This window comes from Neodiprion pinetum, chromosome 1 (genome assembly GCF_021155775.2).
Source record: "Neodiprion pinetum isolate iyNeoPine1 chromosome 1, iyNeoPine1.2, whole genome shotgun sequence".
In the NCBI taxonomy this organism is placed as follows: Eukaryota; Metazoa; Arthropoda; class Insecta; order Hymenoptera; family Diprionidae; genus Neodiprion; species Neodiprion pinetum.
The window spans coordinates 21969002-22113180 of record NC_060232.1 but is presented as its reverse complement, the minus strand read 5'-3'; the positions used below and the strand labels follow the sequence as shown (position 1 = coordinate 22113180).

The 144179-nt window shown below is 38.7% G+C and overlaps 7 protein-coding genes and 2 long non-coding RNA genes across 26 annotated transcripts; 5 read left to right on the top strand and 4 right to left on the bottom strand.

Moving 5' to 3' along the window:
- Nucleotides 1–55024: 55024 nt before the first annotated feature.
- Nucleotides 55025–57675, bottom strand: Tfb4 (transcription factor B4). 3 transcript variants are annotated; one of them, XM_046630150.2, is made up of 6 exons: nt 57611–57675; nt 56639–57135; nt 56376–56498; nt 55827–55962; nt 55367–55403; nt 55025–55179 (listed from the first exon to the last, which is right to left on the bottom strand). In XM_046630150.2, exons 1-6 carry the CDS (start codon nt 57618–57620, stop codon nt 55104–55106), a joined length of 879 nt encoding a protein of 292 aa, XP_046486106.1. In that variant the 5' UTR covers nt 57621–57675; the 3' UTR covers nt 55025–55103. The 3 variants fall into 3 exon arrangements, with proteins under 3 accessions (XP_046486106.1, XP_046486115.1, XP_046486125.1); XM_046630159.2 differs by having other exon boundaries at nt 57594–57652; XM_046630169.2 differs by lacking the exon at nt 57611–57675 and adding an exon at nt 57246–57561.
- Nucleotides 57676–60005: 2330 nt separating this feature from the next.
- LOC124222331 (THAP domain-containing protein 5-like) lies at nt 60006–61629 on the bottom strand. 3 transcript variants are annotated; one of them, XR_011176626.1, is made up of 5 exons: nt 61372–61621; nt 61022–61264; nt 60779–60954; nt 60465–60575; nt 60006–60232 (listed from the first exon to the last, which is right to left on the bottom strand). XR_011176626.1 is itself a non-coding variant. In XM_069134357.1 (5 exons), the coding sequence occupies exons 1-4, from the start codon at nt 61540–61542 to the stop codon at nt 60708–60710; spliced, it is 474 nt and encodes a 157-aa protein (XP_068990458.1). In that variant the 5' UTR covers nt 61543–61629; the 3' UTR covers nt 60006–60232; nt 60465–60707. The 3 variants fall into 3 exon arrangements, 2 of the variants coding, with proteins under 2 accessions (XP_068990458.1, XP_046489328.1); XM_069134357.1 differs by having other exon boundaries at nt 60465–60748; nt 60827–60954; nt 61481–61629; XM_046633372.2 differs by having other exon boundaries at nt 61481–61628.
- Nucleotides 61630–62373: 744 nt separating this feature from the next.
- Nucleotides 62374–70311, top strand: LOC124224992 (uncharacterized). Of its 6 annotated transcripts, XM_069136623.1 has the most exons (8): nt 62376–62736; nt 62848–62959; nt 65639–65842; nt 65939–66410; nt 66541–66699; nt 67203–67382; nt 68613–68788; nt 69626–70310. In XM_069136623.1, the coding sequence occupies exons 4-8, from the start codon at nt 66395–66397 to the stop codon at nt 69899–69901; spliced, it is 807 nt and encodes a 268-aa protein (XP_068992724.1). In that variant the 5' UTR covers nt 62376–62736; nt 62848–62959; nt 65639–65842; nt 65939–66394; the 3' UTR covers nt 69902–70310. The 6 variants fall into 6 exon arrangements, with proteins under 6 accessions (XP_046493299.1, XP_068992721.1, XP_068992720.1 ...); XM_069136620.1 differs by having other exon boundaries at nt 62375–62736; nt 65672–65842; nt 65939–66699; XM_069136619.1 differs by having other exon boundaries at nt 62375–62736; nt 65661–65842; nt 65939–66699.
- Nucleotides 70312–71980: 1669 nt separating this feature from the next.
- Nucleotides 71981–73546, top strand: LOC138190624 (THAP domain-containing protein 5-like). 4 transcript variants are annotated; one of them, XM_069134383.1, is made up of 5 exons: nt 71981–72104; nt 72321–72563; nt 72631–72758; nt 72837–73120; nt 73353–73546. In XM_069134383.1, exons 1-4 carry the CDS (start codon nt 72043–72045, stop codon nt 72875–72877), a joined length of 474 nt encoding a protein of 157 aa, XP_068990484.1. In that variant the 5' UTR covers nt 71981–72042; the 3' UTR covers nt 72878–73120; nt 73353–73546. The 4 variants fall into 4 exon arrangements, 3 of the variants coding, with proteins under 3 accessions (XP_068990484.1, XP_068990476.1, XP_068990479.1); XM_069134375.1 differs by having other exon boundaries at nt 72631–72806; nt 73010–73120; XR_011176628.1 differs by having other exon boundaries at nt 71987–72213; nt 72631–72806; nt 73010–73120.
- Nucleotides 73547–73956: 410 nt separating this feature from the next.
- On the bottom strand, nt 73957–102502 carry RpIII128 (RNA polymerase III subunit RpIII128). 2 transcript variants are annotated; one of them, XM_046637337.2, is made up of 17 exons: nt 102330–102502; nt 101687–101841; nt 94738–94914; nt 91758–92049; nt 91353–91510; nt 90216–90321; nt 87034–87219; nt 86809–86922; nt 86518–86718; nt 85560–85837; nt 85122–85261; nt 82982–83574; nt 82645–82891; nt 82379–82543; nt 82167–82297; nt 77622–78558; nt 73957–75238 (listed from the first exon to the last, which is right to left on the bottom strand). In XM_046637337.2, exons 1-16 carry the CDS (start codon nt 102405–102407, stop codon nt 78175–78177), a joined length of 3405 nt encoding a protein of 1134 aa, XP_046493293.1. In that variant the 5' UTR covers nt 102408–102502; the 3' UTR covers nt 73957–75238; nt 77622–78174. The 2 variants fall into 2 exon arrangements, with proteins under 2 accessions (XP_046493293.1, XP_068990221.1); XM_069134120.1 differs by lacking the exons at nt 101687–101841; nt 102330–102502 and adding an exon at nt 95431–95647.
- On the top strand, nt 78138–85671 carry LOC124224996 (uncharacterized). The gene is made up of 3 exons (XR_006884967.2): nt 78138–78257; nt 83416–83601; nt 85165–85671. It is a non-coding gene; the product is annotated as an uncharacterized lncRNA (long non-coding RNA).
- A 4292-nt stretch (nt 102503–106794) lies between the features above and the next one.
- LOC124224990 (uncharacterized) lies at nt 106795–119873 on the top strand. Of its 3 annotated transcripts, none has more exons than XM_069136704.1 (4): nt 106795–107158; nt 118637–118822; nt 118923–119182; nt 119493–119873. In XM_069136704.1, exons 1-4 carry the CDS (start codon nt 106954–106956, stop codon nt 119523–119525), a joined length of 684 nt encoding a protein of 227 aa, XP_068992805.1. In that variant the 5' UTR covers nt 106795–106953; the 3' UTR covers nt 119526–119873. The 3 variants fall into 3 exon arrangements, 1 of the variants encoding a protein (XP_068992805.1); XR_011177340.1 differs by lacking the exon at nt 106795–107158 and adding an exon at nt 118300–118541; XR_011177341.1 differs by lacking the exon at nt 106795–107158 and adding an exon at nt 118316–118455.
- LOC138190302 (uncharacterized) lies at nt 109959–118067 on the top strand. Of its 2 annotated transcripts, XM_069136701.1 has the most exons (3): nt 109959–110172; nt 111506–111743; nt 114491–118067. In XM_069136701.1, the coding sequence occupies exons 2-3, from the start codon at nt 111587–111589 to the stop codon at nt 116965–116967; spliced, it is 2634 nt and encodes an 877-aa protein (XP_068992802.1). In that variant the 5' UTR covers nt 109959–110172; nt 111506–111586; the 3' UTR covers nt 116968–118067. The 2 variants fall into 2 exon arrangements, with proteins under 2 accessions (XP_068992802.1, XP_068992803.1); XM_069136702.1 differs by lacking the exon at nt 109959–110172 and having other exon boundaries at nt 110503–111743.
- LOC124224995 (uncharacterized) lies at nt 119790–121705 on the bottom strand. 2 transcript variants are annotated; one of them, XR_006884965.2, is made up of 4 exons: nt 121365–121705; nt 121143–121283; nt 120785–121052; nt 119790–120701 (listed from the first exon to the last, which is right to left on the bottom strand). It is a non-coding gene; the product is annotated as an uncharacterized lncRNA (long non-coding RNA). The 2 variants fall into 2 exon arrangements; XR_006884966.2 differs by having other exon boundaries at nt 121143–121236.
- Nucleotides 121706–144179: the final 22474 nt, after the last annotated feature.

Sequence of the window (144179 nt, the reverse complement as noted above, 5' to 3'; positions counted from 1 at the left end):
AAAAACTATGATTATATCATAATCGAGGAACAATCACATGGGTATAACCGTATCCCAGAACATCTAGACGTACGAACTGCAGTCACCTGTAAATTTACAATATATAGAATCGCAATTATTGATTGAGTGTGAGTAAAAAATGGCGAAGTCGTTCGATACGTGTGTACATATTTGTCGATACTGGCATTTTATTCGCGTGTTTATTTAATGACAGACATTTTGAATACTCACATACCTATAATACCTACTGCATGGCAAATCCAGACGAGATACAATCGATGTCAAAAGCAGGTCTTAACAACATTTTCGCCCGTTATATTTGGAAGCTCCGGAGTTGAGAAAGGTGAAAAAAAAAATTAAAAATGATGCTTTTTCTCGACAAGAGCTTGATTGATCGAACTGCACCAACGTACATTATGTTATAGACATCTCATACTTTATATACCCCTGTGAAAAACATTCATGCCATCAATTTACCCCACGTCGCGAAGAGCAAAAAATTATCGAATTTCTCAAATATATAAGTTTCACGTGTTATGTTTTCCCAGTCAAAATAAGAATTACCTAAATATATCACACATTTTTTCTCTGTGTAACTCGATCAAGGGGGTATTTTATTAGTAAGAAATAAAAACCAGAAATTTAACCTCCCTCATCGATTTTCTCGACGATTTCTTTGAGACATTCTTTCAAACGCCCGCACTTACAAAAAATACTGATTTTCTTGTTGTTCTCACGAAGCAACCATCACAAAAAATAAAAAACTTGAAAAAGAATTCCTATATCGTTCATACATGAGCAGTAATTTCGTCGATAGAAAAAATAGCTCAGCAATTTTTGGTGGAATATGACCTGCTATAATTTATTATCGCGAAACGTAGAGTACGTTTTCCGATCTTAACATAAAATAGGAAAAAAGACGCAATGTCTTCTCTATCGGAGCGCACGGATACCTTATATGTACAGACGGTGGTTGCAGTCTGGAGTGCAGTTAACGAAAAGCTCAGGAACGACAATGACGAGCCATTCAAGACCTCTCGTTGCGGCAAGTACCCTGCTGGCGCATTGAACGCTAAGAAACCTTAGAAAGACGCGAGTTCGGCAATGCGCGACAAAAGGCGTCTCGTTTACTTCCAGACCTTCAATGCTGCACCTCGGCGATGACGCGACGTATGGCCGTGTGCACCGGACTCGAGAATCCCTGGGGATCGTTTCGAGGGATCAAGATCACGGGCAGCGGGACGTCGCGACTTCTCCCTTCCATTTTCTTATTCGAGGACTTATGACATTCCATTGGCACAGAAACAAATAAACAAACGTTGACAAGGAAACTGACTGGTAAGAGTGGTAGCATTGATTATAATAATAACTGACAGTGGAAATTTGTTTGCTTTTCTATCTCGGGAGAAAACTCGAAAGTTCTACCAACCTTTGGTTACTTCATCACCCGGCTCGATTCACGTGGTAATTTTTTGCAATAGGTTGTCTCGAACAAGGGTTCTGTACCAAAGCATCGAGCGCCGTCACCCAGCTTATCACGGTATTAGAGAAATGTTGACCTTCTCTCTACATCTATCTTTGTCTTCTCTTACTCAAAACTCTCAAGAGAGACACGGACTTCCGGATGATCCTAAGGCGAGAGTGCCGCGGTTATACGCGACGAAGGAAGTATCCCACGGCTCCGGGCTACTCACTTGTAACGTTTATACCCTCTGACCGTTGTTATTATTTTATTCACAAGAAAACGGTCAACGATTTTACCCTCGGCGTGTACAAAAACTTTCTTTTCTTTCTTCTTCTTTTCGGTTCGTATAGGGCGTTCCAGACCATCTCGACCTGGTCAGAAGCCTCAGAATTTTTAATTTAACATTCCTCTTTTAACGTGTTGTTAAGCGTAACAAAACACACGATTTGCTAAGTTTGCTAAGCGATTACAAATATTACATGGATGACCAAAAGAAGATTACAAGGATCACAAAGAGATGTCGAGAGATCGCGAAGATCGCAAGAGATTACAGGTATTACACGAAATGATAAGATTTGCATACATAAAATTACAACAGTGATTAAGCCCTTGGACAATCATTCTTTTAGCAAAATCAGTGTTGGCCGATCATCGGTTTCCATGCGATTCACGTAGTCTATTCTTTGTGAAACGAAAACAAATGTTTTGAACCTAGAGCAAAGATGGGCGTGCACATATTTCGGAAGATATAAGCAAATCCATTTGAAACAACAAATGACAACAAAACGAAGTTTGTAAGAAAGAAAGAGAGAAAATCACGGCTATGAACAGTGGTTTCGATAGCCAAGTGATTACGAAAAAAGGATTTCTTTCAAATCCAAAATTTTTTATGTTGTTTTTTTAATCGTCCTACAACATACCGAACGGGGTGAATAAAATAAAAAATTACGAGTATCGTAGCCGGATCAAGGTCTGGTCTGGAATGCCCCATACATACACACATTCAACGTCGTTTTACTTTGTATTATTTTTTTTCCCCTTCTTCTTTTCATTCTCCGTATTTCTATGCAAACCACCCACTTACTACCCATCAACTTAAAGGCACTCGAGTGTCGCCAAAAACCAACCGCAGGCGTTTTTCGTCTTTCTTCTTCGGATACTTTCCCCAAATATACCGCATCGCTACTGGACAAAGCGTTTCCGTTTCAACTTTTAAACACGCCCTATGTCTACCCTTCTTAGATTTTCATAGGGTCCTTATGGTCCCCCAGGGTGCGCTGCATATCCCTAACCCGAGGACCCAGATAACTATCGGTCGATTTGCTGGTGGTGGGTTATATGTTATGTTATATGTTAAATTGGTCTCTCTATTTCATTCCTCATAAAGCAAGAGCGTTTTGTTTGATTTTATTACAATTTTCTTCTGCTTTGTCGTTTCATTTTGGCTATGTTATTCTTGTTTTATTTCATTTTTTTTTTTCTACCTATTTTTGTTTCGAGCCGCGGTGAACAATTTCCTCCCCAATTCTTTGCGCCGCGGCTCGAAAATATTTTCTCTCCAAATATTGTCCGGGAAAGAGCTTATTGGAATTATTTCTCAATCCACCGGGTTGACGAATCGGCTAGACCAATTCCCCTACAAAAACACAACGTCTCAACGAGTATGACAATTTTTTACAAAATTTCATTAGGTATATGTTATGAGCTGAGAGAGGAGAACATTGTTTTGCTATACTGTAAGGGGAAATAACTCTGAGAATAGTTTGGTTAAACCTCAACTTGTTGTACTTGAAGAGTTCTGATCCTTGATAGTTTATTTATTCATTTATTTTTGTTAGACTATAATTTATATTTTTTGGCAGTTTTTCGCAAAGGGATCTAATGCCTACTGTGTAAAGGTTATAGTTTTCACAGATATCCCAAAAGCGAAAATTTTGTGAAAAAAAAAAGTTAATTTCAGTACTGCTTTGATCTAATTTCAATTCCTGTACAAATTCGTTCCAATAGCAATAGTTTTTCTTTTTCACTGACGCTACAAACACATTTATGAAACCATCGTTCATGTTACTTTTCGTAAGAACGAGATTATTGGTTTCGGTCAAATCGATACTTTTGCTGATCTTTACGTTTTATAACCTCTGAAAATCAACGACTTTACTGTCCAAGATGGAAATCTTCCATTTACAGTCTAATTCAACGTCCTCTTATTCGTCTTACACTTCGTCATTATTAGTTAGGAAGTAATAAAAAGTCTCAAGCAAGGGTATTTGTCACCTTTTGCAAGTGAAAAAAAAAAAAAAAAACAACCAGATACAAACAGAATTACTAACTTTTATCCCGTAGACGTACTCCAGCGTGGTAACCACGGTGGAAAAAGAGGTGGCTTCAACTTGAACCGGACCATACTCGCTTATATCTAAAATAAAATAACGTAGAGTAAACTTGTTCGAAAGCAAAACCTTGGAAGCGTTCTTACAGTCTTATAGCCTTAGCCAAGGTCCGAGACTCCGAAGTCTGGACGATTTATCTCGAGGCATTGACATGTGGTTAACGGCGAACGTTACAAGTTCGGAAACACCTCGAGAGTCTAGCACACGCTATATCCAACACGCGTGCACGTGCTGGATTCCAATACACATATATACGAGTATACGTACATATACGCGTACAAGGTGATTTACGTCGTGCGAGGGATACGATTGAAATCACGCCTCTACACAATCCTGGATCCGAATTGTGGATCGCCTTTCGCCGCTATTTTCTACCTTTCATTATTTGCATAAAAAGTAGTAGCAGTAAAGTCCATTGCAAGATTGCGGCTTCGAAAGACTTTTTACCCCTTGTCTATATTGATCGCCTCCTACAGGGATACGTATCCTCGACGTTTTTACAGCTTACGAAATCGCCTTATATGGTCTCATGTGCACCTCGAAACTCACTCATTCTTTTTTTTCTGAACTTTATTACAGAGAACAGCAAAACTTTGATTACTTTTCCGCACGAACAATTTTTTTCGACACGTAATTCTTACTGTATTTCATCAAAACTATTATGCCAATAACACTCGGGTTATATATGCCCGTTCTATTCAGTAAATGAGTTCATTAAAAACTGTAGAAGAATTGCAAGATACGCAAAATAAAAGTATTGCTGAAAGAGGGTTACGTTTATGCCTGAAACCCAGATTCATAAATTGATGTAGTTATAATTTTATTTCCGTTTAAGTTTGAGAATCTTTTAAATAAGAATAAGCTATTCACACATCAGGCAAAAATCATATTTTCCTTTCAAGAATACCGAGACTCAACGGTCGAATCGTATGATGGTTATTGTTCCCGGAATAAATTACAAGAAATCATTTGATAGAATAATTTATGCATAAGAATTTTTATTCACCTTCACAGGAATATAATAATAAATTTATTGCGTTTAAGATTACAATTCTCGTAGCAATTGGCTGCGAGTACAATGTGATACAAATATAAGAATATAAAATACAGTGTTAGTTAAAATTTAGCAGGATGGAATTTGAGTTCAAGACATTCCCGGCAATAACCATGGATTTTCTTCAAGGTGACGAGGTTCGAGGATTCGAGGAGCGTTAATTGGGTATCTTGCGGGTACTCTTGTGTGAGCCACTCTTTTAAGTATTTGAGCCTTACGTCAGACAGAGCAGGGCACTTAGAGATGAAATGGTCGGCAGATTCGGCGTCCAAAAGGTGACAGAATGAGCACGTTTTGGTCGGAGAAAGCCTGGGAGTGTGTCCATCGATTGTTATATGACAGGCGTATTTGCTGGCTAATCTGAGTTGGAGCAAGGTTCTCACAAGGTGTAACGGTTGTGCTGCTAGACGCTCGGGTGCTATATGGGCAGTGAAGTTGAACTGGCAAGCCGTTGACGAATGGTATCGTGTCATGTCCAAGCTGCACATGTAGGCCTGAAATTTGGCTAAAATGACATCTTTCCTGGACTTCCAGTAATCGGCTTCAAGTCTGTCGAGCATGTTGTCCTCTTGAATAGGACTTAATAAGTCCCTTAGCTGTTGGGCCCAGTTCAGCTTGGAAATAAGGTGTGGTGTTCAAGGCTACGAGTTTGCGCAGGCAGATTAAAGGAAGCCTGTGTTCGGGAATACTGAGCACTTTGATAATCCAGTTGATAGCGGCCTTCAGGATGCAGACGGCTGTGTGGTCGCGATTGAGTTCAAGTCTGATGGCATATCCGGGGGTACACATGGGCAGTGATAGTAGGCGCTTATAAAAGTATAGTTGTGATGTTTCCGGCTGTTCCATGCAGTCAAGACTCAGGCAACTGAGGTGTGCGAGGTAGGTGACAGTTGCACGTGCAATGCTGTTGTGAAGCTTCACTGCGCCTAGCCAGGAGTCTTCTTTGAGGTTTTTAGTGATGTTTAGCACAGTTCCGATTGCCGGCTTTCCTTTTTTTGTGGCATATGTGGCTGCGAGGTTGCCCTTGAGAGACGTGCAGATTTTTGTACCTAGGTATTCGTAATTCGAAACTACTGATAATTCTTTGCCGTTGAACATGAATTTACTGCGGATTCTTGGGGTTCTCCCGGTAGCTTTACACGCTAGTATTTGCGTCTTATCGGTATTTACCGTTAAACTTTTTATCCGACAGTATTCCTCGAGTATTGCCAGGCTTTTGCGAAGTCTGACTTCAGTGGAGACCACTAGAACAATATCGTCGGCATATAGAAGTAATAGCACCTCTGTTAAGCCAGCAAACAAGCCCTCGGCACCTTTTTTCTTGAAGAACCGTACTATATCACTAATGTAAAGACAAAACAGCAGAGGACTAAATACCTCGCCCTGTAATACGCCCTCAGTAATGTTGATGAAGTCTGAAAGGTTACCGTTGTTTCTTACCCGCATTTTCAATTGCTCGTATAATTTCATCAACAAGTTCACACACTTAGGGCTGAGACCAAGGTCAATAAGATTTTCCCAGAGTTTTAGGCGTGGTACTGAGTCAAATGCACGTTTGAAGTCTATGCAGAGTGCGTAGGTAGTAGTGTCTTTGAAGTGAAGTTGCATTTGTAACAGTGCTAGAAGTGAGAAAACATTGTCCTCACAACCACGGCCAGATTGGAAGCCGGCTTGTTCCTCACAAATGATGTTGCAAGAGTTGGCCCAAGTGCGGATTCTTTCGTGGATGATCTGCGTGAAGATTTTTTCGAGGCTGTTTACCAAAGCAATGCGCCGATAGTTATTGGGATTCAACGGGTCGCCCTTCTTATCGAGCATACACATTATGATGTGAGACCATTCTATGGGGGTTGAGCCAGTGCGCAGAATTTTATTAAACAGAACCACCAGTTATAGCTTCCAGTTATTTGGTAGTGGTTTGTAAAATTCATTAGGTATACCGTCGGCACCAGGAGCTTTACCCAACCTGGATTTAGTCAAACTGTAGATTAATTCTTCCAGTGTGATGTCTTCGTCTAGCAGAGGGTCTGATGGACCCAAATATAAGTAGTCAGGTGCTGGAAATTGGTGGTATATGTCACGGTAAAAAGATTCCCATTGTTCGAGTGTTATTTGAGAAGGCTGTAAGACAGTTTTACGAGCTGAGTTAACCACAGACCAGAACTCCACTGCGTTGCGTACATTTCTGAACTTTTTGCGAATCTGTAGCTCAAACTCAGAGCGACGGTTTCTTAGTAACGTGTAGTATTTAGCTTTTATGTCGTGGTATATTGACCAACGTTGTTATGATGCCTTACACTGGGCTAGAGAGGCTTTGACAGCATCCTTGGTGGCAGCACACTCAGTGTTGTACCAGGGCTTGCGGAAGACTCTCTTAGAAGTGTTAAATATCGGTTGAATTGGGAGACCTTCATTGGCAGCATCTAAGATGGCGGAATATAGGTTGTTGCAAAGTACGTCAGTGTGCGAATGAGTAAAATCACCAGTGACCCGTGGAGACCAAGCCATTAAGTGCTTGTAAGTATTCTTCTTGTCCTTCTTCCAGCATAGTTTGTATTGAATAGGTCTGGCAGCTCTTTGGTCGAACTCTGACTCCGCTGTGATTGCGTTATAATTGGGATAGATTTCAATGGTAATAGGGAAGTGATCAGACTTGGAAACTAGTTCGTCAACCCACATGTCTTTAACTAAGTGAAGACTATCGTTGCTAACCCAAGTTAGGTCGACGACACTTTGACCATTTTTATTGGAGAACGTGAAGTGCCCTGGAGTGTCACTAGGCGTGCGGCCGTTAAGAAGGGTAAAACCGTTTGATGCGAAGAATTCTAGCACAGTTTTGCCACTTTGGTTGTGTGTGATATCAAGTGAGAGCCGTTCTCCATTGAGGGAGGGGCCCTGTATTATACTGTCCTCCGTGTGTCCAAGTGTACCAAGTCTCCAGTTGAAATCTCCTTCACAGGAATATATGTAGTTATTCTAAAATACAGGTGACATTGGTAAGAAAAAAAAAGAAAACAATAGTACTAGTACATAATAATGACGTACGTGCAGAATGAGTGTAAAAAATAATGTTTAAAATATATGAGACCTTTACCAGATGTGGAAAATTCCAGATTTAGGTCTAAGATCCAACCTAGTATGATCTATCTTCCAGCATTCCTTAATCAAGCACAATGCTAAGCACACTAATGCAGCTATAGATATCTTTGCGTTGATCGAATAATTTATCCAGACCTTTGTTACATATTTTCATAACACAATTCCAAACGTAGCTCTGAAAATTTGCCAATGAGAAGATACCTCTGAACGTACTATGAAAATAATCGAATTCGCAAGTGAGATAATAGCTGGTTGCGTATTAATTGTAATAACATCGTTAGGCATGAACAGTACTATCCATTATACAATTATTATAGTGGGAGCAAGATTAATTGATCAATTCATCACTCAACTCAGTCATAGTCACACCGCACTATTGGCACTACGGAAAACGGCGGAGCGTGTTGAACTTTATGGAAGAGGACTTCAGAGACCGATTCAATGTCTGAAGCGTAAGGGTATGAAAACGAAATTCTCTGTTCTTCGGATGACGTTGGAAAAGTTTTGGATCACAGTTGGAACGTTACTATACTCGATCAACGTTGCAGTTTTCAAGAAGTTGTATACAGATTCCCTTGAGTGATAGCTATAGCTTTACATACAACTATACAGGTATACAATATGCGAGTCCGGCCACACTCTTTGAAACGACATCTTAAAGAAGTCCAATGCGTTTGTCAGAAGACCGCGAAATTTTCACGAGACGTGCTTGTATGAGCCGCGACGAATACAGTTGCACGTGAACATATTATACATAAAGTAATTTAAGAGCTTTTAAAAAACCATACGACATGTATTTGTTTGAATTCTCGACTAATCAATCTACATATACAAAGGCCATGCTCTTTATTATTTTTTTAAGGAAGTGCAGCTCTCAACCTCAAGACGACTTTTTTAATTTTTATTACATTTCAATCAGTTTGTTCGATAATTTTCCTCCAAGAATCGCTATTGTAGCGGTTTTAATCCCAACTTAAGATAGAAAATGTAATACTTAAACTAGCACATCTAATATGACGTTGAAAAAATCAAACTGAATTGCCTCTATCAACTATGCACTCACGTACACTTAATTTTTGAAGGTTTTGACAAAGGTCATTCTGAATGTCCATCCGGTACTCGGTATGGTGTCCGAAATAAGCAAGGTCACTTGCCACTTTCTCAAATATTAGTTCACGGAAATTTTATTAGAAGTACGATGTTGAGCTCAACCCTCTAAAATAAAATTTATAGTATTATCACAAACAGCAAGCATTTCGCTAATTGTACAAATTTTTATTAATCCAAACAAAGAGAATTCGGTTACAGCTGGCCTTCAAATTTTAATGACAAGTGTGAATTACTGTAAGTGGCCACCACCGACACGCCTTTGGAGTCAAGAATTATAAATAGTAGACGGTATACTGTTGACTAGAAATTACTTTGTGCATACACTTCTCTGGCTCGGATCCAGCTTTTCGATGATCTCCTGGCTGCACTTCATTTCGGAAGCAGAAATGGAAGAATAATGCACATTATTCGCGTATAAGAATGACACGAAGCGTGAACCCAGTCAAATTCTGTCCCACTGAAATTGAACTGAAGTTACACTAAGATTTTACTTCGATTAGACTCAGATTTTACGGTATAGTTGAGAATTTATTACACGATATTTTTACTGTAATTGCATTGAAAGCATACCACAGTTCCACCGAAAAATCCCTGAAATAAAAATGTTCGATGATTAATCCTTAATTTAGTAAATATAAAAATCAATCAACATCAATCATGAAATTTCATTTCTATATTTTAAAGGAAAAGAAATTATTTTTACGAAATATCTAAAATGTACGTAATTTGTTAAACAACTGTATTTTATAAAAGTAGAAGCATCTTATTTAATGTATAATTAGAAAGTGATGAACTTCAAAAATTGAAAAAAAAAAAAACAAGCTTCGATTCAAATATTTTTTTAACTCGTAAAAATTAAAGAAACAAATAATTTCGACGATAACGTATGAATTCTATTTTAAAGATTTGCATCTGAAAATTTGATACAATTTTTAAATAAAATTTTATTTCGTGAAAAATCATTTGATGGGACTTGGTTTAATTTGTAAGTATTGCGGACTTACAATTTGGAGATCGCCACTGGATTAAAATCGTAATGTTTTGATGATACCAGAGTGGATTTGCCGAGCGTAATTTTGGTAAAACCGCAGTGGAAAAATTTCACAATTACACCGAAGATTTGAGTGAAATGTGAGTGATTACCTGGCATATCACTCTAATATCACTGATTTTAGAATCAACTGAAAAACACTCTAATAACAGAGTGGAATCGAATCCGCCAGGGAATATCGTATAGGATCCTGGTATAAATTAAGTTTTCATCGTTTTTCCAGAAGCTGAATATACGCATGTATAGGCGTGCTATTAATTCCGGTTAATCTTTTTCTCGTGAACGAATTGTTTCCTCCTTTTTCTTATACGCAGGTATAATAGCATTGTCGCATAACCGAGGAAGACGCTGGTGGAAAATTTGCAAGATTACCCACGGGGATGACACTTGTGGAGGTTTACTTGTTAGTCTTGCGGCAACGTCGGCGTTCGTCCCTCAAGGCTATAACTTTGTGAACATTGCAGCATCCCCGAGGAACGTTACGTTAACCAGTGAACCCGACCCATCCGCCACACCTTAACCAGGATCAACCGCCGCCGGAGTATTTCCTTTCAGCTTTGTCCTTAGGAACGAATAAAAGAATGCTGGAAGAATTTGAATAACACGTGGATCAAAAAAAAAATAATTCACCGACACTTTGTTTGAAATATCATCTAATACAATCATCAAATTCATACAATTTAAATTATTAGCTATTCTATAATTATGCTACTATAATTTTATAGTATTTGGAGTAAACACATTGTACAGAGTGATTATATGACGGCCAAATGGTCCGTCATCTGCTATCATGACGCGCATTTGCTAAAATCCGAAGAGCAGTTGTTTAGGTGGGGCACAAAAATTCGAAAAACTAAAAAGTCGACGGAACGAAATCCCGAAAGTCACACTACCGGCAATTAAAAATCTAGAAAAACCACAAATACGAAAAGATGATCTATAGAAAAATAAGAATTGAGAATGCAAAAATGTAGAAATAAATTTATACCGACTTTTTTTTTGATAATGGCTAAGATCACGAATGGTAAAACTTTGAGTTGCGAAAATACCGGATAATCAAAAGGTCAACTTTTCAAATTTCAGACTCGTGCCTTTGTCGAAAATTTACGAATCCGTATTCATCAATAACGACTGGCCCAAAGACTCGAAGGCCGAAATCCCGAAACCCGCTAAAGACAGAATGGCCAAAATACCGAAAGGTTGAATGACATCAAGAACGCATATATTCTCTGCAACGTCACACGTATCCGATGAGCGGTGTCTAGTGCCATCTACCGTAAGTCTACACAACTATGACAAGCATATTGCGGCTCTGCGGCTTTCTGGCCCTTCTGTACTTTGCTGATCGTAATTTTGCTCCTTCTGAACTTTGATTGCCGACAGCTAATTTTTTCGGATTTGCGGCTGTTTGAACTATTAGCGGCTATCAATTTTTATTTTCGGAACTTTCATTACTGTGTACCTCCACATTCTGTGCTTTGGTTTTGACCCCCACCCAGTTGTTTGCCAGGCCGACCAACCGTCGTGAACGTAACCTCAAACACTTTGACAGTTGTTGCTGGCAGTTGTGCTCAACACAGACAGCTGTCAAAATTTTTCAGTTTACATACATCGCGGCGAATTGTAATCTAAATTTATGACGGTTGGTGCACCCTGACAAACAACTACTTTCGAATTCAGCGCATGCGCATTGTATTGTAGCAGACGACGGACTATTCGACCATAGTAAACAATTTCTATATCAAATTACGAAAAATTGTCGGTTGAAGAAAATCGTAGAGAATGGTAGCAAATCGTAAAAAATGCAAAATATTGTAGATAATCGTGAAAAATCGTAGTATTTATCGTAGAAAAGTGCAAATTTCTACAAAAAAATTATGAAAACCCGCGACTTCCTGTGAAAAATTATAAAAATTGCATATTGGAGGTATGTTTAATGTTTTTTTTTCATAGAATTTCGTAGAAAACTACGTGGATCAACGAAAAATTATGAATATTCACGACTTTTTATGAAATGAAATTTCAATTTTGGATCTAACCTGTACAAATTTTTTCTGCTCAGAACCACGTTGAACTTTGTAGAAAAGTGCAAATTCCATTGGCAAATTACGATTTTCTATGAAAAATAGTTACAATTCCGGACCTAAACTATCCGTTAGATGTCGCATCTCTCCCACAAGGAAAACTTATTGCAAACAAGTTAAGTACCGAGCATAATTCGGCTCTATATCCGAAGACTGATCTTCTCGCCTTCTGAGTACGACTTACAATTACACAGATTTAGAGAATCTCTTTTATAATTTTTAACTCATCTTATCTCGATTAAGTGAGTCTTGTAAAAAAAAACTTGGCTAAAAATACGATGATCTATTAAAAATTACGATTTTTTACGAATATCAAGTGCTAAAAGTAAAAGAAAATTACACGAATCTACGGACAGCTATAGTTTTATACGAATGCCAAGTCCATAAAATTAAGGAAATTACAGCGATCTACAATAATCTACAAAAAAGTAGAATTATTCACGAGAATGTATAATAATCGACGAAAAATATGTATTTCTACGAAGAATGAACGCCAACGGGTTAGAGCAGGTTACAAAAATCCACGAAAATCTATGAAAATGTACAATAATGTACGAAAAATTTCTGTGCCAAAACCACACACATGTCCGAATCGCTCTACTTAATCGTAGAAATTATTTCCACCAGGGGATGACTACAGTAGTATTTGTGGTTTCTCGTGCAAGAAAAATCTTATAATATTTGATGTTGTAACTTGCTTGATAACTTACTCACACACACGACCAGCCAGCTTTGCATGACACACAACGCTGCAGCAAATTAAAAGCTTCTGTTTGACGCGGTGGCGTTGGGTATCCAGATATGCGTATAATACCTACGGAAATTCAGGGAGTGATTGGTAATCCGGATTTTGAACTTGATCCGGCAATCAGACTCGCCTCGAGCGAACAACGCTCCACGATATTAGCGTTTGCCGAGATAACGATGTCTCGCTACACTCTCGGCACGCACCCCTCGTCGGTCAATAGATCCGCATTCCCTCACTCCCGACATCGTACAGCCTTCCGAAATTACTATTACAGCTATATGTCAAGGGACGAGAGATCCATACATATAGGAAGCATTTCGACACCGATTCACCATCGGCAATTCTTAAATATCGAGTAAAACGAAGCGGGTTAGAATTCCGCGAGGCTTTCCTTTTTATCGATGATCTTTGGCGTAGGTGAGAACGCCTAAGGCGATTTATAATTATTATCGTAGAACTGTCGTTCATGTCCCAGAGTGATTTGCCGGTAGACTAAACCGCCTACAAAAATAGTGCGGGTCTGGATTCGATTGAACTTACATTTGTAAGAAAAAAGCTTACTTTTTTTTGTAATGCGTGGATTAGTAGAAATAGGCGAAAACAACTTCTGTTCAAAGGTTGACATGAGGCTGTTAAAGACGGTCAACCATGCTAACCCAGGGACGCTGATTGTTTAACACAATTCTGAAATTTTAATCAAGAGCAACCGTCTTCGAATTCTATGCCTGGCAAACCAGCAGTCAGATAAAATTGAAGGGAACTTATATATATACTCTGATAAATTTGGGAATAATAATGATTAATGAGCCAACTTTATTACGATCAGTAATCAATCAGAAGTTTGGATTGGTATACGGTACAATAATTGTATTAATATTCAATAATTTTCCACTTCCATTCGGCTGAAAAATTAGGTTTCTTAACAAATAGTTACAGCGAAATCGAAGCTAGATATTATTTTATAGAATTCGGATAGTAGTGCTCTAGAAGCATACATCTGGCTTTACAGCAACATTTCTCCGGTAGATTATATTATTTCAAAAGTTCTCATCGTAGAACGCTCGATATTGCTGATATTTTGTTAAACCTTCACTTCAAAAAAAACTTCAGAAACATGCATTGAAAAGAATTTTCAATCAAGAGATTAAATGGCTGATCGGCGTCGACGGAAATTACAGTGTGGCTTAAATCCGATCGGAAGGAGTCGAAAAATAACAAATTTCAAGAAAAAAAAAATGATAAAAGTACGGAATTTAAAATATCCAACCCTGATGCCAACTCACAAAACATGAAAACATTTTTCGTCCAATATTCAGAAAAAATTTCGACAGCTGTGCAGGTGAGCGAAAATTTTGGCCTCTGATTCAGAATAAAGTGTGAATATTCATTTTATTCGCAGTATCGGTCAGTTTAAAACGTTCTCCGTGAAAGAAGTATCACAAAGTTATGTGTACATTTGATTGAAGTTTCCAAAAATTTACGTATTTTATACATACTCGTATTAAATAATGCAATTGATTGAATAGGGAAAGGATTAGTGGTTGACGAGGTTGTTGATTATACATAGGTGAATGTAAAAAAAAATCACGTGGAAGGAAAACATTTTCTTCGCAGAACGTCAAGCGATTTGTAAAAGTTGGATGTTGGGTCGAATTGATTACAGCAGATTTCGAATCACTTTATATCTACACACTCGAATGCTGGCAATTGTTACACATACACATACACTCGCATACACAAATTCTGAAATGAATTACTTTCGCGCACCTGGATCTCTGCTGCTTTCATGCCACCAAACAGGAAATACTGACGTTAACATTTTTTATCGTTAGTGATATAAGAAAGCTAATCCGCAATAACGCAGGGAGATCGACCGTTTTGGTTGTGTCAAGTTAGCGCGATGTTTACCACGGGGCAATTAATTTATAATTAACACATCACCCCCTCCCTAATCTTCGCACTGCACAAAGACTGTCTCGTGTTCCCCAGTGGAGAACTTAAGCGTCCATTTACTCCAACGGTTGATCAAGATTATGTACAGAAGCTTACCGATTAACTTGCACTTGTAGTCGGGGCGTAGCTGGAGTTCGATCCAAAGCGTATGTGGGCAGGTGTCAAAATTGAGATTTAAAAAGATGCCGTTTTAGATGAGTTTGAATAATCATAGAAAATTCGCGATTAGAGATAAAGATCTAAAAGGAATGCTTTTTTGAAACGAGGGAATCGTATAACAAACTGCGAAAATAATTAAAAATGGCGAGGGAAAATTATTGCTCGAGTTATCATGGAATGCCCCACTTATAAATGTCACTCTTGGTATTCGTATGAATTCAATTCAGATAATCCCAAATTTCCTTAATACGATTCAAAGGTAGATGGATTTTTTGTAATTCGAAAATACTGAAAATCAAACTCAAATTACACGAGCAAAACTTAAAAATTTAGTGAACCAGTTCATTTCCGCGCCTAGTTCAAATTTGGTTAAATTATTTCTCCTAAGACTGCTCGTAGAAAAAACTTTTATTCTTATAATCGGAACATAGGCTAGATCAGTTTGTTCAGCGTGCCGAGTACGAACGAAGCTTAACAATCCGGTCAAAGATGTAAAATGAAATCTTTTAATTCCTCGCCAAAGCTTCGAACCTGATTACTTAACCCAATTTAAACTCTACGCAGTGGAAACTAAGTCATCGAAGTTAAGGTTATCAATACAGAGACAGCTACCCAAGCTCGGGGAACGAAGCCTCTGATTGCCAGTAGTCGCGTCAGTTGCAGACTACTAGGAAAAACTGCAACAATGCGAGTTCCATCAAATCTGCGTTTGCAATGTGTGCCAGTGGCCAACGGCTTTACAAGAACAAAGCATACTGCCAAGGAGAGTGTTCACAGATTCTGCTGCAATTTCTATGGATGTTTCTTTGGCCCAAAATACGGAGCTTCCAATTTGTAGTTCCATCCAGCGGGGTGACACAAATTTCCCCTTCCACTTTCTTATTCGAGAACTTATGACATTCCATTACCTCATCAATAAATAAATAAACGTTGACAAGGAAATTGACTGGTAAGTACAATAATAACTGACAATGGAAATTTGTCTGCTTTTCTATCTCGGGAAAAAACTCGAAAGTTCTACCAACCTTTGGTTACTTCATCACCCGGCTCGATTTACGTGGTAATGTTTTGCAATAGCTTGTCTCGAACAAGGGTTCTATACTAAAGCATTGAGTGTCACCTCGCTAGTTCCATCCATATTTTAAGGAAACGGAAGACCCCTCGGAGTTTTAGCAGAATCCGTGATCCGGAGATCTGACACTCTAGTTGCGAGAGCATACAAAGGACCGGAGGAAGAGCGAGTCACTCGGAAAGCGAAACAGGAGGAGGAAGAGCAAACTGTCGAACCGAAAGAGCCGATTGGTTTGAGCGGAGGCGAAATGGCGATCACGTAGCGTTTTATTACTTTATAAAATAATTACGGTATAAGAAAATTAATTTTCGTTGCCGAGAAGTTGGCTCCTTCCTTCTGCGGATTGTGAAAACGTGGCTTGGTTCCGAAGTACCGCTTCGTTCCCAAGGCTCTGTTGACACATTTTGCATCAAAAACCAACATTGAATTACTCTTCCATAGAGGAAGCTTAAACCATAGTCACTACGAGCTTGACTAATGGATGCAGCCAAAAACACACTCGAATTTCAAACGTCGAGCAATTTTCGTCCTATTCATTTGCCGAATATATCTGCATATATTTACCTCAAAAACACGTCACGCGTTTCGCTCTTCATCCTGCACAGCTATAAAACTTTTTGAATAGGACCCACTTTCAGATCCAATGGAAGAAGAATTACTGCAAAAGAAAGTACTGACAATAAGTGAAAAATAATATTACGACAATTTCGACCGCATAAATACCGTTCATCTAAATGTGTTATTAGTATCAGGATTAAACATACCGATTGGATATACTACAGGCTATACTGAGCAAAGGGTCGGAACAGCGAATGGTACAACAGCTAGTACAATGAGGTGTGGTATTCCATTTTAACTCATTGTCAGTAAATGATTAAGCTATAAATTTCAATTTTTTTTTTTTTTTTCTCCCAATGATGGCATAACCCCTGAAAATACGATGAAAGAAGTAGAATATGATGCTTTCACTTCGAAATTCAGGCAAGCGTTTTACAATTGAAAACCGAATAGATTTATTGGTTTTTTGGTTGTAAAAATTAATTTGCTAGTTACTGAGATAGGTTATACGACATAGAAAAAAAATTTGTCATAAAAAAGAGCCTTTGGATATAATAAACAATGGTAAGGTCAAACATTTACTCAATTAGGTCGTTGAATGAAAAATTCCGAAAAATTCCATCAGGTCCGTCAGTTAGAATGACGAAAAATAATTGACCTGTATTTTTTTCTTCTTTCAATTCAATGTTTATTAATAAAGGTATAAGAGTTTGAATTTGACGCGTGACGTCACAATATGCATAGATATAGTTAAGCGTCAATTTCAAAGTGCTGTACCTTTGTTAATAAACATTGAATTGAAAAAAGAAAAAAATTTTTGTGTCAATTATTTTTCGGTATTCCAACTGACGGACCTAACGGAATTTTTGATCCAACGACCTAATTGACATTGAATGCCCCATAAACACGTGGCTAGCTTGTAATTTATTCAAGATCGAACAATTTAATTACATATTGAATTTTCGATGGGAATAACGTGAAAAACACCATACGAGCTGATAGTCCGACGCATATGGCGAGATCCAGTAGCGATAATATTACGGTTGGCATATTAATTCGGTCTGGGGTCAGAGGAAATGAGTGTGTGAGGATAGATTCTAGACGGTTAATATACAAAGTAACTATACGTGTGACTGTAGCGCAAACAAGCCAACCAAGATCCGAGTAATTAATTTAAATTAGGCCGCTGGGGTTCGCTCTGAACCCCAGCATTCGATCGGCGCGACGTCGACTAACCGGCTCTGCCACCTAGGAGCTATTAGCCACTAGCTACTGGCTGCCAGCCACTATCCAACCTTAATACTGGCTAGAATTGCTTCCGGGACGGTGCTAGAAAATGGAAGATGAATACGCTCGACGCCGAAAACACGCCCCCACCATGAATGCCGGGGTGTAGGGTGCACACCGTGCCAGAGAAATTAGCTGGATTCATCTGTTGAAGCATTCTAGTATGAGCCGATAAGATCGAAAGTGGAAAAAGGTGGCTTACTCGTTGTAAAGGATTTATGATTCGTCGGTAGAAATGAAATGGTAGGTGCTGATCCTAGATCACGGATTCGTACCTGTGCATTAAAAGATCCCCAATTCTCAATACATTGATCCTTGGGCTGCAACACCTCCTGTATAACAGTGGTGTCACACCAGAGTCGCTGGAGACCCCACATCAAAAATCATTTGGGCAAAATCAAAATAAATCATGGCAAATTAGCTATTTTTAGAAAAATGAAGTTTTGAGTATGAAAAGCAAGTTGGTAAAGCAACAAAATACCGGCAAGTGGATCATTCTACTGAAAAAATCGTAATTCACTGAATTTTCAATATGTTAAACTAAAAATTGGCTGAGTAACTCTCAAGACACAGATATTTATGAAAAAAAATATAGAGATACTTCATGAGGAAAAAAGATATTTATTATTTCAGTGAGTGGAGTTGAATTTTCGGGAATGATTTTTACAATATTTCATGATCTAACTTGGTTGAAATCAGATTACTTTGCACGTTTTTCATAGAGAATTTACAGTGAACATGCTGTGAGGTCATTTTTAGCCCGGTGTGCAGCTTCAGGTTCAAAGCCACGAACGAACTTCTGCATATCGCAGAAGCAATTTTCTAAAGAGTCAAAGAAACAAAATTCAAAAGTGGTTACAAACGACTCATAGAAGATACTTGATTGATTGGGAAGCTAATTGTAGTCTTACAAAGAACATCGGTTTGGTACCCTACTCAGATTTCGTAGGGAAATTCCTGTGTGTCGTAGAATATTGAAAATCAAAAAAAAAAAACAATTTTTTCCTTAGTGGAAACGAAAAAAGAAAAACGGTTTAAAGGACTGAAAACCGCTCCCAACCAAAGGGGTGGTTTCTTAATTTCGGATAGAAACGTTTGATGCATTTGAATGAACTATTGATTTACGAATGATACATCTAGATGGTTTCTCAATTTCTGATAGAAGCACTTGATGTATTTGAATGAAAACAAAGCTGAAATTTTTCATTTGTCGATAGAAATTATTGATCTATGAATAATACATATGAACTATGAATCTATTGATGAATGAAACATTTCAGATTTGGTTTCATTCAAATACATCAAGCGCTTCTATCCGAAACTGAAAAACCCCTCATTGGGTGTCCCCTTTCGGATTGGTTTTCACCCCTTTGAACCATTTTTCCGTCCATAAAACAAATACGTGTCTTAGTTTTCAGTATTCTACAACATACATGATTTGCAACGCATTCGCAGAGGAAAACCAAACCGGTGTTCCTTGTTAGATTCGTTTGTAGATTCAAAAGAGACGTAATGAAGTGATTTAATTATGTTTTAAAAAGTGCTGACTGTGTTTGTTATCAAATAAACTTAGAAAATTACCGAACAATCAATGCAATCTGACGGAAACATGTGTTCGGGGAGGGAAGGGGGTCACCGATGTATGATCAATGTATGTACTGAAGTAAAAATGAAATCAAGATGTCCTAATTTCTTCAAATTTTTAACATTAAATTTGTCAGTGTCAATTATTCCATTCACAGTTCGTGACTGTACTAATCAATGCATGTACACTTGGGGACAATGAATCTGAGATGGCTAATTTTTTACACTAGACAGTTATGTTGGCAACGCAGAGAAACCTATAGCGCCATACTCGGCCGAACGCGAAACAAACTCACAATCAATCTCAATAAACCTAACATAACCCGTGACCATCGAATCTAACCTTAGAATACCGCGAGGATGATGACTTGTTGGATTGACACTTATTCTAAGGTTAGATTCGACGGTCGTGGGTTACGTTATGTTTATTGAGATTAAGTTTGTTTCGGGCTCGGCCGACTGTGGCGCTGTAGGTTTCTCTGTGTTGCCAACATAACTGTCTAGTGTGAAAAATTGGCTGTCTCAGATTCATTGTCCCCAAGTGTACATTGTGAAAGTACATGATGTAAAATGTACACTGTGTTATTTTTATATAGACGGTAGCATTTTTATAGACATATTTTCATCGTCGGTTATCGTGTTAGTAACTAAGTCAATTCTAATACACTATTTTTAGAGGTGTGTGTCTACAAATTTGAATTCTACATTTTTTCACTACGTCGTTTTACCATCTGAACAGAATGTCATTGTATTTCACAACAACAAATACTCACCTTGAATGAACGGCTCACTTTGACCAAAAGTTCCTTAACGAAAATAAAGTATTCTTCGATAATGATCCTTACGGATTTTATCTAGGTATATTTTAGGAATATTTTTTATTGTAGATAACCGCATTGGAAGACATATAGTGATAAACTTGTTTAAACAATAACTTCTGTTGATCTTTTACACAGAAAACCAGTGCAAATTAACAGCCTTCAATAACACTAATGCAAGTTTTCCTATCAACAAATTGTACCGTTCGATGTGGTATCTCAACATCTGAAACGTCTTGAACATTGAACATACGGGGTCCAAGTGTTTTGACTTTAACGGGCAAAACTTTCGCCAGGTTTTAAACAGTCCTAGCTCAAGATATGCGGTAGAGTTACAAGGTCATTCAGAGCAAAGTTTGACGGTAAGAAAATTGGTTCAACCATTGCGGAGCAAGTTTTGTGATAACGGTGTCAGTGCAGCTGCCGTATAGACATTTGATATATATATATGTATATGTACATATATGTATATATATATCTATATATATATATATATATACATTATACTAAAGTCTAACGAGGCTGCCGAATTAAATCTTTTACTTCATTTCCCCAGATGTATAAGCATTCCCGCAGGATTTGATCCCTCCTTTTCAGCTCAGCCGATCTTCTGCGAGCTTGCATACAGATGGCGGCCGACTTTTAAAAATTGCCAAAATTCCGCTTCCGCTAACTGTTTTCGGGCGCAGAGATCAAAGCGTTATACGCCTTCGGGGGAGCGCTTGTCCTCTTAAAGCTTCGGCTTGTGAGAGTGGTCGTCAATTATTCGACGCGAAGTCGTTCCTGCTCAATTATTTAGTGAATGTACCCCCTCGTTCCAAATCAGATCCATAACCTGCAGGCGAACTGACGAACGGCTATATATTCCACCCTCGAAATGTGCGAGGACCTCCGGAACACCTGTGTGTATATGGTACGATGTGTAATGTGTTTTGATCGGGGGCAAAGTAGTAAAGTTGATGCAGTGAGCTGCTTGACGCGATCTGAAGAGGAAAATTCTACGCTTGGCAAAGAGGATGAAGAATCATTTTCCCATGTGAATGAAATTCTAACCGGCTGTATATATATATATGTGTGTGTGTATGTACATGCGGCATTCCATGACATCTTGATCAAGATTCTACGTCGATGTCTCAGATTGGATTACAATTTTTTGTGTGAAAGTATATGACGAAAAACGCAATCGCAATTTTTTTAGAATTCTTCGACTCAGTGTAACTGAAATATGATTTAAACACTTGAAACAAATAACCCCACTTTCTAAAATCTGAAAAAATTCAGAAAAATTTTATCAAATCTAACAAAATTTTTTTAAACTATTACAAGATGGAAATGTCACAACTTAAAAAGATAAATAAGAAGAATGAAAAAAAAGTTCTTATTATTACAATTATATTATTATTATTGAGAGTGAACATTTTTGTGTTCATTCTTATATCAAAAATGCAATCGGATAATAATAATATAATTTTAGCAATAAATTTTTTTTTTCTTTATTCCTTATTTCAATTAAAGTTATCAAATCTCCATCTTCTAATAGATATCAAAAATTTTGTTACATGTCATAAGATGTTACTGATCTTTTTTAGATGTTAGAAAGTGGAGGTTTTTTGATTCGAGTTTTTAAATCATACTTCAGATATGCTGGTTCGAAAAATTCTAATAAAATTGCGATTGCGTTTTTCGTCATGTACTTTAATACAAAAAATTATAAAGCCAATCTGAAGTGATCGGAACCTGACTGATGTGAGTATGTGAGCAAATCCACTAAGTTTCAACTAGCTTTTCAATGTAAAAATGTCGGTCTGCCGCAATTTTGATGTGTTGCAGCATGCACTGACATGAGATATGAAAGTCTTCCAATATTTAGGTTTTTAAACCTTACCGCTTACGGGAAATACATCGATAAATTTTACCGCATTTTCAAATCGAAACATTGCCTTTGAATGTGTAGGAGTTCTGTCGTCGAAAAAAGATATGACGTATAATTTTTGCATATAACAGTCTGACCTTTCCGTACATGAAATCTATTTTGAGGTAGATTCTCAGAATCAGACAAAAAACAAGATACATTTTTCACATTGAGACGATCAATTTGTGTTTCAGGAATCCCGAGTTTTGTGAATGATGTATCAAAAGGATATTCTGAATATATTCAGAAAATTTGACACTTCTGGAATACCGATTGATCACTCATTGTGATCCCACTCTCATTCGCTCGAAAAACTTCAGGATATACTTAGAAGTGTCTTCTTTTTCACAAACGAAAAGAACGATCGAAGACAAAGATTCAGTTCGCAAGCGTGATGAAATTGATGAAATTGAAAATTTGAAGAATTTACACATCTCAGTGTTCACCGCGTATATGATCGAAGTTATAGTCAAGTGTTGAAATTTTAACTCTTAAAAGCTGGTGGAAAGTTCGTGGATCGATCCACATACGTTGTATAGATATAATATAATTACTCGGCTCAGTTCGTTTTTCAAACAAGGTTGGGCCTGGAACTCCCATCGATGTAAATATCCCGTAAAGCCAAGGCTCGAGCACTTTGGCTGAATATAAGGATTAAAAGTCAGTGGCCATTCATTTCTGTTGACGTATATTACCGGCTCACGGACGCCTCAGTGGTCTCAAAAAGCACCGTACGGCATGGTCCCCTAGGATATTATACCTACTACGTATCTTGCAGAAGACATATCCCGCCGGCCGGCGCACTTCTCGTTATACAATGGGACGTGGATAAAGTATGGTGTGCCCGGCATGTATATCATAGGGTATTTATAACGGACGGTTCCCAGTGGAGCAATAAATCATTCCCTAAAAATGTATTATTGAAAAGTTTCCGGAGCGACACTTGCTACCGAACGACGAAATTACGAAGGACCGGAGTAATATTTTAGGGCAACAAAAATTCTTGCTCAGAAATTTCATGCCTTTTAGGTACCTTCAATTTGAAGAAAAAAAAATATCTCCATCCACCCGAGATGACGGTATCAAAATTCTTCACCCCTCGGCTACGAGACGAAGCATAAATATGTTACTTCGCCGAAACATTGTGCCCACAAAACACCTCTTCGACGATAAAAGCTTCCAAGATCCCGGGGATCGATCCGAGCCTCCTTCAAACTGTACAGCTATACGCGTAGGAATTGAACCTGCGGCAAATTGTCCTTTGAAAATACAGTGTTTTAATATTTTATGCTACGGTTGAACCGAACTTACTGATAACTCTGTGCAAATTCTTTCCTAAGATTTCGATGCCGACTATACCGTCAGAAATTTACGTTTATAAACACAACCTCGAACCCTCGAACCGTTGGCGGAAACTTTTCGCCGTTTGACTCGTTCACCAACTTCCGTTTTCTGATCTTAGTGAGTAGCTTGAAACGCGAATTGTACCTTGCAACGGTTAATTAGTCAGTCAGCGTGACGATAGTAATTTTCGTTTCAACTACCTTCAGGATGCATCTTTTCTCTGGCCTTTTATTACCGCGAAAGGACTGCTTTCATTTTCGCTTCAACTATCCAACGATCTCGAGTCAGCTTCAGTCACCGTAATTACACCCAAGATGGTGACAATTCACATAGCACTTCAACTTAAGCAGTTCAAGAGGCAAAGTTTGCCTGACCTCGAGTAAGGCTTTCGGAGACTTCTTCGCCGAGGGATGGTGGAATAGACAAAAAGCTGGTCCAGACTACCTCATATTCAAACTCTTTCCAATTCTTTAGGACTAGTCTATATCTTTTTACTAAGGCTCGAGGATAAGGTCCCGGAATTTGTCTCGACTTCAGGCACTACGAATTCATATACACAGTCTTGTCAAAACTCTAATTTCTGGAACGAAATGTATCTTTCGAGATGCTTCAGCACCATGCTTTTGATTGTGTGTACGTATGAGATTTTTCATGAAACAAAACGTAACATAGTCGCACATAATTCATCGAAAGTGACTATTATTTATAGAAACTTAATCTTGTTGTTAGCCTGACATGACCAAATTGACTTATGTTAGCGATAACAAATCTACCGCTGTGTTCAAAACCCCAAAGTTTTTCACTAGTTCAATGACACCCAAATTCTCTCTTCGTAGGCGTGCGTGGCATGTATTTTTAAAATTAAATTACTCATTTAGAATGATGTTTGCATGACTGAGAGATAGTTTCAATATTGCTGTAGAAAGATAATCCGATTAACGCGTCGCACGTCGTATAGATTGACGCCCATTCCGCAGCAAAACTATCAGGGATATGCAACAAGGGCTGCGAGTTTTGTGGTTAGTAATGGTATTTGTATACTTCATTGCCGGATTGGAAACTGTGATAGTATTTTAAGAGAAGTAAAGAAAGTTACAGAATATTTGAAGTACCAAATTCTGAATTTAAGTTACTTGCAAAAGACCTTTTCAAGCACATTCGCTGAAGTGGGCTGCTACGGAACAGTTTTTACGGTCAAATCGGAAAGTTCACATCAGATACTTTGATACTCATGTCAAATAGTGTTAATAATTGACATTAAACCGTGTTTAATCGTCACCAAATTATTATTCATAGAAATCTACACCGAAATTTTGCACACAGTGAAACACCACTACGAACTTAAGTAGGTACTATCCAAGAGCTACGAGACACCCAGCATAAAGCTCATTGTTACTCAACTTGTTCCTGAACGTATGCCGTAAGAATTTTCTCTTCAAAACTCAATTACGTTGAAGAACATCTCATACCTCGTACAGCGGTACACTGCACTGAAGTCCAGCAACCATAACCAGAACATGAACTTCTTCTATTGTCTGCAACTTCGTTAGAAGGATGTAGTAAAAACGAAGACACGTTTTCATAGCAGGTATACCCATAAATACAAGTTTGCGAGAGAATTCCTCAGGATTTCTTTTACTGAGAAAGGAACCTTTCGTGCTGATCGATTTCTCAATCCCGAGTGTCTAACATGCTTTTTGGTCGTCTACTTTCAGGGTTAATCAAGAAACTGTTTCAAACTGATCGCGGACCTTATGCTACCCGAGTTCAACGTCCCTCGTCTGTTATTGCCTGTTCACCACAGCATGCATACCGACGAGACACCTCATAGCTGAATTTGAAATAGCTCAAAATTTCCCTGCCTTCACGTCATGTGCACTTGTGTAAGTGAAAGACACGTTTCGAGCTTCCGAGGACGTGTTTATGCCGCCAAGCCGCGGTAGCGACGCGACGCTAGGATGTCTCGAAGTTTCATCGAGGATTCCCTTGCGCCACTGCGTGTATGGCGGTTGATCTAATAGACGAAAGCAAGCTAGAGCCGACTGCTGCTCGCCGATGCAAATTGCTCGACTCTGGGCAACGTTAGGCTAAAGAACTTTGAATTTGTGAAATTCAATTATTCAAATACGTGTGGGTACGTTTATACCGGGTGTTTCCAAGTAAATGCTGCAGTACGTTGGGTTGCCTACCACTGAGGGAAACAAATATCGGTAAAACAGACGTACCGAGTCATTATCACTTTAGTCGGGTCAAGTCACGTAATCACTTTAACGTAACTCTGGGACCCGTGTCTGGAACGCAATCACTGAACTCTTCGGCATAAGTTATTGTTAGAATATGGAGTGTACATGTTATATTGTTTGAGAGTGAGAGAGGTGTACACACGAGTGTATGCTTTTTTTTGGTAATCCCCATGTAGGTGTCTGCCGCGTACCTGACTTCGATTTTCACTTCCTCTAAGACGTACAAGGTACGGAGCGTTAAGGATCAAGAATTACTGAATTGTCTATCTAAACTCCCTTTTTCTTCATTAAATATTTTTCAACAGTTATAAACAACAAAGCAACTGCGTGGCCATATCCACAGAATTTGGCAACACTGGCAGTTCCAACTCACTCGCTAGGACTTAAACCCTTTCAGTCACAAAAGCCACTACAATGGCATCTTTTTTTGTAATTTTTTTTATAATCCATGCAAAATGCTGAATTTTTTTGCATTTTCAAGTAAAAAATACTCAAAGTTTGGAATGATTATGATTTTTTATGAATCCGTAATTGATTATAATGTTTACAAGTACACGTATGGGAAAAAAACGTGTTTTGGGAATGTGATTCGTTGACGGTAAAATTTGATCTTATACGTATGCTACAAACTCTTGGAATTCATTGATTGACGAACAGAGATCTCAAAATTACCCTTCTTAGGAGTCCATATATATAGTATTGGGGATTGCACATATTCTTGGCGTGAAATCGTACTATCTCAAAATAAATATTCATATAAATTTCGTTGAAGCACACTGTCTAAAACAGTGTTAATAATTCACCCCTTTTACACCCCATTTTAGGGTTGTTTTTAGTTTTATTAAATTTTCGATATTAAATTCACATTCATCGTCGAAAAATAAGTTGGAATTTTTTTTAAATAGACTATTAGCCATGCAAACAATAGTTTTAGGGCTATGTATGATTTAAATTTGGTATTTGTTATGGAAAAAGTGTAAATGCACATATTTCGCTTACTATATCAGGCATTCAGAATACCTGCTACCGAAAGTCGTAAAATTCTCTCATCCTTTAATGTGTTTATACCAAAAATAAAATGTCATTCGAACTTTTTCCAAGTTCGTCGTATTTGCCCCATCGTATTTGTCTGTGTCGAAATGTAAACAGTATTTTGATCTCCCTGCTTCAGCTTTTTAAAATCTCAATATATATATCAAAATATCAAACATACCTTCAAAGTTCCCACTATTCGAAACATGTGTACAACTGTTTGATTTGAATCTGCGGACACAGTGAATAAAAATGCTCTTTTGAGAACTCGCTGATCTAGTGCTTACACTTTTCAATAATATCATGAATTGAAAATTTCAAGTTACAATCAGTTCACTATCCAATGATAGAGCATGCTGGTAATGGTATGACAATAAGATCTTGTCATAAACTCGCAGTGAGTCTATGAATCTTGTAAGTTAGCGTATTGCTACCGTTGCTACGGAGTAAATTGATTTGTTTTTCACTAAATTTCTCACGTAGAATTAGTATTTCTGCTATTTCTTCTATTTGATTTTGTCATACGAGATAAGAACATATTAATTGTACGCCAATAAAATCGTGTATCCACAATAGCTTCGGCACAATAACAGAGTCGAAGACTGTCGAACTGATTACGAGTAGATGAAACTATGGTGGGGACGTTTCGTGGCCCCGAGTTCTAGTCCCGCGGTCGTCCGTTAATTTTTCTTACCGAAAAATACGTTCTCTTCAATTTCACGTTGTTAATAACTCGTCAAATCTAATCGTTGTTAAAAATTCGTTGAATAGACCGCTGACTGCAGTGTGCAAACCATGCTTCGTCTTGGCCATCCATACCTTCCAAGCAGCATGCGTGCATGCGACTTCGCCTAACGAGTACGAGTGCGATGTATGTCAATGAAATCATGTGTTATTATGGTTCAGTGGTCCGGTCACTCTCTAGAGGGTCACCAACTCTGCCCACCATTCTGGTAACATTTTTACGAAGTTGGCTGCGCGTATAAACTAGACGGCTACGAGAGTCGAACAGGTCCTTTCAATAAAACCTCTCTCGTTACAAGTTGCAGTGTATACACACGACTGATAACCTTATTACGTACGTACATTGAGCATATAAACCATCCAGCCACGCGCCAGGAGGAATATATCACGTATTAGCAAACATTTTCCGAATCCTCCCTGGTATAAGCCTTGAATTATAAATTTCAATTCCAGATTTCGAAGGCTTAAAAGATCATGCCGAGATTATACCTCTCCTACCTTATATATATATATATATATTGCGAATCTCCGCAAGAGCGCGTGCACGTTCGCAGATTCGAGTTTGCAGAGTAACGCTACCGGCCTTTCCCGGGTGTGTGAGTTTCCGAATCCGCGATTCAATCTCTTCTTCTTTTATTCAAAGCAAAACTTTCTGTCGAAGAGAGAATGAGGATTGGATTATTCGCTTGTAACGTATATATGTATATTCTATTTATATGCGTAACGTGTATATGCTACAAACTATAGAATACTTAGATTCAAATCTTGAAACTTATCGCGACGTGAGCACAGGGACAGGATACGTCTAAAACTCTTGGAAACAAAACACATTTAACTTGTCTCACTGCTGCTGTGCCCCGAGTGTCGTCCGCAAGAGCGTCGCGTCGGTCAGTATTACAACATTTCACGTCGAGGATGCAAAAATTTATTGATCAAAAAAAAATAACGTGGGTGAAACAAAACCGGAATAAATTGCACATAAATTATGTTTTCCTGGTAAATCCTTGCAGCGGCGTTGAAACACATGTTATGGAAACGTCGTTTCGGATCCGCTTATTAAAACGTGTAGACAAGTACGTAAAAACGTCAAATCTACCGGAAAACAATGCAAACACGATTACTCGCTGTGTGAAATGAGTATTGTACGTAGGATGCACCGGTGCGCGCGTTAAAACACGACGAGTTTATTCCAACACGTATATAACCGCTTTTCCACACGCATGCATAGTAATCTCCGTTAATTTTTCCCACAAGTACAGTTATCGCACGGTTTAACGGATTCGTTGAAAAGTTGTCTGCTCAACGCTTCCTGGTATTAAAGCACTGAGTGAATTTCATTTCTCTATTGTTTTGTTAAATTCCATGATAAAATATAATTGAGGTACTTTTGAATGCGACACAGTTCAGAAGCCAAATTTGTACGATTGGAAATAAATTTTAAACGCTAAATTTCAAGTCTAGGGACTGTAACGTGTCCAGGTCACGTGAGCCTCCGGCTTGTCTGGTCCGTCGTTATTGTGTATGAGTGTTTTGTACCATATGTTGATGATAGAAGCTCAGAATAATGAATAACTCCTCTTGTTACGGAAAAGAAATAGAAATTGGTTAATCTTTTTACCTACGTTATCTAGCTGTTAGTTTTACCGAGTCGGACATGACTGACTTGCCAAAGTTGCACTTTCTCAGACTGACTCGTTTTTCAGACGCCAAAGCTACTCTATCTCTTGACTACTGATTTGGACAGCGATCTCTTAAAACCGCGCATTGGTACTAAACTGTATAAAACGCGCGCATAATTAATATATTCCAGAGGTGATAGAAACTTGTTCAAAAAACCAAATTAAAGCCTGAACACCAAACTGTAATTTGAGCCTTCGATTTGGTTTCCAAGATTATCATTAGTAAAATATTATTCATAATTATTATTAGTTCCAAGATAATTATTAGTTACAAACATATTCGTGTTTGAAGATCAGGCATAAATCGGACGTTTCCTTGCAGTTTACATAACAACCATACTTAATACTCCTTTTCAAATTTATAGGTTAAATTGATGTATCAATCATTACAATGCACGAATAATAGTTCAAATTAAAAAGCGGAATGAAAAAGTTTTCATGACCACAATTCAAAGTGATTGTTCCATCCTCTCCAGACTCATTATCAGACTCTTCGTTTGGATCGTTTTCTCGTTTTGTTAACATTAATGCCACTTCTTCTGGTAACCCACGTATTGTAGTTCTTTTTTTAAACGATACCCGACTATTTATGAATCATTGTTATTATAGGTCCGAAAGCGATCAGGAATCCAACGAAAATTCGTGATTTCATAGTGATTTACGGAGATTTCGAATTCAATGCGCAAGAAGAAATTCTCGAATTTTAAACTCGACAGGTATTCACACTCAACAGGTTTCCTATCTTCTTTGAGGCTTTGATCACAAATCTTTGAGCTTTATCGGAAGAAAAAACCAATACGTAAATTACCGGAACAAGTGGAATCATCATTATTAAAAAGAAGCCATCAAACGATCGAAACGACGAGTCTCATAGAACGATTTCAAGATATGAATGATTTTGATTTTCAACTATTTGACTGATAACGTAATGGTTGTTACGTCATAGAAATAAATGTCTTTTTTATTTGAAATCACTAGAAAAATGTGCGATTTTTAGCATCTTGAAATGGAAATATCTTCGTAGCAAATAATATTGAGGAGGTGCCCTAGTCAATGGTTCCAAGCAAGTTTTCAAGCAGTTGACAATCGCCAACTATTACAATTTCGTATCTGCAATACCACTTCTTCATTTCTACGTCAATCAAAGCTGTTTTGGGCTGGATGTGTTTAGAATTGAATTTCGAATTCCGCTATGCGTCTCTTTTTCCCCGTCAAGCCTGAGAAAAAGACCGATATATGTTTCACGCCGACTTTTACGGTAATAATTTGGAAAAGTTCTCGATTTCAATAACTTTCGTGAACCAACCAGTATCTCATTGCTCCAAAATAATCGACTGCCGAAAGGACAATCCGTTCCGTTGCACCATTTCAATAATGTTTGAAAACATAATACGGCCGGTAATCATCGACTGGGGCACCCCAGAGAACATGATCAAACTATAAGATTACAGTTCGAACTTTCAGCTGTAATTTGGGTTATTTAACAAATTCCTACAATTCCTGCTCGCGAAGTAATTGTACAATATTCAATATGCCGGACGCAACACCTACGCGCTCTTGTCAGATCAATAAAAATACAGAAATCGGGTGTTTCAATGTATTGAAAAATGGTTTGAGCCAAGAGATATTATAGAACTATGGTCGTTCAAATTGCAAAAACTTTCAATGCAAATTCTGATAAAACTACAAAGTTGCGGATAGTGAAAGTTCGATTATTCAAATCCTATTGGAACAAAAAATGCCTTCTTGCGCCAATTGATGACTATTAATAAATTAAACCGTATTATATTAGGGAAGAGGAGGGTGGCGGCTATTTATGGGAAATCGGGCAGCATGGAACAACGGTATTATGACACGGTTAATTCCTCAGCAACTATTCAGCAGGTACAGAGAACCCGAGAATCGCTGCCGGGACGTCGCGTACTGAATAACTGTCATAAGTTAGATTCTGGGTAACTGTGTTGTATTTGTTGCTAAATTGCATTATCATCTGTAAATTACAGTGATTGTACGTATCAGATTTTTTACCAGCCGTACATGGATTGCCAACAATCCATGGTTTGTTTGGTTGTAAGAATATTTATATAATAATACGATCGTGCTAATTTGGTCAATAACATGATATTTACGGTTGAAATTTAGCGCGTAAACATTTTTTCCTAGATCACAGGGTCATTGTTGTACTATGTTTAACTTGATGAGGTTTGGTTACATTTTTTTTTAGGTTTATTTAGAATTTCGCGCAGTCTCGTTCATGTAACTCGCCAATTTCGGCAGAGCATTGCGACAAAGATGGTAAGCTGCTTTGCAAATCGCACATCGTAATATCCTAAAACAAGGTGAATTATCATTCCAACCGCAGAACTACTTTGCGTTCCGGGATACAACCGGGAGAAAATATGAACGCTCGACGCCAGCAGATATTAGTTATTTATACGGACAACCGGACAGCCGAAATGCGAGCCACGTCCGTGTTATGGCCGGACAGAAGTGCTGGACCACAGGATCTTCCCCGCAAAAGCTTACGCTTAGCCCGCAAAAGAAAGACGCAGGTACCTACCGAGATCCGTTCGTCCACTACGCGCCACTCGGCTAATCTATCCCAGAGCTTTCTGTGTTTTTCTAATTTATGCTGAGCCCCGGTTGCTCGAGCAAATGGAATATTAAATTCTTGGCCGGTTAGGCGTGATGAATTATTTATAAAGTAGACCGTCGCATTTTAGGTCCTGCACCTATCGGGGAATCGCGAATGCAATTTTCCTACCCGCCTACATCCGCATGTACGCGGTGCAAACGTGCAGCTGCAGAATCTAATTGGTCCTCTGTAGACACGTCCGTGTTCTTTGCTAAATTCACCTTAATTCCTACACGCCATGGAGAGATTCGCTCCCGCATGATGGGCTTGATTCTACAGCGCACTCTTCGTCGGAGTTTAGCCAACCGGAAGAGGAACCTATAGAACGAGCGCGAGCGAACGGTCCGGAAGTAGTTTCGCTTCAGGATAAACCGGAAAATTCCAAGTTCTAATTAACGATTGCATTTGCTCGGGTAAAAGAAGAATAACGAAGGTTTATCTTTGCTGGCGGAGAAACTTGTGAAATTAGCTTAATATTTGGTGCACTCGCTCCAAGTCCGCTGAACTGATTTTATTGCGGTAAATGCTGTTCGCTCGTGCAGCGCGCTTTTCAGTTTAGGAACTTGCGAAGAATTGTTACAAGTTTTTACTCTCGCTTGACTCGTTCCTGAATTAGGGCGTTGAATGAGTAACTTTGAAATATTCCATTTAGTCCGTCAAATAAAACGATGAAAAGTAATTGACAGTATTTTTTCTTTTTTCAAATCAATGTTTATAAAAAAAGATGTAGCCAGTCGAATTTGCGTGACGGCCGTATAATGTTCGATTGTAGTATAACTATGTTTATGCACATTGTGACGTCACGCGTCAATTTCAAACTGTTGTATCTTTGTTAATAAACATCGAATCGAAAAAAAGAAAAAATATGTGTTAATTATTTTTCGACGTTTTATCTGACGGACCTAATGGAATTTTTTATTCAACGACCGACATCCAGGAGAACACAAAATAAAATTCAAGTTTACATGAGTTGAATATTCAATTTAGTTAATTCATCTACGGTTAGAATTTTTGTACTCCATCTGGCAATCCGAAAATCCAACGTATACCTTTTAATTATTCTCCGTAATTATGTATTACTATAAATTGTTTTAATTTTGTAACTTGTTCTGAAATATTTGCAATTCTTGTCTATCTCGGAAAACGGAAAAAAAACATAGCGACGTTTTTCGACGTAATAAGTTTCTCAAAAAATTATTTGCTTTTGAAAGAATTCTCATAAATTATACGAAGAATTTCTTCTTCAAGATTGTACAAGGTGAGAATTGATTTATTGTTCAACTTTTCTATATGAATCCTAAGAGTCTGTACGGTTTGTCTTGAAAATTTTCGAGAACCGCATCTGCACAAAATATGTTTAGCTACTCTACTACCTAAAATACGCGTAGATAGGAGGAAATATATATACCTACAGTTGAAAGTGGATGCTTATCTTTGGACACCCCGGGTGCGTTGAGGGAACTTTTTGATAACGCAGTTTTATTGTAGCAGTTGAATGGTCGCTTGGACTGAAATCGTATAATAATATAAATGCCGCAGGTTGTATATACACTCAGTGTAAAACTAATTACCGTACAAGATCGGATTACGCCTTCACGTTTGTTTTATACAATTCCATAGTGAAAATCGTGTACTATACCGATATTATGACCAATAGAAACAGAATACAGTTAAATGGACTTTTCTACCGCAAAAGAAATTCTTTCTTTCTCTCAAGTTCTCTAATCAAGATTATAGTTTTCAATGTATTCAAAGATTGTTCTATAAAATAATTCTCTTGCCAATGTTTTTGTGCTTTCAAGTTTTTGTAAGTTATGTATATCAAAGCCACTTGAAACCCCGTAGGACCTAATAACTCAAATATACGTTTACACTCTCGTTAATTAATACGATTCAAAATAGTAGCTCAAACAATTTCTCGTTATCATTTACGAGTAAGGTATGAGGATATTTCTATGTCGTAAAGATAGAATTGCAATGGCAGTAATACGTTGCGTAGGTCTAGTGCGTACTGCACGTTATATCATGTATACGAAAACTTATTGCCCGAGTGAAACAGAACGGTTAGATATATTTAACAACAAGTAGAAGCACCATCATCTCTACGTTGAAAGATCCTGCTTGAGACGATACTGCAAGACTAGCTGAATAAGACAATCAGACTCTGAGCTACTGGAAAGCTCTTGATGTACGAAACAAATTAGTTTCACTCTATAAGCGAGCTTCCAGCGGTACTCGTGCGGACAACGGCATTATGAAGCATACCATCATTTTCGCTGACTTCATCAATGGTTTGACGTTGCACATGTTTGCATGATTAGCGGATATGCTTACCCGACGTAGAGGATGTTGGAATATGTGCACTCAGGCGATTTATGTAATTAAATTAATCGCGTTGAAAATTTAAAAAACAACTGCTAAAAACCAAGAGAGCTCTAATATAAATCCGAACAGTCGGTCGGTATGCGATAGCAAAACTGACCGCGTAGCACGATTCAGCGGTTAATTAATAATAATGAGACCGATTGCATCCCAAAACAAACATATTCCCCGGTTTTGAGTGGATTTAATTAATTCCATGCAATTTCAGGCACGTTGGAAGAGGTGGGAGTTGGAAGTAAAAGGGATGGAGAGGGGGAAAGGTGGGAAAGGGGGAGAAAGGGTGGAGTGGCGGGAGGAGGGGGGGGGGGGGGGGGGGGGCTAACTCGTAACTCGCTCAAGGTGTTAAAGGGAGAGTGACAGGAACTTAAATGAGTTGAATTGAAGCTGTAATACTCGTCAGTTTGTCTTTTTCTCCTAGACTGCAGTTTTCTGAAGACAGTAGAACTAGACTGTGAATGAATGTAATATCGGATGAAACCGCCAAAAGATTCGTCACAAAACAATTCCGACGCGGGTTGTTAAAATTCAACTGGACTTCAATATAGGCCCGTGCAATGATATCTGGATAAAAATCAAAGCGGGAAGAATTGCTCGGAAATTGGTAAAAAAAATTCACTCGAAGCAATGAAAATATATGTAAGTACAGTGAAAGATGAAATTCGGGAATTTCATTGGAGAGGAAAAAAATTGCCGGTAAAACGAATTTACATTTGAAATTCGTCGCGAAGAGACACATTTTTGACTTGTGTGTGAAGCTTGTTGGTATGTGCACACATATGCTGTATGTGGCTATTAATGTGAAATTAAATTCACTTAGCCATTTATTTTTGAACGGCGGGCCGTTCATTTTGGCGATATGAACTACGCATATCATATTTATAGCGAGAAAAATTTGCTAGAGGAGAGTACAATTTCGAAATTTTTATATTCAAATATTCATATTCAATGGCACACGAAAACAAAAACAATTTCGAAATACAGGTGATGAGAGAAATTAATGACAGTGTAGTCAGGGCGGCTAGGTGGTCTAGTGGAGTAAGTCTCCGGCAAAGCATCTCTAGATACCAGGTTCGATTCCTGGCTCCGTCGTTAATTTTTCAACTCACCTAAAAATTTCGAAATTGTACTCTCCTCCGGTAAAACGAATGATAAACGAACAAAAATAATTTATTCGAAGTAAATGAATTATAATTGATGAGCCCAACATATTCTGCTTAAGGAATAAGTATGAAATGTATTAATAAATGCATGTATATTATTGTATATATATATATATATATATTAAAGATTACATATTTTTGATTCACGTTTCACACGCGCGAATCCGCATATGTACACTTGCCGAAAATATATAGTTACTGTTATAATTAAAATACATATTCGACGGAAAGAAATGACCCGAAGTTCGATGCAAAATCTAAACTTTTTATTGAAAAAATTGTCTAGTACTGGTCTATATTTTAGCGATATTGGACTTATGGGCTCCGAACGCAAAGTTAGATAGCGCAAAGGCTCAATCCAGGTCTTCTAGCGGGGGCCTCGAGAAAAATTCACATAGCTATTTCGTGCCTAATATACTAATAAACAAATTTTTCACCTTACTATAATTTCCAATTACGGTTACCATATGATACAGTCCTTAGCCATTTTTATTCTTTACTATAATAAACGAAATATATAGTTTTGGGTCCAAAATGAAAATGACCTTAGTAGTACTGTAAGTTCTTTAACCGAAAAAACTAGTATCTGTTCCTCTTATTTTTAATGCTGGTCATTTCTACTGTAAGTTCTTGTAACGGCTGGGATGATTTGATATTTATGGAAGAATAAACCAATGTTGAGTCTTTATTTAAACGAAAAAAATGTTTTAATCTAAACAACGAAATTTATTTATGCAATAACAGCAAAATTTTACATTGGCAGATTACATCAAACTAAATCGTCACTTTTACCATATTTTCTTATAAAGCCAGCAATAATGAAGCCGTTATTTCAACCATAGCCATTTTGTCTCCTTTTGCGTGACCAGATCTGTTATAAAAATTTCTCCGTTGATTTTGGTTATATCTACTTTATTATTTCAGAGCAAGTTTGAGATTTCAGCCAGGTGCCCGGTTGACCATTTTCAAGCTATACGAAAAAACAAATTTATTCTACTTTCTAGGCTGAGAACCTCATTTATTATGTAACATTGATTCTTATGATAATTAGAAATTAAATTAAATTAGTGCGATGCCTGGTCGAAACGTCAAACTTGTCTTAAAATAATACAACGACCATGACCAAAACCAATGGAAAATTTTCGACACCCATTTTACTAGAATTTTTGAATAACACCAACAAATGAAAGTTGTCTCAGTGCATGGAGCTATCGCTGCTCCGGTTCACAATCCAGTTCATAAGGAATTCACAACCGTTTTCTAACCTGAGACACGTTCTCTGCAGGCACACATTTCCCTAATATTATAAAATATTGAAATTCTTTAGGGTCGTCTTACGCGGAGCACCACATGCTCCCCATAGTGATGGCAAAAGCAGGTCGAAAGCTCCTCGGACACCTCTTATATCCCTACTCACGGCGTCCTCACTCTTCACTACCCTTTTCGGTTTCTATTCCTTTAAAGTCCACGCTTACAAGCGACCCTCGCTAGATGCAGTGACAATGCATAATTTGAACCGGTAAAAACTTTCGATGTCACTGAATTGAACTTTTGAGTACTACAATGGCATTTCAGAACACATTCCCGGGTGCAATTTCTCGATTTATTTTTACATAATTCGCGAGCCGAGGATAAGAATGACGTAACCCACAGAAGACGGGGGATACTGCGTTAAGGGTGTATCTCCAACTTTAATAAATGTTTCAAAACAGAAAAATGGAGCAATCTTCCGTCAAAGAACCGGAAGCGATACTTATTTTCACCACAATTACACTGACAGACGGGGATACCCGAAAAAACAAAAAGAAGGGTTACGTTCTTCTCCCGGATTATTATCGCCTCCTTACAGCCAGAAAGCGTAAACCTCTGTTTTTTAAATTCATGTATAAATTCATACACCTTTCTGGTAGAAATTATATACAATATTTCCAGTTTTCTATCGCCGTCTTACAACCAGAAGAGCCGAATACGCGCTTTTTAATTTCTTGTGGTATAAGTCCCATTTTCTTAATTTGTGCAAATACGTCCTTGTGGAAGTAAGATCATCGAAGACCAAAGAATAGTACGTTCAGAAAATGTTTCTTCTAGATTCCTTTGAAACGAAAGAATTTCATGTGAATACGATTCTAGTAAATAATTTGTTTGGCGTGAGCGATAAAATTTTATTCCACTGGATCAAGTATTTCTTTCAACTAAATACATTTTTTTTTGCGAGCAAGCAAGCAACAAAGTAATAGTTTCGTATTGAAATAGATCTTTTTCGAGATGTGGGTTACCCTCTTTTAATTCAAAGCCCTCAAAGTATTTTACATTTGCATTATGACCAGGCTAGTTAATGTCGCAATAAACATAACTACACACTTATAATCCAATTGCTAGATTTGCCGTCACTATGTAAACTGGGATATACGCTGGTCCACATAGAACCGATTGAACCCGCGCTCTTTTCCTGCCAGCGTGTATCCACATTTATTCGGATTCCATCGACTCGAGTTGCATTGGAAAACATTTTATGTTTGGATTCCAGAGGAGTGTTACATGTAGGTTGCATACCTATACAGAGCGTTTCCGAGTAAACGCCTCAGTATATTGGGTTGCCTACCACGGAGGGGAACAAATATCGGTAAAACAGACCGAGCAAGTCATAATCACTTTAGTCAAGTCAAGTTATATAATCATTTTAACGTGACTCCAGTAGCCTCGGCATATGTTATAAACGACCAAACAACTTCTTGGCGAAACCCGCACAACTTGGCAACGCGGGAAGTTTCAACTCACTCGCAAGGACTTTAAACGCGCTACCTACCGATAACTTGTACCGATATTTGTTCCCCTCAGTGGTAGGCAACTGAACGTACTGTGGCGTTTACTCGGAAATACCCTGTATACCCATACCTTATACCGTGGAACATACGTATATCGACACAGGGAAATACCGCACGTAGGAGCCAGTGACGCGATATATCTCCGTATCTTCAGAGTGTTGGACTGATTCAGGCGTACCGTTAACACCATGGGTGTCGCGCATGTCTGCGTATCTCCCCCTGATCGTTTCTTTATTTGATTCCAACTCGAAGTATAGCTGTGATCGTATAGCCGGGCTTGAGGTGCCTGCCGTCGGCTAACGGCTATACCAACCTTATAGGTTAGATACAGAGAGTAGTAGAAAAGAGAAAAAAAAAAAAACGAATTGGGGATGAAATGCAAGCAACGCGATTTTCTCTTCGTCCCGAAAATTGAGTCCAATATCGACACTAGATATATTGGATTTATATCTCCTCGGAGAATCATCCATCTTTCCTATAATGTCGAACAGTTGTTATCTATGGGTGCATCGCAATATTGCCTCCTGTTATATATACTTTGGTACAGGTCGTTTCAAATCGATATATCCTGATCTACTATAGTTATGATTTAATAGTCATGGCCCAGATTATTCACATGAAAATCGATACGTAATATAAGGTGAAAAGTAATACTGGTTTTTTAGTTCTTCAAGGACTGACAAAGTACCAAACCTGTAGTTTTATTTTCCATCGTACTAGTCGTTCTATTGTTACTTCGATATTATCAATTTTCGGCAAGGGTTTACTCTCTGCGGGTACTCGCTAGCCGAAAGTATGGATGAAAATAGGTCCTGGAACAGGAATACAGCTGTGATCATTGATCGCGTAAATGGTATCAGTTGGCAGATAATAATTACATAGCCACTTCATCTCACAGATACTCCGGATTTCAAATGGGCGAAATGAATTTCAACTCCTGGAAAACAATTATTATCAATGTATTTACATTATGCTACCAGGAATGAAAGTGCTATGGTAACGGCAAATCTTTATCACTCGCCCGCAATCCCATGCATCAGCGGATATTTTACGTTAATTGTAAACATGCCTCCTTCTTATACCTATGTGTAATACGTGGAGGTAGATGTACACTATACATACGTACAGACTGTTATTTATTTATTTAATAGGCCTGGATTAAGGGGCCACGATACCTAAGGCTGCTCTACAAAAAAGGCCGAATGTCGGTCCTGCAAGATGGTTCAAATAGGTTAAATTTTAAAAATCGGGACAGAAGATTAAATTGACTAAGGTTAAGAAAAACATTTTTATTATAATATTTCTCTTGAGTAATTAAGTTTGTATTACGATATTGAATAATTATATTTCATATTTTTTTTAGCATCTTAACGCTGGCAAAATTATCTTCTACTTTTATAAAAACCAAATCCCGAGCGATTTCAGTCTCTATACTCAACAGAGACAAAACATTTAGATTTTTTGTTATACTAGGGAAATACTAGGCACGTACATGTGTACAAAATTTTCGAACTTTGGGCAGAAAATTCTTCGAAAACGGGAGTAGTATAGATATAACAGTTCTAACCCAAAAAATGGCGGCGTACTGAGTCCTTCCTTTCTTACCGACAGTTGGTATGTTACCACCACGATAGTAAGCCTTACTCGTGATATTGTTACCGGCTGTTAACATACATGGCGCCACCTATATTTTCACTCTTACCCATGATATTGTTACCGGCTGTTAACATGCATTGCGCCACCAGTTCTTTCGCTCGATTTTGCCGTCGAGAAGCAGGCATTCTGATTTTTTTATCGTCAGACAGTTTGATAATGAGTTTTTTTGCTTGGTTGGATTAGCAGCCATTTTGATTGTTTCACCGTCTGATGAGCAGGCATTTCAAATTTTTTTTATTGTTAGATGGTGAACATTTTACCGACGAAATTGTTTTCCCTGATCTTACCGGCAGTTTGGGGTTACCGGGTGTGCTGCCGCAGGTTTGTCGTATGTGGCGCCCCCTCCACCGCATCATCGATCGATCAATGTTCCATCGAGCGACTCTGCGCGATGTTTCCAATGCTCGCCGCCAGATGGCAGTTGGCTGACGAGATGACGGAGCATGTAGTTGGTGTGTTACCGACCTAACCTAACCTAACCTAGCCCAGCTCAGCCTAACGCATGTAAACAACAACATGGCGGACAGGATTGCAAAGCAGGATGACGATGCAGGATCTAATAATATTTGAATTTTAACAATGAGGGGAAATCTATATTAACAATCTTTTATCAAACTATGATTAGTAGAGTGACCATTTTAATTTATTTATAAATATGACTACACATGGGCTGTCCTTAATTTTAAAATTCATTCATTCATCATTCATTCCCGGTGTATTTAGTTAAAATCAGTGTATCTTGTTAAAATCAGTGTATATGGTTGAAATTATGATGTATTGTCAATAACGGTTTTTCGTCGAGGCACTATATTGTTTATTGCACTTTTAATGTTCTCGTTCTATCGTCTCTCTTTTTAAATTTGCTTGGCTTTTCGAGTGTTTGAATTGTTAATTTAACAGGTATGTCCCAGTAGTTTAAATTTCCGTTATTATTTTTAAATGGTCGATTTTCGATCAGTTACTATTTCAGTTCAGAGAGGAACACCTCCGTACCTCCTTCCTCCTGGAGAGACGTAGACCAAACCCCCCTACTTTCAAATTTGTGACCAGGTTCCCCACTCCCTGGGTCTAACCTAATACACTCGTGCCGTGTTCATCGCGCATTTATATTTGAATCATTACATTTGCCTCCCTTTTGTGATGGTTAGGTTTATCATAATTATCACAAACACCAGTTATTGTCATTGTTCATTATCCATACTCAAATTTATTATATAATGATCGAAAACTGCTTCATGTCCACCGTTCTCTGCACATACTTGAAATTTCATCACCTTTTTGCATTATTAGCACTGGAAAGTTTGTCACACGCATTCTTCCACACACATTCATCCACTTGTATAAACTAATTAACAATCTTCTGGTTTTCCGTTATTCCGATTATTACAATCTCGTCCACTTAATAAAATTAAATCTAACTCACAAAATTTGCTTGTCCTTATTCTATGTCGAGTCCAAAGTAGAGGATGAAATCAATTTCATTGAGATTCATACGAGTTAAATACATTATTATAGATATATTTTTTTTTTTTTTTTTTTTGAATATCAATAAACTTAAATGTATATAAATTGCTTTCAAAATTGAATCAGGAAACTAGGAAGTTTGATACTTGCGTAAATTTAATCTATTATATGTACCTTTGACATCATTTAAATTTTCTGGATTACATAACACGAACGCATTCTTTCCAATCACTTTTGTAATCTTATATGGTCCCTGATATATGTGAAAAAACTTATGAGTTACTCTATCAGCTGCATTAGAGGGTAGTGGTACTTTCAATAAAACTAAATCATTCACATCAAGAATAATCTTTGTTTTCACTTTTTGTTGCTTGCGTCGATAACGAAAGTTCTTTAACAATCTTTCCATAGCTATCATAATTTTAGTTTCTTTGTCTACTAACACTCGCAAAGCTAAAGGAATTGGATAAATTTTTCGTACAATTGGATTTGGCTTAGTTACTTTGATTTCATGTTGATATACTTGAGTACATCCGGGTTTATTGGAAAACAAGACTTGATACTTTTTAAAAAGTACACAGACAGTTTCAATCTGTACATTACTGAGTGTCGTTAGACTATGCACGAAGTTTGAAGACTCTTTAAAAAAATTATGATCCTCTCCATGTATTAAAAATCTTTCATCTTTCTTTAAATTTTGAGATCTTTCTTCCTCATTTGTTTCTTCTAGTTGTTTATGACTACTATTTATTTCAATGGCTTTAACTAACTTAACAAAATCATTTTCACGAGGTAAATTATTTTTATACATTTCACAATTGAGATGCTGTGTATCAACATCATTATCATTAACGATATTATTTTCATCAACTATCAATTCAATTTCATTTTCTAAATGGCAGTGTGGTTGTTCATTATGAATCAACGCATCAACTCCACAATTTTCTTCACCAATAACAAGTTTATCATTTTCATCACTTAAATCTAAATTAACATTTTGCATATTTATTATTTGAATTAAAGTTACTTCGTTATTTGTAGAGGATACCAATTTATCTAAAGGTTCCAAATCAAACAACACCGTTGGTATACCGATATGAACACCGTTGACTTCCAACATACGATCTTTGTAATTTATTATCACTTCGTTTTTCAATAACCAATCATTACCAAGTATTATACGATTAGATAAATGTGGAATAACAAGACATGAATATTCTATAACTTGATTTGCCAGATGCAATTGTAAGAAAACTTGTTTTTTAACAGTTATAGTTTTTCGTCCAATAGCTGGGATTACCATTACTCTACTAACCGGGAGAATATTTAAATTTATTATTGTCATTAATCGATTGAAAAATTCTTCGGATATACATGTCACTTGACTACCAGTATCAAGAAGTGCCTGTATTTTAATCCCCAAAACAGTAACTAAGATATGTGGACATCTTGGTACAGTTAATCTTGAATTCTTTTGGACATTTTTTTCAGTACCAGTTACATCATAAGATAGGTCCGTAATATAATCAAAAGGGTCACGACACGTTATTGGACCTTGATTCAACGCGCCGATGGTCAGTTTAAATTTTGTTGTTGGTCATTACTGTTGTTATTATTATAATTCCCTGTTGGTAAATGATATCCATTCGACCTTTGATTTTGTCCAAAGTAAGTAGGTGGCGGATAACTTGTGTTGGGTAAACAAACGCTTACAGCTGTTGGTATAGTATTTTGAAAATTTGGCTTCGTAGATACCCCGTTATGTTGACTTATCTGTTGATATTTCTGTTGCGCGTGACTGTGACCTGGTTTATTGATTTCGCTGGTATTATAAGAATTGTTGTTGTAAGATTGCGAATTTCGAGGTTTTTCACGTTCTCTTTCTTCATAAGTCAAATCTAGCTGAGCTAACGCGGCTTCAACTCTATTATTATCGGAAAAATCAATTGCCACTAACGCTTCCCTCACTTTAATCGGCATTTGTTGAATAATACTATAATTTATTTCATAATCCGACAACTTGGGTTCAAAATACTGAGCTTCCTTAGTTTGTTTTAAAAAATACGTTTGCAAATTATTTTCATTCCCTTTGAATTTGCGCATCGACCAACGATTTTTTTCCCTGATTCTTATAGCTATGGAATAAAATTCTTTCAAAAATGCAGTTTTAAAACATTCGTAATCGTTAAACCTACTTTTTTTTCCATCAAACCAAATCTTAGCTCTACCATCTAATGCACCATGAATAACTAATATTTTTTGTTCAGTCGGTACGTGTTTCACATCGAAATATCTTTCTAAATCACTTAAAAATTCTCTAGGATTCGTGTTATCCTCCCCAGAAAATTTAGGTACTTTTATGTCTATTTGAAATGATTTCATTTGGTTTATCAAACCTCCTACTAACCTTCCTTCAATATTTTGACTTTGTTGAATTGGTTCTACTGCCGACAATCTTTCTACCAATTGACGTTGTCTCTCATTTTCCTCCATCAAACGTCGAATTTCCGCCATCATCGTGTCCTGCTGCTGCTTATCACGCAAAGACTTGTCCAATTCTTTTTGTTGGTTAGCCAATTGTTGTCGTTCTAGTCTCAATTTATTCAAATCATCACCTCCTTCAACTCCAGTCGCATTGTCTTCACGGTCAGAATTTGAATTCGTCGAACCAGGTGCCATGTCTTTATATTGAATATTTCGGCCACTACGTGTAGTTTTCGGTCTAGAAACTGGAGTTCGTTTTACTCTACCCATGCAATTAATTGAAAATTATAAATTCTATCTTAACCTCTTAATCATTCACACTTCTTCCTAGCTTTCGAGCCTTCGCGTTGGGCGCCAATTCTAGTAATATTTGATTTTTAACAATGAGGGGAAATCTATATTAACAATCTTTTATCAAACTATGATTAGTAGAGTGACCATTTTAATTTATTTATAAATATGACTACACATGGGCTGTCCTTAATTTTAAAATTCATTCATTCATCATTCATTCCCGGTGTATTTAGTTAAAATCAGTGTATCTTGTTAAAATCAGTGTATATGGTTGAAATTATGATGTATTGTCAATAACGGTTTTTCGTCGAGGCACTATATTGTTTATTGCACTTTTAATGTTCTCGTTCTATCGTCTCTCTTTTTAAATTTGCTTGGCTTTTCGAGTGTTTGAATTGTTAATTTAACAGGTATGTCCCAGTAGTTTAAATTTCCGTTATTATTTTTAAATGGTCGATTTTCGATCAGTTACTATTTCAGTTCAGAGAGGAACACCTCCGTACCTCCTTCCTCCTGGAGAGACGTAGACCAAACCCCCCTACTTTCAAATTTGTGACCAGGTTCCCCACTCCCTGGGTCTAACCTAATACACTCGTGCCGTGTTCATCGCGCATTTATATTTGAATCATTACAAGGATGACGAGGCGGTATTGCGAAATGGTCGACCGAATATACCGTTGCGAAAATAATATTTTCGACATTCTTTGGATACATTCTTTTGTGCTAATTGACTGGATGGCGGCACCACAATTAGATAGGCTGAGAATGTTGATGATGATCCGTAAACTTTCACGCTAATAGTTTACCTCCAGGACGGAAATAATATTTTCGGCATACTTCGAATACATTCTTTTGCGTTAATCGACCGGATGGCGACACCGCAATTAGATAGGCTGGGAATGTTGACGATGATCCGTTAACTTTCACGCTAATAGTTTACCTCCAGACTTATTTCCCATTCGATGGGGTGAGTGGTATATAAGACGTGAGCCTGTTCCGATTATCACACTGTTCTCATCGTCTCTTCGCGTCGTGGACTGCTCTTACTCGTGAAAAAACAAGAAACCGATTGAAACGCGATGGATCTAACAAAAGTTAACCACGTCGGCCGTCTGGAGAATCCACCAACCAAGAAGATGTCGGAACTTGAAATTGGAGAGGTGTACAACGTCACCGGGTTACGGCTGGTCAAAACGAAATTTGGGGTACGTGTTCTGGCGACGATCGATGGAGAATACAACGTCTTCTTACCACCGAAAATCGCAGGGTTTCTACAAGAAGATTCCAATCAGCTGACGGAAATGTGCAACATGGCTGGGCAAAATCGTCTGCAAATGAAATACCTTGGTGGGGAATTCAACAAGTTTGAATTTTCATGCAGTTGTGCGCCATAAATAAACTATGCGATCCCCACCGCCGCCTCTACAAAAATTCATCCGCGAGGGGATAAAAGCAGGTGTGCTGGAGATCGAATAGCCAGTAAAATCGAGCGCAACATTCACACTCCTCAACATGGCGATGATCCTCGACGTGCAATGTTTTATAGGCCATAACATGAAGTTTGTACCCAAAGAAGTCGCAGTCATCAACGTGAACGGACATAGTCTGGATTACATCATTTTCAAACCACCCTATGATTTGGCGAGCTTACCTGAATCTACTTGAATGTAGAGCTACTAATGTCTGGTTGACACACAATCACCATGCTTGGGTACAAACTTCATGTTATGGCCTATAAAACATTGCACGTCGAGGATCATCGCCATGTTGAGGAGTGTGAATGTTGCGCTCGATTTTACTGGCTATTCGATCTCCAGCACACCTGCTTTTATCCCCTCGCGGATGAATTTTTGTAGAGGCGGCGGTGGGGATCGCATAGTTTATTTATGGCGCACAACTGCATGAAAATTCAAACTTGTTGAATTCCCCACCAAGGTATTTCATTTGCAGACGATTTTGCCCAGCCATGTTGCACATTTCCGTCAGCTGATTGGAATCTTCTTGTAGAAACCCTGCGATTTTCGGTGGTAAGAAGACGTTGTATTCTCCATCGATCGTCGCCAGAACACGTACCCCAAATTTCGTTTTGACCAGCCGTAACCCGGTGACGTTGTACACCTCTCCAATTTCAAGTTCCGACATCTTCTTGGTTGGTGGATTCTCCAGACGGCCGACGTGGTTAACTTTTGTTAGATCCATCGCGTTTCAATCGGTTTCTTGTTTTTTCACGAGTAAGAGCAGTCCACGACGCGAAGAGACGATGAGAACAGTGTGATAATCGGAACAGGCTCACGTCTTATATACCACTCACCCCATCGAATGGGAAATAAGTCTGGAGGTAAACTATTAGCGTGAAAGTTAACGGATCATCGTCAACATTCCCAGCCTATCTAATTGCGGTGTCGCCATCCGGTCGATTAACGCAAAAGAATGTATTCGAAGTATGCCGAAAATATTATTTCCGTCCTGGAGGTAAACTATTAGCGTGAAAGTTTACGGATCATCATCAACATTCTCAGCCTATCTAATTGTGGTGCCGCCATCCAGTCAATTAGCACAAAAGAATGTATCCAAAGAATGTCGAAAATATTATTTTCGCAACGGTATATTCGGTCGACCATTTCGCAATACCGCCTCGTCATCCTGCATCGTCATCCTGCTTTGCAATCCTGTCCGCCATGTTGTTGTTTACATGCGTTAGGCTGAGCTGGGCTAGGTTAGGTTAGGTTAGGTCGGTAACACACCAACTACATGCTCCGTCATCTCGTCAGCCAACTGCCATCTGGCGATGAGCATTGGAAACATCGCGCAGAGTCGCTCGATGGAATATCGATCGATCGATGATGTGGTGGAGGGGGCGCCACATACGACAAACCTGCGGCAGCACACCCGGTAACCCCAAGCTGCCGGTAAGATCAGGGACAACAATTTCGTCGGTAAAATGTTCACCATCTAACAATAAAAAAAATTTGAAATGCCTGCTCATCAGACGGTGAAACAATCAAAATGGCTGCTAATCCGACCCAGCAAAAAAACTCATTATCAAACTGTCTGACGATAAAAAAATCAAAATGACTGCTCCTTTGACGGCAAAATCGAGCGAAGGTACTGGTGGCGCCATGCAATTAACAGCCGGTAACAATATCATGGATAAGGGTGAAAATACTGGTGGCGCCATGTATGTTAACAGCCGGTAACAATATCACGAGTAAGGCTTACTATCGTGGTGGTAACATAACGACTGTCGGTAAGGAAGGAAGGGGCCGGTACGTCATGGTTAAGGCTTGCCCTGCGGTGGTAACATACCGACTGTCGGTAAGGAAGGAAAGAGTCGGTACGCCACCATTTTTGGGGTAGAACTGTCATATCTATACTACTAACGGGTTGCAGCGAGACATTGATATTCATGCGATCCTATATTAGTAAGAATTAAGAGTTCACATACCCGAAGATTCTCACATCTAGGTACTATTTTGAATAATTACATTTCGAAAATTCAAGGGCTGAAAATTTCGAGAGCCTAAGGCTATAGTCTTTTCAACCTTACGATTAATCCGGGCCCCACATATCTACATATATACATACATGTATACGTACATTATGCATACACCCGTGTTCAATTGTTCAGGCAAACGAAATTAAAAGTTCATCTTAGGGATTCTAGGATAAAAGTACTAGAAGCTTATAAGCATCAACCGGTGAATTAACATTTAAAAACATCATTTATTACATCGTTCATATAATATGATCATACGTACACACTGCTTTAGCCATTCATCAAATGGTTAGTTTATTCTGATCCATTGGATTATTATAACTTTTAGGTACATCAATTGTGAGAAATCAATAAATCCATTATCATAATTATAATGCATGCAAATATCATTTTCAGTAAGGATAATTTAACTCATTCGGAGTTGGCTTGAAAGCAATGTACATATTGACCAGATACCGAGATAGCGCAGAACTGTGAACATGAAGATGGTAAAATATCAAACAAGTTTGCGTAAAATAAAGTTGCTTAAAATTTATCAAGGTACAAAAGTATCAAATAATTAGGAGTTTCAGCCAGTATTCCACAGAGATCTTGCAAGATTCAATTGGCAAGTACCACTTAACGAAATAAGCATGTACTATAGCAGATTATGGTGAATTCGAGATCAAATAATTTAAAAGACGCAAATCACTTGAAACTTTAACGAATAACAGAAACACAAAGACTCTATCCATTAGAGATGAAAAGACTTCATCATGCTGCAGTAACTGCTGATTGGGGATTTTCGCGCTTTCTGGGCTTGATAAAAAAGTAGATATACCTTTTTCTGTGCACTCATTTCACACATAACCCTTGTTCTCACATGTTTCGTTATACACAAAGGTAACGGCAAGCATATGCTCGGGATTTATACGATCTTTCAGCAGGATAAGAACCAGAAGACATTTTCATCCCCTACTCCAAGAGATTAATTAATGACACCTCCCATTTTTTCTTTTACTAACCTCCACACATTTGTCACAGGAATACAGACCCCTGTACGTCATCTCCTGTTCTCAGCCAAGGACTTCCGTGTGCAAGTTGTAAGTTGCGGCGTGAAAGTGACGAGCTAAGTTTCTCCGATCGAACGATTAAATCCACCGTGATAGTTTAAAAAATAATGCTACGAAAATAAAGTGCTTCAAACAGAAAGTTCATCAATTTGAAAGATGAGATTCTCCAACAAAGTTTGTTTATCGAAAATGTATTTTCTATTATATATTTCATAATTTTGAGAAAAAGAAGTATTTCTCCCCACACGCGCGCTTCTGGTAAATTCTTGGATTTAGGGGTCGATTATGTAATTTCACTTTTCATATTTCCTACCCTCCAAACATTCTGATTGGTTGATTAAACCTTGCTAACTAATCAGAATGCTTGGATGGTAGGAGATGTGAAAAGTGAAATTACATAATCGACCCCCTGTGCCTGCTTACGTCAACGATCGAAGGGTGCTACACCCTCATGCCCCGCTCATGATCTGACCATGATGGAACTGCGGCTTCGCGAAATCGTTGATATCTAGTTACGTGTGGGCTGAAATGAGTGCAACGAGAAAGAAAAATTTGAAAATCATTCGAGAATTCGGAAACAGATGGATCTTTGAAAAGATTTGAATACTCGTAATGTCAAAGTTTCCACATAAAATTTGAAACATAAATTGGAGGTCTTTCAGATGCTATAGATACTGTTGCAAAACCGTGTTGCAACGCAAGGAAAATAGCATTCCAAAACAAAAATAAAGTGAAAAAGAAGAAAGTAACCAAACTGGCGAAAATTAAAAAAAAAATTTATTTATTCGCAATACGTGTTTCTTGCTGGAAATCAAACATAAGATTTCCTTTACAATAATCTGGGTCTACGCAGCAACCTAATTTATTTGATAAACATTTGATGACTATGTTGTGTGTAGTTTATCTATGATAACTGCTAGATCAGAAAGGAGAGCATGAGAGATAATCTCATTCTTTATAATAGTAAGTTATAACCTGTTTATTTATAGCCGTAGTGCGATATTTATTTTCGCCATCTCTAGGTGCAAAAGGTTTTCTAATATGACCATAAAAGCTTCGCGGAAGTGATTGTCTTGATGTGAAAACAAATTGGGTGAACGGTCAAGGATAAAAACATGTACTATTCGCATTAGATTATGCTTTTATTCGACATTTCGGCAGGACCCCGCCTACCATCATCACGTTTCTGTAATGTAAAATAAATAACAGATTTTACATGAGAACTATATAGAGTTTACAATTTAACTAATGTACAAAAATTCCACTACTTAATCTTATTATTGAACTACTGTGTAGAATTAAAATATTCCAAACTTACATATATCGACATTCCTTAGCATTTATGATGTTTGTTACATGGTGTTCAAGAAGGAAGTGACTACCCAGACACCTATACTGACAAGCCTAACAACTATCTTTGAAAGTCATACGTCAATTTATGTGTTTGTTGCTGTGTTGGCAAATTTTTTACATAACAGTCAATATATTTCCTCTTGACAATTTACATAATGTCTGAATAGAGATGACTTTAATTTTCAATTTGTTTTGTTTTTCGAGATATGTATCATTTTTTTATGATCCTCTTATGCCAGTTAGTTTCCTTATCTATAATCTTTACATTTTCAAAATTAAAACTATGCCCTTCCACCAATGAGTGATAAGCCAACGCCGATCTGTCTAAATCCCGTATTTTTACATCATATTTATGATTGGCAATCCGTATTTGTAAATGTTGCGATGATTGGCTGATATAACATTTATCACAATCTTTACAATCTTCTGGTAGGGGATGTAGCAGAGAAAGTTTTTGTTCTTTTGTCAATGAGGACGAGGCGATCACCGGTCCTCAATTTCCACCGAGGATCCGCAGCTTTCTTCAGTTTCCAAATCGTCTTGCACTTCAGAGTTCGATTTTCCTGTTGAATTTTCAACCAGTTTTTCCAGCAAGGTTTCGATTCTTGTTTGACGATGTTCTAGATTGTCTAGCCTTGATTTCTTGTCTCCATGTGTAGTTGGAACGCCCGTAAGATTTCTTTTGTCTTTCTGTTTCTATCTTTACAAGTCTTCTTATTTTTATGTACCACAGCTTCAGTTCATCAAGCAAGAAGGGGTTTCAAGGCGAACATTGTTTGGACTTTAATAATTCTTTGTGTTGTCTCGAGGTATTTCCTACGTTAAGAGTGGTAACAGAGACCACCTCTGCAAAGCTCGTCATCTGAAAAGGTAATGCGATTACACGAGTAGGAGTGGTTGGGGTGGCTTGAGCGATCGAAGCCTTTGAGGCGTTCGATCTGTTTTTTCACCCTCAAATCCAAATTGGGTCCCCAAAGGGGACAGAGCAGGTCGAACACTTTTAAGACCACTAATCTTACGACTCAAAATCGAGCCGGTATCGGCTCATTATTGAATCGATGGCTTGTCGATCCGGGCGTCCGATCAAATTTTTAGCTGCTCGCCATGAACGATTGATGAAGATATTCAATTTGGTCTAAATACTTACCTAATCTTTAAATGAGCTATTAAAATACACAGTAAAACAGGCGTGATCCGATACTTACTCACAATCAGTCCAAGAATGAACGTGTTAAACTTACATATCACGTTTTATTTATTCACTTTCGACTTTATACAGACTGTATCTTTATGAAAAAAAAAAAAAAAAATTATTATAGGTCCACATATCGTAAATTTCGTGACAATTGTTCTTTGAAAGATAATTATTCAATCTCACAATGCACATGGCAGCCTACGTTGAAAACAAAAAGAATACCGATAAACAATTTGAATCTCACTAGCTGTCTGCCGCACGGCACGCGGGCAGTGTGCGCACCATTTATGACGCAAAAGCGCTGACAGTGACAGGTAATCTCATATGGGTCAAGCGAAAGCACAGACCCAAAATAGTATCCCGTAAAAAAAGTTTCTGATAAGCCCTGATATGACCAGATATGAATCGTCCATATCAGGCTTGATACGAAAAATGGCCAGATCTGGTCTTATATGGATCGTTTAGACTATATATGGCTGTATCCAAATAACTCCCATACTTATGGAACACAGACGTACACCTTCCACCAACAATGTCACGCTGTACAATGCACTTGAAACTTCAACTCAGTACAATACATTATACAGATCTGCTGTACACTTATAACTCAAACGTAGAAATACGTAATAGAATCATTTGGAAACTTCTGTATATATTAAACTAGAAATATTACACCTCCTACGAAAAAGGATATCATGGTTAAGACTCTGAATAACTCATTAAAAGACAATTTTTCTGTAAAACTGCATTTGTAAAACGGACTGGATTTTTGAAAGCTGAAATTATAGAGAATAAAACATTTTGTTTGGGTTGAATTTTTTTTATATATATTTATGATATTGTCACACATTTATATATTTGACAATATTTCACCGGAATATACAAAATCATATGCGGACATATCCAGCTGTATGTATGGAAACTTGATCTTTTATTGATATTTTCTGATATGGACCTATATTGACATATCAGGTCATATGTGATTATATCACAAGATCTATTGACGAAGTAAAAGAGCTGTTATTGCCATATGTGGCCGGATATACATTTCATTACCTGATATGGCCTTACGTATGTAACCTGATATGACCATACATGGTCTAATATACCGATATCAAAATGCAATTCCGGTAAACCATTTTCTAACATAGAAATATATAAGAATAATAGGGTAAAAATTAGGGTGTTGCAGAAAACAAAAATTTTTTTTTTCTTCCAAACAGGCTCAAAAGTTTCGTTTGGAAGTAAAAAAATTACTGTGAAAAAATGAGCCCTTAATATTAATATTAAAATAGTCCTCATCGCATTTTTTTAATTCCCATAAGAATACCATGGGAAATATTATTTTCGCTTCTTCTGATTTTTATACCTTTTAAACGACCAATCGACTAAAAAAGCGCTATTCTAATCTTTGTAGAGAATCGAACGCTCTACAAAAAAGGACTGAAAGTATTTTTTGATTAGTCCACTCGTTCAAAAGTGATTCAGATCAAAATAAAATTTTTAAAAAATTTCAAAGTTACCAACGACGCTGCTGAACGCGAAGTCGCATTAATTGAAGAATATAATTGCTACCTAACTAAAGATGAACAACAGTTGCAGTATTTATTACAGGTTGTTTGCGACCATCGACAACGTTTTCCCGATTGTTACAAAAAATCCCTTTATTAATAAATATTTGATGTAAATAAATGAGCAATTTTTTCGGCAAAACTTATTAATCAAAGTGATCAGATTAATAAAATAGAATTTTTTATTTTTTGTTTTATATTTTGCCCAGAACAAGAAAAAGTTTAAGAATAAAATTAAGAACAGCTGTGTCTTTAAATTAGAATCCATATGATTTTTTAATGGTAATATAAATTTTTTAAGCCATATTCTGCGAAGAAATTCTTTAACAGCATTATACGTATTTGATTTAACAAAAAGAAAAATCATTGGTCAACATTCATCAGAAGTCCAATTCATGTTTGACAAAAAATTTGATCCTCATTTTGATAACGAAACCAACAGTTTTGGTGTAATATACAAAATTCAATCAAATTATTGAAAAATTGAACTCTGATCTTGAATCACTTTTGAACGAGTGGACTAATCAAAAAATGTTTTCAGACCTTTTTTGTAGAACGTTCAATTCTCTACAAAGATCAGAATAGCGCTTTTTTAGTCGATTGATCGTTTAAAAGGTATAAAAATCAGAAGAAGCGAAAATAATTTTTCCCATGTTATTCTCATGGGAATTAAAAAAATGCGATGAGGACTATCTTAATATTAATATTAAGAGCCCATTTTTTCACAGTAATTTTTTTACACTCAAACGAAACTTTTGAGCCTGTTTGGAAGAAAAAAAAATTTTTTTTTTCAATCACCCTAGTATATATGTCTATAAGAGGTCATATAAAACCAAATCAGGTCATATAAGACCATATCAAAAGATCTCTTACCTGTATATTGCTATATCTGGCCAGATATAATTATATTTTGTTACCTGACATCGTTTTATAAAACCTTATATGAATATATAGATCAATACGTCAATAAAAAAAATCAAGTTTTAATACGTGCCGCCAAATACGATCAGATATGTCTGCATATGATTATGTATATTCTGGCAAACTATTTTCCGATATATGGCCAGATATGGCCATATATATTTGTACATCATTTTCTGGTATGACCATATATGGACCTATCAGACTATATACAGGCTTATCAGAAAAATTTTTCGGGGCATATCATAGCCTAACAAAGTTTCAGTGAAATTAAAAATGGCAAGGGTCAAAATTGGTTCATTGGGCATAAAGTGTTGCATAATATGGCGGTGACACGGATTTTATAACTGATTTGATGGTTATATAACTTCATGAGAAATCAACCTAATCCGATAACCACGTATAGAAGAGAAGCGGATAAAATGGACCCTCTGTACAATCAAATGGGATATCAAAAAATGTCGATAATGCTTGAGATACATTTTTAGGCCAACGACAAAAAAATTGCGTTAGCGGAATTGATTTGACGTTATATTTCTCTCTTAAGGGGCCCATTTTGCCCACTTCTCCCCTACCCGGCGCGAAATTTAATGCTAATTTTTATTTTATTTCACTTCATCGAAAACAGATTAGGATTTGTAATCTACGTGTCTATTTAAAAGATGGAATTGTACTTGATTTGTAATAATTGGAATAGAAGGTGGTTTCACGAGAAATGAATTTTAAATTGGATTAATAAATATTGGGATGGAAGTATTCTTTATGAAGGATGAAAGTGAATTCTACTTCCATAATTACTGTGAATTAGAGATTTGTGATATCCCTGAACGAATAGCCCCATGCATGTATCCTTGAGTATTCAACAGTGTACAGTGTACTGGCCAAGCGGCGGCTTAGAGGTTAATACTTCGAAGTATCACTTTCCATGGTAAAATACCCTCGTAAAGTTTGCATTCTTGTTGGGTTAGAGAACATTTAGGTATAACTATACGTACTCAAACAATTGCTTCAATATCACGTACATTTTCCGTTAGAATGACATGGTCTACAACCCATTTTTCTTCAGATTGCACAGAAATATCAAAAATGTCAGGGAAAGAAAATAGTGTCACCCTAACGGTATAATTAGTAGAAAATTCAGCAAAGCACATATTTTACAAATTTTTATTGGAAAGAGATAAGAATATCGGACACAGGTAATTATACAATATAGTTGATAGTACAAACAGTCAGTGTACTATGTCTGGATTTTTCTTTTTCTTCTTTATCTTCGTGGGCATAGGACCAGGCATCTTGAATACAGTGCTGAGGAAGCAAGCAAAATCAGCGATTAGCCACCAGTTTCGCGGTAATTAATTTCTCACATTTTTATAAAAATCAAAGAGAAAGAAGGAAACAAAAACCACCGTATGAATTATTTAAATTATCTACCTCTATTTCCTGGCAAATTAAGTTCATGACACATCCACCCCTGATAAACAAACATACTTACTGACATGTCGTGCAGATGGGGCTGAACTTGCAGAATACTGTGAAAATAAATACTCCGTTTATACCAAATTCGCTTCTGAAGTTAAAGTTAACATCGAAAGCGGTACATAGGTAATATTTTTACTATAAAGAATAGGTGTTTAGTATTTTGTACCATCGACTCATCTTAAAAGAACGTAATTAATTTTTAACACAAATTTGGACAAGAAATCTTCGCCAATCTTCGTGTCATCATGTTATGATGACTCACTCCATCATTATTTCAAGAATTGCTCGCATAGTCTTTTGCACTAGAACTCAAATTCTCACTGTAACCCTCAATCCGTTACACAAATACAAAAATGTAGCTGACAGTTTGATACTGAGGTCGAAAATGATTTTATACTACTATAAATCGAAAAACTTTGGTTCAAAAGTAAAAGATGTAAATTCATCATTAGAAACCATTGAATAATACTTACTCGACAAACACACAGAACAAACGTATCCAATATCGACAAGTTCTCGATGGCAGAAACAAGCCGCCCTGTAATCCACCTTGACTGGGGGAGGTAAGACTAGCTTACTGCGAACCTTAGGATCAGGAAGGAACACCCACTGGAAAATTGAAGTAATTTAATACATAAGAGAGTAAGCCCATCCACCTAAGACTAGTATGCAAATAAGTTTTCGCTCTAATAATCAGCGTAAACAAATAGACATGAGGTGTATACATTTTTAAGTGTGGGTCACCATACTTTGTGGTAGAATTCGTTTATTCAGTTTTTCGGCTGCAAGGTAATGTTACAAAAAGTATCATCATATCTGCAGAAGTATGGATGCAAAGTTGAAAGCTTTAATGGACAAAATAATAGCTTAATATCAAAAGTAGAAATACCAATGTTTCCAGTTTGATATTATGAAATCCCCATCATTCTAACTGCATTTCAAAAGTTGCCTTGCTGGCTTTGACTAAACTGAATAAAGAAAATATGTAGACATATATCGTAAGAATATTATCGTATTATTACCAGCAAATACTGCAGGAGACCAGCCAGTTGTGGTATTTTTAAATAATTTCCACCTGTTATGTCACAGCCTTGTTGAAGTAATCCCAGTTCTTGATCCAAACTGCAAACATCGACTACAACACCCTAAAACCATGAGAAATTGGTTGTGAAAAATACCTTATTCTGTTTTATTTCTGGCGAAGTAATTTGCTTGGCTCATTTTCAAATTACTTTCAATTAGAAGACTCGTGACAAATAAAAAATATATTTCTACGAAAGTTTACCAATTTCTGGGCAGTGAAGAAGACGTTCATATAGTTCATATATTGAGATGCAGAATCATTGCTCCCAGTTACAACCAAAATTCTTGAATGTATTTTTTCACCAGCAGCTTTTTCCCGCTCCAGTCTGACGATATAGCACAGTGCCATGGCTAAAGCTCCGCCGATCAGGCTCTCAGTATTCAAAGGTTTATTTGTAACAATTTCATGAATTAATTTCTGCAGATTTTGTCTGACTGTTCTTTCAACCATCATAAAACCTTCGTATTGTCCGTCTATCTGCCGGACTTCCATTGGCTTTTCGTCAGGGTACAAGAAGGTCGATGAATGAGAATGGCACGCCATGACAGCCAGCTGGTTGTTTGACTTTTGCATGAGGTGGGCATTGGCAAATACAATAACAGAGTCCAGGCATTGCGTCAATATCCTTGTATCTTGACGCACGAATTTCTGAACTGGATTTGTGTCTAACACTATAACCAGCAAGCTTTTCTCCACCCCTGAAGAAAAGTAAAGGAGATAAATGTAAGTCCCTCAGAGGGGGGTCAAATAATTCAGCAACAGGTTTTTTACTTAAATAAGATTAAAATATTATACTGAATTGCAATACCAGTAGGATATACTCTTCACGAATGTGCATATACTTCAAATCGTCAGATTAGCTTAAACATATAATTTGCATGTAAATAATTTGAATAGTCAGTAAGTCAGTAGTCTTCAGTATGTACTTATCTGAATCATCGCAAAAAATAAGACTACTGCTAAATGTACGATTGACGTTCAATATTACGATACAGGCAAACAAAACAATATTTGTAGGTTAGGGAATTGATAGGTGAGTTGTAATCGTGAAAACGCGTATATGGATTTGTAAAAATATATTCAATGAAATGATGTCGTTTAATATGTTCTAAACGTCTTGGGATCGCAGTTTCACTAATTATTTATTGATACGAACCTTTCGTGAGTACTCACCATTGGCCATGTTTACTTCTTGACATATCCGTGGATGGCGTGAATTCTACTTATCAGTGTCGCCAGGCCCCGAATAAAGGTGAGATTTCATGGACAGCAGAAAACAACAGCAGTTCAGTAACTTACTAGATGTTACTAACAGCTCAAAGCATACAGACACCGTTGACTGAGGATTTATATTGTGGTGAAAATTGAAAGAAGAAGGCAAACTACAATGTGCAGCTCAGGCTCAGCAAATAAATAAAAGAATTTGAAAATTTGAAACAAAACACAAAATTAAGGATGAATTGAAATTATTAAAAAAAAATAAAAAAATTAATACTGTAATTACTGCAAAGAGTGTTGTTAGCGTAAGTATTAATATTTCCTCAAAGTACTGGTTTTCCATTTTTTCATGTGATTTGCATATTTTTTATTATTAATACACGTATTATTAAGACTTTTTTGTATTTTTAACCGTATAAATACCTAAGATTGTGTTACATTTCACAACTACCTGTGGATTGAAGGCGTTCGTTCTGATTCTCCTGATATAAAAAGTGTTGTAAGCAAATATACCTAGAAAAGCAAAGTGCTGTGTTTTGAATTGTTTTGATGTAAGATGTGTGCGGCATAGGTTTCCAAAAATGAAAAAAATGCATTTCTTATATGGAAACATCGAGCTCCACGACCGAGATTTAGCGAAATTGGCGACGAACATATTATCTATGAGACATCGAATATATGTATACCGGTCTAATTAAATCATCTATTTAATTAGCCTTCTTTTAGTAATAATTTTATAATACGTGGAAAAGTATTCCCTACTCTACATTCGAATTTTCCGCTACCAATTCCTCATTACTCTTTAGTACTGATTGTAGCCACGGCAAGATAAGTGGCGCTGACTTTTCCCCACCTCGTAGCATGGAGCCATAGACTTATAAGATAGACTGAGCGCTCTTATGAGCCGCTTGAACCAAACATTTAAAGGACAGAAATATGCCGGGAGTACTCCTTTCTCTCTCTGACGATATATGTGGCGGGGATCGAGGCGGTAGAGGAGAATGAGGCGAATCTATAGCTGTTCCACTTCCACTGCGCCCTTGTCTCCCGCTATGAAACCGATTGAAAAGAGCAGTACTTCCGTCATATCTCTGTCGTTTATATGTAAGCTTCAGTGCCTCTTATAGGAGCGCTCAGTCTATCTTTGTAAGCCTATGATTGGAGCTTAGAGCATGTATGTATATGTACTACACTTGGGGACAACGAATCTGAGACGGCTAATTTTTTCCACTAGACAGTTATTTTGGCAACACAGAAAAACCTACAGCGCCATAGTCGGCCGAGCGAGAAACAAACTCAATCTCAATAAACCATGGACTTATGGACGGAGCGCAAGCTAGGCTTGTCGGCGAGGGGCATGAATCTTGGGGAGAGTATATGTGGTAGCATGGCGGCCATATAGATGAACTAAGTTTCGGGCGCCATGTTTAAACGATTCACTTTAGGTAATATTAGTTTCTCGGACAGATCGTGGCCATAAACTATTTCCTCGAACTGTATAGGTATGCAGCTGACATAGAATCAAAATAATACTCAGTATGAATGTATACAAAGAAAGAACCAAACAGGAATGAATATAGATACAAATACATTACCTGGTATCACAGCATTGACATTATTCACAATTCCAGAAGCGTTACGTATACTTACAGGTGAAATGTAGTCTTATTCTCTACTTCGATCTCACATTGATTTTTGGGTTTTGAAAAAGATCTGTTTTTGCAGTTAGGAGATACACAATAAGGCATGTTGTATATTATTCTCACTCATTATTCAATTAAAAATATCGCTGTGGAAAATTATTGGCTACCTTCTGACCTAACCCATACAATAACAACAATGATCCGTCAAAGTGCAAGCCATGGTGCAAGCCGTAAACGCTTATACCTATATATATCCGTGGTATTCATATGTATATATATATTTAGCTGATATGTATAATTGTCTATCTATATCTATTTAGCTCATCAATATGGCTGACGGCGCTGATTCCCCTTCCGTCTTTCGCTGTAGCCGCGCTAGGCGAGGCTCCGTTCATAAGTCCATGCAATAAACATAACATAACCCATGACCACGGTCTTATAGACAGGTCTGGGTCACTGATATATATATACACTGGATTGGATATTACCGTATACTCTACGTGTAAGCTCGTGCGTCCAATTGAACAATTGAATTTCCGCCATCTTGTACAGAAAGTTGTCACAAAATGCGCGCTAGATTTGAACTGCGTAATATATGCTATTTAGATCTAACGATATATTCGTCACACAAAAAAGTTTTTGACGAGTAAAATAATGTTTGACACATTAAATGAAGAACAAATCATTTTTTCGAAAGTATATTATTATTTACAATTATATGGTGTAAAAGATCATTAAATAATATGACGAAAAACTTGTATTTAAGCGTGATTTTTCTTTATGTTCAAAAGAAGTCCTCAATTCTAAGAAGTTTCCGTCCATTATCCTTCATCCTATGGTGGGCTGAATTCCATACGGATTATTCAAAAATTTGTATAACACTAATTCAACCGTTAGGGAATCCATTTACCATCCATTGATCATCAAAGTGGAGCTTAAGACATGTAAAAAAAAGTTTTGAATTAAATTATATCGAATTGGGTGAGTAAAAACTTTATTCAAAAATATGGAGAATAAAACATTCCTTGCAAACGTTAAGGCATTTTTATAGAGTTGCGTACGATAAACCACAACCGTAATATAATTAGTAGTATCAATCCACATTCCATTCACATGAAGAAAAAGTTACAAGCACAATCAAAAGAAAATAAAAAAGATGTACATACCTGAGCATGCAAATCAGGTACAAATGTGTAGGTGATCATGTAATTTGGTTAAATTCACTGTGGTGGGCCGATCGGATTCATCCTGAAATTCGGTCTGCTGCAAGTTTTCACCTACAGATAAGTTACTAATAAATAACGACAATGGAAATACACAGAAATGTGTCACACACGATTTTTCTGTAACAGAGCACTTTATAATCTGTAGGTAATTAACCGCTTCGACGGCATTGACGCAATAGTGCATCACATCAACGTGTCTTCATGCACACTGAGTTTTCTCTGACCTAAAAGGGATTAATAGTTTCAGATCTTACCAAATAACGTTGGGATACTGCCTTTTCGTAAAGTTATATAATTTTTACTTTTCTTCTGAAAGCAAGAGGGTTCAAAGTGGTCGGAACACAGAAAGCTATCACTTGATGGAGACCACGGTCCAATGTTTATATTTGCGATCCACTGCTTCATAATATCAGGTTCATCCAATGGGAACCTACATGACAAGCAGAATTTAAATTTATTAATTCACACGTTATGTTGCATTGAGTAACGGTACTTACTTGAAGAATGAATAGCCATGTCCATATTCCCTTAATCGGTGACAAGATGAACACTCTGATTTTGGGTTATCAAATATAGTTGGTACACTGTTCTTTTTCAATGTAATTAGGAATCCTGTCCTATCAAAGCAGTCATTTGCAAAATGAGCTGAACACAATGTGCTATTTCGGTTTGGCTTCCAGTCCTTCCTCTTCATTTCTTTCAACCACTGCTGAAGGCGCAACACATCTTTCACGGGAAATCTACATATCGAATTATAATTTAATCCCTGAGTCAATAATACCCGAGTTTTCAATTTCAATTATAATAAGATCGGTTCATAATTCAAATATTGTGAATTTTTACTGACCCGATTCGTACGTTATAATACTCGTTAAATATAATTAGTAAATACTTCGTATGCTGACATAACCTCTGCAAGTTATCATTTGCAGAACGCTTCAGCGTTGTATACTCACTTGTGAAATGATCGCCCACTATATTTTGATTGCTTTGTTTTGCAAAAAACGCAGGTACTCATTGTTACCTCAATAATTGTTACTGTAATTTTCCATCGCAATCGATTATATACACATACATATATCACACACACATATATATATATATATATATATATATATCTGAAGTGACAAGAATCTGTACAAAATGGCTACCGTTCAATTGGCGTGACGGCACCACGCTTAATCCAATCCAGTGTATACAGGGTGTCCCTAAATTGCCTCCCACGGACTAGCCAGCATGATACCTCGTTAAAATCCAACCGAGAATTTTTTTTCCGGAAGCTCGTCCGACGCGTAGTTTTTGAATTATAAGCGATAGCGCTAGGCCAATCAGAGTGCACCATTTCATCTAGATTTGCCGCCACGGATATTGCTGTTTTGTTCGTCTGGGTGAATTATTATTATTCGTTTACAAATTAAATATCGGCACCTCCCCTCTCTCCCTGTTGTACCCCTTCTCGAGCGCTGACCTCGGTATTGTTGCCGCGGCATACGCTGCCGGCCGCACATCCATGGGCGCACACTTGTGTGTGTAAACAGAAGCGCATCCTCAAGCATAAGGGGTACAGCAGCGAAAGAGGGGAGGTGCCGATATTTAATTCGTAAACAAATAATAATAATTCACCCAGACGAACAAAACAGCAATTTCCGTGGCGGCAAATCTAGATGAAATGGTGCACTCTGATTGGCCTAGCGCTATCGCTTATAATTCAAAAACTATGCGTCGGACGATCTTCCGGAAAAGAAATTCTCGGTTTGATTTTAACGAGGTATTATGCTGGCTAGTCCGTGGGAGGCAATTTAGGGACACCCTGTATATATATCAGTGGAATTTCACACTGAAATTTAGTCGTTCAAAAAACACTGTCACTGAGGCGCTGGCAACCATGACGCCTGTAACCCGGCAACTCAACTTACAGGCATCAACGTGCAAAAAATACTTAACCTCAAACATGAAGAAATCGTAACAAATCCACCTGGTACGTTTTGCGTAAATGGTGTCAAATCGGTTATGCATATCATCATCGCGCTCTGAAAAGGATACAGCTAGATTTATCTGAGAAGTTCAATTGCGGAGATGAGTCGACGGTGCACGTGATCGTTGCGGACTATTTGAACCGTCTAATACAATGTTAATATATGATCTGTAAAGTATGCTGCCTGTACTGTTATAAGTTGTCTGGGACGTACTTCAGAAACTGTTGATCCTCCCGGTACAGAATTTGCTTTTGTAATACTGCGGTAAAACATGCGTTGTTTACAATCAACCTTAAGTTTTGAAGCACAAAAATGTTGGCAAAATTTGTTCTGTTCGTATCTTGCAGACAGTCGCACTAGTTTCTTTTTCCTCCAGAATGACTGATTGGTTTCATAATCCTGATTTTTTACGGATATATCACTCCGCGGATAAGGAATGGCCCGGCTTTGAAGTTCCTGGTAAGAATTTACTTTGATTAACACAAGTACGTAGGTTTATGCGTTTTTTTGCCTGCGTTCTGTACGCAAAGTAGTGGTTACTGCAACAGTACAAACAGAAAGCATCGCAGTAGAAAAAATTTGTACACTGTTCCATCCTAGTATGATCAATAGAGTGTCCCAAAAAAACTGACTATTTTTTTTTTTTCAAAGAACATTGAAAAATCGTCAGAGTATCTCTAGAAAATGACCCTGTGAAAATATAAGCTCTTAATATTAATATTTAGAGGTGGCGATTTGTAATTTTCTATTTCCCATTTAAATAACACGGGAAAATTTTTTTTTGAACTTTGGAATTTTGTGATGGGATAACGAGCTACTTCATAAGTATGACAAAATCAGGTCTTATAGGAAATTTGATGCTCTACAAAAAAGGTCTGATTGACATTTTGCGTAAATCCAGCCGTTTCAAAAATATCGAGCCTCAAACTTCGGACTGTTTAAAATTATGCTTTTTTTTCGTAAATGCAACAAAAATTAATTTATATGTATTATAAACCCAGAATTATCAACTGAACAATAAATATATGCATATATTTGACGGAATGCAGATCCGAAATTATTAATAATTTGACAAATGATAATTTTTATTGATTTTTAGCGAAAAATATTTACTTACCTAAAAAAATTCGTAGAAGTTTATTATAAATTTATTTGTATTATGTATTAATAATATATTTACTATTTGCATAGTCATATGTTTATAGTCTATTTCACTTCATATCAATTTTCTTCTGTTATCTGCTAAGTTAAGTGGATTAGTAATCCCAATTTCGGTAGGATTAATAATACAATTGTTATTTGCGCCCTCTACCAACTATTGTACATAATTGCCTTCCAAGCTTTTGTACTATTATACGTTTCTTCTCGTATCATTACGCTACTGATTACATTTTATTGTGATAATTGTTTAACTTGACAGTTTATTTATTAATAGGTAAGTAAATATTTTTCGCTAAAAATCAATAAAAATTATCATTTGTCAAATTATTAATAATTTCGGATCTGCATTCCGTCAAATATATGCATATATTTATTGTTCAGTTGATAATTCTGGGTTTATAATACATATAAATTAATTTTTGTTGTATTTACGAAAAAAAAGCATAATTTTAAACAGTCCGAAGTTTGAGGCTCGATATTTTTGAAACGGCTGGATTTACGCAAAATGTCAATCCGACCTTTTTTGTAGAGCATCAAATTTCCTATAAGACCTGATTTTGTCATACTTATGAAGTAGCTCGTTATCCCATAACAAAATTCCAAAGTTCAAAAAAAAATTTTCCCATGTTATTTAAATGGGAAATAGAAAATTACAAATCGCCACCTCTAAATATTAATATTAAGAGCTTATATTTTCACAGGGTCATTTTCTAGAGATACTCTGACGATTTTCCAATGTTCTTTGAAAAAAAAAAAATAGTCGGTTTTTTTGGGACACTCTAATGATCAATTCCTTTTTTTGTGCTCTACTGTGGAAACAAAACTTGTGAACCATAGTATTGTCACATAGTATGGAGTGTCCCAAAAGTTCCGAGATGACTGAATAACTTCAAAACTTCGAGTCGTAGAAAAATTGTTGGGTACTAAGGTTGTAGGATTTTTTTGTGGCTATCCAGTTGAGACTGAATTTCACCATCAATGTCATTTCAAGGTTGAGTCGAATTTTTTTTTTTTTTATATGGTACTCATGTCGCTAACTTCAGAAATGAAAAATGTGGGAAATTATGCAATCAGATAAGACATTAGGGATTGAAAATTTTGAACCTTGAATGTCATCTCAAGATCGAATGTTTGATTTAAACTAATAAGGACACTAAAGTTCATACGCACCATAGAGGCAGTCTTTTTTCCCCCAGCATACTTGCAATATTTATATCGTAACCTTATGCTTGGCGTAAAGACTTATTTTTCCTCCTTCATTCGCAATCTATTGTTGCTTCTGAAAAAGTATGACATACAATGCTCAACAAGTATAACTTGAAAAGCCAGTACTGTAAATTCTCCAAACAGTGAAACTGTCGGATTGAAACTGAGCCCACCGAGAATCAGAGGGCATGAGCATTTATTTTTTCTACATTTTCTATTCCATAATTAACTGCAAATCGCACGTAATTGTGTCATATGTTTATTCTAAAATTGAAATAATTTCTGTACTTTTTACGGTTACTTTTACTGTACAAATGCAATTCAGTTGATAATTATTTTTCTCAGTCAGAACTGACGTTTTTCACAGTAAACCGATCACAGTGCAGTTTTTATCTACATTTTCAGTACAGTATTCAAACGATTGAATATCTCAGTTGCATCGCCATCGCATCACGAAACATGTATACAGTTTTCGAACATGACTACTTTGGACTCCTCTAGCGTCGATCTTATTGGTATATTCGTGTATAACACTGTTACGATTGGTTAATCCTTTCCAGAAATCTAGATGTAACTGTGCGATTGAAACGCAATTATTCTTTAGGATATTGTGGAATTACGCGTAATGCTCGAACTGCAAAAGCATGAAATTAGTTATTATTTTATCTTTCATTATATAAAGAAAATATATAAGGGTGTCTAATAGGAAGTTGCTAAAACTAAATAATTGTGTCTTCCCTCCATGCATTCAATATGGGTCCTTTTTCTAAGACGCATACCTGAGGCCCCGCAGTTTTATTCCAGCCGTAGTTGAAGCAAATACGCGCGCGTCAAAATGAGTGAGCTCACCATGGAAGAAAAAGTATATCTTATTGAGTGCTTCTTCTCGAGAGGAAAAATATATAGTAATGCGTATAGAGGGTTTCGTACTAAGTTTGAAACTCATAGAGTTGCCAGTGAAAACACTCTGAAAAGGTAAGAATTTAATATTTATTCATATTCATCTATCACACAACTTATGTTTCAATTCAATTAAATTACATTGAAGTAATTGTATGTTAATTTTTGTAGAATAATCGATAACTTTGTGGAGTATGGTACACTCCAGGACCGTAGACACGAGTTGCCAGGTCCATCTGTTACAGTGACTATACCAGAGAAGATCAACGAAATTGAGAATTATTTCAAATAAAATCCAAATGATTAGATTCGGAAAGCTGTTCAACCATTAAAAATAACCAAATCATCATTACACAACATTTTAAAATATTTTTTAAAGTTACATCTATATAAAATAAGCACTCATCAATTGTTAACTGAACATGCCATGACGAAACGCATTGAATTTTATAACACTATTACAGGAATGTTTGAAGCCAAAGAACTTAATGAGGAATTGATTATTTATTGCGATGAAGCACATTTTTGGATGAATGGGTACGTAAACAAGCAAAGGTACCGGTTTTGGGGAACGCAAAATCCCAACATATCGCTAGCGAAGTCCTTTCATCCACGGAAAGTAACGGCATGGGCAGCAATTTCGGTAAAAGGAATTTATTTGCAATTCTTGGAATCTACGGTAACAGCAGAAAGTTACAAACAGCTTTTGGAAACGAAATTCTTTCCTTATGCAAAAAAGAGGGGACTGGTTAAAAATTTTTACTTCATGCAAGATCGAGCGACGCCGTACTGGACTCATGAGGTGTTTGAAGCTATTCATCGCGTATATGGGAATCGAGTAATCAGTCTGGGGTACCCTAAATTTGCTCAAGGCAGACTAGAATGGCCTCCGTACTCACCAGACCTGGACCCTTGTGATTTTTTCTTGTGGGGTTAGATCATTGTTACGCTAAAAACCCCAGCACAGTAGAAGAACTGATCACGGCCATCCAGGAAGTGGTTTGCGGCATTACGAACGATATGTTAGACAAAGTTTTTCACAGTTTTCAAAAGAGAATTGATTTTTATGCACAATCTAATGGTTTGCACTTCGAAAATATCTATCCTTAATCACCGTACTTTTTCGTTATTTTTATAAGATGTAATAAATTGACGTAAAAAATATTTGACTGAGTTTTATTTATGTGCGTTTAAAACTGCAGTTTCCTCTATTTAAAGCAAATTGGCTTTTCTGATTCTGTGCACGTGTTTTGAAATGACAGTCGATTAGTTTAAGCAACTTCCTATTAGACACCCTTTACACAATACTGTTTACGCATCGAACAGAAGGCTACACATTTGAAAGAAAAGCTGACACCATGAAAGAAAATTTCTTCCAAAATCACAATTCTTATATTGTATTTTTTTAAAAAGTTCACTTTTAATTTTATTTCAGGTAATGAAAATGCATCTTTACCTCTACTAATTTCAGAAGTATACCGCCTGATACCTTACATTGGGTCGGAATATGTACATTTTCACCCAAAAAATATGCCTGATGTTAAGATAGATAAAATTGAAATTATTGGCATTGTCACAGACAAGATAGAACTGCAAAAATACATCTCATATACTGGTAAATCCATTAACTTATGCAACACTGATTACACGATTTAGCCTGTGACAGTGCAGAGTGTCCACAGAGCCAAACTACACTGAAATAAACTCAATTTTCTTCAGAGAAATAACACTTTGTGATAAGAATCTGCACCTTAATGATCAGCCATCTATGTTATTGCAATTAGCTGATTATAATACTGTTATTACATGAACAAGATAGGGCAAAAGTATGGAAACTCCTAGAAATCTCACGGGGTTTGGTGAAAAAAAAATACAAAGGTTAAATCTTAGATCATTATTAACAAGGGATTCAATGGTGTCTTTTGATTTCATTTTGACCCGCATCTTCAAGGTCAAGTTTGATTTTTCAAAAGGCAACCCCCATTTTTGATGCCAGCATCGGAAAGAGCGGAAAATCTTACGTTCAACTGGACGTAGAAGAATTCTATTCCCTTTGGGGTGTTTTTTGGAGTGAGTTTCCCATGCCTCTCACTTTTGGGTGCTTATGGGTGTATTTTACAACATGAATCAATTCATAATAGATGCTCGAATTGTTATCCATGAACTTCTTGACAGTAACCAATTCTATTGTAAAATGCACCCAAAAGCACCCAAAAGTGAGAGGCAAGAGGAACATCGTTGTTGCTGCCTCGTGCCAGAAGAAGAATGCTGGCAATGATAATGATAACTTCAATAAAAAATAGTGAACCTTGAAGTTTTACTTCAAGATCAATTTTCAGAAGCTAATCAGATCATCCTGATCAAAGCTGACAACTTTTTTGTGAAACATCTTGTGTGAGACGCAGATCTTCAAAAATTACCTGCATTATTGTTACCAAGCATACTTTTGACCTTTATTTGACCTGCAGAGGTCACGTTGACCCTAGACCTTAACACATATTTGAACATAACACTTCCTGCTCTTTCTGATGTTGGTATCAAAACTGATAGTTTCTTTTTGAAAAATCAAAGTTAACCACAAAATGACCTTGAAGATGGGATTCAAGATCAAATCGATGGTCACCATAGAATCCCTTGTTAAAAATTACCTAAGATTTAACTTTAATCATTTTTTTTTAATCCAACCCAGCGAGATTTCTAGGGATTTCTTAGGGATTTAGGGATTAGGGATTAAAAATAATAACCCTAATAAAACAACCATAATTTAGTAAAGATATTTGTTTTCTTCCGTTTTTATGACACACACTTCACTTTTTACACATTAATTAATGTGCATGTATTGCAGTGGATGACAGCACTGGCATAGTTCCGGTATTATGTCCAAAGAAACCAGTAAATGAAGATGAGTCAACAGATTCTCAAGAGTCAAGTGATGATGAGTCTTTTGCCCATAAGGAGAAAAAACTTGAGCTGAAACCTCCATTTGGACTTGCGCCTAGCGCACCATATTCTTATCAGACTGTAGGTTGCATTATTATGAAATTCATGATCTGATACAATGTTCAACAAATATTTTTTCGAATAAGGGTATTATTCTTTGATAAATGTCTAATCTATCAGAAGCAATAACTTCCCCACTGAAAATGTTCATGTGTTGAATCATATAATGTTTGAAAGAATTTGACGTGTAATTTATTATATGATTTATTTTGTTAATTCGATAAAATATATAAGAAATCACATAATAAATTAAGAGAGCACAAATCATTAGGTATACCAGATCAAAAAACATTTAATCAACTATATCGTAAACTATATGAATTTTGATCTAATATATCTGATGATTCGACCTTTGGTGATTTATTATATAATTTCTAATATGTATGTAATATTTATTATTCCCCTTGGGGTTATGACTCCCGTTTCTCCCACGTTTTACAATCCTTTTACATATTTTCTTACACTATTCTTACTTCCTACCTTATTACTACTTATTCTCTACCTGCCTTAGCCCTGTGCCTTGTCTCTCCTATGTGATTTCATATATATTTTATCAAATTTACAAGATAATTCATGGAATAAATTACATGCTGAATTCTTTCAAAACATTTTATGATTTGACATATGAACATTTTCAGTAGGGTTATTCTCGTTATTTCGAAGCTTGCAGAGGAAAACTACATACTATTTGAAATGGTTTCGGGACGCACTAGAATATGTACTACTAAAATTAAGCTGAAAATGTAACAACTATGTTTGAATACCAGAATGAAGAGAAGGCACAATGAATGAAATTGATTGAAAGTGGAGTGAAATTAATTTAAATTGAATTTCTCAGTAAACTATTTTTTCTTTCAGCATATTCAAAGCTTATGGTTTCAAGCAAGAGGTAAAGAATTCTGTTACGATGAAGTTCTGTTATACGACTACGTGCATGTCATTGGGTTTTGTGCCATGGATATCCGACATCAAAAGAATGTTAGCAAGCTTACTAATGATGATATAGAACTTGGCAGGTTATTTATGTTTGGAATGAATCTGAGAAAAATAAGTGAAGCAGATCACAATGCTATGACAAAAAGCTTGATAACTCGTGTCGCCAGACAACGATACGTCAAGCCCAAAGTTGAGTAAAATGTGATGATCGTCTGTGATACGTGTGAAATTTGGAAGCCCTGAAATTGTTTGGTCGAAGAAATCTTTTTTTTGTTACGTTTATTATTAAAGAATAAAATTTATACAATCACTTGACTATTTACAACGCTATTTATAATATTTTATTTTGAATCGATTACCTGAGTTAAGTGAAGTAGTTTGAAATTATAGTATTGTGTTACAGTTTGGGTGCCATAACGGATTTATAAAATATTACTTTTCACGTCAGCTAGACCTGCTTTTTGCTGTTATTGTTGAATCTAGGGCCCCAATTTCTCATGAATAAACCTGTAAGAAACTTGTGTACATCTCAAAAACACATGATACAATGTGCTAATTTTATAATATGCAAATATATTTTCAATAAAGATTTATAAATACATCTGAAAAATAGAATCAGCAGAGTATAATTTAGCTAGGAAAAGGATACAAAAACTGCGTGTACAGTTTTCAATGTGCAGTAGATCAAATGCTAAAGAAAACAGCATTCTGCAATCATCCGCTCGGTTCACATTACACCCACATTCAACGAGTGAATCAGTGCCAAAAACTAGAATTACTTGCAAGCCTACATGTGTGATTAAAATTTTGTTAGGCAGATCTGCATAGGGTTAGCGGTGTGCATAAATTTTTAGGTAAGCAGCTTGGGATTGGTCTCAAAGAATGTGTGTGGAATACTCGATTACAAATAAAGGGGGTGTACGGTTTAGTTAAAAAATTGGAAAAAAGAACACATTACAAAAAGTCCCTAGCGGGACAGTTAAGTTAACAGCACAGGAAACGTACAGCGCCATAGTTGGCCGAGCGCGAAACAAACTCAATCTCAATCACGGACTTAATCTCTATAAATGTAACATAACTTATAACCGTGGAAATTGACCTTAGAATATGTGTCAATTCAATAAGTCATGGGCACGGTCTTATAGACAGGTCCGGCCACTCCAAGCCCCTTCCTATCAAAGAGATATAAGAATAGAGTACGTGAGTCAGCCGATGCGACCAGCACGCAATAGAAAGAGAGAGGGCAACTAGGGAGTTTGGTTGTCTTTGTCTAATCACGCATGCTCAGCAGGCGAGTCTCGGCCGCGCTCAATACGAAAACATATATAAAAAAATATTGTAATCAGTAGTGAGACTATGAATAGTAGTATTAGTATAATTTAAATAAACTAACATACAATATAAGTGAAATCAATTTATGTCTGTGGTCACACAAGGGATCTTGTTACACAGAATGTTTACCATCATCTAATATCGTGTTTGGTAATATTTTCAGAGTTTCCGAGACAACTCTATCCATAATATTTGAAAAAATGTTAAATGTCGATTTTGACGTAACATTTTTTCAGCATTAATACAAATAAAGTTTACGTCGTCAGATGCAAAGTGCAAGCCTCCACGATTTCTTAGTTCAGTTAATTTGGAATAGCTGCTGTTATCAGTATTCCCTTCTATCATAGCAACGCACTGTTTACAATGAATTTTATTCTTTAATGAAAATACTATAGAACCGCTAATATGTTTGACTACTTCATCGATATATTCTGTGGAATACCAACCTCCTTTTTTAGTATAATCATATCCATCATATCCAAATAGAGTATGAAGCAGGTTATGTTTGTGTCAACACTTTCGGCACGCCAGCGCATGCGTGATTAGACAAAGACAACCAGACTGTTGCTCTCTCTCTTTCTATCGCGTGCTGGTTTTCACTTATGTGCGCTCCTGTAGCTCACGTACTCTATTCTTATATCTCTAATCTCTATGCTTCCTATGTAATGCAGCGTGACAGTCTTGAAACCTGCGTTTCTCAATTTGTGCACCAAAGACCGGAGCGCTGCAATCTCCGAGACCGGTGTATGCGTACCACTGATATATATATACACTGGATTGGATTAAGCGTGGTGCCGTCACGCCAATTGAACGGTAGCCATTTTGTACAGATCTTGTCACTTCAGATATATATATATATATATATATATATATATATATATATATATATATATATATATATATATATATATATATATATATATATATATATATATGTGTGTGTGATATATGTATGTGTATATAATCGATTGCGATGGAAAATTACAGTAACAATTATTGAGGTAACAATGAGTACCTGCGTTTTTTGCAAAACAAAGCAATCAAAATATAGTGGGCGATCATTTCACAAGTGAGTATACAACGCTGAAGCGTTCTGCAAATGATAACTTGCAGAGGTTATGTCAGCATACGAAGTATTTACTAATTATATTTAACGAGTATTATAACGTACGAATCGGGTCAGTAAAAATTCACAATATTTGAATTATGAACCGATCTTATTATAATTGAAATTGAAAACTCGGGTATTATTGACTCAAGGATTAAATTATAATTCGATATGTAGATTTCCCGTGAAAGATGTGTTGCGCCTTCAGCAGTGGTTGAAAGAAATGAAGAGGAAGGACTGGAAGCCAAACCGAAATAGCACATTGTGTTCAGCTCATTTTGCAAATGACTGCTTTGATAGGACAGGATTCCTAATTACATTGAAAAAGAACAGTGTACCAACTATATTTGATAACCCAAAATCAGAGTGTTCATCTTGTCACCGATTAAGGGAATATGGACATGGCTATTCATTCTTCAAGTAAGTACCGTTACTCAATGCAACATAACGTGTGAATTAATAAATTTAAATTCTGCTTGTCATGTAGGTTCCCATTGGATGAACCTGATATTATGAAGCAGTGGATCGCAAATATAAACATTGGACCGTGGTCTCCATCAAGTGATAGCTTTCTGTGTTCCGACCACTTTGAACCCTCTTGCTTTCAGAAGAAAAGTAAAAATTATATAACTTTACGAAAAGGCAGTATCCCAACGTTATTTGGTAAGATCTGAAACTATTAATCCCTTTTAGGTCAGAGAAAACTCAGTGTGCATGAAGACACGTTGATGTGATGCACTATTGCGTCAATGCCGTCGAAGCGGTTAATTACCTACAGATTATAAAGTGCTCTGTTACAGAAAAATCGTGTGTGACACATTTCTGTGTATTTCCATTGTCGTTATTTATTAGTAACTTATCTGTAGGTGAAAACTTGCAGCAGACCGAATTTCAGGATGAATCCGATCGGCCCACCACAGTGAATTTAACCAAATTACATGATCACCTACACATTTGTACCTGATTTGCATGCTCAGGTATGTACATCTTTTTTATTTTCTTTTGATTGTGCTTGTAACTTTTTCTTCATGTGAATGGAATGTGGATTGATACTACTAATTATATTACGGTTGTGGTTTATCGCACGCAACTCTATAAAAATGCCTTAACGTTTGCAAGGAATGTTTTATTCTCCATATTTTTGAATAAAGTTTTTACTCACCCAATTCGATATAATTTAATTCAAAACTTTTTTTTACATGTCTTAAGCTCCACTTTGATGATCAATGGATGGTAAATGGATTCCCTAACGGTTGAATTAGTGTTATACAAATTTTTGAATAATCCGTATGGAATTCAGCCCACCATAGGATGAAGGATAATGGACGGAAACTTCTTAGAATTGAGGACTTCTTTTGAACATAAAGAAAAATCACGCTTAAATACAAGTTTTTCGTCATAGTATTTAATGATCTTTTACACCATATAATTGTAAATAATAATATACTTTCGAAAAAATGATTTGTTCTTCATTTAATGTGTCAAACATTATTTTACTCGTCAAAAACTTTTTTGTGTGACGAATATATCGTTAGATCTAAATAGCATATATTACGCAGTTCAAATCTAGCGCGCATTTTGTGACAACTTTCTGTACAAGATGGCGGAAATTCAATTGTTCAATTGGACGCACGAGCTTACACGTAGAGTATACGGTAATATCCAATCCAGTGTATATATATATCAGTGTGAAATTCAGGCAAAAAATTTCACCTAAGATTTTAAACATAATTGGGAGGTATTTCTTAATAACCTTAAGAATGATAATTGCAAAAGTTATGAGCAATTAAATTAAATTAAATGCAGGTATACAGACGTTGAGGGAAAAATTTAATATAGATATGCATGGATTACATGATACTGTACAGTGTATTGCGTAACGCCTTAGGGTATGTTCCGATATACACTGCGAGCACTGTAAGGTGTGTCGTCAATTTAGTATACTGCGAAGCCGTTCCTGTATAGTCAGCTATACTGGTTATTGCTTAAAACGGAACGCAGTACAGTATACTGTGATCGACATTTTTTGGCGTTACTTTCATTTCATACATAATATTTGTTTCACATTGCAACAAACACAATTTATTCAAATTTTCCATTTTTGTTTTTAACGGCCGATATTTTTAAATGACAATATTCAATAATAATAATTATCAATAGTCGAAGCTGTTAAATTTCTGAACGCTGTTGATCACGTGATCAAAGCACTGAGAGCACCTTACCTCGAAAGCACCAGTGTTCACAGTAGAAAAATGGCGACGATTTATGACGTCATATATTTCCCTAGGATACTGCGACTGTATACTGTCCGTCTATAACGGAACGAATTTCTCCCCAGTAAGAGCACTGAACAGTGCTCGCAGTGCATATCGGAACATACCCCTAGGTAGTTGGGTAGCGACAGTAACGCCATCCAACGAATAATTGTGAGCATTGAATTCCTCAAATAATCAGAAAATAAATTTTGCAACGTCACATGATTTTCTTGTGTTATAATCTATTTGAACCACGGTGTAAGAATTAAGGCCGAAACACACAAAACTCCAGAAGCTATAAACAGAATGCAGAAAGTACGATAAAAGCCATAGCGCATGCGCAATAACTTACTGCATTCTGCTTGTGGCTTCTGGAATTTCCACCTTACGAGGTGGTCCGGCTGCCTCATCACCGAAATACTATAAACATAATATAACCCATGACCGTCGAAACTAACCTTAAAATCATGGAGACTAGAGGTCAGGAGCCCGAACGGCATAGGAGAATCATGATAAATTTGGACCGTGAAATCGACGAAAAAGATATACGTTGGTTGTAGTTCGAAATTAGTCACGAGCGCGCTTGTGTTGTCAGTATAGGATGTGAAGTATGGCATTGACCCTATACTAACGACACAACGCCACCACGGCCTACATATCTTTTTCGTCGCTTTCAGGATCCACATTCATAGTATAGCGTACGGGCTCCTTACCTCTAGTCTCCATGCTTAAAATACCGCGGGGATAATGATTTGTTGTATTGACACCATGGTCTTACATACAGGTTTTGCAACGAACGTGGTGGGGGATGGTCAGTTCACGTCCGAAACAAAAGTACAACTTATGGCCACAAGCAGCGGGTTGTGACGTCGGAACGGTACCTAGTGGAAATCTCCAGATGTTAGACACCGGAAACATTCACACGCAGTTACAGCCAGACTCACATCAGTAGTTTGGGTCACCAATTACCGATTAAGTATTGAAATACACCGGACAACGGGCATTCTGTCGCTCTAGTCGAACGAACCGAAGAGGGAAAAATTGTTGGATAAAAGATTTAATTTGGCTTACCTTTTTGAGAGTATTCTGGATGCGATGACTTGTAGATTGGTGAGAGGTTTTAGCGGAATAACTGACTTTAATATTTGGATATTTTGACTAACTTGGTTTATTTTATAAGTTTGATATTTAAAAGTCACAAACGCAGAGTTACACAGTGTAAGATCTTAGACTTAGTATGACAAAATGGATTTTAAGCTCGCTAAACTTTTGGGCAGAGTAACGTTGTATGAAAGTTTTAATGCAAAAGGCTAAAGGATTTTACCGCGAGACTGTACCGGAACTAGATGACGAATCTGGAGGTAGAAACACAAGAGAGCGATCGAGTGATCGGTCGCCCTTTTTATAGGGGTCGATCGTTGCGCAGAACGATCCCCCTCTCTAGTTTTTCGGTCGCCTTTGCGCACCTCCCCTCTTTTCTAGGAATTCTAATTAGGGTACGACATCTTCGCCGCATGCACGCCTGTGATCTTAGTTCTTTAGCTATTACTATATTGTAGATTTTTACGTATGGTATATCGCTGCTTGGTGCGGTGGTGTAGGTGCGTGGACTTGGTTCCGTAGTTCTCCGAACTGCGTGAGCTTTTCGTTGTGTCGCCAGCCCCCTTTGTGGCGCCAGCCCCCTTTCTGGCGTCCCTCAGCCACTTAACTACCTGTCTACCTCTCAATGTTTTTGCTATCTTTCTCGTTACAAAGCCCATATTTCATTTTGGTTACCTGTCGTTTGTTAGTTTTATAGTTATATCTATATAGAATTGTATATGTATTATAGTCGACTACTGTCGTTGTTAGTTTTATAGTTGTATCTATATAGAATTGCATATGTATTAAAGTCGACTACTGTCGTTGTTAACCTGGAGTACAATAGCAATTGTTTATGAACATAGTTTGTTATTTGTTCAACATTATTAGAATCACGCTGCTGCGAATATCTTTAGTTGTTTGTGTTATAACTATCTTAACAGATTTAGAGTACTTAGTAATTTGATGATTCATAGCTTTAGAGCAGGTTTACATGTGTGCTTTTGTATATGATTCCCTTCTGTAGTTGTTAATTCTTATATTGATATAAATCGGCTTGGAAGCTTCTAGAACGTTTTCGTTTCGTCGGTAAGTTTCCTAATGTATTCTCTAGGTAAGGCTCTGTATGGCTCCACATTGGAGATCTGCATTGCCTTCAAAACGTTGCGCGTGTTGCCTACAATACGGCGTTGCGGAAGAAGGTATAGTTCATGCTGGGTAATTAGCATTCACGGTTTGATGGTTTTGCAGTCTCTGGTTTTATGGGTTATTGCAGCAGTGCTATCTTTACATTATATTGGTTATGCATTTGTCTATGGTTTTACAGTCTTCTATACTCCAGGCTATATAGTAAAGCGTATGTTGCTTATAGTATAGCTCTCAGCTCCGAATGCCTAAATGGCATTGTTGAGTGCTATATAATAATTGGGTATAATTGTGTTAGTTAATTATAGTGTTAATATGATAGTGGTATATAATAACGCATAATAGTATTATAGTTCTCTGTAGTACGAAGATCTCGTAACATGGTTTTTAAGCCTCGGCTAGTGAATTTCATAGTTATTTCCATCTAGGGATATTCCAAATAGTTAGACAGTTGTTTTAATTTCTTATGGTTACAAGATTCTCGTACTTCGAGTTTGGTTAGTTGATAAAAGTAACATGCAGTAATCATAGTCGATAAAACATACGGACGTTCCGGTCGGATGTTACAGGGTTGCCACTCAATGCTAGGGTATGGGGACCTTATTTGATCATTCCAAAAACTTTTAATACCAACTCAAATGACGTTAGAAATAAAATCCTCAAGTATTTGTAGATACTTTAAATTTTATACTAGATTTGGTGACAACACTGTTTTCTAGTAGCGCACTCTACTGATAAATAAATCAAACAAATCAGACTGCTCACAGTTGAAGTAAAATTAGGCAGCGAGGTAATCGCAAAGTTTGTTGTAGCTAAGCACATGCGACTGCAGACTATGACCGGAACGGGTGTAGGTGACTAGTGTTTTGGTTTATTATTGTTATTATTTGAAGTGTTACCAGCACTCGATTAAAATTAAAAATTTTTCGTTATTATTTTGGTATTGCTATTTTTCGGATGCTCAAATAAGAAAGTGGAGGGGGCAGAAAGTGGCAACCCGCTGGCCACAAGAGCGGCGCTACGAGTTATTCATAAGCTTATTATTATTATTTGGCGGAACCCTACCAATCTTTTTGATACTCATACACAGGTAACCTTACGTGTAATGTCACTCATTTGTTTATGAATAACTGACAGCGCCGCGTAGTGGCCAGTAGTGGCAAAAAAAATGTAGACAATCACGCGGCTACCCCCACCACTCAAATTTCAGTTCGTTGCAAGTCCCGTAAGTAAGACCGTGATCGACACGTATTCTAAGGTTAGATTCGACGGTCATGGGTTATGTTTTGTTTATTGAGATTGAGTTAGTTTCGCGCTCGACCGACTGTGGCGCTGTACGTTTCTCTGTGTCGCCAACATAACTGTCTGGTGTAAAAAAATTACCAGTCTCAGATTCATTTTCTCAAGTGTACATGTACTGAGATCGCCAGAAGATTGTAAAGTATAGGACTATACTCCTTAGTACTACTTAACTGTTGTAAATGAAAAAAAAAAAATACTTATTACTGACACCCACACTTTTAATGTTCTTATTAAATTTTCCATTCGTTTCAGTCACCACTGTTCTTCAGCGTTAACCTTGGTACAATATTCATAGATTGTAACTCTTGGAATAAAAGTTTACATGAATAAGGTATGGATATTGTAGAAATGGAAGCACTTGTCTGGCAACTATGACACCAGCCTCTGTACGCCATTAGTCCACACGTATTGCATACATCGACATCGAACATGTCACTTGAAATCATCAAACGCTCAATTAACATCATGCTAGCACCATAACCAATTAAGCAATCTCTCTCCATCTCGCCCAAGCGCAAACCTCCTTCCTTAGCTCTTCCCTCTGTTGGCTGGCGCGTTAAAACTGCTCTTGGTCCTCTAGCACGAGCATGCATCTTGTCTTGAACCATATGCTTCAATTTCTGATAGTACACCTAGGGAACAATCATATTCTTCAGAATCTTAGGTATTCATTGCCGTATTTAAATTTGTAAGTTATGCGTGATCCTCAGAGATTGCGCGAAAGAGAAATTTTTTAAATCATGCGTGTGATCGACATTTTTGAGGATAAAGAAGTAACGAATACCACCTATAATAGGGTATTTTACAAAATGAATAAAGGATTTTGTCAGCTTCAGAAACGTATTTCATTATTTACTTCAAACAGAAGCAATTTCTTTTCAATTTTCAACTCTACTTTTTAGTTCTACTTATGGTATTCGTATCTGACGGCTTCAGGAGCAGAAATGAGAAAATTTACAAATAAAATATAATATGAATAAATCTATTTTTTTTAGATTTATTTCAATAATATAACACACAGAAAAAATTACTTTCGAAATTTTGGAAAATTTACTGTGAAGAAATAGAAAAACAGATAACCACGGGTAGAAAATATGGAGCGAAAATATGGTGCTCCACACTTGAGGGGGTATTCTGGTCTAGAGGTTTGCATTTCGGGCGTTGTTTCGCGCTTGATATAAAAAAGAAAAATATATGTATATTTTCACCATCTATTTTTTTCGCCGACTTTTTATTGGTGTTTGAAGAATTTGCAGTTAAATTTTTGTGAAATAAAAATGGAAGTTAAAGAAGTTATAGGCATCTAAATACGGCTCGCACAAATAAAAAAACTGGTTGAGGTGGTTGACACGATTCCAATGCTCCCGTTCATGCGTAAAAGATAAACAATGAGCTTTATTGATTAGTAAAAATGTCCCTATAACCCGTACCAGAGGAGACAAAATTAGGAAAATGGCGACTATTTCAAGGAAAAATTAATTTTTTTCCCCTATTTTTTTCCAATTTTTTTTCAATTTTTTTTACGTAGTTGCTATAATAATTTTGTTTTGCCCATAGTAGTGGCGATAGAGGAATGTATACTGAAGATTTATACCAAATTTCAAGTCAATCGGTTGTATAGAAGTCGAGATTTTATGTCAACCAGGTTGAAGAATGTGGTTTTGAAGTAAAGGCATTTAAACATAACGCGTTTAAAATTTTGACCTCGGTTTTGACGCTTCTTTTTGTATCTGCTGGAAGAGGAATTTTTTTTTTAAAGTTGATCGGAGATTCCTGGGGCATATAGGCCTTTTGCCGCATTCACAGCTTCCTTACAGGCTGATCTTTGTACTTTTGAACCCAGTAAATCTATTGAGGTGCATACCGAGCGGTCGTACGTTGTTTCACTCAAGTACTCACAACTTTATAAATTTTTGGAAATTTGAACCGGCTTTAGTCCAAAATATTCTTGAAAGATGAAGTTATAATAATGTACAAAAAAAATTAATCAATTTCTCGAAATTTCTAGACCAGAATACCCGCTTAAAGGGGTCGTCTAGTGTAAAGGCTGTTTTTTATAAGGCTTTTTGGGTATCTTTTTATGACAAATCATTGAAATATAAATTCTCATAATTTTCACATTATATTTATTCATATTTAAACGAACTATGTACATTTTTTTTCGAGACGAAATAGTGAATATAATCTAACGTATACTGCCCAATAGAAACATATCTAAAAAAAAGTGTAGAAATGATATCTCAAAAAGCACTAGACACATCCTGCTCAAATTTTAACAGCACGTGATCTAGAATTATCATGATTGCCTTCGTAGTTTTTGTTCTACAAGCTAATCAGATGGAAAAGAACAACAATTTCAAATTATCTTTTCATAAAACAAAATTTACCAAAGCAATCGTGATTATCCTACTTCACACGATGGGTATAGGTATAATAAAGATACTGTAAAAATTTGAATAGGATTGGTCTAGTGCTTTATCAGATATCATGTCTACACTTTTTTTAATTTACGTTTCCATCGGGCAGTATACGTTAGATTATATTCAATATTTTGTATCCGAAAAAATCACAACGTTTGTTTAAATGCCAATAAATATGAAGCAAGAATTATGATAAATTTTATTTCCATGGTTTGTCGTAAAAAAAAATAAGTGAAAAACCTTAAAATAAAAAAAAAATAGCCCTGACACTAGACAACCTCCTTAAGCATACTACAAGCCTCTCGAAATTAATTTGTGCGGAATTATACATGTACATGATGATATGTATACTTATATAAATTATGCATAAATATCATTATGTATATATATACATATATATATACACATCTCTCTGTTATATAGATATTTCGCCGCTGCCGTGTCAGGAATCCAGACCTTCCTTCCATCACCCGCCCTACCCGTCACTACCTCAGCCCCTCCCTTTCCCGCCACGGCCCTTCACCAGAAAGGCCGCCCTTCCTTCTATACCTTGACAAATTTAACCTCGAACTCACGTATATGCCCTTAGATCTTGACAGACAACCTCGAACCTGCATATATGCCCTTATACCTTGACAAATTTAACCTAGAACACACGTATGTGCCCTCAGATGTTGACAGACTTGACCTCGAACCCACATATATGCTCTCACACCCTTACAGATTTAACCCTTTAACCCACATATATACAATATACATCCATCTTAGGATCAGGGATTGAACCCTTCACGTTAAATATACCCTTGTACCTAAGCAGATATAACCTCTTACCCCACATATATACAATATACATCCATCTGAGGATCAGGGATTGAACCCTTCACCCAAAATATACCCTTATACCTACGCAGATTGAATCATTTACTCTAAGTATATACCCCTATACCTATAGAGTTAAATAACTGTATATATCGTATCGTCGTTCTACATTATAAAAAAATATCACCGCCACCGCCATGTCAAGAATCCCCTTCCACTTCCCTTCACCGTCCCGCCCTCCTTCCCTGCCGCACCCCAACCATTCCATCCGCCACTCACCCTTCCCCTATTTAACCCTTCACCCTTTGATCTTCGATCTTCGACCTTTGATTTTCTATCTTTGATCGACCTCCAACCTTTGCAACGTTAATGTATATACCATTATACCTGTGAAGACTGAACCCTTCACTCTACGTGTATGTCCTTGTAGCTATGAAGATTCAACCCTTTATCCTACGAATATGCCCTTAAAGTTCTGAATATTTAACCCTTTACCCTACATATACATCGCAACACCTATAAGATTTGACTCCATATATATATATATATATATATATATATATATAAATATAAAATAAAACCTCGCCATTGTTTTGGAGGATTCCTTGGGATGATCAATATTTAAGGATATTACGCAACCCCTCAAAATTGTATTGTATTCGTGTTAAATATAGTGATCATTATATACGATATAATATATATATATAGTAGTTATACATATATATATATATATATATATATATATATATATATATATATAATATAATTTTAGGAATACAATATAATTTTTAGGGGTTGCGTAATATCCTTAAATATTGATCATCCCATGGAATTCTCCAAAACAATGGCGAGGTTTTATTTTATATTGGTTCATGTTCTTTGCCTTCGGTAGTTAAATGTTTAGATAAAAATATTTCAATCTCAAACTGGAAAGAACAGGTATGAATGATCAGCCAGAGAAGGAATGGAGCAATACTGATTTCATGGTAATCGAAACTTACTGGACCAGAGTATATATATGCCTGAAGTGGTTCCCCGGTAATACCAGAGTAGAAAAAATCTTTACCCATATAATTATAGCCATGTTTTACCAATTCCTCGCAAACATCTTCTACTTTTGAACCACCAAACGCTGAAACGAATAAAATAAACCAAGCTATTACTTTCTACTATATGACTTATTGAATTGCGACAAAATGAGTGAAGCAAATACCTGTTCCATAGTGGAATTTCCCTTCAGCTACACCAGCCTTGCCAGCAAGTAATTCGATGAGTTTACCTACTGTCATTCTTGAGGGAAATCCATGTGGATTCATGATCATGTCTGGTGTGATACCTAGGTCATTGAATGGCATGTCTTCTTGTTCCACAATCAAACCTGCAAATGCAGATGGTCATAACAAAATCGACTAGGAAATTGATTTTCCAAATTTGTCAATTATTCAAACTAAGTATTTATTACTTTATTATGACCATTACCTGTTACACCTTTCTGTCCATGTCGACTACTAAATTTATCACCAATTTCAGGCCGTCTAGTTTGTCGTAGCAACAACTTTATTAAAAATGCATCATCCGCATTACTGGATACCATAACTTTTTCAATGTAGGCTGGAACTGATCCTTTGAAGAGAACTGGTACGTCACAATAATCGGGTTGAGTCTGAACATTAGCAGGATTTACTGGGTTCATTGTTGCCGCAGGCATAGATTTGTTCACCATGACCTAGACATAGGATAAATGAAACCAAAGGCTCAATTGTTGAAACCTGTTATAAAATAGCATGGTTGAGAAACTGTAGAAAGCTATTCTTACTTTTTTATTTTCTACCATTTCTCCAGGGGCAGCTATACCATCATTGTCTATTATCTCATGTTTCCAAATGGGTTTTTTAGAATTTGAATCTATCATAGGGCCCATTATTCTATCGTAAGTTTGATTTGCATATCTTTTTAAAGTACATTTAGCATTTCTGTAGACTAAACATCTTCCATAACCTCTGTCAATCGCTGCTTTATTTAAAATTAGCGCATCCTCTATGTCGTATCCACTGTAGGACATCACCGCAACTGTTGCATTTTGTCCAGCAGGGAGTTTATCGAAATTGATCAGTTCTATGGTCCTAGATTTGACCATTGGAGCTTGCGGGTAAACCAGATTGTACATTAGTGTATCTATGCGATTACGCTGGTTATATCCTATAGTTCCCATAGCTTGTTTACCCATAGCACACTGATATGTATTTCTAGGACTCTGATTGTGATGAGGATATGGCACTAAGCCAGCACAAACGCCGAGCAAAGTAAATGGCTCTACTTCCAAGTGAGTCGTTCCTGCTTCAATTTGGGACTCATTGAAAGCAATTGAGCTATCATTTTCCTCGTTCACATCTAAGAATTCTATGAGACCTGGGAAACAGAAAATTGTGAATTTGGGTAATATAGTATAAATAAGTCACCAGTTAAATGTCCTTGTTTGTAATGAGGTAAAACCAAGAGTACACGTTCTGGTCACACACAGAGCAGTGGCACATGGGAAATATGTCACACAATATAAAAATTTATCTATGAGTAAGAATTTCTTCTCTGCATGCACGATGTAAGGAGACTGTAGTGTGTAGATGTTGTGTTTACCTTTTCAATCCTTTGCTTCCGATGAGAAGCCCGTAAGACGGCAATGCCGTCTAATAAATGAGATGCGGGTGTGCAAATCATTAATCTACGAGAGAATTTTGTTGAAAATATGTAAATTTGAACAACTGGTGAATTTGAAAAATTAACGACGGAGCCAGGAATCGAACCTGGTATCTAGAGATGCTCTACCGGAGACTTACTCCACTAGACCACCTAGCCGCCCTGACTCTGTTGTCGTTAATTTCTCTCATAACCAGTGAGTTCAAATTTGTTTTCCTGTGCCCGATTTATGTATGAGTAAGAATTTCTTCTCTGCATGCACGATGTAAGGAGACTGTAGTGTGTAGATGTTGTGTTTACCCTTTCAATCCTTTGCTTCCGATGAGAAGCCCGTAAGACGGCAATGTCGTCTAATAAATGAGATGCGGGTGGTCAAATCATTAATCTACGAGAGAATTTTGTTGAAAATATGTAAATTTGAACAATTTACAGAGAGCAGAGAAGAAATTCTTACTCATACATAAATCGGGCGCAGGAAAACAAATTTGAACTCACTGGTTATGAGAGAAATTAACGACAACAGAGTCAGGGCGGCTAGGTGGTCTAATGGAGTAAGTCTCCGGTAAAGCATCTCTAGATACCAGGTTCGATTCCTGGCTCCGTCGTTAATTTTTCAAATTCACCAGTTGTTCAAATTTACATATTTTCCATAAAAATTTATCCTTGTGGCATAATGGAATACGATATTCTTCACACAGCACACAGGAATCATGATGCACCAACTTATCGCAAGGAATTTCACAAAATGGTGACGGTCAAACGTTGGTGGGTTGGCATCAAAGTTCCTCAAAGTTACTTAGAAATTGACTAGTGGAAACGAAACATTTAACCATTCAGGATTCACTCCATAATATGTTTAGTATATATAAGTGCGCGTAAATGCTTTGATTGCAATCTTTTTCAGTTGTACAATGAATTAAATTAGCAAAACTATCTTATTTCAGACGTTTCTTTCATCAGCCTAGACATGATTACGCTAGTGAGCCATAAATCTTGTGCACCAAAAGGCTGTGGGCATTGCTCGTATACCATAAACCCATATGTTATATTTATCGCTTGCCAAACTACTGTGTGCCATAGACCCGTGCACCAAAACTCCATTAAGCCGCAAGTTTAGGTTTTTATTTGGGTGTCATATTTTCTCTGCACCAAATATTTGTGTGTCAACGCTCATTTTACCATTGCGCTGTATGCCACTAAAACGTGTATAGTATAGCATTTCGTTTGTAATGAGCTCTGTATAATTTTCTAGTTTTAGAAACCTTCGTGCAAGAAGTCGTCAAACGTTTTGAAACCATGTTTTAGTGCTTCGATGTGTTTTTGCTGAACAAGAGATTCTCCATCTTTGACTATAATATAAGGTCTGCACAGTCTGCCACCATCCGAACATATCTGCACACATCTGGAGAAAATTATTGCAGTATTAAGACTTCTAAGGATTTCAATACAATTAATGATAGGAAAAAAAAAAACACTTTTGGGGGGTTTCACCATCTTAAATTGGATATCGTTTGAAACATGTGTATTTTGGAAAATTGTTCAAGTCCAAGCACCAATTGTAAGAAACCCTGTTCATCTACAAATAAACGATGACACAAAACTTTTCAATTTAAACAATATTTGTCATGCTTTTTTTGTGACAAACAGTGTCAATTCATTAAACAGAAAGTTTTGCATGGATATATTCGTTAGAGACCTACCTATGATGATGCTGAGGATATATTGAAACGAAGCCATTGATCATGGCCTTTCTGCGTAACAATCTGAATACATTGACAAGTCGGATGTAATTTTTAGTAATTCCTAGAATATTGCCGTTCAAGAAAACCATGTACACATTTTTGTTGTTTATTTCTTCACCTCCCAAAATATTGACGTTTTCTACTCCAAGATTGTAGGCTAGTCTGATAATTGGCTCCTCTTCCACCTCTGTTGTGATGTGAGTCATTAATGCTAGATTTTTAACTAAACCACAACCCTGAAATATGTAACACGCAATTTCGATATACAACATGTTAGTTTCACAAACTTCTTTATCGAAACTTCAGTTACGGTTCTGAATTTACTTGACTGCAATAACGTGAAAAAAGCTTTTTCTAACACTTGCTTAAAAAGTCCCATTTTTAAAGTCTGTGGAGTGAAAGTTGCACAAAAAAAATTGCGTTGAATGCCCTATTTCCAAGTAGTACAGTAAAATAACGTTGACGCATACGTAGAACTGTAGTACTCGATTTCATACACTAAAGCTTTCTTTGGAATATGTCCACTTGCTAATAACTCAATTTTACGAACTGTATCATTGAGTGTAAGTTACCTCACTCTAATTTTACACGCTGTCAGTGGCACTTCCGATGGTTTTAAAATCAAACTTTCTTTCACAGGTGTTAGAAAAAAAAGCGTGCGTCACATGAGCGAACGGGCGACACCTGACTCGTGTGATTACAGCGCTCACCTTAGCTTGTGCTACGTTCACACTGATACTAGTACAATTGCAGCACTCGTATTTGTGTTCACGCAGTACTGACTTTTTTGGTTCCTGCTGCAAACTTCACAGTACCCGGAAATCACCCACCTTCCGCACTTATAACACGTTATATTTTTTACATTTTTTGATTGGATAATTGCGAGTAACAAATAATATTTAGTGTATTAGTCTACCTCTCCTTCTGGCGTATCGCTAGGACACATCATTCCCCATTGGGAAGGCTGTAAGGAGCGGGGGCCAGAAACTTTCCTTGTTTTTTCAAATTGTGAATTTACTCTGGTCATCATTCCTAGGGCAGATATATACGACAATCTTGAAAGGACTTGCGTTACACCTTGACGTTCCATTTTGAACCGTTTTATGGTCCAATTACCCTTTAGAACCAATGTTATCAGATTCCATATCCATTAATGAAAGTTGCAGCTTGAAGACAATTTCACAAAATTACAAAATATCTAACTCACCGAAGAAATAGCAAATGCTAAACCATTTGTAATTTGGTCTTGCCTCATGTGTTTAACGATGTCAAACTGGGCTGCTTTGATCTTGGGAATATTTTTGTCTGCAATTTGTTTGAGCTGTATTTAAACAAAAAAACTTTGTACACAGTTGATTTGCATTAAGAAAAGCATGAACAACAAAAGTTTTTCATTGTTGTAATATATTGTTTCAACATTATTTTCACTTACCTCCCAGTTAAATCTTTTGAATAAATCTTCAAACATGAGAGACAGTAGGGAACCAGCTAATTCCAGCCTCTTGTTACCGTAATAATCTCTGTCGTCGATTAGCGTTTTATCAATCTGGCCTTGCATAACCTTACGTATCATCAATGCAATGTAAGTTGCTTTAACTTTGAAGTTGAAGTCTACTACCTATGTAAAAATATGTTGATGCAGTTCTGGGGAAATTTTTTTTTAAACTAATCATTGAAGTTTGAACAATTTCTGAATAACTGATCCGCTCCAAAAGTCAAAACCTTGTACTAAAAATTATTGAAATGGGTGGAAAAAAAAAACAAGTTAAAAGTGGCTATGAGTAAGAGTGAAAATGTAGAAAGATTCGATAATAGAAGGATCACAATATTAAATTTTCACAGATGCGAGAATTTGTTTTAGAGGATTGTTGAAGTTTAGAAAGCCAAAATAAGTATAAAAAGCGAGACTATCAAATCATCAGAATGAACAAGAATATAGCATAATTTTAATGATTTTTTTTTTGTTTTCTATACTCTTATCTAGATTTAAACTTTTTTATACATCAACTTTCAACATTTTCAAAATTCTATATAACAGACTTTTAAGTCTTTGAAAACTTGATATTGTGACACTTCTACATTTTGAGCTTCTAACATTTCGACTCCCAACCAACAAAGTTCTGAACATCTACCAAACTTTCTGAAGTGTTTCAAAAAATACTTTGCATAAAATTTATGTTGATTATTTGCAACATTCATAAGAATGGAAGCTGCCAATTCAAAGCTTAATTTTAAATATTCCTTGGAGTGCTTTCTTATTTAAGGCTGTGGGGGGGGGGGGGGGGGGGGGGCTGCACTCTAAAATTGACCCTATTTAATAACTGGCATAGAGAGCTATTGATTTATTTTAAAAAGGAAATTATTTTAAAAATTTTTAGACTGTTTGCGAGATGTTTGTTTTTGAAGAAATGAAGACATTGGCAACCCAAAACGATTGATTGTTTGAAATCGTCTTCTGAACATGTGAAGAAACGGAAACTTCTAATCTTCAAAATTGTGACCAGAGATGAGTTCCTAATGATTTTTTTGTCCCCAAAATCTGTTTCAATTGTACTTTTTCATTATACATCGACGTTACACACACATTTTGTGACTTCAAAAACATAAAATATTAACGAAATGACTAACGATATTGTCAATGAGAGGACATAGATAACAAGGCATGGTATACGTGCGCTTATGCTCAAGGACGCTCATAGTATATTATGTGATTATGCTGTTCTTGCAACACCATAAAGTCCAGGAGATAGCATTAGGTACTAGTTGCAAACCTGAACCTCAAGCAGCTGATTCTACAGAAATTGTGAGGTTGAAATATGACGTGGATTCTCAAAAAGATGAATACTCTTACTCAACTAATTCTAATTAGTAGCGTCAATGATGTACACATAGAAGAAACTGCAACGTGTGATACGGCAAAAGAAACGTGCGAGAAATTGAATTCAATCTACTAACAGAATTCAGAGCAGAGAGTAGATAGACTGTTAGAATAATTTTTTACACTTGAAAAGAGAGTGACTGAAGACTTACAATTAGCTACTCGGGTTGGTTGTTTAGAGCAAACTTTAATTGTTATAAATTAGGTCATTATGCGAGTAAATGCCTGAAAGAATTAACTAGCAAAGCTTTGAATGCAGGTTCTCAAGCAGCAAGGAATTAAAGTTGTAAGCAGCGGTGAAGAATTCTATGAGGACTGTATTTTTGGAATGCAGCACCGAAGAACTTTTTAAACTAGGACAAAGAGACCGGACAATGCTGGTGAGTTCATACATGCTGATGCTGATTTGTGGACCAATGCAAGAAGAATCTCTGAGGGCTGCATATTTTTCAAGGATGATTTCTCTAAATTTTATCGAGTTTTCTTCTTGAAAGCAAAGTTTGAGGTCGTAACGTGTTTGAACACGTTTTTGAATGAATTTCATACTGCAGAACATACAATAAAGGAATTCCTATGCGATGGTGGTGAGGAATTTCATAATCAAGAAGCATATAAAGTTTTTGAAGCAAAGGGTATATGTTTCAGAAAGTCTATGCCGTACACACCTGAACCAAACGGAGCTGAAGAATGAGAATATCGCACAATAGTAGAAACTGCACGCTCTATGATTCATACTAGATATATCAATAAAACTATAGGCAGGTTATTCCCAGAGACATGAATCGACTACATAGAAATTTTTAGTCCAGTGACAAGATTTGACACAATTCGTACAGTTCTTAGTGTTGCTGCATTTGAAAATCTGGAATTCCAACAATTTGAAGTCAAAACTGCTTTCTTATACAAGAAACTTCAAGAAGAAATGTACATAAGACAATCTGAGTGTTTTGATGATGGAACCGGAAGAGTATGCAGACTGTATATAAGTTTATGTTGGTTAAAAAAAGCTCTACGATCCTAGAATAATTTTTTTATAGACTTCATGAAGAAAGAAGATATGGTCTGTAGCACTGTTTATTCATAAAGAAGAAAGTTGGTAAAAAGCTATTAATCGCAATCTACATTGATGATGGGTTACTCGGAGGAACAAGTTTAGATGAAATAACTCCTGTTGTTGAAAAACGTAAAAAGATTTTTCAAATTAAAATTGGAGCTTTAGACTATCATCTTTGAGTGCAGATAACACGTTTAGATCATGAGTCTCTTTTTTTAAATCAAAATACTTATACTAAAAGGGTCTTGGAAAAGTTTGGAATGAGAGGGTTTAATGTATCTTGTAACTTCAACTCGCCCTGATATTGCTTACGCAGTAAGTGTAGCTGCTGAGAATTTAGACACTACAGTGAAAACCAGTAAAAAACAGTAGGATGATATCTCTCTCCTTCTGCCTAACATGTCACGTATCCAACTGGTTACTTAACTAAAGTGATTTCGTCCAATCAGATCATCCATGAAAGAGACTAAACGACATCTTACTATGATATCATCTTATCAGACACTTCCCACTTATGTGAAGACATAGTAGACTTCCTCCTGGTACTAGGTATAGTGCTCTACGGTAAACTCTAGACGCTGCCTGTGACTACCAGTACTATCAAAATGCACAACCTTACAGAAAAATAGTTGATGTTTCGCAACAAAGGGCACCGCTTATCCCTATTGCAGTTTATACTCACCGGAACATGTGACAGGATGTTTATTGCCAAGATATCCTTTATTTCATCAACAACGCCCATTTTACTAGTGGGAAATCGCTTCTGTTTTCTTCTATTACTTAAATATCTGTAAAATCAATTATATTTAATACTGACTCAACCTTATGTTAACTTTTTTGACTTGAAAAGCGGAACAAATGTGGCATATTTTTGACTCTCAACTTTTTTCCAAAACATTTTTTTAAAATGTGTAACAGGAAGTAGAGGAAAGCGCATGCTATTCAATTTACTGTAATATGGTTCTTCGGTGCGGCCTACAGTTGACACTTGTGCTGCAGCATATTACAAGCACAACAAACAAATATTTTCATAGCGTTTGAAAAGAGTAAGAGCGAGAAAAAGGGAAACAGAGAAAGCAGACACAGCTGTCAACCATTCTTTCTGCAAGTTCGAGACAATTATTTTTTATGTATATCAAAGTTTTTTTTTAAATTTTAATTTAATTCATATAACGTGAGCATGATTTACGCGTTTTTCCATGAATATTTTCCGTACACAAAGTACCCATTTCTATCTCAATTTTACACCCAATATGGCAAAAGATACATTGAGTCCCTATTTTCACGTCAATAATGCGGCCAAAGTTAAGTGGGAAATAAAGTCCTATATGTAACACAGGAATAAAAGTCGACTTTATCCCCTCGTTACGTGATGTACTATTTTTCACCTTATTTGTTAATACAGGTACAAACTCTTAGATTGATTCGGATTCCTTCGATATCCCTATTAATTTTGCAACCCACAGTTCCGAAGGAGAATGCCAGCTATGCGCCTCAGGCTGAGCAATGAGCAGAAAAACGCCTGAGGCATGCTGCCGGCAGCGCCAATGGGGCTCATTCAAGACTGTGGGTCGTAAAATTACCAGGGATTTCGAAAGGGTCACAATGAATTTGAGTATTTGTAAATTAAGGGTAAAGCAAAAAGATAGAAGACAATTTAAACTTACGTTTGTCAGGTAACTCGCTTAAAATTGATTTTTGCATAAAAAAACTAGTACTGTCATTTCAAATATACAAATAATAACATTACTGCTTACACAATGAATGAAACTTGAGAAAGAAGGGAAGCACTAAAGAGGAAAGATCTTTTACACAGTACCTGATTGCTTGGTCTTGAGTGAAAACATTTGCTGTGTGACATTCTTCTAACGAAGCCGAAAACCTTCTCATGTATTCTTCTTCAGTTCCTATTAGTTGCATTATTTCTTGATCAGATACAATGCCCATAGCCTTAAATACTGCTACAATAGGAATATCCTGGAAAAGTTGTTTAAGAATTATTCAGAATGCAGATAGCTCCAGCGTATCTATTAGAATGTTTGAAACATTATGTGTGGTAAGACATGACATTAACTGAAGATCACTAAACACAGCCAACGAAGCATATTATTCTGAAGCAAGCATATCTATCATTAGCAATCTTCAGTCAACGGACGTGGGTACAACACAAACTATAAGAGTAGCAATACTAGAACATGCAGGCGTCAGAACAAAGAATACGTACGTCTTGAAAAATATTATGTCTCATATAATATTTTCCGCCTTTCCCAACAACGTTTGTTTTAGTTTTTCGTTCATGGGTGGAACTGTTGCATGAACTGACAATACAACCTTTGTTATCTTCCTCCAGAATAATTCTGTTTCTCAATTTCTGTTCTTGGATCAGAATCACCTTTTCCTGCCCATTTATGACAAAATAACCACCCGGATCATGAGGGCACTCATTCATTTTTGCCAACTCGAAGTGAGACTTGTTATTCAGAACACAATTGGAACTACGCAACATTATGGGCATTCTAAAAGAAAAAGTAACTTCAGTTTTTCATTTACGAGTTTCTTTTTTTTACTTTCTATTAACTGCATGTACATTAGACTGACGAATGGCTCCGGGGTGGGTAATTGTAAATTTTCTGTACATTTCGATACTTTGTTACACCAGATTTTCGTTCTGAACCATCGAAGTGCAAGAACATAATTTTTAGTTGCTTTATAGAAACAATAAATAGAGGCATTTTTCTTGCTTGAGTATTAAATTTTGACTATGCTCACAAGGAGATCTTACGATTTGTCACTCATCGATTTCAATGAACCTTATGTTGTGTGCAGACCATGACTCGATCTTCTATTACCCAAAGCAAAAACTCCCATTGGACAGCCGTTTCCGAGAAAATAAAGTTCAAGTCTCGCTGGGGCTATTATTTTTATGTATATATTTTTCAATTTATCAGTCCATTTTCGATTCCTACTGTTTAGAGATAGAGAAAGTTGATTAATTTTAATCCTAGAACATTCGTGAAAGGGAAAGAGTTTGAAGATGTATGGAGATCGAAATAAAGAGAAAGATTTCCTTCAACTGGTTCCCTTTATTCCACGTTACAAGAACATAAGAAAAGTAAACATAGAAACGATATAAACAGAGAATGCATAGAGAAAGACAGTATAGCAACAAGAGTCATAAAGATACGTTAAATTTTCGAACATATGAGACACACATTACAGGTACGGATATCGCTATTATATATGAGACATTCGCCGAAACACCTACATTACTTACGTTATAGATTTATGAAAATTATATGAATGAGTAAGCAATTAATTAGCATAACCTTCCCCAAAAAAAAATACGCATTCTTCTTTATATGATGAATGAGAACTTCTGACCAAATTTCATCCAAAACAAAAGGGGTCGAGTACAACCATTGGTCGATTTGACATGGAATGACCCCTATTTAATTTTCGTCACTGTTTCTCGTGTTTTTCCGTCACGTATCACCTTGACTCTTACTCAATTGCTTCTGACAGTGATGCTTTGGATGATTAAGTTTTACTCTATGCTCCATTACAAATTAAATGAAAGATATCGAAGATAATTATTGTTTAATTTCACACAAAAACTCGGAAAAAAATTATGAACGGCGTGCTTTTGGGAAGAAAATTCTAATTAAATGCTTAATTAATCATATAATTCTCGTAAATCTATAATGTAAGTAATGTTGGAGTTAAAAATGGACTGAAAATTTGGAAAAAAAAAAAATAGTTGCCCCAACGAGACTTGAACTTGATTTTCTCGGAAATGTGTGTCCATTTGAAGTTTCAGCTTTGGGCAATTGAAGTTCGAGTCATGACCTACACGCGACATAAGTTTCATTGAAATCGGTGAGTAATAAATCATAAGGTAACCTTGTCAGTTGAAGAAATGTTTTTACTAAAATTTATGTGTATGATATACTTAAATACAAAGTCAGAATTATAGCTAAACATTAATTCTAAATATCGAAAATTATATTATGTGAAAGGTCAAGATATGATGATAGAAATCAAAGACAAACTCTGGAGATGGAAGCAGTATGTCGTGACGCACATTTAGATTGAAGATAAGTTTTGCAAACATCCACGCTCGACAAGAAACCTGCTTCCTTCCCTAGAGGCATAATATACTATTCCATGCCTATCAATATCACGTCACAGTACTATAATATAAATATCAATATTCCAACTTTTTGAAAACTTTGAGGAACTTCTATGAGACTCCAGTTATTCCAAATTTGAAAAAAAATATTATTAAGGCTTGCAACGCTCAGGGCTAGCAGCCACAAGCATTAAAGAGTCTGGCCACCCAAAAATTTTCAACTTCTTTACTATTTTTTTTTTTAATTATAATTAACCTCGAAGGATGACAAATAATTTGAACCATTACTTATATTGAAATTCGCAAAATTGCCAAAATTACAGCTATTTTTCGGTAGAAGGGTCAAGCCGCTGCAAGCAGTGAATCACACGGTTCAACCACTGTCCTCGACCTGCACAGCTTAGAACATGCAGCTATCCCATTGTTTACTTTTGTATGCATCCATTCTATACTTTGAGCTACGTGATGTGATTTTCCTCAAGACAGACAACGTTATTTCGACTTTTGAGAGCATCAGTTAGTATTCGGCAAGCACCGTACAAGGATGTATCACTAGTTATACATTATAATTTCGCGTAAATGGGAAAAAAATGAACGCATGACCCAGAGAGACAAAGTCTCGAAGGAGTCGATCGACAAGTATATATAGAAGAAATTTCCCGCTCAATCAATTTGAAATGGAGCAGAAAGCGAATACTAATCATATAGCAAAGAAACTGAATAGTGTCCACAACATCGATGTACCGGTTAGTACGAAATTTAGATATTGGATTCTAAACTTCATAACAATTTTTTTGGCAATTAGTGAATTTGTAAAGTATAAAAAATGCAACGGTGATGTAAACCAAGTAGTCTGGGTGGCCAGAACCCTTAAGGTTGATGAAAATGAGCAGTAAAGGTCGAAAACGGAAAATGTTACAGTGCACAAAAATCGAACACTTTCAAAAAATCGTAAACACTCAACTGGACTGCATTATTTGAATGAGAATTTACTCTAATTAGAAGAAGCCGCTAGCTTCAGCTTCATAAAGCAAAATATAGATTGTATAATTTGACTTTGAATCATAGCAATTACCTTCCAATCAATAAGTTATTTCTAATGATGCGTTGATTTCCTCTGGTATATTCAATGTCCACTGATATAGGTGCAGAATAGTTTAGATCCCTGAGTCGACATTCATGTGGCGTTGTTATGCGATTAACATTGAAACTTTCCTCAACATCTGGTGTGCCAATGTAAACATTCAGGTACCTGTAAACCAAAAAATTATAATTTCCACATGCTTCGATACTATTACAGGGTGTCCAGCGACACAGGACTTCAAAATTCCCGTATTTTCCCAGTCATTGTATAAAAATTCTCGGACATTCATAACATTATTTTGAGCTGCATAACTACTAAATATTAGTTGTTTCAAATGGTAATCTGTAAATACGCATGATACTAATAGTAAATAATATGCTTGTCGATGAACATAAATCTCTGAATCAGTTGAATTTTCCAAAAGAAGGGAAGCTTGATGATCCATATGCCCTGCTTAAGACATGTAAGTATATGAGATGTGGTGAGGAAATTGAGGTGAAAAATGGAAAACCTCTTATATAGCTTATATTTATTAATAATATAATTAAATATTAACACAACAACACACATTGTGAGCGTGTAGGTGGGTGTATGAAAAACAAATATAATTTAGTGACTAGTACAAAGGCATCATTTTCTCGATATAATTATAGAATAGTAAAACATGGTGGGTAGAGATTGTACATTTTTAAGGACGGAAATGTTTCCGTAGCTGCTTCTCCTCGTCGCTGTGCTTGACAAAGTGACTGCCTGGTTGTTAATTTCTTCCAATTTAGCTCATTTCTCGTCTATTTCTTTGAGCACTTTCAACTTTGTTGCTGATAGTTCTCCTTGCTCCCGAGCGATCCTCTTCTTTTTTTCATTCTTATGTTTTTGGGCCTTGTCCTCTGCTGCTATTTGCACCAAAGCTTCCTTATACCTCGAGTGAGCATTTTTTGCAGCTTAGATAAGTGCTTTAGTGATTGGGGCATTGCGCATTCCACCAACCGTGATAACAGCATCATAAACCTGCCGTTGTGCTACCAGAGATTGTCCATGAAGATTTTCTACAAGACACTCCTTGTTGATCGATAAGCCTCTTTCTAATTTGGCAGTACCATATGATATAATGAGCAGTGTTTTAATAAAGCTTTTGAAATGATCTTTACCGTCAGTGTTTCTCAATGTTCTCATCCAAAAATGATCAAATCTTTCGTCGGTCCTGTTATAATTCTTCACTATATCTTTCAATACTTCGGTCTCGGTTAATGTTCTAAACTCTTTTTCTACTTTATCTGCCACGTGTCCAAAGAGACGATTACTTTGGAAGAGAAGTTCGAAAGCCGATTTTAGAGGTGTTATAGCACTACTAGCAGATGAAATAACTGTAGGATCGAGCCATGACAGTGCCTACGTAAGTCGGTAATTCAAGGGCGATCGTTCCAAAATTTTCTCAGTAAAGAGGTGCAGGCAGGTCATGCATTCCTTGCGAAATTTTAAAATATCTATGTCTCCAACATTCTTGCACTGTCGAAGAGCATCTCTCGCAGCATACCCTAAGTGGAAGTCCTGCGATTTTTAGCAGATTTTCTTTTTTAGATAAGTCAATTTTCGAACGGGATTAGTTTTGAAAATTTCACTTTTTACTAACCTTTCAATAATTACCATTGACCACGAGAGTCAAGGAATTAAAGAGGAACGGCGCCATCGGAGAATCGGTTTGATACTTGCGAAGGACCGGTTCAATTTCTTCAGCAATGGAACGGAAGAAGACTAATTTTGCTGGTAGAAGTTCATCGTTTACAATTCTGTCAATGATTCCAAAGCTTTTACATTTTGGTGCTTTCTTCGTGTTTTTGATACCTTCAAAGTATATTTTCATGTGAGGCAAGATCACTTGAGCACGTGCAGCTACTTTGTTATTTTCCAACCATCCAACTGCACAGAATTTCAATGGAAATTGAGTGCTATTAATAATTTCTATAAAATCACCTCGTCGAGAAGGAACATCTTTAAAAAGGTTATACAAGGCTCTCAAAAAATCGAAGATTTCCCAACCAGTACAGCGCATCCCAGCTTTGAATGCACAATGTAACGTATGCATACCACATGAATCAATTCCAACTTCTTGAGATTTTTACTAAAAAAATCGGTTTTTCAAGTTATTAACTACACAAAAAAATAACTTGAGAAACCGACATTATTTACTACACAAAAAAATAACTTGAGAAACCAATTTTTTTTTAATATTCAAGTTAGTAAAATACGGTAAAAATAAAAATATGTAGATAAAGAAAGGTTTTAACTGAATAATATCGTAATAAATATCGATTTTTTGAAAAAAATTTAACCATCCGACGAAAAAAAAAATAGTTTTAATATTTAAGTCTTAAATTTGTCAAACAAGTGAAAAGAATTATGTCAAACGCAAAATCAACGGTTAATTACTTTTGAATACAATTCCAATGTCAAATAACTTTTACAGGAGTGAATTTCATGAAAAGTGTTAAGAGACCTTTTTTGTAGAGCATCAAATTTCCCACAAAAATAATGGTTTGATCTATGAAAATATTGATTTTTCTGGTAATTACAAAAATCACAAATTCAAACATAAATTTGAAAAAACAAATCAATGTTTAAGGCACGATTACAAGGAAACGGCTCGATCTACGTCAATTTAGTAAGAGAGCTTTTTTGTAGGAAATTTAATTTCCTTCAAAAATATGGATTGATAAAATTTTTTAGATTGATAATTGACGGATTTTGGGTAAAAAAATGCAGTAACTGTTAAAAAATCAATAGCTGTAACGATACACCCCTTAATATTAATATTAAGGGCTCAAACTTTCAGGATAATTTTTATTTGTCGTCATGAACAACGTTTTTACAGTACCATTAAAAAAAAAAAAATTCTTCATTTTTTTTTGGCCCAGTCTAGTAACTACATATGGGATTTTAGATTTACTGAGTTCTAATTTTTGGACTTCAATTTCGGAGAACATGTATTTAAATAAAACCGGTGTGAAAAAAGTCTCCAGAGGTATCGCCTTAGCGGATGTATTGTATAAAGCCTCTTCCTACTTCTTGGATATAGAATGGCGAACTACAGCTTGTCTACCCATACCGTCAATGGAAAAACAGTTCTTGCACAATTCACAGCGTGCCTGTTACAGGTTTTTATCTACGGGGTGTACCCACGAAAATTCACTATTCGATGCAGGCTGGAACTTTGTTTCTTTGGCATGACTGCAATACCCTAGAAAAAGGAAGTATTATTATTGAAAGTAAGATTGCATTAAAAACTGCGATTACTGACTATTTAATGGAAAAACGCAAATTCAGAATTACATCAAAACCACGTAGTTAGAGACAGATCTGAAACGCCGGAGATTTAGAGTATAAAAAGAAATGCTCTGGAAGGTGTGGTAGGGTTAGATACATCGGATGTCGGCAACTCTCACTCATTTGCAAAATAACGTTGATTTTAAATTTTATTTTTTGCAAATGTTATCGGACAATACACAATAATATTAAATTTGGTTATGAAAACACTATTCATTGTTACGCTGTTCGACCAAGCGTTAATTTATTGTTACACAGCGCGAATGTTGAATGCCGTGCACCAAATTTCCATCAAGAATTTTAATGAGAATATGAGAATGTCATATCATTACATATGGGTAATCCGATTAAGTATAAATATATAATACATGAGTTGCATAAATCACATATGATGATGAATGATATAATAAAGTCAGATATAGGAGTTTAACGAAAGAAAAATTAAGATTAAAAATATAGATTTTGATTACTTTATCCATTACGTGGATAACTTTCAAATTTTCCAACTTACCTACAGTTAATTTTTTTAATCAATGTGCAATTATATTGTTGCTAAAATCAGAGTTACATGTGGTTTAATCAAATGCATTATTCATTTCTTTAAGCTTTAAACGAATGAAAAGTGATCTATGAAAAGATTTAATGTTTAAAAGATTATTCAATATCGTGGAAAGTTATGTAACAGGGTGTCCACTCAATATTGAGTTGAAAAATCCCTGACTTTTACCTGTTTCCCTGACCCAATTTCAAATTTTTCCCGGACGAGTTTTCTCGCCAAATAAACTAGAAATATTGATTTTCATTCATTTTTTGGCACTCACCGAACTTCGCTGCCAATATGTTTCATAAATGTTCGTACAACTACCAAATCAGGCACAGCATAAATGACAACTATCCATTACAATTTCAAGAATTGAGTTCTTCTGTACGACGCAGCGAAGTATTAACAGAGTTCGCGGTAAAAAAGATCGAGGGTGAAAATATTTGATTACTTGCATCATAGGGTTATCGAAATATGTCAGGCAAGTTTTTATTTTTTCTATTCTGGGCATATGTGCTCCCCTAAGAAAAGTATTTCTATAAAGTCGCTGACCTGGACTGAATTCCCTGACAATTCCAGGATTTCCAGAAGAGTGGCCACCCTGTTTAAATATATTTTTGTATGTGTTTAAAGTTTATACATTTCTAATCATGAGTTGAAAGTTAAAAAATATAACATTTCCACGTGGAAACAACTGAAATTCAAAAAGTGAACAATATGAAATTAATTGCACATTCAAAATATAAAATGAGTATCATATTCTCATTTTCATTAATTGAATACAGACATGGTAAATTAATTCACGACTGGTTTTTATTATTGTGAAAAATCCGAACGTGTATCCTATTCTCCCTGAATTCCGCATTTGTTAAATTTTGATGTCAACTTTTTTATATTAAGCACATAAAGATTTCCATCTTATCGGCATTAAAAAAATAACAATTACAATGAAATAACAATTACAACGAGAGAAATGCATTTGAAATTAAATAATAATATAAATTTATGGCACATGTAATACATATAGCCAGAAATCTAGACGTAAAAAAGGTGTTTTTTTTTATATTAGCAAAAAAAAAACAACAAACAAATCAGTATTTTTAACTGCTGGCACTTGGGTATTAGCATTGAGGAGTAAAATCTGAGGCCTATGCGACCTAGAAGCGGCTCGGAAAGGACAGAACAATCAAAATTGGCTAAATATTGTTATGCCAATGTACAGTCACAAAATTCTATGATTAAAGCTAATCAACACTTACCTTGTAATTTGCGATTTGTTTCTTTGCTTTTTTTTTGTCATACAATTTCTTTTGTTGACACTCTGTTGTTTGACACTCTTCGATTCACTGTATAGGTCCGGACTGAAATTAAGTAATGCTCTCGAAGCAAACTGCGATGTGGCACCGTGCCGTATGCCGAGTGAGTTTATGCATGTTCATTCTCGCTCGAGTGTTGTCGATTGACAATCATACAATGTATGAAATGTACCAAGATATAATATTTCTCGACCAAAAATATTCGCTTGATAAAATTCTAATATACCTTCACATAAATACTTTTTCTCATATTTATGTTCATTCCGTACACTGCATGTAGATTGCCATTGAGTTAATATATTAGGTGTATAAATTAATTCTCGGCCTTTTTTCAACAATTTTGACATTTATTTATAAAAAAATGAATACAGATCTAATCTTCAAAATAATCGCCGTCACTTTGCACGCATTTTTTCCATTTATCGGGCAATTGTCGGATCCCGGCTCGAAAGAAAGATGGTGGTTTTGACTGGATGAAGTCGTCAATGCTCTGACGGACTTCCTCAGGAGATTGAAACTGGGTATCCACCAGGTGATGTTGTAGCGCCCGAAAAAGGTAATAGTCAGAAGGTGCAAGGTCTGGAGAATACGCCGCATGAGGGAGAATTTCCCAGCCCAACGTGAAGGTAACTTTCAGGGTTTCTTTTGCTGTGTATGGCCGCACGTTGTCCTGCAGCAAAATCACTTGCCTTGGTCCACTACCGCTGAAGGGTTTTTTTTCCTCGATAGCATCGCTCAATTTCATCAGTTGCACCTGATAACGCTTAGCAGTAATGGTTTCCCCTGGTTTGATTGTCTCATAATACATTACACCTTTGAAATCCCACCAATTACACAACAACAATTTTGGCCCGTGGATGTTTGGTTTTGCAGTGCTCGTTGTCGGCTCCCCCGAATAAACCCACGACTTTCGTCTCTTAGGATTATCGTACAATATCCACTTTTCATCCCCAGCCACAATTTTATGTAAAAAGTCTTTTTGTTTGAATCTGGTCAGCAGGCTCATTGGAATTTCACAGCGTCGACTTTTGTTTGCTGGGGTAAGATCATGGGGCACCCAACGCTCTTCCTTTTGTATCCTCTCGAGTTTTCGAGCAAGCTCCATTTGCGTTTGGTAAGGATTTTCGTTGAGTAGGTTCTCCAACTCCTCGTCCTCAACCTTTTATGGCTTTTCAGGATGATCTTCATCTTGGAGATCAAAATTTCCATCCCGAAACTTTGAAACCATGTTTTACATGTGCTATAAGATACAGCACTCTCTCCCAAGGCCGAACAAATCATTTCTTGTGATTTCTTGTAAGTTGGAAGACGAAAAGAAGGCAGTGCCTCAAGTGCTGCTTGTCGAACGACATCTTTGTTTACTATGTTTTTTGAGGTTAGATTAATCGGACCACAATCGGACTAAGTGGTTTGATAGCTCATAGATGGCGCCTCAAAACGCCCTATATAACGGTAAAATTTTTCGATTCAAATAGGTGTAAAATCAATTTAATCTAGGGGCCGAGAATTAATTTATACACCTAGTATAATATTTCGTATATATGATTTTCATGTGAAATGACTCGAGTAAGCACTTTCATTATTAGACCTAAGTCAAAATTTTATGCATGTTCAATTTGATGAAAAAATTCCATATTGCTATTTGAAATTCCCATATATTTCTCACATTTTCAAGGGCATTTTCAAATTCCCGGTTTTCCAGGAAGTCGGCGTCGCTAGACATCCTGTATTATACACGATTTTGATAAGTCATACTACTTACTTGACGTAGAACAAGGAATCAGCATCACTTAATACTTTCTCATTTGCCTTGACGATTTTTTTTATCTCAACATTAATGAAATAATTGAACGAATCAATGTGTTGCTTAACGAGGCCTTTGCCTTTGAGGAATGCAGGGACGAGCTTCCACTTATCCTACAACATCAAACAAGTTATATTGACATAATAAGTAACAGGCAAAGTCTGGCTTTTTAAGGATTGCACTAGAGTTCTAAGTGATGAATAACTGATTTCTTGGTTAAGGATTTTCATTTCTTGCGACTAGTGCGAATTTCACCCCATATTTTCCTAAGCAGATACATTCAAGATTTATAAAAACTTTCAATTTTTTTGGCACATATTTGAAAATGTTTAATATAAAGTTCTAGAAATATGGTAAATTTGTTGAAATTTCAGAACAAAATATACATAATCGAGTCATTAATAACAGTGTTTGACCGTAAGTTGCCTCTGCCTGGAATTCGGAGATTGTTGAGTAATAAAATCTTGAAAATAACCCGATTAAAATCGTTTATTTATACCCGCCCGGTATGCGTAGTGCATTTGTAGTTTTGCATTATTAGGCGAGGTAGGATTACATCAAATCAAGTTATAACCTACAAATATTTGAGATGGTACTTTACCTCGATATGTTTGGCTACTTTTCTGAATTTTTCAGCTCTTTTGAGACTGTTGTAATCATTCGATTTCATTTCACCCATTTTATCGCTGTTCTATCGTTATAATTTTACGTGTTAATATAAAGACATCGCAAACCAAAGCACAACCGAAAATTGGACACAATCTACCGAGGACCACGCTTTGGCCATACTAACGACAACCGTTCATTACCCGGCCGCCCGGCCCCAGAAGTGTATGGACGGTAGAGATAAGGAGAACCGTCTCTGTGTACGAAAAAGCTTGCGTCGAAAGATGTCAACTGAAGATGGCGTTACGGTAGCAGAAGGGTATATTTTGAAGAAAGCAACAAAAGATATTTGAGTTGGATAGAGAAGTAAACAAGGAAAGAAAGATTTCCGCTTTGTTATGGTACATTTTTCAAAATAAACATTAATAAAGAAAGCAACATTTTTAAGCGCTCAATGATTCGATAAATATTAAATGGAAGATGATATTGAAATGGAGAAACGTTGACATAAATTTTGTTTTTTGATAAACTAATTTCCAAAAATAAAAGAAGTTTATGTGCAAAATTTGAGAGAACTACATGTGCAAATTTTACATACTATTGGTCGGAAAAAAGACAGAGACTGAGGCGCATCATTCTTTTTATTTTTCATTTTTCGTGCACTTGGACAACTTTTCACTATGCAAACTTTACCTATTATTGACCAAACTTTAAAAAATTTTATAACAGTACACACTACAAAATCACTAAAAAGTATTATCAACAATTCACAAAAATTAAATCACTCTCCACGTTATCTCACAGCAGTTTTATGAGTTATATTCACTAAATTATTTTGGGCTACGTAAATAGTTGAGGTTTTGTATACTGCGATTTCATTAACTACATTAGTCACCAAAAATATTGAATTGTTCAACTCAGCTCACTTCACTCCGATTACAACTGCTAAATTCATGTCATATCCTTTAGCTGCGCTAGCGCTATTTTGGTGGGTTCTTGAACTGTTACTTGCAGCTTACAGCTGGACACTTTTTCAACTTGTCTCCCACATAAGTCGATTCTCCTTACTTCTACCCTCCAGACCTAGAAGAGATGCAAATAGAAGCGTCATTGACCACCGAACTCTAATATAACTGGAAGGCTCGCTGCAATGGTAAGGGATAGGACTGGCTTTCAGCCGAGTGAGAGGTATCAAATAAGACCACTCTCTCACTCGCTCCGTGTACAGCATTCCAAAAAAAAGCTTGTCCTCTTATTTTCACAACCTACATACACATTCTATTTGAATCTCTTTACGAATTCTTGCATTATCTTATGTTTGGGAAAAGTTTACCAATTTTTTTTTACATAAGATATTGATATATTGGATAGAGATTTCGTAATAATTAAATTAGGAAAAATTAAAGCAGGGACTGGTTTCTTTCAAAATACTTACAGACTTCCTCAAGTCGAAATACTTGCACAAAGAATGTAACATTACCACCAGGTATAAAGAATTGATTACATTTAGTCACACAGCAACCTCGCACCAGTTTTTAACATAATAATTTTTCAAACTTAACAATAAAATAAAATCCTTGGTTGTTCACAATGACATAATAGAGTTCAGTATGGTTTAGTAGGACTAGGATATCGCGGTGGTGTGACGTCGGAAAGGTACCTAGTGGAAATCTCCAGATGTAAGACACCGGAAACATTCACACACAGCTACAGCTAGACTCACATCAGTAGTTTGGGTCACCAATTACCGATTAATTATTGAAATACACCGGGCAACGGGCATTCTGTCGCTCTAATCGAACGAACCGAAGGAGGAGTAATTGTTGGATAAAAGATTTAATTAATTGGCTTACCTTTTTGAGAATATTCTGGATGTGATGACTTGCAGCGTAGATTGGTGAGAGGATTTAGCGGAATAACTGACTCTAATGTATTTGGATACTTTGATTAACTTTGATTTATTTTATAAGTTCAATATTTAAAGTCACAAAAACGGAGTTACACAGTGTAAGATCTTAAACTTAATATGACACAATGGAGCTGAAAGCTCGCTGGACTTTTGGGCAGAGTAACGTTGTATGAAAAGTTTAAATGCAAAAGGCCAAAGGATTTTACCGCGAGACTGTACCGGAACAAGATGACGAATCTGAAGGTAGAAATCAAGAGGACGATCGGGTGATCGGTCGCCGTTTTTATAGGGGTCGATCGTTGCGCAGAACGATCCCCCTCTTTAGATTTTTGGTCACCTTTGCGCACCTCCCCCTTTTTCTAGGAATTCTAATTAGGACACGACATCCTCGCCGCATGCACGCCTGTTATCTTAGTTCATTAGCTATTACTATATTGTAAGTTTTTACGTATGGTATAACGCTGCACTGGTGCGGTGGTGTAGGTGCGGGGACTTTGTTCTGTAATTATCCAACCTGCGTGAGCTTCTTTGTTGAGGCGCAAGCCCCCCCTTGGCCCCTCGGCTACTTAACTTCTTCCTGTTTACTTCTTAATATTTTTACTATCTTGCTCGTTACAAAGTCCATATGTCATATTGGTTACCCGTCGTTTGTTAGTTTTATAGCGTGTATCTATATAGAATTACATATGTATTATAATCGATTACTGTCGTTATTCACCTGGAGTACAAGAGCGATTGTTTATGAAACATAGTTGCTATTTGCTTAACATTATTAGAATCGCGCTGCTGCGAATATTCTTAGGTGTTTGTGTTATAACTATCTTAACAGATTTAGGGTATTTAATAATTTGATAATTCATAGCTTTAGAGCAGGTTACATGTGTGCTTTTTGTATATAATTCTCTTCTGTAATTGTTAATTCTTATATTGATATAAATCGGCTTGGAAGCTTCTAGAACGTTTTCTTTATACTTGTTGGTTGCCTGTCATTGGGCGTTGCCACGTATGCATCTTTGAGTTTGGTGCGACTTGATTTACCTTTGATCGTTTCGTCGGTAAGTTTCCTAATGTATTCTCTAGGTGAAGCTCTGTATGGCTCCACATTGGAGATCTGCATTGCCTTCAAAACGTTGCACGTGTTGCCTACAATACGGCGTTACGGAGGAAGGTATAGTTCATGCGGGATAATTAGTATTCACGGTTTTGATGGTTTTGCAGTCTCTGGTTTTATGGGTTATTGCAGCAGTGCTATCTTTACATTATATTGGTTATACATTTATCTATGGTTTTACAGTCTTCTATACTCCAGGCTATATGGTAAAGCGTAAGTTGCTTATAGTATAGCTCTCAGCTCCGAATGCACAAATGGCATTGTCGAGTGCTATACAATAATTGGATATAATCGTGTTAGTTAATTATGGTGTTAATATGATAGTGATATATAGTAACGTATAATAATATTATAGCTCTCTGTAGTACGAAGATCTCGTAACATGGTTTTTAAGCCTTGGTTAGTAAATTTCATAGTTATTTCCATCTAGGGATATTCCAAATAGTTAGACAGTTGTTTTAATTTCTTATGGTTACAAGATTCTCGTACTTCGAGTTTGGTTAGTTGATAAAAGTAACATGCAGTAACAATAGTCGATAAAATATACGGACGTTCCGGTCGGATATTACAGCTACGTGGTGAGGAAAAGTTTTTCTGCAGTCAGCGCCACTTACCTTGCCGTAGCTGCAACCAGTACTAAGAGGTAATGGGGAATTGGTACGGGGAAATTCGAAATTAGAGTAGGGAATGCTTTTTCACGAATCATAAAATTATTACTAAAAGAAGGGTAATTAAATAGATGATTCAATTAGACTAGTAGATGTTTAATGTCTTATACATAATATGCTCGCGCCAAATCCGCTAAATCTCTGGCGTTGACTGAATATATTCTTCAGTCAACGTCAGAGCGAACGTTAACTGAAGATCAAGAATATCTGGAAATCTCTAGATATTTCATTAGGGCACGGTTTTTACATTCAGGTCTGGGAACTCGTCGGGCGGAGGGTTACTCAAATAGTGTGGCAAAGCGTAGTGCTCATTTCCGCCACTTAGCGCAGTGCAACTGTAACATCCGACCTCAGAGCATATACAGTATGGAGGCAGCCTGGTATTCGCTGTGAGCCGCTGCTTGGAGGGGAGCTGCGAAACGATTGCAGCGCGCGGGGTGGCGAGTAGTGAGTTGAGCCAGCGTGTGTTGTGATAGCATTTTGTATGAGAAACAATATACCGTATGTGGAATTACACTTGTTATGCTGTTAACTGCAAAAATAACGGAAAACTAGTGATTGTATATTTTACAAGTTTCCAACTGCATCACATAAAATAGTTCAAAATAGGAAACAGCGTAGTTTCTGTGGTTTTCCATCTATTAAGACCAATGAAGATTTATTAGATATTGCTGGAGTGAACTTCCAGAACTTTAATTTTTTATTATCTAAAACTGAAAACCCATCGGAAAGATCTACAATAACAAGAAAACAGAGGCTTTCAATTTTTTTAGTGAAAATAAAAACTGGCCTCACATTTTCAGCCATAGCAATTTTCTTTGGTTTACATCGGTCAACTATCTCCAAGATATTCTTTTCAACTTTACAATATTTGAGTTCGTCAACTGCAAATTTAGTGTTTTGGCCAAGTAGAGCTGCCGTACAGAAGACTATGCCGGAATGTTTTAAACCTCAGTACTCTAATACTCGGGTTATCATAGACTGCACTGAATTCAAGATAGATGTTCCGTCAAGTGTTGACGACCGTATTTACTGTTACTCTCATTATAAGAAAGGTTTTACAGCAAAAATACTGATTGGAATCACACCATCTGGGTTCATCTGTTTCAAATCGAAAGTTGCTGGCGGTAGAAAAGGTGATTCCCAATTAACTATTGAATCGAATTTCGTAGATTTATTGGAAGATGGTGATGTGGTTTTAGCAGATAATGATCGATCTTCCTGCAACGAAGCACAGGTATTCTACGTCGAAAAACTCAACCTTTGACGCCTAGACCATCGTGGACCATATATTCACTCTTTCTACGACTTTACCTACAATTCAGATCAAAAAATCGTTTTCCAGTGCCCATAAATATTGGTGTTAGTGATCAGAGTCTACACTATGGCTTTTTCTGTTCGAAAATATCATATCTCATCCTACTGGGTTGCAAAAATTCATAAATTTTAATTTTTTTAATAATAAACTTTTTAAATCAGTATATTTCTAATAATAAACTTTTTATCAGTAATTTTCTGAACCTAATGGGATGAGATATGATATTTCCGAACAGGAAAAGCCATAATATAGACTATGATCACTAACACCAATATTTATGGGCACTGAAAAACGATTTTTTAATCTGAATTGTAGGTAAAGTCATAGAAAGAGTAAATGGTCTAGGCGTCAAAAATTGAGTTTTCTTTACACATGCATGCGAAATCCTCGTTTGCCCACCGCTAGGAGGCACCCAAAGCCCGGCCTTCGCGCGGTGAGCTGAAGCCGGCTTTCGCTGCCCCCAAGCACTGCACAGCGCGGACTTTCGCATACATTCACAAAGAAAAATAGTGTTCGATACGCGAGGCCAAACTCGCTTCTTGCGCACTACTCGTCTGAAGGGCGCACGAAGCCTCGGCTTCGTGCTGCCTTCAGACTCGTACTGCGCAAAACGCTTGTTTGCCCTCTTGTATCGAAATATACTATTTTCGACGTGGAATACCCGTGCTTCGTTGCAAGAAGATCGAAGGATGTATACTAGTCGACGTTTGTAATATTTATACTGAGAAAACGGTTCAAAGTAAAAATCTAAAAGAATTAATTCATAGATGCCATGACATACACAACTCCTGCCATGACACTCCTTTGACATACACAATATAGACCTCCATCGTGTAAAACTATACAAAAATTATTAAAAAAAACGTTCAGTCCAATCTTGGGTGATTATGGCTGGAATGCCCCATATACACCTTTGTGTAGGTGCTGCAACATCTGGTAGTAAACAACAACAACATCGTCAGCTTCGTATCTATATGTACCTATATACCTTTTTCGCACGTTTAGCTAATGCGTCGGAGTCTTCTGAAGATATTTCCGAAGCTGACAAAATCAAATTCGAAGGAGGTGCAACTTGCCTTTTCTCTCCACTTTTCGCTCGTAATTTTTCAATAGTGTCTGAAAACAGAATAATCAAACGTGTTCAAAATAGCACACCATCCTATACATTATATTTTCACTCTGGTTTGTGATAATGATTTAAACATGAATTATCGTGAATTCTTCAAGTGACGATCATAAATAACTACTGGCAATCCAAATTTGTTCCATGTAACGTTGGATCATTGTTCGGATGTCGAAAAAATGCGAACTTGTTAAGCATTGAGCAAGCCCGCTAAATATTGCTTTTGAAAAAAATAAACTTGATTTTTATGACAAAAAAAATGACTTTCCACTGTCTAATAATTTCTTGATAATTCATTGCGAAAGTATGTAATGATTTCGTTGGTCAGTTTTCGAGTACATCGAAATCCTGAATCAAGGGATCAACTGAAATAACCGACGGAATAACCAGAATAACAAACCTTCGAAGTGAAAAATCTAATTTACAATAAAAAATTGATGAAAAAAAGTATAATTTCATGACATATAATGTGAAATGACAAAGGAAAGTTAGAATAAAACAAGAATGATTTGAAATACATGAATTAATTTCTATTATTTCAGCATTGAAAAAAAAACATGTTCAGCTGACTGGTGCATGTCGAATCATAAGTTATTTCCCCCTTTTAGAGAGGTGTCAAAAGTCTGAAAAATTGTGTCAATGCTCCTAGCTCATCCCCAAATCGGCGGTATGAATTTTATCATCAAACACGAATATTTACTGTCGAAAATAAATAGACAATTCATGCGCACCGCCGTCTTTGACGCTCAGGGCGGCGGTGTCCTTTGATACTTTCTTTCAAATGTTAATATACGCGTATATATGATGGGAATTAGGATAATATATCGCTCATATAAACATTTGAGGGCCTGTCGTATAGTTCTGCGAACAGTGAGGATTTATCGATTATATTAACATTTTTTTAACTTCACTCGAAGTTGTATTTTTCTCATTTTATAGCGATAAAAAAAAATATACCATAATTGTAAATACTTGCATAATAAGTAACGGAATGTATGAATTATCAAACGTCCGGAATATAAAAAAAATGAATGAATTTCGGTTTTCTTTGTGTATAATTATTTAATATATATAGGTCTAATTGGTAATTCAATTAAAAAATCTCACTACAAAACATCCGTTCGGCATATGTAGTATTATTCTCAGACCGATGATATGGCTCGCGTATTAGAATATATAACCCGATAGCTGATAAATAATGGTGTTATTTATTATACACTTACCGTCAACACAGAGTATGATAGCCTGGCAGTATGAGCCTGCAGGTCCACACTTGATATTATAATACTTTCGATGATCGATGTTATCGGCATCAAAGTGATTAATTTTTGTCACGGGAACAATGTTTTTCATATCGTGACGTGAACATTGCACTTTGAACTTCACCAACGCGAACATTATCCCCAGTAGCTCCGCGCTACGTGTTGATATTGAACAAACACTGTATGCCGGTGTAATAACTTAGAAATTGTCTCGTGTTATTATATTCACCCGTCAGTTCAAAATATACACGTGGTCGTGAAGCTCGTGTGAACTACCGCGCGCGCAACTGCACACAGCCCGTGAGCCTTATGAGGCGAGGAGGGGGTATGCCGGCGTTCAGGCCCATCCACGCGTGCTACAACGAGAACGCGTCAACTCGCTAACTAGCGAGCTATCGCGTACACAGTGGTTGGCGTGAGTGGAACTGGCGTGACTACTATATACAGGTAATAACAAGTGATTATTCTAAGGTTCGGATGCTAAATAGCAGGGATGTAAATGTAATAAGGATGAAAAACAATAACGAATGATTGAAATATTCAGATATTATTTGGGCGCTTCACGAATTATCAACCATTGTCTGGGCTCGAAAAATTCGATTTGCGTAAATTTTTTTCCTTACTTTCTGTGACTCGAGTAAATTAGTAAATTCAACAAGTTTCAATCCGATATAGGACGTCGTATGCTGCATGTTCAGGCGAGGAATATGCTAACCAGTTCTTTAGACAAAATTGCTATGCGTATTTTTATCGTATATTTAGCGTGACAATAAAAATTTGAAGAAATATATTTTCTGTGTGAAAAACTCTCAGCTTTCCGGAACTATTTTCTATCTTTCATTTACTCTGCTCAAACGACCTCCAAAACACGTTTTTTGTCAAAGAATAACGATTTCTATTGCCCCGCAATGTTGTATCATTCTTTTGAATTTTTATTCTAACAGCTGAGATTTTTTTACTCATGAACACAAATTTTCAGAATGGAAAGGCTACGCGGTCGCGCGCGTTAGGTACGATTGATTTATAAAGACAATTGTAATAAAGAGAATTTTATTTACCGTTCTTTATTAATTAATCGTAGCTCACGCGCGACTACTATATTATACAGCCTTCCCACTCTGAAAATTTGTTTCTTTTATGACTGGAAAAATCTCAACTGTCAGAATAAAAATTCGAAACAATGACAAGACATTGCGGCGCAAAAGAAATCGCTGTTTCTGTTTTGTCAAAAATCGTGATTCTTGATTGGTTATGGCAGAGTCAATGTGAACTAAAAAATGGATCCGAAAAGCGGAGAGTTTTTCACACATAAGTTTTTTTTTTCAATTTTCATTGTGACTCGAAATCTGCGATAAGAATGCGCATACAAATTTTGTCCAAAAAAATTGGATATCGCATTCCTCGTGAAAGGTACGTCCTATTGGACTGAAGCTTGTTGAATCTACTAATTTACTTGATGGGTCACAGAATAAGAGGAAAATAATTATGAGGCAAATCGCATTAATTTTTCGGGCCGAAAAATTGGTTGATGATTGCGGTGGAATGTCCCATTCACTCATAAATGGAATTGAATTATCGAGAATAGAAAAACTAGTGTATCAAATAGTATCAATTGCATTAAAAGATTTATCAAGTGAATTATTATGAATATGATTTCGATCTGCAACTATAAATTTGTATAACACACTTAAATTATGATTTATCATTTCCTATCGCGGAATTTTCCGTGCGGATTAGTGAATGACTGCGTGAATATCCTTTGATTATCATGTATTTTCAGTGTGACAGTAATTAACTCCGATAATCTGGAATAAATACCAGTGAATCATCGAGATAAAATTAAAGGATATTTATTTCCAACATGGAAAATGAAAGAGCAGCAGATCCTAAGCCACGTAAACGTTACAAACTGTTCTTGGATCCAGAGTACCAACCACATTGGGTTTCTACGAGGACTCATTTATTTTGGGTTGCTGATGCAACTGTTCCGCCACCAGAAACCGACGTCGACGCATCAGGTATTGGTCCAACCAAAGACCGTTTAATTGGTACAAATGTGGAGTATGCAATTTTTTTTTTAACACACGCCAATACCACGCGCCTATAATTTATCCTATACCAGGTTGCAAGCGGAACATCTATAGGCTATTTCTGTTGGAAAAGGTGGAAGATCTTTTTTTTGCGTCATCTATGCTCACGCTATAATTATAGTTACAATGAGCCGTAAAAATTTATTAACGTCGAAATTCGTACATTTGTCTTGGATGATGCATATGAGTTTATACTACTTCACCTTAGGGATTTTTATTATTACAGTTAATAATTTATGAACTCGTGAGTTCGAAAAGTATATTGCTTAGAATTTGAAGGATATTACTGTATATCCAGCTCGCCTAGAATGCTTGAAACATTTTTGTTTTATGTGAGAAAAAAATCACGATATATCGGTTTTTAAATTCTTGGAAATAAAATTCAAGTTAGAATATGGGACATAGGACACGTTTTAGGGTCAGCTTGTAATTGTTTCATATTTTCTTCGGTTCTCAATCTTTGACGTCCCTGTACTTAGCAGAGCAATGTTGGAGAAACCGAATATAATTGGTACCATAATTAGGTGCTTTTTAGGTGCTAATTAGGTGCCCGATTCAAAATTTGGTGCTTGATTTTTTAATTAGGAAAAATCGATTTTTGCCGCGCGCTGCCAGCGGGACGTCAGGCTAGCAGAGCACCCCACGTAACTCGACAAGTACCGGGGTTAGGGAGAAGTACTCTCCGTAGGAATTAGGAACTTTTCAAGTGCTACTCGGGCATGCTATACGGAACTTCCGGCATCGACGTCTCGATGTACTTTGATACATGGTAAACGTTGTATATCAACACATACATTCTAAAATCACGAGATACGCTGTATACGTATTATATCAAAATACCAGCAAAATTTTTCAATTCTTTCCGCATCTCGTTTTTACGACGGCAAAAGTTATTCGATTCCAACCAAGTAAATAACCCTTCGTCTGCACACACCCGCCACGACCCTCCGCCACGACCTTTCGACTGCATATAGGGTCAATCTGACTCTAACCGTTTTTCAACCGATTGTATCGTACTAAATGAACCGACTGCGTATTTTGATGACGGGACGCCATTAGAACAGAGTAGGAATCGGACACTTTGATGACTATGCGGTCATTTTGGTGACTGTCACGAATGTGTATTTGTATGAATCGGATATTTTGATGACTGGGATTTTTTGGCGTGATCCTGAAAATTCAAAAATTCGAAAATTTTGTTGCCAATTTCTGCCCAAGGCGAAACCACAATTGCATAGCTGTGGCTGTTGTGATAGCCTTCCTTTCCCATGGACTCGCGCGCGAAGCGCGCGAGGCCAGTTGCTCATCAAATTTACAACAAACCTCGTAACTAGGCACCCAAAAAGGTCCGTCATCAGTATATATGATACATGTAAATATATAAATACGCATTATTAATTTTTTTTTGCACATACACTTTTTGTAATAAATTGTTCTTATTTATGGCCCAAGCGTTGATTTTTGAGAATACTAAAATCGAAGTGCCCAAAAATAGGTAAAATACAATTGTATGTGCAAAAAAAAAAATAATAATGCGTATTTATATATTTACATGTATCGTATATACTGATGACGGACCTTTTTGGGTGCCTAGGTACGAGGTTTGTTGTAAATTTGCTGAGCAACTGGCGTCGCGCGCTTCGCGCGCGAGTCCAGGGGAAAGGAAAACTATCACAACAGCCACAGCTATGCAATTGTGGTTTCGCCTTGGGCAGAAATTGGCAACAAAATTTTCGAATTTTCAGGATCACGCCAAAAAATCCCAGTCATCAAAATAACCGATTCATACAAATACACATTCGTGACAGTCACCAAAATTAACGCATAGTCATCAAATTGTCCGATTCCTACTCTGTTCTAATGGCATCCCGTCACCAAAATACGCAGTCGGTTCATTTAGTACGATACAATTGGTTGGAAAACGGTTGGGGTCAGATTGACCCTATATGCAGTCGGAGGGTCGTGGCGGAGGTGTGCAGACGGAAGGTTATTTACTTGGTTGGAATCGAATAACTTTTGCCGTGGTAAAAACGAGATGTGGAAAGAATTGAAAAATATTGCTGGTATTTTGATATACATACATACAGCGTACCTCGTGATTTTAGAATGTATGTGTTAATAAACAACGTTTACGATGTATGAAAGTACATCAAGACGTCGTTCCCGGAAGTTCCGTATAGCATGCCCGAGTAGCACTTAAAGAGCACTCAATTCCTACGGAGAGTACTTCTCCCTTACCCCGGTATTTGTCGAGTTACGTGGGGTGCTCTGCTATCCTGACGGCCCGCTGGCAGCGCGCGGCAAAAATCGATTATTCCTAATTAAAAAATCAATCCCGGAAATTCTGGATAGTGTACCCGAGTAGCACTTAAAAAGCACTTAATTCGTACGAAGTGTACTTCTCCCTAACCCCGGTACTTGTCGAGTTACGTGGGGTGCTTTGCTAGCATGACGTCCCGCTAGCAGCGCGCGGCAATAATCGATTTTTTCTCATTAAAAAATCAAGCACCAAATTCTTGAATCGGGCACCTAATTAGCACCTAAAAAGCACCTAATTATGGTACCAATTATATTCGGTTTCTCCAACATTGCTCTGCTGAGTACAGGGACGTCAATCTTTGTACGTTATTATATTACTTGTGCCAAAGTTATTGTTAGTCAATTAATGTTTTCAGATCAAAATTCTGTGGGATCGGGCGAGAATATGTTGTTAAATACCGAGGATGATACGTCACATTGTGTTTCCGATTCTAATCAATCATCTGCTGCATCTTCGATGGAGCCTGATCTAAGCAATGACTGCTGTGGAAATATGTCACATGAGGAGAATGATGATGTCTGTGTGTCGGATGAAGAGCACTTGACAGATCCCGATGTAGAAAATTCTGATGACTCACAATCAGACGATTCCCACGATTCGCACGACAATTTACAAAATTTTGACGATTCTGAAAGTTCGGAAGAAGATGAACCTCACGAACGAGTCGGGCGAGAAGACGGTGTGAATGACGACGATATTATGTTTGATCAATCTGTTCTGTCCGTGTCGGATGTTATGGAAATGGTCATGGCATATTGTATGCGTTTTTCTGTATCCCATGAGGCCCGAAAAGCACTGGTGGATATGATACAATGTTTGGCCGGACCAAGGTATGAGAATTGGTCAATTAGCAAATTCCAAATCAAAAAGAAGTACGAGCCGCCTGAAGATGTTATGACTTACACTTTTTTTTGCTCTTCATGCAAAATACCTATTTTGGGACCAATCACAAAAAGGGAATTTGAAAATAATTCAGTTACTTGCGAAGAGTGCCTTCAGCTACAAAATCTGACGATGCAATCGCCGAATAGGTTCATTTACATTGATTTGAAGTACCAATTTAAGCAACTCTTGAGTAGTCGAAAGATCCGTGAGAGCCTAATGGAAAACTTAATAACACGAGACGCTGCGCTCGCTCGTGCACCACCGACCGTAATGACAGACATTTATGACAGCGAGCTGTATAGAGCGGCAATTGGGGAATATTTTCAGAATGCTGATCATGTCCTCACGTACAACTTCAATACAGATGGAATGCCGATTTTTAATAGCTCCAATAGAAGCAGTTGGCCATTGCTATTAATTGTGAATGAATTACCTCCCCATCTGCGATTTAAGCACGTCCTTCTAGCTGGATTATGGGTTGGAAATAAGGAACCCAGTCCTACCATGATGAACACTTTTCTCCAACAGTTCGTTTCACAGGCAAATCACCTAACCGAACGAGGCCTCAAATTGAAAAATGACATGGGCCGAAAGACAACTTTCAAAATAATACCACTGTGTTGCGTTTGTGACTCCGTGGCAAGACCTATTGTCCAGTGCAGGTTACAATATAACGGATATCGCAGCTGTAGTTGGTGCTATGCTCATGGGAATTATGTACGTGGAGCTGTGCGCTATTTATTCGGCGAAGTAGACGCAGACGGGAGAACACACGAGTCTCATAAAGAGGATGTAGAAAATGCCACACGACTTCGGAAACCTGTGAATGGCGTCAAAGGAGCTAGCATTTTGTTACAGTTGCTCCTATTTAATATGGTGTGGGGATTTCCCTTTGAATACATGCACGCCATATTACTCGGTGTAATAAAACTTCTGTGGGATATTTGGACAACTCCCGGGAGTCCAATTTATCTGGCCCCAGCTATTCAAAATCAAATCAACGATAGATTGATGCGAATGACTCCTACACACGAAATTCATCGATTGCCGAGAAAATTATCGAAAAGAGGCAAGTGGAAAGCTTCTGAATGGCAGTCATGGTTATTATTCTACAGCCTCCCTTGTTTAGACGGTCTCATACCAGACGCTGCTTTGGAACACCTATCACTTTTAGTAGACAGTTCGTTCATACTTCTGCAAAACAAAATTTCCGAAGCAGATTTAAATAAGTGCGAACTGAATCTCACGAAATTCGTAGCTGAATTTGAAATTTTATACGGAAAAGAATATGTGACATTCAATGTACATAGCTTACTGCATGTGGTGAAATCCGTGAAATCGTCAGGACCGTTGTGGACGACTTCTGCTTTCAGTTTTGAGAGTACCAATTACAGACTAAAACAACAAGTCAATGGACCGAAAGGGGTTGACGATCAAATCGCAATGGGATACCTCAATAAAAATATGTTCCAATGGAAATTGGGGGAAAACATGGAACTCTCGGAAGAAAGCCAGAATTACTGCAAGCGTCTCTTTGCCGGCCGTCCTCACACTTCGAATTGCACAATAACACCTGACAATGTAGTTTTGCTTGGCAAACCTGTCGTACATGATAACGGGGAAGTCATATACGCTCGGTGTATATTCAAAAATACCCCTTTTCACAGCGCACGATATCGGCCGAACAAAAAAACTAACGATTCCGTAGTGCAATTGGTCACAACGGATATAGTTCAAATAACTGGATTTGTACTCGTTGATGGTCGGACCTATATCGATGCACAGAATATTGATGTGGTTGTAGAATTGCACGTACCGCACATTGTGAGAGTAAGGCGAAGCGATGAATATCGAAGAATCCCCATGGACGATATCCAAGAGAAACTGCTATTTCTGAGCGTCAACAATTTGACATATATTTGCAAATCTCCTTGCATCATAGATTAAGATAAACTATGTACAAAAAAAATTTACAGCTATATAGCATAGACAGGGTTTATAAACTTGTCAGACAATATTTACTCTTTGCAGGGCTGATGTTAAAATTTGTTCAAGATGTTTAAAATCCTACCATAAGTTAAAATTTGTGTACACTGATTATTATAGTACAATACAATTATAATAAAGACTGAATTGACGAAGGACAAAATAAATGTAAAAAAATACTGTATATCCGCTTTGCTTAAAATTATATCATTTAATAATGATTTATTTTTTTATACAAGTGACCGGAATGCGAAACTGAAGTTATCAAGAAAAGTAATTTTTCTTAAATTCTGAAATATCGTTCTGGTTTCTACAGAAGAAAACTTTGGCTAACAAAACTATTTTTCCTTGACTATAGTTGGGTGAAAGAAACCGAAATCCGACATGTAAAACCCAGACTCAAATTCCCCGTTTACCGGTATTATATTTTAGAGTGAAAATTACGAAATTGAAATGCTGCAATTAAAAACGCATCGTGTCGATAATACATGAAAACCGGACAGACAGGCTATCTATCGGATGCAGATAGAGGCCGATAGAATTTGTATACGCGATTGCGGACAGAAGAGGGTTATTCGTTGTCGGTAGCGAATGCGGATAGAAGCCGATAGAATTTGTATACGCGATTGCGGATAGATCCAGATGAATTCGCACGCTGCTCAGCGCTGCGTACACATTCGGACAGACGGGCTGTCTGTAATTGCCAACAGAAGCGGATGGCTTGTTGTAAAGAGCGAATGAGGATAGAGGCCGATAGAATTTGTATATGAAATTGCGGATAGACGCCGTCAAGCAGTTAGAAGTCCAATAAATACCGTCTGAAATTCATAGTCATGCGTACATGAAACTGATAGATGCAGACAGAAATTCAATGTTGGATCACTTGTGCGGATAAAGCTGACAGAATCCCGTCAAGTTCTTATACATTTCAGTTACATATTCTATTGGTTTCTGATGGAATTTTAACCAGGGAAAATTCCAGAAAATTTGTTCTTTTGCATCGATAATATTATTCATGTTATCTGCGTATTAGTAAATTTACAGCCACCAATTTTTTCTAATAAAACAACAACTATCAAGTAGAATAATAAAAACCTTTATTCGTAAAAGGTAGTGGTTTTCATTGTGTATTTATTAATATTATATTGCTACATACTACTGGAGTTTCAACTCGTTATTATTTTCAAATTTTCACTTCACTGTTACAATGGAAATATCACTTATTTGATAATATTTTGCTGATTTCGATATTTATCAGTATGTCTCAGTGGGAGTGAGCGTTGAAAAAGTCAGCGGCACTTTCAAAACTAAAAGTCACAAAAATGGCGACCGTGACATTGACACTATATAATGCGGAAAAAGATATTTTAGTAGATGTGGATGTTTCTGCAGCAGATGCTCAACGTGCATCTACAGATATATATAATTATATGAAAAAATTCTAAAAAAGTTAATTACAGCTTATAATGAATACAAATATATTCATTTTTCCTTAATTCCCAATAACATAACCTATCTTTATGAATGAAAACTAAGTGAGCTGATGTTTAGAAATTTTGTGATTTTTTTTATTTAAAAAACTATGACAAATATTACAAACATTCACTCATGAAAATTTTGTCTATTATAGATGCAGAATTTGCGACACGACTTTTGAATAAAGCTTTAAACGAACAACCACAAGCATCAACGTCTGTTGATCTTACTGATGAAAATCTTCAATTTTCTGAGGCTGACACAGATCAATTTATTGATCAAGAATTCCTCACTACAGAAGATACTGTTTATTCCAACTCTGAAACTCAAGAAAGCGAAGGTATTCATAAACAATGATCAATTGTATAATTATCTTCATTATTACATGTAGTATGTAACGGAGTTAATTAACTTTGTAATTGCATTTGTTTATATTTCAGCTTCTTTGTATAGGTGGAGCACGCCTTGTGTTTTGTTATTATTAGAGTCTTATAGAGCATTGGAAAAAGATTTTTATAGTGGAAAAATATCCCAAAAGAAAATTTGGGAAAAAGTTGCCAAAGAATTGAAGGTAAAAGGACATGATGTAACTGGACCACAATGTTCTTCAAAGCTACGAAGCTTAAAAAAAACTTACAAATCTATTAAAGATCATAATAATAAATCAGGAAATGACAGAAGGACTTGGCAGTTTTTTGATGTTCGTATAAATTCTTTAATAGTATTCTTAGCTTTAAAATGTAGCGAATTTTTTAATAATAATACAGACATTATTTCTTTCCAATCGTCGTAATGTATCATTAACTGTTATTAGATAATGGAAGAGATTTTTTCCAAAAAAGCTTGGTGTGATCCAGTTGCCGTTGCATCTTCTACGGGTTTATCAAAAAAATCATTATAAACTAATGATAGTATGGGAGGATCTGATAGTGGATGTTCAATAAGTAGGTTAATTCCGTCTGAAAGCTTTGTTTCAATAAAATATTGTAAAAAATGGAATTTCATTTCAGAATCAAAGAAGACACCAGTTGCCACTTTATTAGGAAAAAGACTGAAGCAAAAAGAAGAACACGAAGCACAGAAAAATAAAAGACACAAAGAGCGAATGGAAATGGATGAAAAATTTCTCAACGTTCTAGAAAAATTAGCTATAAATAAGTTTCAATATTTTTAAATTTTATTGAAAAAAAAAATTTTAAAGCATTAAATTATACGTACAAACTAGATTATATCCTTTGTACTATTATTTAGTATTTTTTTTTATTAAAAACCAAAAAGTACATTTAATGTTATAATAATTCCTTAATAATAAGTTTTAATATTTTTAAATTCAATTGAAAAAAAAGTTTTAAACCATCAAATTCTACGTACAAACTAGATTATAACCTTTTCACGATTATTTAGTATTTTTTTTTATTAAAAACCAAAAAATACATTTTATGTTATTATAATTAATAAAGTTTCATATTTACAAAATTCAATTTTGTGCAATTTTTATGTTCAATTTTTGTTATTGACTTAAGATTATTATGGTATTAACAAATTTTTTGGAAAATTTGAAATTTTCATATTCCGTGAAAATATTTTTTTTTCTTTGAAAAAATTTTCAACTGCCAAAGAAACTTTCATGACATTCTCATGATTTTAAGTGCTAAGGAATTATCATCCCGAACGGAAACATAGTTGACAATTAACCATCATAATTATTACAAAGAATTCATTATAATATCTCTTTTCAAAATTCCTGCATTACGTCTTACTTCGCGTGAATTATTACCATTATTTTCGTCATTAGGTTTGGGTATAGTGATAATAGTTATTTCATCTTCTCGTAAAATACAGATATTATGAATAACGCAACATGCAACAATATACTCTGCCATTAAATCGACTCTTGCCATTGGTAGACAATTTAATAAGCTCCTCATTCGTCCTTTCAATAATCCGATGCATCTTTCAACAGTAACTCGAGCAGCTGATTGACGATAATTATATTTTTTCTGCTTCTCACTTAAATGTCCATTATCTCGATAAGGAGTAAGTAAGTGCTGATGTATTTCATAAGCAGAATCACCTAAAATATGACTGTCTTCAGGAAATGCATTGTCATCGTTCAAGTACTCTGCAACTTCTGACAAACGAAAAACTCTTTGATCATGAACAGATCCTGGATTTCCAGCATAACAATGGGTTATCAGAGCCTTGTGGTCACATACCAGCTACAAAACAAACTTAACTCCTTGTAAATCTATTAAATTATATACCAAAATTAATATACTTAAATGTAATAGTAATTAAATACCTGTAGTTGAACAGAATGGAATCCTTTCCGATTGATATAATCTACTGGATTTTGTTTTGGAGCATTTATACGAATGTGAGTCCCATCAATGGCTCCTATTGTTTTAGGAAAACCACTTGCTCTCTCAAATCCACGCATTACTTCAATAGCACCATCTCCCGTAGGCTATTGTATAAATCTTGAGGCTCTTCTGAATAAAGCATGACAAACTCGACGTACAGCCCTTACGGCAGTAGCTCGTCCTACGTTAAATCTGTCGCAGACGGATCTACCATAAAATTAAAAGGCCAAATTTTAGTAACATACTTCTGAACTGTGCTACATCAGACTAAGTAGTTTATTTCTAAAATGATGTAACCTGTAAGAATCTGTTGTAGCCATTTTCCAAATAGCAATCATTAATTGATGATAGGAGGAAATTGTAGGGCATCCAGGAATGTGTCGAACTAAATCTTCTCGTATTAAGTCATGTAAATAATTAAATGTATTTCTTGAAAGTCTAAAAATAACAACATAAACCTACATAAGATAAATTTTCTTAATTTACTATGTTATAGGTATGCGATAGGAAACCATTTACCTGAAATGACTTTTGAATTCATCATCTGAATAACGATAAACTACGTTATCGTAATCAATAATACGTGGTCGAAGTTTTCTTTTTTCACAAACATATTTTTGTAAAATTGTAGACCATTCTTCATCTGAACTGGATGAACTACTACTTTCTGGAGCATTATTACGATGCATTACTAAATATCCAACTGTTGCCGTCAAAGACATTTTAATAATATTTGAACGTAAGTTAATTAAATACAACCCTGATTAGCAGTGTAATCAATAATTATTTGAGTTTATTTTTAAGGCTTACAGATTAAAACTTAACCTCTTCAATATTTTGTTTTCTTTTCACTAGCTCGCCATTTGTATTATTTACCTCCACGCTCAAAACCACGAAGTATAGATACAAGGAGTCTGAACGTAATGTTGAACGAATGGTCGTAATTTAGGGGACAGATTTTTTTGCCGGTAGAGTGCGCCACTTTTTAAGAAGCACTCGTTTAAATTCTTACGCGGGAAGTCTTGCTGCTATTGACACCTCTCTGGAAAAAAATATTCTGAGAAATGTGGAATTAAATACAAAGTTTTAGGATTTACATTTAACTTTTCTCTCCGTAGCACTTTTATTAAAACATTTGACTAGAAAATGCCCCCGCATTATTATGAAATTGTTAATTATTTTTTTTGTTAATTCTTTTTTATGCTCGTCACAGCCAACAAAAATTGATATATTTCTTGTCGTATCGTCATTTATATCAGAGATTGTTGAAGAATCATTATTTAATAGCAAGCTACAATTGTTTTCATTGTCGTCATTAGTATGTGATTTTGGCTCAGCTTTCTTCCTCAAATGAACTTTCTGGTATTCATACACATATACACTACCATCTTTTAAAATCTCTCGATCAGTTTTAATCACATTCTCTGGATAAAGTATAATTCGCAAATAAAACTGCTAGCTTTTAATTCTTGTCCCAAAGCTGAGCTCCATTTACTACGCAATTCAACATCCTTAAAAGTAATGTATATTTTTATATTTAAGCACATAAATAAAAATATTTTTCAAATATTAGAAAACTACATAAATTTTAGAATTATTTGTTAATAACACAAATTTTCAATATTATTTTGAGGTTACTCACTTTTGGTGCTTTGAATAAAGCTACTTTCTCTACATTCTCACTTGCCTTTCGGCCACTAAGGCAACCATGAACAGCACAACACCTACCCATTGTTTTCTTAAAATTAATTTTAAATAGATAAATTTTTATTTTATATTTAATTTAATTAATTTTAACATTCGCGAGCTAGTATATGGTGTATGTTTACGTGTAATAATAATAATAACAACGGTACGTCCTGAGTACTTGCGCAGCCAGTGGCAGAAAAGAGAACTATGATTTAGGTTTATTATTGCGTACATTAATACTATGAAAACCCCGATACCGTTCAGACTCCTTGTATCTATACTCCGTGCTCAAAACGAACCATAATCTATTCCACTTGGGTTTATGACAGTAACGCTCGCAGGCAAGTGGAACGGGAAAAACTGTGGTCGTGAGCGTGATCGTTGTGAACGTTTAGTGGAACGCACCCTTGAACATATCAACATACCTTCTAAGCTTATTTAAGTATTGGGCTAGATTTTCGCGTTATAGCAGATTTCGATACCTAATTAATGAAATCATTACAGGGAAATGTTGTGTTTCCATGTGCAAGCTTGAGTAAGATGTCAAAGAAGGTCATATTAGTTTTTACAGTATATGTTAAAATATATACTGCTACATATATGTATTTTTATATACATTTTAATTACTTGTAAGTATTACGATATTTACGATTCAATATTTTACTTATCTTTGCAGCGGATATATCCGTTACACATTTATAGGTTAGATCACTCTGTTTAAAAATACGCTAAATTGATATTATTGTCTTCTTTCAATAACCTGACCCACTACTAGGGCATATGCATGTATCACATGTCATTCGGATTACAATATCGCCGCAGTGCTTGGAACACTCAATTACGATACGTACCTGTACGTACGCTCTTGCCATAGAAAGAGAGGAATACTCGTCTTACTATGTCTCTCTCTTTCACCGGCTCGGGGAAACTTTTTCTGCCACCAGGCTGCCTCCATACTGTATATATGTATATGCTCTAGGCATCCGACTGGAACGTACACTTGGGGACAATGAATCTGAGACGGCTAATTTTTTACACTAGACTTGTTATGTTGGCAGCACAGAGAAACCTACAGCATCATAGTCGGCCGAGCGCGAAACAAACTCAGTCTCAATAAACGTAACATAACCCATGACCGTCGAATTTAACCTTAGAATACCGCGGGAATAATGATTTCTTGGATTGACACCTACTAGGTTACAGCGACCCTTGCGACCAATCTAAGAATTATCGAAAGTGGACTAAAGAAGTGAGTCACCCCCACCACCAGAGTTTCCAGACCTGTATGTAAGACCGTGGTAAAACCACTGATGCATGTATAACCGACATAATCTAAAGCTAGATGCACTGCTGCAATGATCCATAAAACCAGTGACTGCGGAACCTTCAAAACCGTAAATACTAATTATCTAACATGAATTATAGACTTTTTTCGTAACGCTGTATGGTAGGCAACGTGCACAAATATTTTGGAGGTAATGCAGATCTCCAATGTGGAGCCATACAGAACCTCACCTGGAGCACATATTAGGAAGCTTAATGACAAAAGGATTGTAGGTAAATCAACTCACGGGATGATTCTGTAAGGCGAAATAACCTGACAAACATTATTCCAAACAGAATTACAATTAATGTATGAATACAATAACAATCAACCCTTTAAAATGAACAAAGCTTATACCAGTTTTGAGGTGAAACGTAAGAAAACATATCCCTAGCTCTTTACAAGTATTGCACGACCACCAAAGAATAAACTCAAAGATGCATACGTGGCAAAGCCCAGTAACAGGCAACCAACAAACATAAGAACAACGCTCCAATACCTCTCAAGCCGATCTATATCCATATAGGAGTTGACAATTACCGAAGGGAATTATACGAAAGCACATACGTAAACCTATTCTAAAACTATGAACTATCAAATCTTTAAATACCCTAACTCTGTTAAGATAGTTACAATACGAGCACCTAAGAATATCCACAGCGCTGCGATCCTAGTATTAGCTTTGCTATTCAATAAATAACAACTATGTCCCATAAATAATCACTATTGCACTCCAGATGGATACTGACAGTGATTGATTATAACATATATGCAATTCTATATATTTACACGCTGTAAAGCTAACCAAGTAACAAGTAACCGCTATGGTAATCTTAATATATTGACTTTGTAACGAACAGGATAGTAAGAACATTTAAGAAGTAAATTACGACTAGAACTCAGCGCAACGTGACCTCGAGAGTGCACACGGCACTAACTTTCACGATATATGATACCACTACGAAACACGGGTCACCTGAAGCACACCTGCACTATAATCGCTATATTAGGAAGTAGCAGCTAAAACCGAACCATGTCCTAACGCCTGAAAAAGGGGGGTGGAAGTGAGGTAGCCAGGGGGGCTTGCTGCGCTCGGCACCACAGCTCGCATGGATAGGAAGCTAATGGCGCGCAACTCGACACTACCACACCACCACGGTGTTATACCAAACATAGAAAGCTCTCAATATAGTAATAGGTAAGAGCAAAGATCATGGGCGAACATGCGACGAGCATATCGTACCCTAGTGTTAATTCCTAGAATAAGGGGGAAGGTGCGCAGTAGTTTGACAAAGAATTGAAGAGGGGGATCGGTTTGCGCAGCTACTGATCTCCATAAAAACGGCGACCGATCATCGAATCGTCCTTTTGGTTTCTACCACAAGATTCGTTGTCTTGTCCTCGCTACAATCTCGCGGTGAAATCCTTTTGCCTTCTGCATTCAAATTTTTCCTGCGAAGTTACTCTGTCTAAGCTCCAGCGATCTTCCCGTTACATTTTGTTATATTAATTTAAAATCAGCACTATAGTAGCTCCGTTGTTTGTTACTTGAAATTTGAAACTACAAAATAAATCCAAATTAATCATAGTATACAAATATATCTAAATCAGTCATTCCGTTAAACCCTCTCACCAATCTGCGCTGCAATTTATCATATTCAGATTACTTTCCAAAGGTAAGCCAATTTAAATCTCTAATCTAACAATTACTCTTTCCTTCGGTTTGTTTGATTAGAGCGATAGAATAACCCTTGTTCGGTGTATTTCAGTACTTTATCGGTAATTAGTGACCCAGCTACATGATTCTAGTACATTTAGAATTGTTTAATAGTGAACCAATTTTTTCAAATAAAATATTAAAAAATTCTACACGTATCTAGCCGACAATCATGTATAAAGTTCAATATTTTCAATAAATTCCGTTACGTATCACTAAAAAATCGTTTGTAGGGCAATAGTTGATTGTAGCAAATGATTGATAGTAACCCCCTTCTTCTGATTCCCCTACCCTTCTTTATTAAAATTATAAAATTGCAAAGTTAGGGTTATGACGTCATCATTGGACAAACATAAACTCAAGGCTGATACGAATTAGCAGACACAGCGTTCCAAACTTTTTCAGTTATACCATAAGTTACACCCATATATTCGAGAATCATGACCAATATTGTTATGTGATATTTATGACCAGGTAGGTGAGAAGGAGAAGAGATTAAGCACAAACAACGTTCAAAGACATTGAACGAGCGTCGAAATTTTTTGTTGCAAAATGGACTCCATGCGGGACATACGAAACTGATGGTAGTGTATATTTTATAAGGAATACATGTGCATTTGATTCCATCGCCAGTATTCTGGTAACCGCTGCCTTGGACGATTACAATTATTATTATTTTATGAAGGAATCCGAAAATGAACTTTGTCAATTTATCATGAAATTCGTGGAGATTGGAGTAACATTTGAGTTATACGAAGAACGTTAAATCTATTGAAACCTTTATATGAGAGCCAATGCACTATCAGCAGTTGTGGCAATTTTGATTTTGTGATTTCTTATAATGCCACGGATAGTCCAGCAGGTGTTTGTTGAAAATTTTTTGAATATGTACCCAACACATTTCAAACATCTGATTGTCAATATTGCAAGGATGAGATTGATTGTGAGGTAACATTGCGTGTAAATCATAACATTATTGCTTATAGAATATCGCTAAAAACAAGGAAAACACGTCTGAGGGAAATACTCCAAAAAGAACGACTAGTTGGATTTAAGTGAAATTTACTTACTAAGCTGATTCTGGTGTATTTTCTAATTTTGTAACGCTCTACAAGAACCGACTACGAAACTTTTGCTTCAAGATACCTGGACACCGCATGACCAGGGTCACTTATGGGGTCAACAGCCGGCCACCACCAACTACGGACTACCGAATATCGCTGAAATAACTCCAGATGGATGCCTACCTATTTTCCGAAAAGGATCGTGCGTGATGCACAACCAGGACCTCCAACTACGTAGACTTATCGACCAAGACCCGAACCATGTAATAACGCTACTACCGCTCGGATGCATCGCCGACGGCGTACAGGGCTGTGCGTCGACAACACAAAGAAGCCTCCCGTCGACGATTCTTATCAGCCCGGAGCTGAACCGACCACGACACCTACTTATCCGTTGTCTATGAAACAAGGACGGTTGTATCTTAAAGAACCGTCTTATCGAAGGGCTGTGGCATGGGTCACGCTCGACTACGCGGACCACGTTGATCTGGTGGATGCAGTGTGGAGATCCGGGATGAGGACCATCACCACCAGACCGTTCCGGCATGAGGGCTCCGATGAGCGAGTGCCGTGATGCAGCGCCAACGAGATAGTCACAACGGAGAGTACCAGAAAAGAAAGGAGTAAAGGATAACCTGCCATAAGTCCAAAACATCAGTAAACCAATTTTCTCGGACACCTCGGTAGCGCAACACATGTGGAGTACGACTTCCCCTCTCGCCAACAATACAGCACAGCTGATGGAAACCCCTCCGATGACCGCTCGACGTATCTACCTATACCTCGATACCTATCAGCGAAGGAGAAGAAACCAAGCGACGAGGGATTGTCGCCGCCCTTCTCTAGACCCGATCTACGCGACCCGCTAGCCCAATTAGAATAACGCAAATTTAAGGAAGAATCACGTGACAGCAGCACGACGAAAATCGCCAGGATCACCGCTCGTCTCGACACTCTACGTTCAGGTTTCACGATATACAGGCGTTCTTTCGCTAGCTAAGTTTCGGTTATCATTATCGCATCTTCCAGTATTCTGTACCAGTTTATATCTTCCTTTCACGTAAGTGAGGTTCCTTTTCTATTTTGTGAAGCCACGAAATTACTTGCAAACAATCTTTTCTCTCTTTCGCTCTCGCAGTTGCTCTGCGTGAGCCGCTTGGGCTCGTATCTTATTCTTTCCTAGTTCTTATCGCATGTAACTTCGCGACTGGTTGGCTCTTACTTACGCCGTTGGTAGTGATTATTGATTTATTTAGTTATCCCTATCTTCTTAAATACCCTAAAAATCTAATATCGCTGTATAACAGTACTGTAATATTGTTTCGTTTATATTTGATTGAAAGCAAAGACATTTGACTGCTTGATGTCAATTGGCTTATTTTGAATGTAATTATTTCTTATTCTCTGAAACAACCGATACCTGCTAATTTATTAATTCTCACATCAGCTACTGAGCATTACTATTTCTTTACATGGTTTCCGGTTAACTAATAACAGCTTTTTTACCAATTCTCTCTGAGTAATTAATTTTAGTAAGTGGACCGCGTGCGCGATCTTATATCGCTGCGCAGCATCACTCGTCGTTCTTTTGACATTGGAGTACTGCGCGGTATTAAATATCACCTTTTTCATTATTTTCTTCGCTAATACCGCTGATCGTAGTTGTCCGTAAGTAGTTATATAAGGGGGGGTTGTGGCTCAAAACTGCGTTACCGATCGGATCGAGTGCTGCAGGACGCGCCTCACCTGTAGTCAGTTTGTTACCGACCGAGCGTCGCTGTGTTGCCGACTGCAAGATTGCGGATCAACCGGAAAGATGGTGGACTGACATGCAAGATGGCTGACTAGCATGCAGGATGGCTGACTAGCATGCAGGATGGCGCCGCAGTGCAGCCAGATCGTGGGTAGAAGTTACCACCTCTCCGACTCTCTACCCACAGCGCACACAATCACAACTAGTGTGTCCGTGAACAGGCAGTGCCGACGCTACTCGAAGATAGTCGAGAGCGGCCGAAGATCGCTTCTCCTCACGCGTTAATATTCGCCCGTCGACCGGCCAGCATGTGTACTAACACATCTAAGCTGAGCACGTGCGTGAGTAGCCAAGCCAAAAGCGAGGCTTGGAAAAAAATGAAACTAGCGCGAAGCCTGAGAAACTCGCATATGACGTTACGCGACGAATTTTTTTTTTATGTTTTCAGGTTTTTTGCAGCAAAATAATTTATAATTAAATAATTTTAAGCATGAATATTAATAATTAATAATTATTATTATGGTGATTAAAAAGCGTTAATTAATAATAATAATAATAATAATAATAATAATAATAATAATAATAATAATAATAATAATTATTATTATTATTACTAAAATTATTAATTGATCGGGATTCGTGATTTTCTTCTATAGAAATCGTATTTTTGATGCTTTTTCAGTAACTTTCGTCTTGTTTACGTTACTTTTATTTCTTTTTTCAAATAATTTCATATTTTTTTGGGCTCATGGATGAGCCAGTAGAAAAAAAGCCGAAATCGGCAAAAAATTTTCAGCATCAATGGTACGATGACTACCCAGAATGGCGGTTATGGGTTCGGGAAATCCCTTCGGATCGCGCAAAATTTTTTTGCATTGCGTGCAAAAACACGTTTTCATGCGGGCGTATTGAAATTCTGCGACATTCTAAGTCTGCAGGGCATGTTAAAAATATGCCCTTGATGGCTAAAAGAGTTGCAGATTTTCAAAACACGATGCCTTCAGCATCTGTTTCAGAAGCAACTTGTACTGCTGGTCTTGAATCATTTTCAGTTGATAATGATGCTGATTTTGAATTCAAAGAAAGAGTACAAATTGCTGAAGTTCGTTTCGCGACTTTTCTTGCAGAGAACAACATTTCCATGTCGGCCGCTTCGGAAATGTTGAAATTATTTAAAACGATAGGGAAAGAGCCTGCTGTGCTACAGGCCATGAAAGTCGGTAAAACGAAAGCCACAAAACTCATTGATAAAGTTGTTGGCGTAGTTGAAACCGAGAGAATTGTCGAAATTTTACGCGAAAATCGTTTTTCTGTGCATCTGGACGAAACTTCAGATTGCACAAACGACAAATGGATGGCAGTAATGGTCCGGTACGTTGAGCCAAATACGTTGGCTGTGAAAACTGAATTATTACAATTAATTCATTTAGATGCAGCTGACTGCTCAGCCAATGAGCTTTTCAAATCGTTGAAAAATGAATTTTGTAAAAAACAGATTCCACTGTCCAACATAATTGGCTACGCGAGCGATAACGCGTCGGTGATGATGGGCGAGCATTTATCGGTTCGTAAATTGTTATCGGAACAAATCCCTCAACTCGTTACGATACCATGCATCTGCCATTCCCTCGCATTAAGCGCAAGTGCTGCTTATGCCGTGATTCCGGAGGAAAAATTCTTTCATTAAAAACATTGCGTCGTTTTTGAATGCGAGTCCTAAAAGAACAGCCATCTTTCGTGAATTTCAAAAAAGTTTTTCCGATCGTCCGTCTAAAATCACTCGTTATGCCGAAACAAGATGGCTGTCGCGTCATTCCGTGATCGTTAAAATTTTGAAAAATTGGGACACATTGATGGCTTTTTTGACAGAAATGTCATTTGAAAAATGTAAGCAAGCAGGAGAACTCCTCGAAATTCTAAAAATGCCTTTTACAAAGGCATACATGCTTTTTTTGCAATTTTCTTTAGAATCATTTAACAAGGTAAACGCTTTTTTTCAAAGTGAACAGACATTAGTTCACTGCTTGCAAGCTTATTCAAAGAGAATGCTTCTGGATGTCCTGCAAAAATTTTTAAAACCTGCTTTGTTGCAGCCACAAATATTCAATGGCAATGCTCGCAGCATTGATTTCCAAAATCACGTAAATCAGCGTAATTTAAGTGAAATTGATGTTGGTCATGATTGCCAAGAATATTTAGATGAGCGAGTAGCTGTAGGACTTCCAAAGGCAGAAATTGACATATTCCGTGAAAAATGCCTTCAATTTTACGTAACTGCGGCGACCCAGCTTGTAAAAAGACTTCCGTTCGATGATTTCTTTTTAAAAAATGTAACGGTATTCGCGAAAATTCCCGCGTTATTCCACCCGGATCGTCAAACAACAAACGCCTGCGTGGCAAACGTTTGTCGCCGATGACGTATTGTTGACGAGAGCAGTGTTGTCCGCGAATGGCAACTGTTGTACAGCGAAAACAAACTTCAGAAGGAAGAATGGAGCAAATTGTCATTTGACGAAACGTGGATGGCAATTTGCACTGTTACAAATTCTGATGGATGTTTTCGCTATGAAAATTTGCGATTACTTCTGGGTATAGTGAGAGCATTACCTCATTCAAATGCAGCTGCTGAAAGAGCGTTCTCACTTATTCCAGATGTAAAAACAAAGAAAAGAAATGCTCTTCACGCGAATACATTAAATTCACTATGCGTCGTGAAAAATGTCATTGAGGGCAAGGGGGGGCAGTGCGATCACTGTAAATATCGATAGGGAACACATTTCGAAAATGAACGCGGTTAATTTATATTCACGGGTAGGGACAAAACCACAAGAAACGATACGATTGCAAGCTTACAACCCAGATGAACACTGGGATGTTTATTAAATTTAAGAATAGGTTAACTTTTTGAAAGTCCAATTTTGTGGCTGTGAGCAATGCTCTATTTATTTAGAAAATTTTCTAGTCTTGCTGTAGATATTGTGCAATCGATATATTCTTTTAATTTTGTTTCTTTTGGTTTTGTGGTGGATTAGATCTACCGTGGGGATACCACTTAAAAAAAAATGCGCACCATTGTATCTTACCTCATGGGTCACGTGGAAAGAGATACAAAAACATTATGATTTTTGAGCACGGGACATTACGCCCACGCCACAAAAAAAAAATTTTTTTAAAAATAAAAAAAAAAAAAAAGGTAATGTTCCGGGATTTGAACTCGGGACTTAGTGCATGTAAGCCAAAAATTTAACCACTCGTCCATCGGGACCAGTTTAAACATTATCAAGTAATCTTATATTTAAGTTGCGCTTAAGGCTTTTTAATTACCATAATAATAATTATTAATTGTTAATATTCATGCTTAAAATTATTTAATTATAAATTATTTTGCTGCAAAAAACCTGAAAACATAAAAAAAAAATTCGTCGCGTGACGTCATATGCGAGTTTCTCAGGCTTCGCGCTAGTTTCATTTTTTTCCAAGCCTCGCTTTTGGCTTGGCTACTCACGCACGTGCTAAGCTTAGATGTGTTAGTACACATGCGGGCCGGTCGACGGGAGAATATTAACGCGTGAGGAGAAGCGATCTTCGGCCGTTCTCGACTATTTTCGAGTAGCGTCGGCACCGCCGGTTCACGGACACACTAGTTGTGATTGTGTGCGCTGTGGGTAGAGAGTCGGAGAGGTGGTAACTTCTACCCACGATCTGGCTGCACGAGATGACGGGACATGTAGTCAGTGTGTTACCGACCTAACCTAACCTTTTTTTTTTTTTTTATTATCGCTGGAAAAATGCCTTATGCACACCCCGAGGCTCCGCGCAAGGACCCTCGGGGTAGTGTGGGACTCGCACCCACTAAAAAACCAGCGGCCACCCTGGTGCGGATAGGGGACTCCCCGGAACCGCTCGAGGCATATCTTCAGGGAGCCCCCCGGCACTAATACGCGGTTGCGTGCCCTGCCTGTTGGGGCTTGCGCTTCCCCTTCCCCCCTCCCACTAGCTATCATGGCTCTCTTCCTCGTGGGTAACCTCCTCCTAACCGCGCTGTGGCTGGCGCTTCGTGAGGCGAAACCGCCCAGTGCCGAGGGCGATTCCCACTCTGCGTCCTCTAGAACCAGGGCTACCCTCGCAGAGGTCGGGGCAAGACTGCGCGGCGTCGCACTCCAGTCGCCGTCCCAGGGGGTTAGGGCCGATGATGAAGAGGAGGTATTGAGCGGAGAGGCCCTAGCCCTAACCGAGAGCCTACTGCGTCCCACTCTGCCCTACTCTGGCACCACCTATGCCTCTCCGCGCCTCCCACGGCCCGCCCCAAGGGACGGAGCGGAGCTCGGCCGGCACCCCACCCCGCCAACCCGTTCGGGTCCCCACATGTCCGAACTATCCGTTCGGCCCGTGTAGCCTGCGCTACCGGGTCCCATTTGCTCCGCGCTGCGGGGCCTGCTGCCGCGGTCTCTCCTCCAGTTCTTTCGCGGCGATCATCCGTTCCGCGAAGCGGGCCACCGCCGCCCATCCCTCCCTTGAGCTCGTCATTGCCCGTACCAACCCGGCCAGGGTCAGGTCCCCCCCAACGGCCGCCCGCAGGGCTGCCCTATCCACCGCCCACGCTGAGCACGTTTCCACCGTGTGGCTTGACGTGTCCGCGGCCCCCCCACAGTGCTGGCAGTCCGGCCGTTCCGCCCTCCCTATCCTGTGCAGGAAGTCGGCGAAACAACCGTGGCCCGTCAGCACCTGGGTTAATCGGAAGGTCAGCATTCCGTGCCCCCTGCCGTGCCACCTATCCCACTTATCTGCGATCGCCGCTCTTAACCTCCCACTGGGAAGGTCGGGACCCTCCAGGGACCTCCTCCAACGTTCGCGGGCAGCGAGGAGTTCTCTCGCCCTGACAATCTTTGCTTCATCAGCAGAGCAGGATCCCGTCGTCGCTCGCGCCTCCCGCATCCAGCCGTATGCTCGGTGATAGGCATCAGCCACCAGGTGTAGCGGCGTCGTTCGGGCCAGCAGTGTGACGGACACAAAGGACGCCGTCCGGTATGCCGCGACCACTCTCGTACAGATTCTCCTCTAGTGCTTATCCATGGCTCGTTGAATGGGTTTTGACCTTTGCGCCACGTCCCCCCATACAGGATGGCCACGAACAGGGTCCCGGCGTACAGTCGCCGCTTCGCCTCCGACGGCCCCCTGAGGTTCGGCATCAGTCGCGATAAGGCCCTCGTGATGCCCCCGATCTTCGCCTCCATGGCCGCGAAATGCTCCCGGAATGTGAGACCGGAGTCCAGCCATATCCCGAGGTACTTCATGGACCCCGCCAGTGGGATCCTCTCCGAACCCACCCTCAAGTCCGGGATGTGTCCTACCGTCCCTTTTCCTGCGCGGCCGAAGAGGACCGCCTCCGTCTTGTTGGCCGATATCTTCAGCCCAAGGCCCGATATGCACCGGCATACCCTCGCCACCATTACGTTGGCCAGCGCCACCGCTGATGCTGGGTCCGCCGCGGAGCTCAGGACCAGGGTGTCGTCCGCGTAGCAAACCACTGCGGTGTCTGGCTCCGCTCCAACCCGCAAGACTTCGTCGAACGACAGGATCCACAGCAGAGGACCTAGAACAGACCCTTGTGGAACTCCGGCTGTCACCGCCAGGCTGCTCAGTCCCCCGCCCTCCGTTGCGTACTCGACGTACCTGTGGGAAAGATAATTGTTAATAATTTCCCGCATGTACGCGGGTACCCCCTTCGTCACGAGTGCGTTCATGATGACTGGCCATGGGAGGCTATTGAACGCGTTGGCTATATCCAAAGATACAGCCACCGCGCAGCCTCCCATCCTTGTAGCGCCCTCGACGAACTCGCGCACCCTGATTAGCGCGTCGATTGTTGACCGCCCTTTCCGGAAGCCATATTGCTCGTCCGACAGCCGGGCCCGAGGGTTCTCCTCCATCCAGTTCCCCAGTCGAGAGACCAGAACCCTTTCGAAGGCTTTCCCCAGTTCGCCCAAAAGGCATATAGGCCTGACCTTTGGAAAAGATCCGCCGGACGTGCCTCCTTTGGGGATAAGCACTAGGCGGGCCCTCTTCCAGGATCGTGGGACGTGCCCCTCCCGTAGACACACCGTAAACGTCCGTGCGAGCAGCGTAGTCATCCCCTCGGGGACTTCCGCCCACGCGGCTCCTCTAACGCCGTCTGGTCCCGGGGCGGTGTTTCGCCCGCTCCCCTTCTTGATCGCGGACCGTACTTCCTCGACCGTGACAGCCCATCCCTCGTTCCAGCTCCGGTCTTCCTGGCTCACCGGCTCGCTGCCCTCTCCTCTTGGGAATAGCGCTGTGAGGAGCCTCCCCAGACTTTCGCTGTCGAGGGTTTCCGTCAGCCCCCTCGAGGCGGTGCGTAGCCTGCCCAGCACCAGCTTGTAGGGTATGCCCCATGGGTCCGATTCCACGGAGCCCACGAGGTCTTCCCAGGCCTTGGCCTTCGCTGCTTTAATGCTGTCCCGCAGCCTCCGCTTACTGGCCCGGTATTCGGCCTCTATGTCGTGGTGGGGGCCGCTGGCTGCTCTCCTGTCCCTGGTGAGGCGCCTCCTTGCTGCCACGCAGCGCCTGCGTTGTTCGGCCAGGTCCTCGCTCCACCAGTACGTGGTCCTCCTGTAGCTCTTGGTTCGAGCTCTGGGAGCGGCCGCGTCGCAGGCCTGCGTCATGGTCCTCTCCACCCATGCAGCGAAGCCGGCTGACATGGTCTGGTCCTCTCCCGTTGGTCCCCATGCCAGACAAGTGTCTAGGGATTCCCGAAAGCATTCTGCGTTGAATTTGCGCCAGTTCCACCGTGCGTGTCCACCCCCGTCCCCAGATTTTACGCGCCGGGGGCCCCGTATCTCGTACGTTATGTAAAGGTGGTCCGAAAGCGTCTCCCTCTCCGTGAGGACCCGCCATTGCTGCACCGTCGGCGTCAGGCTCGGCGTTGACCACGTCAGGTCGACAACTGATGAGCCCTGCACCCTGACACACGTTGCCGTGCTCCCATCGTTGTGCAGGCTTACTCCGCAAGACGCCGCCCATCTCTCCAAGAGCTTCCCCCTGCGGTTGCTCCCCGCTGGGTCCCATGCCGGCGAGCGGGCGTTGAAGTCGCCGCCCACCAGTACTCCCCTGCCGCCATCGCCTGCTGACCGGACCACCCGCGCCAGGTCGTCCATAAATGTCTTGAAAGCTTGCATGGGGACGTTGGGGGATATGTAGACAGACACGACTGCTATGTTTCCGCATCTGGCCGCTACATACCCCCTTCCCCTCTCCAGTAGGGAGCACCATGGTGCATCGGCCTCCGTCCTCCAGCATATGGCCGCAAGGCCGTCCTCGCTGCCCAGCCAGTTGTCTGCGCCCGGGATGGAGTGTGGCTCGGATATGAGACACACGTCCACCCCCTCTTCTAACGCAAACTGGCTCAGCAGGTCCTGGGCCCCCCGGCTATGGTTCAGGTTGCTCTGCAGGAAGAACCTGGCCATCTACGGTGTCCCTGGCTATGGGCCCCCGACCCCGTTCACTGACCGACGCGCAGCGTCCCGATCCCATCCTGTGGGCGCTGTTCTTCCCTTTGCTGTCGCACACCGCGCATTTCGGGGCAGATGTGCAACTTCTCGCCTGGTGTCCCTCGCTGCCACACCTGAAACACGCGCGCCCGCGCGTTGCCGGTGCGTTGCACGCGGTGCCTATGTGGCCAAAGCCCCAGCACCTATAGCATTGACGGGGCCGCGCCTCCAGTAGCTCGACCCTGGCTATGTTCCATCCTATTTTGATCTTCCCCTTTGCCGCTACGGTTGTGGCTGCCCTTAGAGGGCACTGCACCCAGGCGCTGAAGAGCCCGCTAGCCGTTCTCCGAGGAGGGCCTACTCGGATCTCCTGTGAGCCGCATCCTCCCTGCTCCGCTAGGGTGCGGACCAGCTCCTCTGTCGTCACCGAGTCGTCCAGCCCTTGTACCCTCAGCTCCCCCTTGGTTGACGGTCGCGTCACCTGGACCGCGTCGCCGTATTTTTCCCCGATTACCTTGGAGAGTCACTCCGCCAGGGCGTCCGCCTTCTTCACGTTCTCGGGTCCGGGTATTTCTATGAGCACCCCGCCATTGGCTGCTCGCCGAACCCTGGTCCCTCCTATGTCCAGCTCTTCCAGTTGGATCTTGCTGCGGGCAAATTGCAGAATTTCTGCGTAGGGGGCGCTCTCCCCTCTGCATTTAATCGCGACCGCCGCGGTTCTCGGGGCCTTTCGGGTAGCTCCGGGCGGTTTGTTCGCACCTGATTGCCCCTGTGGCGACGGTGGGACACTTGGCCTGGCCTCCGTTGCCGACCTGCTGTAGTTTGCCCCTCCGGGGGGGGTTCCCTATAGTTAATCGCTCCTCCTTCTTCTTCTTTCCCTTCACCGTCGCGCCTCTTCGTCGCACTTCGACCCAGGCGTCGTCGCCTACCTCCATTGGGGAGCCTGCCGCGCCTGGGGCTTCTTCTGCGGGTTTTGCGGTTTCCCGGGCCGCGATAGGTACCGCGAGCGTCCTGTTGGGCGGTCCAGGGCCTGCACCTCTTTCTCTTACGGCATCCGGGGTGGTCGCGGTATAGCTTGGGTTTCCCCCGTCTCTCGTATTGCACAGCATGCGGGAGATCCGGCTGACCTCCTCTCGCACTTGCCTGAGGGCCGCAGCTTGCCTGGCCAGCTCTTCGTTCCTGGCCCTGTCCTCGTCCGGGACCAGGTATAGCTCGGAGTCCGTGAGTCGGAGTCCGAGTTCCGAGGCGCCGGTCGACGTCGCTGTCGGCTGGCCCTCGCTGGTTTCCCCCGCCGCGCTTACCGCTGCCGGCTGGATATCGAGCGACAGCGCTGTTGGGGGTATCCCCCTGGTGACCCTCGCGTAGGTGTCTACTGCGGGGGTTTTGGCCCTGGCCTGGGCTCTCCCTAGGGCCACCCGGTACTCCTCGAGCTTCTTCTGGAGCTTCTCCCTCTCCCTTATTCCATCCCGGACCTGGGTCTCCAGCTTCCTTTTCTCATCCCGTAGCTCTGCGGGACCAGCTGCCATTTCCGCTTTGCCGGTAAGGGTGAGCAGAGCTTCTTTCGCTCAGCCCACTCTTTTTTTAATTTCGCCGCTCATTCTACCGTTCATTGACTTGCATTTTACCCTAATGCCGTCAATTTCTTCGATCCAATCTCTGATCTGGGCTCCCAGATCTGCCGCGGTCATGTATCTGTACTCGACGGGGCCTATCCCCATCCGAGCATCTTCTGGGGAGCTCGTCATCACACCGGTGGCTTTTTCCCTGGCCTTCGTGATAGTAGGGGGGGCTTTGCCATCCCCGGACGTTGGCTGTGGGTACCTTCCTCGGATTCCGTGTCATCGGTGTTCGAGCCCCTTACTGCGCAGGCCCCCTTGTTGAGGACAACGCGCCTCTTTTTGTCCTTAGGGCGTGTACCTGTGTTCTTCTTCTGCTGTTGCTGGCCTTCTCCACTCTCGTTGGCTGAAAGCGCGGCTCTCGCCTCTCCGGTCCCGCTTTCTGTGGCTCCCGGTATGCCCCCCCCGCGTACTTCCCGGCCTGCGCGGCAGGGTCGGCTCCTCTTCGTCCGAGGAACTCGCGACTCCTAGTGGGGTGAGCTCACTTCCCTTTCTCTTACTCCCCTGCTGGCACTGTGGCTACGGGGGTTGCTTATCGGCACGCGCCATTGGCGTGATCTCCTCCTTCTCTTCCTTCCCAGTGGCCTTGGCCGCAGGTGTCTCTGCCGCTGGGTCCGATCCCGTCCTTGCCGTAAGGGGGGGCCAACTGATTCCCCTTACGATGGGACGTCCCCGTGTCTCCCTGTCCTCAACTCCTCCTCCTTGTTTTGGTTTGTTTGGTTGGTTTGATGTTATGAAATCCATGCTGAAACAGAAAAATGTATATCGACGGTTCGGCCATCATGGCAGCCACACCGCAGTGTGGCATCTCTCCCCGCCGGTAAGAACCCTACCCCCTCGAACGGAAGCCGCTGTCGGTTTGTCGGGTGGTCTGCCCTATCCGCTCGAACCCCCCGTCCCTGCCTCTTTAGCGTCGCCAGGCCGGGGATTCCCCTGTCAATCCGAAACAGGGTAGACCCCGACCCAGTAAGAAGTTGCCGGATTTGACTTACCGGACGTCGGGTATGAGGAAATACTGACCGGGTAATCCTCCACACATGCGCCCGGGATCCCAGGTTTGACTCCCAGATTGGCTCCAGTCAGCTGCGAGGAGCGGTTCTCCCACTTTGGCCATATGGTTTCCTGGGACCTTCGCCAGGGAACCGAGGTTCCGTGGACTAACGTTTACCCGTAGTACGCCACAGAGGCCCGGTAAAGGTACTGACTTCACCCGCAGCCCCAGTTGGTCGGCAACTACTCCTTCCTTGGTTAGCTCTGAGAAATCGCCCCAAGGGCCCCAACCGCATCCCATGTACACATCGCCCATTCAAACCACCATTCATACACCCAGCCCCAAGAGGCTGAGCCGACTGTTCTTAATGGACGCTCGTCTAGAATCACTTCCGCCACGGGGTTTTGAAGCCCCAGGGCGTCGGGTTATCAAGATTCATCGCGGCCATCAAGCCCCTACACCACGACAAGGTGACAGCCGACGTAGGGGGACCTAACCTAACCTAACCTTTTTTTTTTTTTTTTTTTTTTTTTTTTTTAGCGGCGAAGGGGAAATCTTCGAAAGACATCCGGTTGTTCATTGATGTCGTCGGATAGTGCCGGATTTTTACCGGCTAAAACCCCTCCGCCGCTCATCACCCAGGACGAGGCGGAACCGCTTTCGCATTACTTCACCTCGTCCCTGTGGCCGGCCTGTTCTCCTGGCCCCTCCCTTTCTTTCGCGACTCGGCATCGCCTTCTTGGTCTGCCTGTCGCTCCCCGTGTCACTGCCTGATAGTTTGGTTGGCAACTCTTCACTTATCCTAGAAAACTACACTAACGCACCTTCTGGTGTCCTTAAGCTAGTTATGGTCACTGCTGTCTTTACCAGCTGTTCGCTTATTCCTATCAATCTAAGTCACTTACACTAACTCATCTGTTCGTGGGGGGGTGTCTTCGCGCACCTTGTCTTGTACACCCCCTCCATCCGTCAGCTTTCACTTCACTGTTTCCGCACCGCGCTAGCATGTTTTGCGCGGTGCGGATGTGATGTCCTCTTTTCACCGCTACGTCGGTTTTTGCAGCTTCCATCGCCACCCTCCAGTTCGACTTGGTTACCCCGTTCTCCACGGTGGTGCGGTAGTGCGGGAACATGCTCTTGTGTTCAGCCAGGCTGCCACACTGGCAGCTGGCGGTGAACACTGTTCCGTCCAGCACCACCGCGTCACGCCAGGGGGGGTGCATTTTCAGCGGGCTGGTCGAGTTGACCAACCGCTGGGTCCCCCCATATCGCCTTTTGAGGTAGAGGATGGCCCGGTTGTTACCCAGGTAATTTACATCACCGTAGGTCATCCGGACCATCGCTCCCACCCTTGCTAGCGTCTTCGCTGGAGGTCGGGGCTCCCCGCGTCGGGTCAATTTGTCCGCGTGTTCGGCCGCTAGGTCCTCCACCCTTGTCCAGGTGGCGTTGATGCCACCTCCCGCTAGGTGCCCGGTGTCCTGGGCCTTCTGGTCCTGCAGCAAACCGCCGCTACGGAAACACACCGAGTGCGCGTATGGTATGTCACACGCGCACTCGGTCGCTCCCCCCCTCAGCCTGCCTACCGGCCTGATTGCGGGCCTTTGAGTTGTTCGGTCGGGCAGTTCTCGTGGCTGCTGCCCCTGTCTCTCCCTCTCCTCTTTTTCTTTGTCGCGCAGAACTCCACTGATGTATTGTTCCGCTGCTTCCCACTTTCTTGGGGCCTCCAGCATCACCTTGACGAGGTCGGCGATGCCATCGACCTCCCCGGTAACACTCCTCATTCTGTCCCTTCGACCCCTCCATGCCGGGCAGCGGAACCAGGTGTGGTCCACATCATCTTTGGGGCTATCACAGTGATGGCACCTTGCCGTCGCTTCCCTACCTATTCGGCAAAGGTACTCACCGAAACAGCCGTGCCCTGTGAGCCCCTGGGTGAGGTGGAAGCTCGGTTGGCCGAACCTCCGCTCCACCCAGGGCACGACGGATGGTATGGCCTCCCTGGTCCAAGTCCCTTTCTCTCCGCTAGTCCACTCCTCGTCCCATCTCCGGATGGTCATCTCTCTCTCTTCACGTCGCAACCTGGCCTTTGCTGCCTTGCTGTGGAGGCCTCTTCCCGTCTCTGCGGCGGCGATTCGCCTGCGCTCTTCCGCCATAAGGTGTAGTGGGATCAGCCCTGCCAACACCATGACCGCTGCTGTAGATGCGGTGCGGTACGCTGAGGTCACTCTCAGTGCGCAGACTCTTCCCACCGCGTCAACTCTGTTCCTATTTCTGGCCACTTTCAAGGCTTCGGCCCAGACAGGAGCCCCGTACAGCATTACTGAGTACGCGACTCCCGCCAAGAGCCTCCGCCTGGCGTAGCCCGGGCCGCCGGTGTTTGGCATGAGTCTGCCAAGAGCTGTCGCCGTCCTCATGGCCTTGTCCGCGGCTGTCGCCACGTGCTCCGCGAAGTTCAACTTCGCGTCGACTGTCACGCCCAAATACTTCACGCTCTTCGCGGGCCTCACCTGGTGCCCCTTGACCATTATGGGGTTGACTCTGAGCTTATGCCTCCTAGTCAGGACCACCACTTCCGTCTTTCTTTCGGCCAGCTCCAGCCCTTTCTCGTGCAGCCAGTCCCACACTCGGTTGATGGCCTCGCCTGCCGTTACCTCAAGCAGCTCTGCCGTCCTCGCCGTCACCAGGAGCGCGATGTCATCCGCAAACCCGATGGTGCTCACCCCCTCTGGCATCTCCATTCGGAGCAGGTCGTCATAGGCTAGGTTCCACAGGAGCGGTCCAAGGACCGATCCCTGTGGGACCCCCGCCGTTACCAGGCGTGTTTTCACCCCCTCACTGGTGCGGTACATGAGCCGCCTGTTTTCCAGGTAGCTCGCGACCATGCCCAGGAGGTACTTTGGCATGCTGGTTTTCCTCTCCATTGCCTCAAGTATTGCGCTATGCCCCACCGCATTGAAGGCGTTTTTGACGTCCAAAAGCGCCAGCAAGCAGGGGGTAGCGTGTCGCCCTCTCCTCGCATTCGCCTCTCTGGCGATGCTCACCACGTCTTGTATGGCCTGTATCGTAGACCTGCCCCTTCTGAACCCGTACTGTCGGCAGGCTAGTCCGCCCGCTTCTTCTACGGCTTCCGCCAGTCTCGCGTGCACCATTCTCTCCAGTAGTTTCCCCGTGGTGTCTATAAGGCTAATGGGCCTGTACTTCTGGGTTCCTCCCTCCTCCGGGGCTCCCTTCGGCAGCAGGACGAGTCTCTGGCGTTTCCAGTCGTCGTGGAAGCGGCCCGTCCGGAGGCATTCGTTGAAGGCTTTCAGGAACGCCTCTGGGTCGCTTTCCACCGCCACTGCCAGGGCCTCGTTTGGGACTCCATCTGGTCCTGGGGCCTTTCCACCAGCTAGTTTCTTAGCTGCTTCCTTGAGCTCCGTCTCCGTGAAGGGGGCCGGCGGCTCGGTCTCTCCTGCTTCTCTTGGTGCTGGGATGGTCCTATGCACAGGGAAAAGCTCGTTCAGGACTCTTTCGATCTCCTCGGGGTCGTCCGGTTGCTTCGTACCTCCGAGCTTCTTCGTGATCAATTTGTAGGGAAGCCCCCACGGGTCCTCCTCTATCGTGCGGAGCAGTTCTTCCCAGCACCTTTCCTTGCTTGCCTTGATCTCCGCTCGCAGCCTTTTTTTGGCTGCTTGGTAGGTCCCAAGGCTTGCATCCGTTGCCTGACCCCTTGCTCTCTCCCGCTGTACCTTCCTCCTGCTCCGGAGGCAGTCCCTGCGTAATTGCGCAATCTCCTCGGACCACCAGTGCAACGCTGTTCTGCCTCTGGGTGGTTTCGTCTTGGGCATCGCCGCGTTGCATGCTGTGGTGATCCTTCTCATCAACCCGGCTGCGTCGGTGTCCTCTGAAGTCCCCCTCGTGTCGCTTTTGCGGAAGGAGCTTGCCATGGCCTCTTTGTTTAGTTTCCTGGCCATCCACCCCCCGTCAGGCCACTTCCCCTTTCTTTCGACTCTCCTCCCTGGTACCCAGTCCATACAGAGGTAGCGGTGGTCGCTGAGGGTTTCGTCCTCCAGGACCCGCCACCCCTTAACTTCGGCTACTACCTCCGGGCTCCCCGTCGTGATGTCGATTACTGACCTTGACCCCGTGCTCTCCCGGTACCAGGTTGGCTCAGTGCCAACGTTGATCGGGAGGAGGTCCAGCCTTGCCAGGAATTCGGTGACAGCTTGGCCCCTCGCGTCCAGCTTCGAGGACCCCCAGCTCGGGGACTTCGCGTTGAAGTCCCCAGCCACGATGATCTTGTCTCTCGCTGACCGGACGCTGGCCTCCAGGCTATGCAGCTGGGCCTCAAAGTCGGTGGGCGCGACGTTGGGCGAGAAATAGCAGCTGAAGATGTTTAAGCCGCTCGTTCTCGCCCAGACGAAACCCTCCCCTCTTCCCTCTAGCGTGAGGGTGCCATGGAGGTTGTTCGTCGCTAGTATCGCCGCGTCCCCCCTCCGGTCCACCATCCAGTTCCCCTGCTTTCCCGCGCCGCTGGGCTCCGAGACTATCAGTATCCCGGCACCGTGTGCAGCGGCGGTCTGGGTCAGCAGGTCCTGGGCCGCATGGCTCCGGTTCAGGTTTACCTGGAGTATCACTACCCCAGGCTTGCCCCCGGGTCCCGTGCTGGTGTTCCCCTTCACTCCTGGCATGTTGGGGCGCTAAAATCGAGCCTCCGCCCGAACGAAACTCCCAGTGTGGTGGGGGAGAGCATCACCGCCTCCACACTATCCCTCTTCGCTGCTGCGGTGTTGGTGACCCCCGCGATGTTTCGCCTGCCATGCCGGAGTTTGGCCTTATTCAGCTCGTCCCTAAAGACCGAGCATCTTCCACTACCGGAGAAGTGGTCCGCCCTTGCCCCATTACTGGCGCATAAAATGCACCTAGGGGCCGTCTTCGGACACTCCTTCTCCTTGTGACCAGCCTCCCCACACTTCCTGCAGGCCTGGGAATTGTCCTTTCCCAGGCACTGTGCCGCGTGATGCCCGTACCCTTGGCATCTGTGGCACCTATCCACCGCGATCCTCTCGCGGATCCGGCAGGCGGTCCATCCTATCTTCACCCTGCCCAGGGCCAGGAGCTTTCGGGCGGTTCTCTCCGGAACCTTTGTGAGGGCTACCTGCGTGCCCCGGAAGCCGGCCCTCATCCTGATTACGCCCTCCAGCGGCGTCTTCAGGACGGTGCTGAGGGCCAGTCTCACCTCTTCCGCAGACGTGACCTCGTCCAGATCCCTGATTTCTATACTCATGGATGGCTCCAGGGTAGACACCTTGGTCTGGTCCCCTAGGACCCCTATCACCGCCGCCTTGAGGGCTTGCGCGCCATTGGGACCCTTCAGCTCCAATAGCATGTCGCCCTCCCTGGTCCTCCTGACGGCTGATATGTGGACCCCCATCTTTTCCGGGTCCACCTGGCTCTTGACCCTCCTCAGGGCCTCCGCGTAGTTGGCCCCGCCCGCCGTCTTGATGAGGACCGCGTCTGGTCGGACCGGCTTCCTGGGCCTCCGCTTCCCCTCTTTCGCGGGGGCCTCGGCTGCCAGCTTCGCTGGCGCTGTTGGTGGTGCCGTGGCGGCAGCCACTTTGGGGCGGCCCCGCCTCACCACCAAGTTCCAGCCCTCTTGCTGCCCCTTTTCCTCTGGGCACAGCCGTTTCTCCGCT

Coding starts and splice junctions, on each gene's coding strand:
- LOC124222331 (XM_046633372.2), bottom strand. CDS start 61,542: ATGAGTACCTGCGTTTTTTGCAAAACAAAGCAATCAAAATATAGTGGG. Junction 61,265..61,480: donor AGTGGGCGATCATTTCACAA/GTGAGTATACAA, acceptor TTCGATATGTAG/ATTTCCCGTGAAAGATGTGT. Junction 60,576..60,778: donor CAGTATCCCAACGTTATTTG/GTAAGATCTGAA, acceptor ACTTATCTGTAG/GTGAAAACTTGCAGCAGACC.
- LOC124224990 (XM_069136704.1), top strand. CDS start 106,954: ATGCCGGAATGTTTTAAACCTCAGTACTCTAATACTCGGGTTATCATA. Junction 107,159..118,636: donor AGTTGCTGGCGGTAGAAAAG/GTGATTCCCAAT, acceptor TGTCTATTATAG/ATGCAGAATTTGCGACACGA. Junction 119,183..119,492: donor GGACTTGGCAGTTTTTTGAT/GTTCGTATAAAT, acceptor ATTTCATTTCAG/AATCAAAGAAGACACCAGTT.
- LOC138190302 (XM_069136701.1), top strand. CDS start 111,587: ATGGAAAATGAAAGAGCAGCAGATCCTAAGCCACGTAAACGTTACAAA. Junction 111,744..114,490: donor AACCGACGTCGACGCATCAG/GTATTGGTCCAA, acceptor TAATGTTTTCAG/ATCAAAATTCTGTGGGATCG.
- LOC124224992 (XM_046637343.2), top strand. CDS start 62,878: ATGACTGATTGGTTTCATAATCCTGATTTTTTACGGATATATCACTCC. Junction 67,383..68,612: donor AAAATACATCTCATATACTG/GTAAATCCATTA, acceptor CATGTATTGCAG/TGGATGACAGCACTGGCATA. Junction 68,789..69,625: donor CACCATATTCTTATCAGACT/GTAGGTTGCATT, acceptor TTTTTCTTTCAG/CATATTCAAAGCTTATGGTT.
- Tfb4 (XM_046630150.2), bottom strand. Junction 55,963..56,375: donor GTCTCCTGCAGTATTTGCTG/GTAATAATACGA, acceptor TCAATTTTCCAG/TGGGTGTTCCTTCCTGATCC. Junction 55,180..55,366: donor CCCATCTGCACGACATGTCA/GTAAGTATGTTT, acceptor TTGCTTCCTCAG/CACTGTATTCAAGATGCCTG.
- LOC138190624 (XM_069134375.1), top strand. CDS start 72,043: ATGAGTACCTGCGTTTTTTGCAAAACAAAGCAATCAAAATATAGTGGG. Junction 72,105..72,320: donor AGTGGGCGATCATTTCACAA/GTGAGTATACAA, acceptor TTCGATATGTAG/ATTTCCCGTGAAAGATGTGT. Junction 72,564..72,630: donor CATGGCTATTCATTCTTCAA/GTAAGTACCGTT, acceptor CTTGTCATGTAG/GTTCCCATTGGATGAACCTG.
- RpIII128 (XM_046637337.2), bottom strand. CDS start 102,407: ATGGGTGAAATGAAATCGAATGATTACAACAGTCTCAAAAGAGCTGAA. Junction 91,511..91,757: donor GACATAATATTTTTCAAGAC/GTACGTATTCTT, acceptor CAACTTTTCCAG/GATATTCCTATTGTAGCAGT. Junction 82,544..82,644: donor TGGACAGAAAGGTGTAACAG/GTAATGGTCATA, acceptor CTGCATTTGCAG/GTTTGATTGTGGAACAAGAA.